Raw genomic sequence first — 144,179 nt, 5'->3', positions numbered from 1 at the left:
GGAGCTATATCCAAATCTGAACCGATTTCTATAGCATTCACATTTAATACCGAGAAACATAAGAAAATCCTTCCTGCCAAATTTCGAGAGAATCGGTTAACAAATGACTATTTTATTGAATTATTACTGCAAATCGGACGAACATATATATGGAAGCTATATCCAAATCTGAACCGATTTTTTCCAATTTCAATAGGCTTCGTCTGTTGTCCGAGTAACATGCCCGTACCTAATTTGAAGACGGTCGGATGAAAATTGCGACCTATAGTTTGTACACAAATTAACATGGACAGACAGACGGATGGACAGACAGAGAGACAGACAGACGGACATAGCTAAATCGAATTAGAAAGTGATTCTGAGTCGATCGGTATACTTATCAATGGGTCTATTTCTCTTCCTCTTAGGATGTTACAAACTAATTAACTAAGTTATAGTACCCTGTACCACAGAGTGGTGTAGGGTATAAAAAGAAACCGATCTGAACTATAAACGACACGGATGTCGAAAAGACTAACATAAGTCACTGTGTCAAATTTCAGTGAAATCGGACTATAAATGCTCCGCTTGTGGGACCAAGACTTTAAATGGGGATATCGGTCTATATGGCAGTTATATTCAAATCTATACCGATCCGGGCCAAATTGAACTAAGATGTCAAATGCCTTAACACAATTCACTTTTACAAATTTCGGCGATATCGGATAATAAATGTGCCTTTTATGGGCCCAAGACCTCAAATCGAGAGATCGGTCTATATGACAGCTATATCCAAATCTGGACCGATCTGGGCCAAATTAACGAAGGATTTCGAAGGGCCTAGCACTCAGCTTACTGTCCCAGATTTCAGCAAAATCGGTTTATAAATGTTGCTTTTATGGACCTAAGACCCTAAATCGGAGGATCCGTCTATATGGCAGCTATATCCAAATCTGAACCGATCTCGGTCAAATTATCATGGGATGTCGAAGGGCTTAACACAACTCACTCTCCAAAATTTCAGCAAAATCGGATTATAAATTTGGCTTTTATGGGACTAAGACCCTAAATCGGAGAATCGGTCTATATGGCAGCTATACCCAAATCTGGACCGATCTCGGTCAAATTAACGATGGATGTCGAAGGGCCTAACACAACTCACTGTCCCAAATTTCAGCAAAACCGTGTAATAAATGTGGCTTTTATGGTGCTAAGACTCTAAATCGGTGGATCGGTCTATATGGCAGCCATATTCAAATCTAGACCGATCTGGGCCAAATTGACAATGGATGTCGAAGAGCCTAACACAACTCACTGTCCTAAATTTCAGCAAAATCGGATTATAAATGTGGCTTTTATGTGCCAAAGACCCTAAATCGGCCGATCGATCTATATGGCCCGTCTTCGAACTTAACCTGCTTATATGCAAGAAAAGAATCGATGCAAAGTTTCAACTCAATATCTCTATTTTTAAAGACTGTAGCGTGATTTAAGCAGACAGACGGACGGACATGTCTAGATCGTCTTAGATTTTTACGCTGATCAAGAATATATATATACTTTATGGGGTCGGAAATGGATATTTCGATGTGTTACAAACGGAATGACAAAATGAATTTACCCCCGTCCTTCGGTGGTGTGAAAGTGTGTTCGTTTGGTCTTGCTATTACAACAACATTATTTTGGAAGATGCTGGCAAAGGCTTTTGCAAAGTTGTGCTTAACTAATACATACGAAAATACTACAAAATCTAATTATTTTTACAAATAAAAGCTGAATGCGTTTCTTTTTAAATAGTTTTGTGTTTTATTATTTATTATTTTTGAAGGGGTGGGCTTTGGTTGAAATTGCAACAACATATATGAATTTGAGTACGGTCCACACGCTCACATTTGTGTGTACGCATATACGAAAGCAGCTGATAAGTTGGTTGGTGCCATATTCATTTTTATATGTATATGGCAACATTTTGGCCAAAGAAACCCAAAATAAATCAAATGTGGTAACCTTGTCAAATCACTGAAAGAACGATTTAGGGAAAATTTTCCCAAAAAAAAACCTATTGCCAGCCTTAACGAGTAAATATAGTAAAATATTGTATTGATTTTGTCTGTCACTACTGTGGAAAGTTCGGATGCCGCTCCTATCCGGAGATTGGACAGGAGCTTGCAATAGTTAGTGCTCTTATGGCAGAAAATACACAAGTGCCTCCTATCCGGGAGCCTGAAAAACCGTTTTCCGGTGGTAAAAATAAGTAGGCTCCGCCGAAAGTCTTTGCCTTTGCTTTTATAGGCCTCAGACCCTTTATCGGGAGATCAGTCTATATGGCAGCTTTATCCAAATATAGCTCGATCTGAACCATGTTGGGATGCCTAAAACTACTCACCATCTCAAATTTCAGCAAAATCAGTTTAAAAATAAAGCTTTTATGGGTTTCAGACCCTTTATCGGCATATGTGTCTATAAGACAGCTATATCTAAATATAGTCCGATCTAAACCATATTAAGGTCGATTAAAGGGAGGGTAAAAACAACTCACTGGTTCAAATTGCATCGAAATTAAGTGATAAATGCAGGTCTGAAGCCCAAAGCAAACCCCCTATCGATCTGAATTATATCGGGAGGCTCCAAAAACTCAAAACTTCATATTTCAGTGAAATTGGAAAAAATAAAGCTTTAATAGGCTTCGGTCCCTTTTTTGGGAGATCAATCTATATGGCAGCTAAACCCAAACATAGTCCGATCTGAACCATATTTAAGTCGTATGTTGGGATGCCTAAAACTACTCACCATTTCAAATATCAGCAAAATCGGTTTAAAAATAAAGCTTTTATGGGGTTCAGACCCTTTATCGGGACATCGGTCTATATAACATCTATCTGATCTGAACCATATTTAGGTCAGATATCGGGAAGATGAAAATAACTGACTGCTTAAAATTTCAGCGAAATCGGATAAAACGTAAAGCTTTTATAGCCTTCAGACCCTTATCGGTCTATATGGCAGCTATATCCAAATATGACAGCTATATCCAATATCTCAATTTTTGAAGGATGTAAAATGATTACAACAGACGGACGGACGGTGGTGCGTATAAAAATACTTAAATCTAGTGGTTTTATTATACCCACCACCGAAGGATGGGGGTATATTCATTTTGTCACTCCGTTTGCAAAACATCCAAATATCCATTTCCGACCCTATAAAGTATATATATTCTTGATCAGGGTAAAAATCTAAGACGATCTAGACATGTACTTCCGTCTGTCCGTCTGTCTGTTGAAATCACGCTACAATCTTTAAAAATAGAGATATTGAGCTGAAACTTTGCACAGATTCTTTTTTTGTCCATTAACAGGTCAAGTTCGAAGATGGGCTATATCGGACTATATCTTGATATAGCCCCCATATAGACCGATCTGCCGATTTAGGGTCTTAGGCCCATAAAAGCCACATTTATTATCCGATTTTGCTGAAATTTGGGACAGTGAGTTGTATTAGGCCCTTCGACATCCTTGGTTAATTTGACCCATATCTGTTCAGATTTGGATATAGCTGCCATATAGACCGATCACTCGATTTGAGGTCTCTCTTCAATTTGGCCCAGATCGGTTCAGATTCGGATATAGCTGCCATATAGACCGATCTCTCGATTTTAAGTCTTGGCCTCATAAAATGCACATTTATTGTCCAATGTAGACGCAATTTGGTACAGTGAGTCGTGTTAAGTCCTTCGACATCGTTCTTCAATTTTACTCAGATCGGTCCAGATTTGGATATAGCTGCCATATATTCCTATCTCTCGATTTAATGTTGTGGGCCCATAAAAGTCGCAATTATTTTCCGATGTTGCCGAAATTTGGGACAGAGAGTTAAGTTAATCCCCTCACATATTTCAACAATTTGGTCTAGATTAATCAAGATTTGCATATAGCTGCCATATAGACCGATATCGCGATTTAAAGTCTTGGCCCCAAAAATAGGGCGCATTTATAATCCGATTTAACTGAAATTTGACACGAATATTTTGGTATACACAATTAAACAATGACTTGCACTTATTAGTATATGGTCCAAATCGAATCATATTTCAATATAACTGCTATGAGACATAAGGTATGCAATTTTCATGGTGGTGGGTATCCAAAGTTAGGCCCGGCCGAACTTTACGCCTTTTTACTTGTTTTTTTGTAGAGTTGTCAAAAAAATATTAAAATTTTTTTGTTGACAAATTTGATTAAACGATTTTCGTTATAACTTTCAGTATAGCAGTATACTTTGTAACAAAATTAGGTAGCATGTGCGAAGGATGCATGTGAAGGCAGTCAAAGGCTTTTATGGCTAAAGACTTAGTGACATATACCTTCAGACTTTTTACAGCGAAATGGGGAAAAGATCGCAGCGTAGACATTTAACCTACCGCTGGATCTTGATGCCCCCTGTTGAGTGGGAAATAATGTTTACGCCATGCCGGGTGATATCAAGAACCACGAAAAGCTATGATAAGGCTTGACAGTCATGCAATGTAATTTACGAAATCTATTCGGATGGTCTGAAAATGGAAATGCTTCTTCAAAAGTAGTGCCTCCAGCGTCTCACCTACTAGAGGGAACGCATTCTTGGCTTCAGTAGCAGAATCACTCTTCCCGTTTTGTGATTATATTCATTAAAAACATCTTTGAAATATTAAAAAATTTCCTCTCGAAAAACCTTATATTTTTTTGGTTGTTTTTTTTTTTTTTGTCCACACACAATAATCCTCCATCTATAGACTAGGACAATAAGTAAATGATTCTATTCAAAGAATAGCATAGCAAAAAAACACAACAATTTGTCATTTGTTTTGCACTGCAATCAACCCACGGTTAATGCTGTAATTGAATTTTTTTTTAATTATTTATCATGCGTATTTACATATAAAAATTAAAAGAAATATATGATTGACATTTCATCGGCGGAGATAAAAACAAGTAAAAGCGTGCTAAGTTCGGCCGGGCCGAATCTTATATACCCTCCACCATGCATCGCATTTGTCGAGTTCTTTTCCCGGCATCTCTACATCTCAAAACAGGATATAAGAAAAGATTTGCTCTGCTATTAGAGCGATATCAAGATATGGTCCGGTTTGGACCACAATTAAATTATATGTTAGAGACCTGTGTAAAATGTCAGCCAATTCCAATAAGAATTGCGCCCTTTGTGGGCTCAAGAAGTAAAATAGAGAGATCGATTTATATGGGAGCTGTATCGGGCTATTGACCGATTCAGACCTTAATAAACAGGTGTGTTAATGGTCATGAGAGAATCCGTCGTACAAAATTTCAGGCAAATCGGATAATAATTGCGACCTCTAGAGGCTCAAGAATTCAAGATCCCAGATCGGTTTATATGGCAGCTATATCAGGTTATGAACCGACTTGTACTTTATTTGTTGAAAATAACAATAAAAAACGTCTTGCGAAATTTCAGCCAAATCGGATAGAAATTGCGCCCTCTAGAAGTTCAAGAAGTCAAGTCCCCAGATCTGTTTATATGGCAGCTATATCAGGTTATGAACCGATTTGAACCATATTTGGCAGAGTTGTTGGATATCATAACAAAATACTACGTGCCAAAATTAATTTAATTTGGAAAAGATTTGCGCACTCTAGAGGCTCAAGAAGTCTAGACCCCAGATCGGTTTATATGGCAGCTATATCAGGTTATGAACCGATTTGAACCGTTGTTGGATATAATAACAAAACACGTCGTGCAAAATTTCATCCCAATCGGATAAAAATTGCGCACACTAGAGGCTCAAGAAGTCAAGACCCAAGATCGGTTTATATGGCAGCTATATCAAAACATGGACCAATATAGCTCATTTACAATACCAACCTACACTAATAAGAAGTATTTGTGCAAAATTTCAAGCGGCTAGCTTTACTCCTTCGGAAGTTAGCGTGCTTTCGACAGACAGACGGACGGACGGACGGACGGACAGACGGACGGACATAGCTAGATCGACATAAAATTTCACGACGATCAAGAATATATATACTTTATGGGGTCTCCGACGAATATTTCGAGTAGTTACAATCAGAATGACGAAATTAGTATACCCCCATCTTATTGTGGAGGGTATAAAAAGGATATAAGAAAAGATTTGCTCTGCTATTATAGCGATATCAAGATATGGGCCGGTTTGGACCACAATTAAATTATATGTTGGAGACCTCTGTAAAATGTCAGCCAATTCGAATAAGAATTGCCCCATTTGGGGGCTCAAGAAGTAAAATAGAGTGATCCATTTATATGGGAGCTGTATCGGGCTATAGACCGCTTCAGATCATAATAAACACGTATGTTGATGGTCATGAGAGGATCCGTAGTACAAAATTTCGGGCAAATCGGATAATAATTGAGACCTCTAGAGTCTCATGAAGTCAAGACCCAAGATCGGTTTATATGGCAGCTATATAAGGTAATACACCGATTTGAACCATACTTGGCACATTTATTGGATATCATAACAAAACACGTCGTGCAAAATTTCATTCCAATCGGATAAGAATTGCGCACTCTAGAGGCTCAAGAAGTCAAGAACCAAGATCGGTTGATATGGCAACTATATCAGGTTATGGACCGATTTGAACCATACTTATCACAGTTGTTGGATATAATAACAAAACACGTCGTGCAAAATTTCATCCCAATCGGATAAAAATTGCGCACTCTAGGGGCTCAAGACGTCAAGACCCAAGATCGGTTTATATGGCAGCTATATCAAAACATGGACCGATATGGCCCATTTACAATACCAACCGACCTACACTAATAAGAAGTATTTGTGCAAAATTTCAAGCGGCTAGCTTTACTCCTTCGGAAGTTAGCGTGCTTTCGACAGACAGACGGACGGACGGACGGACGGACGGACGGATAGACGGACGGACGGACGGACGGATAGACGGACGGACGGACGGATAGACGGACGGACGGACGGATAGACGGACGGACGGACGGATAGACGGACGGACGGACGGATAGACGGACGGACGGACGGACGGACGGACATAGCTAGATCGACATAAAATTTCACGACGATCAAGAATATATATACTTTATGGGGTCTCCGACGAATATTTCGAGTAGTTACAATCAGAATGACGAAATTAGTATACCCCCCATCTTATGGTGGAGGGTATAAAAATAAGAATTAGGATTTTGCAATTGTATAAATGGGACGACCCTCTTGTCATAACACTAAAACTAAATATCTTGTAGTCTTTAGAGATATGAGATTACTGTTTTCCTCTGTGCCATAATGGTATGTTCGTGGGAAATTTTGCTTTTGGTAGGTATATACTCAATGTTTTTCTTTGCGACAAAGCTTATAGCCGCCGGTTAGTTTAAGGTAAGCTACGTAAATAATTGCTGCTTCTCTTGCAAGTCGAAACAAATTCCACTGATCCAATAAAGTATACTAATGTAGAAGATAATCGATTTTGAAATGAAATCAGAATGTTCTCTATTTCAACTATTGCACCACAAACAATAACAAAAGAAATGCTGTTTCCAAATGAAGTCACATCAAATCGAATTACCAAAGAAATCATCTTATTGTGACTTAAAGGTTGAAAGAAAATTGTCTGAAACTCGTTCACGACAGCTGCTTGTTCTCGGTTTGAACAAAGGCAACAACTCAAAGGGCCAAGAGCAGTTTTGTGTTTGAGTGATTTTTCTCTGTGCTCATCTGGCATGAAACAATGGCGTCACAAATGAGTGCTTTCTCTATCCATTCAATAAGAAAGAGATAGCATGCTGCCTTTTAACATTGAGAACTCAAACGGTGGGCGTATACGTTAAGGCGCTGTTTGTTTCAGTTCCGCTGCATTAACAATGATGGCGCATCCAATAAGAATTTCATTTCAATAATCGCTTAGAGTTCAAGTACTTGATTATTTTTCGTTATTGTTTTTTCGATGATTCTTTTTTGCTCTCAAGCCAAAGTGTAAGAGGTTTTTTCATAGCTGTTGTATATATGCTGAGGAGTAAATAAAAATTGTATGCTGGAAGTTTATTATTAAATGAAGCTGTACGAATGTGTGTATGAGTTTGCATGAATGTGTGTCTGAGAGTTTTTCTCAATACATATACTCGTCCATGGACATTTAGGACATTATGCGGGTCGAACAAACCAAGAAAGGAAGGAAGAAACAGCAACAACGGGAATATCAACAGTAGCGACAGCTTTGTTGGCAACTTCAGTTGATTGTTTTTGTAGGTGACATTAACAGCAGTTCTAAGGGGGCCGCATTGGTAGATGCTATGAGCAGCCGCCAGCAGCATTAGTAAAAGCAACAATGACTAGTGGCAGCATGCATTGCATAAATTTAAACATTTTGACAGCAACTGCAGTTACACACTGGTGGGACTGTTCTCACAGTAACAACTGCAGCACTTAACGATCTAACTCTTGGAAATACCGCAATTATTAAGAGGTTCATATTGAACTCATAAACAAAAGGTCTCCTTCAGTACACAGGAAAGGAGAGCTAGATAATAGAGAACCTACATAGCGCATAGGTTAGACCTAGGATGGTAGATAGAGATCAATGATGCTGTAAGCCTGGAATCGAATCGTGGCATGAACTTTGAAAAAATTTCAGCTGCGACTATCGCTGCACTACGACGACGAAAATCCTATGAGGAGATCGGCATCATGAGTAGGCGAGGCTATTACTGAAAGGAAGTAAGAAGGCGGTCATTATGGCTTTCGGTATCATAATGGGATACCTAGGACTACGAGGTTATTATGCAAAACCGTTGCCACAAGGGATAACATGTTTAGGGCATATGGGGAGAATGATGAGACGTTCCTATTGTTGCCCGGCTTTCGCGGCTAGCAGCCACCGGCACTTAGGTGGGGACACAATACCAGACATGAGCCAACTAGCGTCGTGGTTTGGAATTCAATTAAAGATTTTGTAAGTAGCGCGGAATTCCTGACTTAGATTTTTTTATCGAAATTAGTTTTTATGATTTTGAGCGCACCCTTTTTCAACCTAACCTAACCTTGCCTAGCCATGGGCGATTTTTCAACAAAGAGGTGGCACCAGCGACAATCAATGCGGTCAGGGGTATCAAAATGAGGTTCCTTATTATTGAGCTGCAGGTTTTTAATTCAATCAAAACCTGCATCCCATTATGTTCAAAGGTATTTCAAGCCATATCTAAGCTTGGTATCCCAGCAAAACTAATAAGACTGCGGGATGAAACTCGTTCCTCAGTAATTCATACCACAGGAGGATTTTGATAGGGAGACAACTTGTCGTGTGAAATATCCTGATGGAGAAGATTATACGAGATGCACAAGAGAACACATGCTACTGGCATATTATGACGAGATTAATATCATGGGTCGGTCACCGGAAGTAGCAACTGCAACCTTTTAAAGAATCGAAAGAGAATCAGAGAAAGAGCCACTTTTAAATGGCGATAAGACAAAATTTATGGTATGAACTCCCACAGCGTCTTGTACACCCTAGCAGATAAAGGAAATGGAGAAATCTGGGAATCACAACTTTAAGATAGTTTTCAACTTTGTCTACCTCGTTACCGGCGTAACCCAAACGAATGACACCAGTTTGCTGTCCCACGGCACCAGGTTGTACTTACCGGATTGACCCGATGGAGTCTTTCACTGGCAATGGGGGCCCCCTGAGTGTACAACACACTGCTACAACAACACCAGTTTTGAAATAAAACAAAGAATAACATCAGCAAACATGTGCTTATTTGGTTTAAGCAAGCTGTTTAGAAACAAGGCCCCCTCTTGACTGACGAAATTTGAAACGGATGGTCGTGTTCGTTGGTAAATAGAGAATTAAATTTAAAGGAGAAAAGTTTTGATTAGTTTTTTTTTTATATTTCGAGACCTCGAGCTTGAATTCATAACAACCAAATTTAATAAGGAAAAATCTAAAATTTTCGGCCAACTTTTTTTTCGTGTACTTGTGAATGCAGACAAGGCAAAGCCTGCATTTTTGAGAGAAAGTTTCTTCGTAAAATTTATGGAGCAGTTTGCATTAATTGAAAGTATTGGCGTCCTATGAACCACGAACTGTATGACGACGTTATCGCAATCCACCGGAACGAAAATTCCGATGCAAAGATCAAGTTGTGAAAGACACGTCGAAATGTGCCAGAGATTGGTCACTATTTCTCCAAACTTTTAAGATTTGAGTCATAGATAATGACAATGAACTTAATTTAAAGAATCCCAAATTTAGCAACTACACTAAGATAAACATCAAACGATCAGACATCTAATATGTAATTTTATAAATAGAAACTCTGAAAGCTGTAAATATAGTGATACGTACTAAAAATTTAATATTAATATTTAATATTCTTATTTCATCGAATATACATGTAGATACATGTCTATATTAAAACAAGTAAAAGTGTGCAAAGTTCGGCCGGGCCGAATCTTACATACCCTACACCATGGATCGCATTTGCCGAGTTCTTCTCCCGGCATCTCTTCTTAGGCAAAGAAGGATATAGGAAAAGAGTTGCTCTGCTATTATTATATTATTACATGTTGGAGACCTGTGTAAAATGTCAGCCAATTCGAATAAGAATTCCGCCCTTTGGGGGCTCAAGAAGGAAAATAGAGAGATCGATTTATATGGGAGCTGTATATCGGTCTATAGACCGATTCAGATCATAATAAACACGTATGTTGATGGTCATGAGAGGATCCGTAGTACATAATTTCAGGCAAATCGGATAATAATTTCGCCCTCTAGAGGCTCAAAAAGTCAAGATCCCAGATCCCAGCTATATCAGGTTATGGACCGATTTGAACCATTCTTAGCACAGTTGTTGGATATCATAACAAAACACGTTGTGCAAAATTTCATTCCAATCGGATAAGAATTGCGCACTCTAGAGGCTCAAGAAGTCAAGACCCAAGATCGGTTTATATGGCAGCTATTTCAGGTTATGGACAAGAAGTCAAGACCCAAGATCGGTTTATATGGCAGCTATATCAAAACATGGACCGATATGGCCCATTTACAATACCAACCGACCTACACTAATAAGAAGTATTTGTGCAAAATTTCAAGCGGCTAGCTTTACTCCTTCCGAAGTTAGCGTGCTTTCGACAGACAGACGGACGGACATGGCTAGATCGACATAAAATGTCGCGACGATCAAGAATATATATACTTTGTGGGGTCTCAGACGAATATTTCGAGTAGTTACAAACAGAATGACGAATGGTGGAGGGTATAACAATTAAATGCGTGCTAAGTTCACCATGGATCGCATTTCTCAAGTTCTTTTCCCGGCATCCCTTCTTAGACAAAACAAGTTTTTTCCCGACATCTCTTCCTGGGCAAAAAAAGGAAAAAAGAATAGATTTGCTTTGCTATTAGGACCATAAAAAGTTATTGTCCGATTCCGGCCATTACTTAATAATATGTTAGAGACCTGTGTAAAATTTCAGCCAAATCGAATAAGAATTGCGCCCTTTGGGGGCTCAAGAAGTAAAATAGAGAGATCGGTTTATACGAGAGCTGTATCAGGCTATAGACCGATTCATACCATAATAAACACGTATGTTGGTGGTCATGAGGGGATCCGTAGTACAAAATTTCAGTCATATCGGAAAATAAGTACGACCTCTAGAGGCTCAAGAAGTCAAGATCACAGATCGGTTTATATGACAGCTATAACAGGTTATTGACCTACACCACTTATGTGGCACAGGGTATTATAACTTTGTGAATTTGTTTGTAACACCTAAAAGGAAGAGAGATAGACGTATTGATAAGTATACCGATCGACTTCGAATCACTTTCTGATTCGATTTATCCATGTCCGCCTGTCTGTCTGACCATGTTAAATTGTGTACAAACTACAGGTCGCAATTTTCATCCAACCGTCGTCAAATTTGGGACAGGCATGTTTTTCGGGCTAGAGACGAAGCCTGTTGAAATTGGAAAAATCTGTTCAGATTTGGATATAGCTCCCGTCCGATTTGCAGTAATAATGCAATAAAATGGTTATTTGTAAACCTATTCTCTCGAAATTTGGCATGACGGACTTTCTTATGACTCTCGACAATAAAAACGACAATTTTATAGAAATCGGATCAGATTCAGAAATAGCTCTCATATATATATATATATATATATATATATATATATATATATATATATCGACCGGTTTTCACTCCTAGAGCCATTGCAAACGCATTTATTGACCAATCTTCCCAACTTATGTACAACGCCTTTCTCGACGAATACCACAATATCCGAGAAATTTGCTCGAAAACGGTTCTGATTTAGACATACGATCGTCCGATTTGAGCAATATTGCAATATAGTGCTCACTTGTTAACCGATTCTGTCGAAATTTTGACGGGAGAGATTTTCTTATGACTCTCGACAATAGTAATGAATTTCATAGAAATCGGTTCAGATTTAGATATAGCTCTCATATATATATATATATATATATATATATATATCGCCAGATTTTCACCCGGTAGCTATATACCGCATCTGTACCGTGCCTGCATTAATGTTGTCTAGACCCGCATGATATGCCGCTTGATCTAGAGGTTCTCTCATGTAGCACTGAACCTCACGCTGCAGATCATGTAAATCTACCTTAAGGCTTCTAGGCGGTAGATACCTATGCACATGATGGAGATATAGAACTATATGAGTGTTCTCTTCGATAACAGCCCAAAAGGTTTTGCTTAGATATCATGTAATTATGTCTTCGCACTGACAGGATCTTTGTCTCCTGATGGAAGTGGTTCACATGAGAACTGAGGAAACAGCTCGTCGCAGTTCGAAGGGCGGCATTCTGACAGATCTGAATATTATTCCTGTGCTTGTCATAGAGCTGACGAGACCACACTGGCGCTGCATAACTTACCACAGATCGGTCAATTGCTTTGTGCGTGGTCAACGAGGATTCCTTGTCGCACCCCAAGTGCTGCCGGCAAGTGACTTGAGGACCTTGTTTCTACTTTTGACTTTATCGCAAATTGCTGTTGCATGTGAGGAGAATGTGTAAGAGCTGTCAAATGTGATGCCAAGTATTTCGAAGCACTTGATGGTCGGAATCATATCTTCATCGACCATCACAGTCAGCTCGGCATTTGCCTCACCCTGTTACCCCTGTTTCACTCCAAGGTGCTTCGATTTTTTATCCCCTAATTCCACAAATAACTGCCAACCATACAGATAATTAGCTACGCAGCATTTAAGACCTGGTTGGAGGGACGTGTTGACGATGTCCTCAAATTGTTTGGCATGGCTGACCATCAAATGCCGTCGATAGGTCCAGTGGCACGAGGACCGTCCTATCACATGGCCTGGGCTGATTGAAGCCACTGCAAATGTGTGCGGTGATGGCATACAAAACAGTTGTTGTGCTATGCAGTTTTCGACGAATGGAAATTCTCCTACGAGACTCGGGAGGAGTAATGCCTCAATCGTCTTCGATAATGGTGAGAGAAGGGAGATTGGTCTGTACGACTCCCCCAAAATTCAGGTCCTTTCCAGGCTTCACTCTGCCCATTTTCCAGTCATCGGGAACTATATGAGTGTTCAAAGACAGGTTGAGGCTGATTGAAGCCACTGCAAATGTGTGCGATGATGGCATGCAAAACAATTGTTGTGCTATGCAGTTTTCGACGAATGGAAATTCTCCTACGAGGCTCGGGAGGAGTAATGCCTCAATCGTCTTCGATAATGGTGAGAGAAGGGAGATTGGTCTGTACGACTCCCCCAAATTCGGGTCCTTTTCGCAGGCTTCACTCTGCCCATTTTCCAGTCATCGGGAACTATATGAGTGTTCAAAGACAGGTTGAGGACAGTAGTAAGGTACTCAACTACAGGAAAATTCAGATTCTTCAGCATCTGTCTGAAGATTCCGTCGACGCCCAATGCCTTGTATGATTTGGCTCCACGGATGACATACGTAACTTCGAACACAGGTCTGACGAATGGCTCTTCTACTAGCCCTGTCACTCTCAGGGTGCACAATAAATTGACGGTTGAACATCCATCAGTCACGGTTACGTTGCTAAAAATGGCTGTGGTCCTGTCATCCCGTCTACCGGGGTTCGACAGTGACATAACAGTAGACCACAGCTTGCCTAAGCCGGTGCCTAAGCTACATTGCTCCAAGTCTTCCAGCCACAAATTCCACTTACGTTCATTGACAAACCCTGTTTATTTCCAGATTCAGATCGCTGCTTCTGGAGTTAGAGGGGTCTGTACAACGAATCCTATCACGCTCATCTGCGAGTACCACAGTCTGCGTTGAGAAATTGGGCCGCACTTGGGGTATTCGACCGGCTGGTATAAAGCGAGCGTCTGCAGCTTTAATGATGTCTCGGAATTTGCTCTCGGCAACTAGCACACCCGAGATGGGTGCCAGTTCCCTGAAGCGGCGATTGGTATACTTTCTAAAGCCAGTCAAATCGGCCTTTCTCTGATTGATGAACGTCCGGCGTTCAGGGTTATGAAGTCGGGTGGTCGGTCGATGGTGAGAATAATGGGGATGTGGTCTGACCCCAAAGAATGACGGCTTGGCAGGCTATGTCACTGAGGAGATCAGAGGATGCAACGGAAATGTCTTGCGAGCTGCTACACCTCATCGCAATCCTAGTGGGCACATCCTCATTCGCAGTATTTCCTCATTTTTGGTATTACAAAGCAGGCTTGCTAAATAAAGTGCCTGGTATTTTCTGAAATACATACTATCTTTCCAAATTCAGATTTATCATAATTCTGTTATCTAATGTTATCTAATCAACTGATACAATAAGGATTCAATAGTATTTAAATATATAAATGGTATTTTTTCTCAAAAATTGTCATATATAATAAACTAGCTGGACCGTGCCCGCTCCGCTGCGGCTTCTTTTACTTTTTGTGGAACAAAATGTTCCTTGGAATATTTATTTTCGACAATTAAAGAGCTTTTAGTGAAATACCATGCTACGAAAATAGTATATCGCTTGACAAAAAATTTAACAATATAATTGCCTTTATCTGAATCCCATATGATCTCTATTGGTCTGCGATTTTAAGTTTCGATGTAAGGTGTACTCCATTCTTAAAATACTTTATTTCAGCCCGATATTCTCATGATGTCTGATACATTGTCCTACATTTGGATATCAATTATTTGAGTAACACATTGCGATGGTCAGTAAAAACTTTCTGTTTGTGGGGTATTATGGAAAAGGGTAGACCCCCAGAAAATTGGTCCCGAAAGTGGGTATCAATTCTAGCTCTACCCCCTAATACCTTTCATTTAAGCCCCACATTGTCATGGTCGGTAAATATGCCCGATTTAGGGTTGTTTTGGGGAGTGGGGTGGTCCCCCAAACATTAAGCCCTGAAAATATATCAGAAACGTGCTTTATTCTCATATATCTATATATCATTTATTTTAACCCCATATTGCCATTGGCCTCAAAATTGGATATCAAATTCCTTTTCTAATCTCATTTAAACTCCTTATTGCAAAAGTCAGCAAATATGTCCGGTTTGGGGTATTGACCCCAAAAACTATGAATATTTAGTTCCACTCTCTTTAAGACCCAAATTGTCTTGGTGAGCAAATACGTCCTATTTGGGGGTTGTTATGGTGGTGGGACGTCCGCTAGACAGTTGGCCCCTAATGTTGATATCAGATACGTGGGCTACTTCCAAATGCCTTTAATTTGAGCCTCAAATTTCCATAGTCGGCAAACATGACCGGCTTGGGGGGTGTTTTATGAAAGGGGTGATGCCCTAAATACATGGTCCTACATTTGGATATCAAATTCGTATTCTAATCCCAAATACCTTTATTTGAGCCCCATATTGCGATGGTCACTAAAAAATTTCTGTTTGTGGGGTATTTTGGGTACCAATTCTTGCAAAAATGGGTGTCAATTCTTGCTCTACCCCCAATACCCTTCATTTAAGCTCCACATTGACATGGTGGGTAAATATGCTCGATTTAGGGGTGTGTTGGGGATTGGGGTGGTCCCCCAAATACTGAGCCCTGAAAATATATCAGCAACGTACTCTATTCTCATATATTTGAACCACATATTGCCATTGGCCTCGAAGTCGGATATCAAATTCATTTCCAAATCTCAAATACCATTTACTTAAATCCTTATTGAAAAAGCCGGAAAATATGTCCGGTTTGGGGTATGGGCCCAAAAAACAGTCTTGAAGACCCAAATTGTCTTGGTGAGCAACTATGTCCTACTTGGAGGTTGTTATGGTGGTGGGACGTCCCCTAGACAGTTGGTCCCGAATGTTAATGTCAGATTCATGGTCTACTCCCAAATACCCTTCATTTGAGCTCCATTTTTCCATAGTCGGTAAACATGCCCGGTTTGGTGAGTGATTTGGGGGATGGGGCGCCCACTCAGTGACTTGGCTTTGAAAATATATATCAGACGAACCGGGCCCGCTCCGCTGCGCCTTCTTTAACTCTCTAATATCTTTTTAGGGGTAAGTGGGGTAAGAATCGGCTATAAAAAAGAGTCCCTTATCATTGAATTTAAACTTGAATCAGAGATCACTCATTGATGTGTGAGAATGTGCCTCTTCTCGGTTCCTGGTGGTAATGTTTTTCCTTAGGGTAATGTTCTTATTAGGGGAGGGATGACACCTCAGACATTTCGACTCAAAAATGGATATCAAATTCGTGGTGCACTTCCAAATCCCTTTAATTTGAGCCCCACTGGCACTTTGCACTGACAATAGATATCAAATTCGTTCTTTATTCCCAACAGAAATGAAGTTCAGTTTAGGGGGTGCTTTAGGGCGTACCCCAAAACACATGGATCATTTCCTACTCTCAAATACCTCCCATTTGAGTCCCATATTGTCATAATGGGTCAAATAACCCATTTGACTTATCTTTAGAAGGAAAAGCGTCACCTAGACTTGAACTTAAATTTTAATGTCATATTTGTAATCTTATCCCTAATACCTTTCATTTTAGTCCCATATTTCGGGGTGGGCGACCTCCCATTACTTGGATCTAATATTTTATGCCATATTTGGAATCTACTGCCTAATGCTTTTCATTTGAGTCGCATATTGACATGTACTTCGAATATATCTGATTAGAGGAGTTTTCTGGTTGGGGGGGGGGGGGGATACTTGGACCCAAATTTTAATACCATACTCGTTTTCGGGTCTTCAATACCATTCGTTTGATACCCTTATTGTGATCATCGGAACTACTTCCTGGCCATATTCGTATTCTACTCCCGAATATATTTCATTTGAATCCCATATTGTCATGATCGTCAAATAAACCTATTTTAAGGGGTTTTGGGGCTGGGGCGGCCCCCCAGGTACTGGGACCAACTTCTATTATGAAATTCGTACTCTACTCTTGAATACATTTCATTTGAATCCCATATTTTCCCGATCGGTCTACTTTTATTTTTGGGTAGTCTTTTTGGTGTAAGGGGGAGGGTCCGTCCCCTCCCGATATCAAATAATTATATAGCCTATGTTTCCTCCCACACCAACCTACACAATCTGTGAAAATTTCAAGTTAATCGGTTCAGCCGTTTTTGAGTTTATACGGAACAAACAAACAAACCGACAACCAAACAAACACAAATTGAATTTTATATATAAGAACCAAAGAGCGTAAGAAAGATAAGAGCTGGCGTTAGAGGGCAATACGTGATGACGAGTGACAAAATTTAAAGACACAACATATTTGAATTGCTCACAATATTTCGTTTTTCCTTTATTGCAACTTTCGGTTGCAAAGAAACAAAGCAAAATACGAAAAAATGTTCGAACGAATGCTCGAATCAAAACAGAATAACCCGAAAGTGTTGCAGCCCTCAATGTGAATCCAATTGGAATACAATAAAAATGCTGTGTCTTTAACGCGAGTTATTTTACGGTACGGGGAAGACAAAGCAGAAACTCTCTCTTGATTATCTTACGCTCTTTGATAAGAACTAGCTTAACCCGGCCGGCTTCGCTGCGCTTCCCTTTACACCATATGAATTATAACTTTCTTTTCAATTACTCTTCTATGCATTCACTAAGTTACGTATATATTTTGCGCCTATATCTTTATAGAACTTTTAGACTACTGTGGAAGCTTGTCCCAGGGTAGGAGGTTTAAAAAATAATACCGAAAACAGTCATATCGAACAGTTAGTTCCTATATTTTATTAATTCGATGGACAGACAACTTGTCAAAACAGTAGTTAAAAGCATATGATCAACTTTGAACACACTCTCCTGAACCTCTAGCTCTCTTTTTATACCCACCACCGAAGGATGGGGGTATATTCATTTTGTCATGCAGTTTGCAATACATCGAAATATCCATTTCCGACCCTATAAAGTATACATTGGGTTGCCCAAAAAGTAATTGCGGATTTTCATATAGTCGGCGTTGACAAATTTTTTTACAGCTTGTGACTCTGTAATTGCATTCTTTCTTCTGTCAGTTATCAGCTGTTACTTTTAGCTTGCTTTAGAAAAAAAGTGCGAAAAAAGTATATTTGATTAAAGTTCATTCTAAGTTTTATTAAAAATGCATTTACTTTCTTTTATAAAATCCGCAATTACTTTTTGGGCAATAAAATCCGGGGATAGGTTTTTATGTGGGCCATATATATTTATGGAGGCCATCGTGACGCAGAGGTTAGCATGTCCGCCTATGACGCCGAATACCAGGGTTCAAATTCACGCGGTGAAACTCCCTTACTAATTCTGGCTCAATTTGTGAGATATCCAGCCATGATAAAACTTCTCTACCAAGTGGTGTCGCTATGCGGCACGCCTCACTGCGGGGAATTAGACCTCAAAAGTGTCCTTTAATTCAAAATTTAAATTTCAAGCTATAAAAAGTATTATACAACATTCGAAAGCGTAAACAATTCTCTTTCATGTTACCGAAAACAAGTAAAATGACGTTAAGTTCGGCGGGCCGAACTTCGGATACCCAGCACCTCGGGAATATATGTAAACCAGCTTTCATCCAAATACGGTGAAAATTGCATATCTTATGTCCCATAGCAGTTATATCGAAATATTTTCCGACTTGTACGACATACTAATAAGTACAAATTATTGTTCAATTGTGTATAACAAAATATTGGTCTTTTTTGTATCTATATCTAAAAATAAACCGATCTAAACTATATACAACATGGATGTCGTAAAGCCAAACATAAGTCACGGTGTCAAATTTCAGTTAAATCGAAATTTAAATGCGCCTTTTTTGGGGCAAAGACTTTAAAGCCAGATATCGGTCTATATGGCAGCTATATGCAAATCTTGATCGATCTTGACCAAATTGCAGATATATGGAGGGGCTTAACTTAACTCTCTGTCCCAATTTTCGGCAACATCGAACAATTAATCGAGGGATCGGTCTATATTGCAGCTATATAAAGGGTGATTTTTTTGAGGTTAGGATTTTCATGCATTAATATTTGACAGATCACGTGGGATTTAGGGTCTTAGGCCCATAAAAGCCACATTTATTATCCAATTTTGCTGAAATTTGGGACAGTGAGTTGTGTTAGGCCCTTCAACATCTTTCTTCAATTTGGCCCTGATGGCATCTGGTTTATAAAGGGTGATTTTTTTGAGGTTAGGATTTTCATGCATTAGTATTTGACAGATCACGTGGGATTTCAGACATGGTGTCAAAGAGAAAGATGCTCAGTATGCTTTGACATTTCATCATGAATAGACTTACTAACGAGCAACGCTTGCAAATCATTGAGTTTTATTACCAAAATCAGTGTTCGGTTCGAAATGTGTTCAAATTTTGACAAATTTTGTTCAGCGATGAGGCTCATTTCTGGTTGAATGGCTACGTAAATAAGCAAAATTGCCGCATTTGGAGTGAAGAGCAACCAGAAGCCGTTCAAGAACTGCCCATGCATCCCGAAAAATGCACTGTTTGGTGTGGTTTGTACGGTGGTGGAATCATTGGACCGTATTTTTTCAAAGATGCTGTTGGACGCAACGTTACGGTGAATGAACACATTTCGAACCGAACACTGATTTTGGTAATAAAATTCAATGATTTGCAAGCGTTGCTCGTTAGTAAGTCTATTCATGATGAAATGTCAAAGCATACTGAGCATCTTTCTCTTTGACACCATGTCTGAAATCCCACGTGATCTGTCAAATACTAATGCATGAAAATCCTAACCTCAAAAAAATCACCCTTTATAAACCAGATCCCATCAGGGCCAAATTGAAGAAAGATGTTGAAGGGCCTAACACAACTCACTGTCCCAAATTTCAGCAAAATTGGATAATAAATGTGGCTTTTATGGGCCTAAGACCCTAAATCGGAGGATCGGTCTAAATGGCAGCTATAACCAAATCTGAATCGATCTGTACCAAATTAACGAAGGATATCAAAGGGCCTAACACAATTAACTGTCCCAAATTTTAGCAATATTGGATAATAAAAGTGGCCTTTATGGGCCTAAGACCCTAAATCGGAGGATCGGTCTATATGGGAGCTATATCAATATATAGTCCGATATAGCCCATCTTCGAACTTAACCTGCTTATGGACAAAAAAAAAAAAAGAATCTGTGCAAAGTTTCAGCTCAATATCTCTATTTTTAAAGACTGTAGCGTGATTTCAACAGGTAGACTGACAAACGAACGGACATTTCTAGATCGTCTTAGATTTTTATGCTGATCAAGAATATATATACTTTGTAGCGTCGGAAATGGATATTTCGCTGCGTTGCAAACGGAATGACAAAATGAATATACCCCCATTCTACGGTAGTGGGAATAAAAACCGGGATTCGAAGCTGGATTCGATTGAATAGTCAACTATATATGGGGTTAAGTTCGAAGATTGGCTATATCGGACTATATCTTGATATAGCCCCCATATAGACCGATCCGCCGATTTAGGGTCTTAGGCCCATAAAAGCCACTTTTATTATCCCATTTTGCTGAAATTTGGGACAGTGAGTTACCTTAGGCCCTTCAACGTTCTTTGTCAATTTGGCTCAGATCGGTCTAGATCTGGATATAGCTGCCATATAGACCGATCCTCCGATTTAGGGTCATAGGCCCATAAAAGCCACATTTATTATCTGATTTTGCTGAGATTTAGGACAGTACGTTGTCTTAGGCCCCTCGACATAATCCTTCAATATGGCTCAGATCGGTTCAGGTTTGGATATAGCTGCCATATAGACCGATCCTCCGATTTAGGGTCTTAGGCCTATAAAAGCCACATTTATTATCCGATTTTGCTGCAATTTGGAAAATTGAGTTGTTTTAGGCCCTTCGACATCCTTCGTCAATATGGCTCAGATCGGTTCAGATTTGGATATAGCTGCCATATAGACCGATCCTCCAATTTAGGGTCTTAGGCCCATAAAAGCCAGATTTATTATCCAATTTTGCGGAAATATTATTTGTTACGCCCTTCAACCTCCTCCGTCAATTTGGCTCAGATCGGTTCAGATTTGGATATAGCTGCCATATAGACCGATCCTCCAATTCAGGGTCTTAGGCCCATAAAAGCCACATTTATTATCCGATTTTGCGGAAATTTGGGGCAGTGAGTTGTGTTAGGCCCTTCAACATCCTCCATCAATTTGGCTCAGATCGGTCCAGATTTAGATATAGCTGCTATATAGACCGATCTCTCTATTTAAAGTCTTGGCCCCATAAAAGGCGCTTTTATAATCCGATTGCACTGAAATTTGACGCACTGACTTATTGTATGTTAGGGTTTTTCGAAATCCGTGTCGTATATATGCCCAAAAAGTAATTGCGGATTTTTTAAAAGAAAGTAAATGCATTTTTAATAAAACTTAGAATGAACTTTAATCAAATATACTTTTTTTACACTTTTTTTCTAAAGCAAGCTAAAAGTAACAGCTGATAACTGACAGAAGAAAGAATGCAATTACAATTAATTTTGTCAACGCTGACTATATAAAAAATCCGCAATTACTTTTTGGGCAACCCGATAGTTCAGATCGGTTTATTTTAAGATATAGCTACTAATAAGACCACTATTTTGTTATATACAATGAACAAAGACTTTTACTTATTAGTATTTGGTCTAAATCAGAACATATATTGATATAGCTGCTATGGGGCATAAGGTATGAGTTTTGGACCGGATTTTGACGAAAGGTGGTTTACATATATATCCGAGATGGTGGGTATCCAAAGTTCGGCCCGGCCGAACTTAACGCCTTTTTACTTGTTCTAATTCAGGGGATCCTCGACTTTACGTATGTACAAAAGAGTTTTGTCCGTTTTTGTCCCATTTGGATTTTTGGAGCTTTTTTTTTTTTTTTTAATAACTCGATGCCAAGAAAACACCTATTTCGTGTATTATGCTGTTTATATTGCTTATGTATGCGAATTGTTACCCAACCTAGTGGGCACAAATTTCAAATAAAGATTATTAAAGCTTGAATAAGTGTTTTGAGATTAGACCAATTTTCTTAATTTTTTGATATATATGTAAACCCCAGCGGTTCTTTAACCACACTATCCTATAAAATACTTAACATTTTAATTTATTTTTTTTTTTCCAAAAATCTTTTTTTTTTTTTTTTGTTCTATGGTCTTTAAAGTAGGTCATGTCAGCTCCAATTTGTATAAAGTCAATGAAACAATTAATATAGTGCTACTCTGTATGTAAGGGCATAGAGTCTACCAGTTTGGTTTGTATATATAAAATATTATATCTAAATCTGATTCCATTTCCTTGAAAATAATCAGATTATTACTTCATTTACCATTATCTGTGGTATATATATATATATATTCAAACCTGAACAGATTTTTGTGATATGCACCAAAAATCTGTTTTTCATCTTCCCTTCTTCCTGCGCAAAATTTTTGTTAAATCGCTGAATTTTAATAAGAAATAAATTTATATCATTAATAGTGTAAACAATACATATATCGGATATATATAAACATATAAATCTGAATCCATTTGCTTAAAACTGGATATATTTCTATTCCTACACCTACAAGTCAGATTTGCCGAGTTTCATGAAGATCGGCCTGCCCGTTGATTTCAACGACACTTTTGAGGTAAAATTCCCCACTGTGCGCCGTTCGACTCGACATCAAAAAGAGATATGAGAGAAGTAACCCCGGCTCCTTAGTGGAATGTTTGTGGGAAATTTTGTGTTGTGTATATCTATTTATGGACCTATCTCTGCGGAATTCGGTGTGGGTATTTGAGGGTATAACCGTACTTTGCGTACAAACTTTCACCCAAATCGTCTGAAAGTTCAGGATTCTAGCGGCACAAGATATCAAATCCGGAGATAGGTTTTATATTGGTTTAGAAACCGATTAGGATCATACTTATCGCGGATGTAAAAAGGCAGAGAAGAAGTCCTTGTGTCAAATTAAGCCAAATCCAACAAAAAATGAGGCCTCTAGGGGCACAAGTAGTTTATTGCGAAGTTTTTCTTTTAATGTAACTCTGTAACGTTTTGCTTCAGCATATCAAACTTTATCCATAAACGTAGTGTTATCGAATGTAATTAAATTTGTTTATTGTAAACCCTTTAGCAACTTTACTTTAGTGGCAAAAATGTTTCGATAGACAGAAATGATTATTCGTTAACCGGACCAATAATAATTCTTTTGCGTCATTCCTACCAGAGAGAGAGAGAGAGGATGTGTGTCTAAGCGTATGGGCCAGTGATGCATAAAAAGTAATGCACGAGCAGTAAACTCGGAAATTGACAATTTTTAAAGCTTCGCCATAGGTACCTCCAATGTCAAAAACCATTAGAGCAACCTGGAAGCGTTTTTTGGTCTTAAAATCTTATTGAGATTCCATTGCAGTATATTGTCCGGCATTAGACCATTGTTCTATTAAAAAAATAATACAGCAAAAAAACATTTAAAAGTTAGCAAAAAGTGTGTTATTGCTAGAAACGTTTGATTGGTTTCCTTTAGCGCGATTTTACTTTCAAGAAAAATCATCAGGAGATGTCAAATGAATCGTGGATCTACCAAAAACAAACTGACAACCCAAAATGGCTGACATTACGAACATATATAACCGACATGTGTACCAACATAATAGAAACAAGTAAGAGCGTGCTAAGTTCGGCCGGGCCGAATCTTATATACCCTCCAGCATGGTCGCATCTGTCGAGTTCTTTGCGTAGTATCTGTTTTTAGGCAAACAAAGTATAGTTGTTGGAAGTTATATCAAAACACTTTGTGCAAAATTTCAGTCAAATCGGACGAGAATTTGGCCCTCTAGAGGCTCAAGAAGTCAAGACCCAAGATCGGTTTATATGGATGCTATATCAGGTTATGGACCGATTTGAACCATACTTGTCACACTTGTTGGATATCATAACAAAACACGTCGTGCACAATTTCATTCCAAGCGGATAAGAATTGCGCACTCTAGAGGCTCAAGAAGTCAAGACCCAAAATCGGTTTATATGGCAGCTATATCAAAACATGGACCGATATGGCCCATTTACAATACCAACCGACCTACACTAATAAGAAGTATTTGTGCAAAATTTCAAGCGGCTAGCTTTACTCCTTCGGAAGTTAGCGTGCTTTCGACAGACAGACGGACGCACGGACGGACGGACGAACAGACGGACGGACATGGCTAGATCGAAATAAAATTTCACGACGATCAAGAATATATATACTTTATGGGGTCTCAGACGAATATTTCGAGTAGTTACAAACAGAATGACGAAATTAGTATACCCCCCATCTTATGGTGGAGGGTATAAAAAAAAAAAAAAAAACAAAGAAAACAACAGCCAAGACACAAAAGAACTTCATTAAAAGTCAAATTTTAGTAAAACATACGCAGTAGCAAGGCAGAGACACCATACATACAAACATCCATACATACACTCTTCTAGCAACAAGAACCTATGACAAAAGGAAGAGATGGGAATAAGAGAGTCAAAAACAATAAGAACTACAACAACAACAACAACAACAACAAGCCGTTCATTTATAAAACTAAAATGAAAAAACATCGACTGTGCCACTCAATATTTATTACATTTTAAACAAATAAACACGAAGATGTCAAGCCATGACAAAATGAACAAAACCTCTGATGTTGAGTAGGTACATCAGGGCAAAGTTATTTTCTTTCGTTTGGGACATGAGCATTTTACCAAAGCCGCAGACGAATTTTGAGCCGCAAAGAGAAAGAGTTTACAGATTTCGACAAATGCCACCTCCCCTTCTGTGGCCCAAGAGCGAATGAGAGTAAGTTAGTGACTTTGTAGCTACACTTTGACGATAGAGTGTTTTGTGCCCGGGATAGAAATCTCTACAAAATAACATCAAATTTACTTGCCTCCTTATTTTCAATGTGGTGAACCTTAGCATCTCCAGTTAGAGCGAGAGCGAAATATTGGTTCTGTGAGCGCGAGTGTGGGTATTTGTCCAAAATATATGAACGCCATTGTTTAGATGCGTGTCGTGTGTGGTCGCTGGGACCGTTGGGGGGGGGGTGGGGGTATGGGTTTTCAAGTTTGTTATTAGTGTGTTTTAATGACGTACATAATAAAAATCCCATTCGTTTTTGTTTTCTTTCGGATTGTGTGTTTCATGTTCCATTCAATTCCGATCCTTGTACCGTTGTCACGTAAGAAGCCAACTACAACTACAATACAACTTGTTGTTAGCTTAATGAAAGTTGGCAAACACAACAACTAATGTTGCCACTTAGTATTTTGTTTTAAAGAATTTTAATTCGCAAATTTCATGTCGAGTATGTTGTAGAAATTGCTTTTAAGTATTCAATTCTAAGTAAATCGGACCTCATGAAATTTGTCTCGAAGTGTTCCCTCTCGAATCTTGAGACTACTTTTTAATTACAAAGGAATCGCGTCCGATTTAGATATATGTAGCCCCCATGTATGTATACATATAAGTAAATGTGTACATAGGCTAAGTGCTCATAAGTTCGGCATGCACTTTTGTTTTCATACCCTCCATCATTGGATGGAGGTATACGTATTTCGTCATTCCGTTTGTAACACCTCGAAATATACGTCTAAGTCCGCATAGGGTATATATTCGTGATCGCCATGGTATTTGAGGCGATCTAGACATGTCCGTCCGGCCGTCTGTCTGTCGAAAGCACGCTAACGTACGAAGGAGTAAAGCTTGGCGCTTGCAATTTTGCAGCCAAATTGTATAAAAATTGCGCCTACCAAAGGCTCAAAAGGACATATCGGGATATGGTCCGACATGGGCTATCTTCAACTCAGATATTGGGGAGCCTTCTGCAAATCAAACTTCACTTTGATTGCCTATGACAAAACATTTATCTCATTACCCGAACGAAGAATGGCATTCCAAACACCTCGATCGTCTGCGCTCCTTCTATGGTCTCTGACACCAAGTTTCGAGGTGTTTCTTAGCACTTGATCTTTCCATCGGGCTCGTTGCTGTCACGGTTTGCGTGTACCATCGTTATCGTCTTCAAAAAACTTCTACGCTGGAGCTTTTTCATTCATTCTGACAACATTACCTAGCCAACGCAACCGTTGTATTTTGATACGTGTAACTATGCCAACGTCGTCATACAGCACATACACTTCGCGGTTGATACGTCGCCTATATTCTCCGTTAACGCAAACTGGTCCATATATTTTACGAAGAATCTTTCTCTCAAATACTCCAAGCACTGCCTCATCTGCTTTCACAAGTACCCATGCCTTAGAACCATATAACAGCACGGGTAGTATCAGTGTCTTGGAAAGTGTAGTCATCGTCTGTCGAGAGGTGGCCTTGTTTCCAAAATGCTTACTTAGTCGAAAGTAGCATGATTCTTCGCTTTATCTCAAAACTGGTGTCATTCGTTTCGGTTACGTCGGTGCAGAGGTAGATAAAGTTACTGACTACCTCAAAGTTGTGGTTCCCAACTTTCTCCATTTTCTTTATCTGCTCGGTTGTGCAAGGCTTTTTGGGAGTTGAAACCATCCATTTCGTCTTATCTCCATTTACTGCCAGACCCATTTTCACTGACTCTCTTTCGATTCTTTCAAAGGCTGCAGTTACTACTTCCGGTGACCGACCTATGATATCGATATCGTCGGCATAGGCGAGTAGTATGTGCTCTCTTGTGATTAGTGTGCCATATCTTTTCACTTCTGCATCTCGTATAATCTTCTCCAGCAGGATATTAAAAAGATCACACAATAGGCTGTCTCCTTGTCTGAAACCTCGTTTGGCATTAAATGGTTCGGAGAGATTCTTTTCCATTCTAACTGAGGAACGCGTGTCAGCAAATGTCATCCTGCAGAGTCTTATTAATTTTGCAGGGATACCAAACTCAGACATGGCTTGATAAACCTTTGAACGTAAAGGAGTATCAAAGGCGGCTTTGTATTCAACAAAGAGATGGTAGGTGTTTGATTTGTCCTTCTCGGGTATATTCTAGGATTTGGTGCATTGTGAATATCTGGCCGATGGTGGTTTTACCAGGTCTAAAGCCACATTGGTAGGGCACAATGATCTCATTGACTTTAGGTTTTAACCTTTCACAAAGTACGCTCCAGATTATCTTGTATGCGATGGGGAGGAGCCATATACCGTCCTGTCTCCGTTCGTGTGTACAGGACATAGTCACTGAGGTTCCAATCATAGGGTATTCGTTCTTCTAGCCAGTTGGCGCAGACAAGCTGAGCCATACGCCTTATCAGCGTGTCGCCTCCGATCTCAAATAGTTCAGCGGGCAACCATTCTGACTCCTGTACATCTTAATTCGCTCACACTCACGTCTTTCCATTTCCTTTTTATACCCACCACCGAAGGATGGGGGTATATTCATTTTGTCATTCCGTTTGCAACACGTCGAAATATCCATTTCCGACTCTATAAAGTGTATATATTCTTGATCAGCGTAGAAATCTAAGGCGATCTAGACATGTCCGTCCGCCCTTCCGTATTTCTGTTGAAATCACGCTACAGTCTTCAACAAGTAAAAGCGTGCAAAGTTCGGCCGGGCCGAATCTTGTATACCCTTCACCATGGAGCGCATTTGTCGAGTTCTTTTCCCGGTATCTCTTCTTAGGCAAAAAATGAAATAAGATAAGATTTGCTCTGCTATTAGAGCGATATCAAGATATGGTCCGGTTTAGACCACAATTAAATTATATGTTGGAGACCTGTGTAAAATATCAGCCAATTGGAATAAGAATTGCGTCCTTTGGGGGCTCAAGAAATAAAATAGAGAGATGGATTTATATAGGCGCTGTATCGGGCTATAGACCGATTCAGACCATAATAAACACGTATGTTGATGGTCATGAGAGGATCCGTCGTACAAAATTTCAGGCAAATCGGATAATAATTGCGAACTCTAGAGGCTCAAGAAGTCAAGATCCCAGATCGGTTTATATGGCAGCTATATCAGGTTATGAACCGATTTGAACCATACTTATCACAGTTGTTGGAAGTCATAACAAAACTCCTCATGTGAAATTTCTTTAAATCGGACGAGAATTGCGCACTCTAGAGGCTCAAGAAGTCAAGAGCCAAGATCGGTTTACATGGCAGCTATATCAAAACATGGACCGATTTGGCCCATTTACAATCCCAACCGACCTACACTAATAGAAAGTATTTGTGCAAAATTTCAAGCGGCTAGCATTACTTCTTCGGAAGTTAGCGTTCTTTCGACAGACTGACGGACGGACAGACGGACGGACATTACTAAATCGACTTAAAATGAAATGACGATCAAGAATATATACTTTATGAGGTCCCAGACGCATATTTCGAGGTGTTCCAAACAGAATGGCGAAATTAGTATACATCGTATGGTGGAGGGTATAAAAAATCATATGATAGCCGTCGATTGAAGCGGACGTGTTTTTATTTCGCTCCTCATAGAAAAAGTAAATATAAATTCGTATCTCGGAATAGGTACTACATACTACTAAAAAGTTTTAAAGCCTTAGGCTAGATATGGACTCCAAAGCCCCAACATCTGCTGTGGTGGCGTCAGACCGTAGCGTGTGGGTGCCTTGGCACCTGTAGTCGAGAGTAATGTTTCAAGCGCACAACTAGTCGCCAGACTAATTAATGAGGAAGAGACGGATAAACCAGGGGGATGCACAGTTCCTCCCCAGCCTTTGAGTAAAGGTGGTGTTTCTGACTCGGATTCAGACAGCGACGTTGTCAATGAAACGGTCATCGCAGACGAATCGAGAGATAAGGGCATCGGGATAACAGCAGAAGTGAGCGATGGCTTTGCTAAGCTCACAAGCAGAAAGAGAAAGCGATCCAGTGCACGACGAAGGAGGCAGAGGAGTATGTACCAGCAGCGTAATTGGACGAAAGTGCAGGATGCTGGAAAGAATAGAACTGATATTCCAAGCACTTCTGCGGAAGCTGGAAAAAGAATCAAATCTCCCGAAGAGCATAACACTGCTAAAATACTGAAGAAGAAAAGAGCTTCCCGCTTCAAGTACTCTGGGAACACCAAGCCAGCCATCATCCCGCAATGGAGACTCCAGACAGTGTCCTGCGGAGGTAGACAAAGTTGGAACAGGAACGAAAGAAGCGCGCACGGCCCCTGAGTCTTCATGGAGGACTGTAACTTCCAAACTGAGTCCACAGCCATCACGGAAGGGGAAGATGATCGCTGAGAATGGTAAGGAGCCGCCTTCTTACGCCAGAGTGGCAAGGAAGCACAACAGGGATGAGCTGACTTATGCAGTCATCGATATCGGCTGTGCATCCGGTAGGATTCCACCAGATCATCGGTCCCAAGTGGAGGATCTGATTAACGATCGGATTTTTGAATATGTGTGGAACTCTGTAGAGGGTCCACCCATACAAATGATGAGCTGCGACTTTAGAGGCTACATCTTTACGCTGCGTTTTGCGTCAGCGGAATGTATTGATACCAACAAAAAACTCGTCAGCGGTATTCACGCTCCCTAGGAGGGCGCAAAGCTCGACCTTGTGAGAAAGGTGGATATCCCCCAGCTCACAAAGCCGACGGTCTTCATCAAGGGATGGGTCAGTAAATTTGCGACGGAACGCATGTTCGGATTCTTGGTCAAGCAAACTCACGACATCTCTCAATATTGGAAAGGTTAGGAGAAGCAATGATCCTAATACTAAAATATCAGGCAGTGGCGAGAGACCCAACACAGCCTAGCAAACAGGAACCCGACGACGGACCCATCACCGACTTAAAGATTCGGAATACTGGGATAGGAAAAGATCCTAATATTGAAATATTAGGCAGCGAAGCTACAGGAGACTCAATGCAACCCAACGAACAGTGAGACGATGATGGTACCATCACCTACTCCCAAGAAGCCCATTTACTTAAGATTTGGAAGGCTAAGATAGGCAAAGGTCCTAGTATTGAAACATCAGGCAGAACAGGGAATGGAAACCCAATAAAGCTTATCGAACAGGTACCCGACGATGGAACCACTACCGACTTTATAAAAAGTCGGAAGACAGGAAAGTCAATGAAGTCTAAAGAACAGGGAGCAGACGATGAGATCATCACCTACTCCCAATATGTCCATTTACTGGAGGACTAATGGTTGAGGTAATCCAGATAAACCTCCACCGGAGCGAGACTACTACACACGCTCTGATGCAGAAAATCAGCAAGGGCAAGATTCATATTGCCTTAGTTCAGGAGCCATGGACGACCCGGAACAAAGTCTCTGGACTAAACCATATCAACTACCAATTATTCTATGCTATCATTGGTACTCGGCCGAGGTAGCACCAACACTAATAAGCGATGCCAAGCCCTGGCAGAGTTCTTGAATAGTAACGACTAATAACACTTAATATTGATAAGACCGCTACCTTTGTTAATAGGATTTGGGAGGAGGTATTAGATGTGATGATATTTTCAGAAAATCTGATCGATGAGGTTCAGGATTGGAGGGTCTCCATGGAACACTCTTTCTCTAACCATCGCTACATTATGTTTAGAATTGCACGGCCAGTGCCAAATCCGATAAGCTTCCGGAATGAGTTGAAGACCAACTGGACAAAATTCGGAAGGCTACTCAAGAGAAGACTTGGGCAAGTTAATTTAGATTGTCCAAGCATAGAAGAGACTGACGAGAATGTCAACAGGATTACGACTGCACTGGTGATAGTCTTCGAAGATAGTTGTTCTCTTCGGGAAAGGAAATCAGCCCAAGAAAACCCTGGAAGCCCGGAAAACCCCTGGATGACCCTTTTTAACAGACCACGTCGTAAAAAATCGGAATTTTATTCGGATGTGTATTACACACGGCTCAAGTAATACAATAAGATTACCAGGGCAGCAAAACGTGCCTCCTGGAATCTTTTCTGCGAACAGGTCGATAGCGTTAATGACGCCGCCAAGATAAAGAAGTTTCTCTCAAAAACCCATGTCCAAACTGAAACTTTAGTAGACGATATGGGAGTGAGAGCAGAGACAACGGGGACATGTTGAGGCTTTTGCTGAAACCCATTTTCCACAGAATACGACGGGACTCACGGAGACACCGGAATCTTGGAATGATGACGTTGATCGAAGGTTTATAATAACGGAATTTATGGTGAAGGAATCCTTGAGGAGCTTCAAGTCACCCGGACCTGATGGAATATTTCCGGCGTTACAACAGAAAGAGGCAGACTATCTGGCGCTTCGTCAGGCCAAAATGTTCACTGCGTGCATAGGACTTTCATATACTCCGAAAGCCTGGCAGGAGGCAAGGGTGGTGTTTATACCCAAGCCCGGCAAGGCAAGTTATGCGACACCAATGGCCTACAGACCCATAAGCCTTACATCCTCTCTACTGAAAGCCATGGAACGTATTGTGAACACCATGATAAGGAGTATGACATCCAGCGAACTGCTCAAATACAAACAACATGCCTATGTCAAGATAAGGTCGGTGGAGACTGCCCTGCACGAGATTGTGCATAAAATAGAAGAATCCTTCGATGCCAAAACTTACACACTGGCGGTATGCATTGACATCGAGGGGGCTTTTAACAATGTGCGGACAGACACACTGATCCAATACTTAGAACAGTACCGGGTGGATCCGGTCCTTAGAGACTGGATAAACCATATGCTAAGGAACAGGTGGATAAATTGTGTGTCGCATGGCATAAATATAAGGGAGATAGTGGCACAGGGCACGCCATAGGGGGCATTTTATCGCCACTCCTATGGGTGACCACCATAAATGACCGATTACGGATGCTGACTGAAGAGGGATTTGAACCCGTCAGCTACGCAGACGATGTTATAATGCTGGTAAGGAACCGAACAAGCTTTGCAAAAGGGCCGAAAGGGTCTTGCATATGGTATATGACTGGGCTAGACGCAGAGGTCTCAATGTTAACCCAGAGAAGACTGAAATATGCTCGTGCACGAGGAAGACGAAGGTGGGCCAATTTAACGCACCACGTTTCCTCAATAAGACGATTTCGATATCTGACAAGGTCAAATACTTAGGTGTGATCTTGGACAGGAAACTGAATTGGAAGTGTCACATTCAGGAGCGTACTGAGAAGGCTCACAGATGTTGGACACTATGTAGACGGGCCGTTGGTTCAAAATGGGGCCTGAATCCTAGGATAGTCCACTGGCTCTGCAAGAGCGTGATTACAACAATACTTACTTACGCCTCAGTAGTTTGGTGGACTGATATGGAGAAAAAGTCCAACATAAGGACCATACAACAGGTTCAGAGAACATGTTGCCTTGGCATAGGCGGAGCGATGAGGACCAAGCCCACCGCCCTTCCCTTGACGTAGTCATGCTGTTTGTATTTGATCAGTTCGCTAGATGTGCTGTTCTTTATCATGGTATTCACAATACCTTTCATGGGTTTGAGGAAGAAGGACGCAAAGCTTATTGGTCTGCAGGCCTTCAATGCCGCATTACTTGCCTTGTCGGGCTTGCGTATGCATACCACCCTTGCCTACTGCCAGACCACCAGCTTAAGGTCCAATTTCTGCATAATGCATTTTACTCGGCTTTAATCATTTGATTAATTAATATTACTATAAATTTCCATTTAAAATCGCAGATATTGATTTTTGGTCCAGTTTTCCACTTGTTTTTGGACAACTGTTTGAAGTTTTTGAAGTTTTTGAAATGAGAAGGGTCCTCAGTAAAGCATCAGAGGTATCCTTGTTCAAGAATATTGGAGATTTTGGACATTTTGGAAGTCGGGCGGTTCCGACTTTATAATAATCAACGCCAACCCTTTAAGTGGAAGTTCGGTGTTATACCTAATTCTTAACTGATTTTGAGGAACTTTAGCGGAGGTTTTCAGTGAGTAATAAAACATTCCGCGCCAAATTTCGAGCAAATTTTTCAAAATTTGTAATAACTTCGACTTTGTAAGTGAGAATAGGGCGATATATATACATAAATGGAAGCCATATATTAATCTGAATTAATTTTGATCAAATTTACTTAAGGTGAGTACAGTCATAAAGGAATGATATGTGTCAATTTTCGTGAGGATCGGTTGAATAATTACCACGCTATTGCAAATGCAAATTTGCCCATGAACATTCCATGGAGGAACAGGAGCAAATTTCTCACATATCTATGAGTGCTGTTCGATTCAAGTTTGAGCTCAATGGTAGAGGGACTGCTTTTTTATAGCCGAATGGCAAAGAATTTTTTGAAACGTTGAGTGGAGCGGACGTATTGTTATTTCACTCCGCAAGAATTTTCCTGTAACTCGTAATAGGTCATTATTTTGAAAGAAAAATTTAAGTCATCCAAGGATAGATGCGATAGAGGAATCTATTAGGCGATTGATGATCTGCGCCTGTTTCCGGTGGAGCTGCAGATATAGAACCCGGGAGTAGGCTTAGAATGGACTCCAAAGACCCAACAGCTGCGGTGGGGGTATCACGCCGTAGCATGTTGTCTGCTACTGAAACTTCGAGTGGTGGAGCGGCTGCTCCAAAGAACATTTGCTAATGTCGCTAGGGACAGATTGGTGATGACAGTTGTCGACAAGGGAGAAGAACAGGGCTGCATACCTGGGAATAATTGGAGTGGGATAGTCAATGGACTGTCATCAGTATACTCCGGTTTCCTTGCGGAATATCCTGGGTTTCCTCCAGTTTGTGACGATGCAGGCTGGCATCGAGGCCGATACAAGCTAATTGCCTTCGGCGATCAACGCTCAATAGAAATGTATCGTTGTGCGCTAAAAAGATTGGTGAGATCTGGCCAGGTGCAGCACTAGATTTAGTCAAGAAGGCAGATATTCCTTCTCAACCAATGGCGCATGCTTGGATATCAAGTATTCCCTCAGATCCTGAAGCGATACTTGGAAGACTAAAGGAATGTCAGCCAAAACTTTCAACCACCGACTGGATGATTGGTAGATTGGATGAGGCTGATGGTGACCGGAGACATGCAGTATTCGTATTAAACTCCGACTGTCTCTAAGACCTCAACAAGTCTGAAGGGGTTATATCCTACGGATTCAACAAGTTGAAACTGAAAGTCTATAGAAACGGTGGGGTTGGGGAATCAGGAGATAACTCAGCAGTTGTTGCTGAACACTTGCCTGATGCGTACTATCGGCCACATCGCTAAAGTCTGGCGGATTGCAGGAGACTGAAAATCGCCCTGCACAATCGAGACAGGAAGGGATGGCATCGAAACGGGACCCGACAAGCCCTGTGTGAGTGGGTCACAAATTTGGACTGGGCTCAAAGTGAGCGCCAGAGGGGAAGCACGGAACTCAGAAAGTACTTCGACAACAGCAGTTTGTGAAGAATCTGATGAGAAATCGTACACACCGCAAGTGCCCAGTATCCTGAGGAAGGGTGGTTTCTCAGCTTTCTCACCTGCCCCTGCATGCGTTCGGAAGCTCGTCATAAAAAGTTCTAACAAATCTTGTGAGGATAAACTCCTGGTGGAGTCAGAAGACGAGGCTAACACATTAGTGGTGGAAGTTCTGAATCCTGACTATGGTCCGGTTTCTACAGATAAATCTCCACCATTGTAAGGCCACTTCGGCGACACTAAAGGTCCTCCTTATGGCAGGGAGATTTGACGTGGTTCTTATCCAGGAACAATGGGTGTGTGGAGGAATGGTACGTGGACTAAGAATTCCGTGATTTAAACTTCTCAAGGTACGGGAATGGGAGACACAGAGCTTGTATTCTTGCAAAGGGTGGTCTAAATGTTTTTCTTCTTCCGTCGCTAAGCACTGAAGATTTTGCGGTAACCAGTCTTGAAATAAACAAGTCTCATTGCTGGCTGGCTTCCCTATAAATGCCACACGATTCAGAGATGCCGCCTTCAAACTTTAAGTCGCTGGTTGAAGCTGCTTCTGTAGGGAAGAAAAGCCTCATTGTAGGAAGTAATGCTATTGAACATCACCAGATATGGGGAAGTTCGGATGTCAACGATAGGGGTGAGCTGCTTATTGAATATAAAGGGTGATTTTTTTGAGGTTAGGATTTTCATGCATTAGTATTTGACAGATCACGTGGGATTTCAGACATGGTGTCAAAGAGAAAGATGCTCAGTATGCTTTGACATTTCATCATGAATAGACTTACTAACGAGCAACGCTTGCAAATCATTGAATTTTATTACCAAAATCAGTGTTCGGTTCGAAATGTGTTCATTCACCGTAACGTTGCGTCCAACAGCATCTTTGAAAAAATACGGTCCAATGATTCCACCAGCGTACAAACCACACCAAACAGTGCATTTTTCGGGATGCATGGGCAGTTCTTGAACGGCTTCTGGTTTCTCTTCACTCCAAATGCGGCAATTTTGCTTATTTACGTAGCCATTCAACCAGAAATGAGCCTCATCGCTGAACAAAATTTGTCAAAATTTGAACACATTTCGAACCGAACACTGATTTTGGTAATAAAATTCAATGATTTGCAAGCGTTGCTCGTTAGTAAGTCTATTCATGATGAAATGTCAAAGCATACTGAGCATCTTTCTCTTTGACACCATGTCTGAAATCCCACGTGATCTGTCAAATACTAATGCATGAAAATCCTAACCTCAAAAAAATCACCCTTTATTATACAATAAGTAGCAATCTGGCGATTTGTAATGAAGGGGATAAACCGACCTTTATTATCAGAAACAGGCAGGAGGTACTGGATATTAACTATGTATCGGAAGATATAAATGGAAAAATATGCGACTGGGAAGTGTTGGATGACCACCGCACAGATAATACTGAAGTAGTGGTCCTTCGGCTAAACAGAAGAAAGGCGGATGGGGATAAATTTCGGCACAAATTCTGCGCTACTATCCCTTCTAGGCTAGAAAAGGAAGTGGAAACTATGGAGGATATAGACATAGTGGACAAGCGGATCACGAAGGCCCTGAATGACTCGTTTGTATCAGCATGCCCTAGCTCCAAGCCAAGGGACAAACACCGACCGCCATGGTGGACCCCAGAGCTGGTTGGTCTAAGTTGGACTGCAGAAAACTCTTCAACAGAGCAAAAGCTACAGAGCGTCACACGATTGGGACATCCGTAAGGCTGAGTTAAGAAATATAAGGGCGAGCTTAGAAAGGCTCAGAACAAATCCTGGGTAGAATTCTGCAGCTCCGTGAAGGATACATCGGAGGCCTCTAGGCTAAGGAAGATTCTGTCCTCCAGATATATAACGGTGGGATATATCCAGCAGTCAGAGATTGTATGGACAATGTCTAGTGACATGGACAATGTCAAGCGGGAAATTCTTCAACGGACAACGTGGCGCCAGAAGAGAATGTCACTGATATGCATTCGTCGGAGGCCATTAGGGAAATTGTGTCTGAGCCGAAAGAAGTTGCGCCTTGGGCGTTAAGAAGTTTCGACTCCTTTAAGTCGCCAGGACCTGATGGATTACAAGCTGTGTCTGATAGACTGGTTCCCTGGTTTAGGAAGATATACTCTGCTTGTATCAGAATGTCATATATATCTGTGGGATGGAGGGACACGATGGTAATTTTCATTCCGAAAGCAGGAAAACCCTACCACACGAGGGCGAAAGATTTTCGTCCTATTAGTCTGTCATCCTTTATGCTAAAGACTCTTGAGAGGTTGATAGAAATATATCTTAGAGCAAAGATCCGTGGAGATCGCCTGTCGCGACAGCAACATGCATATAGTAAAGGCACTGAAACAGCCCTTCACGACATAGTCGGCTACATACAGGGTTCTCTCCCTGTCAAGGAATATGCAATGGTAGCATTTCTTGACATTGAAGGTGCTTTCAATAATGTAAAACCGACGTCAATCATGAAGAAGTTGGAGTTTCTAGGCATCAACTCTACCGTAAGAAAGTTTATTAATAACTTACTTACTAAAAGATGCATTACGGCAGGCTTGGGATCTGTGGATCTAAAAAGATGGGTCAGCAGAGGAACGTCTCAAGGAGGTGTACAGTCTCCTCTACTTTGGAATATAGCCATGGACAAAATATTTTTGTCTCTGGAAGAGACGGTTAGGGGAAGTTTCCCAGCACTCTAAGAGATGTACTTCAGTAGGCTCTACGTGCAACAGCAAAGTGGGCTACCGAAAGTGGTCTGGGTATAAATCCGTGAAAGACAGAAGTAGTTCCTTTCAGCAGGAGATAAAAGTTGCCTACAGTGGAACCTGACTCCTTGGGTGGAGAGAATGTTCGATTCACAGACAGCGCAAAATACCGGGGTGCTTTGTTAGAGAGGAAATTGAACTTCAAATCCAACATTTTGGAAAGGGCAAGAAAAGCCACTCTTGCCCTATACACCTACAAGATAGCCATTGGCAAAAGTTGGGGATTTAGACCGCATGTCATGCATTGGGTATATACTGCAGTTGTCAGACCTATTATGCTATATGGAGTTGTGGTCTGTTGGGCGGCGCTTCAAAAATCCATCTTCTGCTTAATACTTAACCGAATCCAAAGGTAGGCTTGTTTGTGCATTACGACCGCACTGAGGACGACACCATCTGATGCACTGAATTTAATGCTACATCTTATGTCTCTGGACATTGTGGCTACCCAAATTGCAGCGACCACTGCCGTGCGGTTAAGGGAGCTTTCTCACTGATCATGTGGCGGCTGCAGACACTGTGTTATCCTTGATACAATATCCGATGTTCCAGGCAGTTTGGATTACATCCTACCTGAGCCGCTTTTTGATAAAAATTACTGTACCACTATTCCTGATAGAACCGATTGGAACTGCGATATCCCTGGTAACAGAAGTTACATAGACTTTTATACGGATGGTTCCAAACTAAACGACCAGGTGGGCTTTGTGGTGTACTCTAATGATCTAGAACAGGTTATATCGAAGAGGTTACCCGACCACTGCAGAGTGTACCAAGCAGAGATTTTTGCAATTATGAAAGTGGTGAAATGGCTAAGATATAATGTCATAACGACGATTGGCATAAATATCTTCTCAACACCAAAACCACCCTCGACTGTCGCAGATCTCTCAACGAGATGGCTGAACAGTTCAAAATTCATCTGTTCTGGGTGCCGGGCCTTAGAGATGTGCCAGGGAATTTTAAAGCAGACGAGCTTGCGAGACTAGGAACTACTTTACACGCTCCAGGGACACTGGAATTTGTGGGTATGCGTCTAGCGACATGTAAGCTAAGTTTTCAGGACCAGCTTGAAGGGCAACAAATGATAGATGTCACAAAGTGGGGGCTGTGAGCATTCCAAAACTATGTGGCCTCATCTAGACTTGAAGAGGCTTTGCTGTCATTGGCTAGAACAGACGTATCAGTCATTGTGTCCGTCATGACAGGTCACTCTCTAATCAGAAAACATGCTGACAGACTGGAGGTTGCCAGCAACGACTTTTGCAGAAGCTGTAGGGACATCGAGGAAGAAGAGACTATAGAACACCTCCTGTGTGTGTGTCCCGCACTAGCAATTAGAAGGTTTTCATTTCTTTGGGAACCTGTCTGATTTAGTGGATGTGAACATTCGCAAGTTATTGGGCTTTTTAAAGCGATTTGTATGGTTCAACGGTAGGAACTAGATGGCATCTTCCTTCTTCTGTTCCTGTGGTATCACAATGGACGAAAACGTCTAAGTGAGTCTGATGGCATACTGCCACTTAAACCTTACCTAACCTACATGGCAAAGTACCTCACAAATGTTGCCAGCTAGGAGTGGCGCTACGGCGGCTCTCCAACTCAAAATCGGACAAATATGTTTATGAGAACTATATCTAAATCTGAACCAATTTCGACCAAAATCCGTAGACATGACAAAGGATCTGAAATGAAAATTGGGCGAAGCATATATATGCGAGCTATGTCTAAATCTGAACCAATTTCTATGAAACCCAACAATAATCTCATATACGTCGGACCACGATTATCCGGGCATGTCCTTGAGTTTTGAATTCTATTTTTTCTTTCCATTAAAAATTATAATGTAATATTAAGAACAAAGAAAAACCACAGTTGAATATTATGGCAAACATGTGCACAACAATATCCGATTTAAAAATATATTTGTAAAAGCCGCAAAAAATTACTTAAGTATTCCAAAATTAAATATGACGAAATCTAAAAAAAAAAAAATCTATGCTGAAATGCTGCTAGCTTGGAAGAAAGGCAGTCAACACGGTCTGAATAAAAATAATGACTTTATGTCATCGTAATTCCATATGCGAACATTAAGTTACTACCTTTGCTGAATTTAGTTTTAAAAAACGAACCTAGTGGCAACACTTCGTGTCAGTTTTAAAATAGAGATTTTATAATGCCCCTTTGGATGTGAGTGAGAATGTGTATGATTTCAGTTGGCCATGATTTACTACACCGCCTAAATTGATACAGTTGCACAGAATCTGTCTCTTTCTTTCATATGCTGTGACTGCATAGGGTTATCTCTTCATGAGTGGCCATCGATTAGTTTACACTCATACACTCAGAGAGGGGATGTTAAACCCAATTGAAAGCGCGTTGCCAAACCTGATTTTCAAAAGGCCATACAACAATGTTGCAGTGTGTGTGTGTGTATGAAAGTGTGTGATTTGTAAAAGAGCTAAACTCGAAAAAGAAACGCCTGACAGACAACTGGAAATTGATACTCTTCTCGGCATGTGGTGGTGGTGGTGGTGCAATTCTCACTCGCCTTAGATGTGGTGGTGTGTGATGTTTTTGGTTTGCATTTCCATGGCATGCCATCATCATCCTCAGCTTCTTTTCTCAATGTTGTTGCTTCTGAAAAGTGTGTGTGGCTTTTACGGGTTCATTTCCTCCGCAAAGGTGCTCGTAGTCTCAAACACGCGGGCACGCTCGGATGTACGCACGCACTCATAATCCCATACCTTGTAAAGAAAGCTAAGGGCTTAGAAACATTTTTCAATTTCGAAATCACTTCAATATTGTAGGCCTTAATAAACAGACGCGTAAACGGTTCTAATTGAAATTCAAAGAAAGGTATCGAAATCCCGTCAAACATAAACAGAAGCCGAGTGAAGAACAACATGGAAACAAATTAAAAGTTAACAAAATAATTTAAAAAGAGTAAAAAAAAAAATATAGAATTAAAGAAGCAAAATATTGCTATAGAAATATTATGGATAAAGAAATAAGTGAAAATTTGTTTTAAAGAAATTGTTATATCAATAGCTGTGTTCAAAAACCCCTCACAAGAAGTCAATTTGTTTGTGATCCCTACACCCTACCATTAATAACAACCTGGGTAGTCCATATCCACAGCATTTGCCCACGGGCTTGGATAACCCGCTTATCTTACACCCAGCTTCCACCAACATTAGCATAAATACACAAACTGGCTTGGCCTCTTCGATTCCCGCTGCTCAACCTCTAGCTAAAACAATTCAACTATCGCAAAATTCGGCTTTTAATTTGGCCTTACGTACGTCCACATCGTTTAACGCGTTCCAAGCTGTCGCCGTTGCCGTCGGTATAAACGGTTTCGCCACACCGCCATCGTCGCTTTATCGCCTGGACGATTTCGTGGATTACAATCAATCATCCAATAGCGTTAGCCACAGCATCAGCACCATTTCTCCCAATCCGAATCACAACGATCGCGACACAATGGATCTTATCAATCCCTATATGAGGCATCACACATTTGCTGCCGCGGCTGCTTCACAGAATTCTCCCACAGCAGCCGTCAATCTATTGAATCGAAGTCCACCTCTTCATCATCATCACCCCGGGCATTTGGGCAATGGATTTCCAGATCCCTCCCAAATTGAATATCAAAACCAATTGTTGGATTATCACAATGCCGCAGCGGCGGCCGCTTATGCGGCCAACAACAATAACCATCCTTTGATGCTCTTGAAGAATAATCCTTCGGCAGACAAATTGCATCTGGAACCAAAGTCACCACGATCCGCAGAAGATTCATCCACGCCACCTCCGCTAATGTCAGCCAACAATCATGTGTCGGCAGATCACCACCACCAGCATCATTCTACAAATTCTCAAGCCTCATCCCGCCTTCAATCTGAGTCACCGGATAATTGCCATAACTCTTTTAATCAAAGAACCCGCTATGACAACAATTCTAGTCCCGGTGTCGATAGTTCCAAATCGTTTTCCGTTAGTCAAAGATCCAGTGAGGAGGCCGGCAACAATAGTGAATCGAGTCCCCCACCAGCTGACTACAGTCCAGAGAATCTATCGAATCGGAAGTTTACCTCCTCCAACACCGGTCATCCGCTGGGTATACACAACAACAATAACATTGGCTTGGATCACAAATTGCCTTTGAGTTTCTTGGGTCCCCCCTTGGCGGCGTTACATTCAATGACTGAAATGAAAGCTGGTGGTGGTGGCACTGGAACCGGCAATAATTCTTTAAATGGCGGTTATGGTAATTCACAGAATCCTCATATAATGACCGAAAATCGTATTGCAGTATCATCAGCCGGTGTTGCTGGAACAACGAATACTCAAACTCAAGGTACGGCCAATCCGCATGGTATCGATACGATATTATCGAAACCGCCGCCGGTAACATCGGCGGGTTTAAGTGCTTTAACGGGAGGTAAGTGCGTGTGCATAATTTTGTTGAGCTAATAGCATAGTAGTGTAGCTTGAATTTGGTGGGATTAAGGGGACAGAGTGATTTTGAAATACGAAATTTCGTAATGTAAGATCGTTGCAAATTGCAAATTTTGCAGATGAACATTCTAAATACTAAAGAACAGGGGCAAACTTCTCACATATCAATGAGTGCAGGCCGATTCAAGTTTAAGCTCAATGATTAGGGGCCTCCTTTTTAAAGCCGAGTTAGAATGAACAAGTATCAAACATTGTCGCCAGCTGCCATCAAGTGAGATCTTTTAGAGTCCCTTGGAGTCTATGCTTTTTTAATGAGGTGACAGAAATTAAGTATATGGGGTTAAGTTTCGCCTTACGCTTCCTAGTAAATGGTTGGATTATCAGTTCAGACTTTTGTGTCGCTGATTGAAAAAATTCGTAAATTAAATTCGTAAATTATCCTTTAAAAGTTCAAAAGTTTGAAACTGTTTCCTTTGTATATTAAACAAGTAAAACCCGCCGAACCGAATCTTATATACCTTCCATCAAGGATCACATTCCACAAGTTCTTTCAACGATTCTGGCGTCCTGCAATGTGAGGTCGAAATGGGTTAGCAGATGCAAAGAGCTTCTTCGAACCATGGAAAAGGCTGTCTGGCTCTGTTGGCACCGGAGCCGTCAAGGTGTCGCGGTAACGAAGGTTGGACGAGATGGCCAGGAATGAATCGCTTATTGCCGCGGATCATGCAATGTAATCTGTGAGTCCTTCCCTGTACGAGCTTATTGGTAGGGTGGACTTCCTCTTAGATCACCGCGCGAATGGGGTTTGGCGCTGTTGGGTGGCAAGAGTGTTTCGCAAAGCAGGGTGCCGATCACTAGCTTAGGCTGTTGCCGAGCGGTGTCCAGCCGAACTTATTGGGGCTTATTTTCATGCGAGAAGAACATCTTTCTATAACACAGTGAATGCGAGAATCAACACTGAAATACTGTTTGTTCTCAATGTTATGCTTTTATGCCATATGTTGTTCGTAAGTTCTTAAATAATTACTACACGCGGCAATGGATTCATCTGATGAAGAGAATTTTGCATCTATTAGTGCGATTAAAGCAATTATTAACACTAAAGAAGTTGGAAAAACATCCAATGAAAATTGGGTGAATTTCATTACTTTTATAATACTGGAATAAAAATTCCACTTATTATTAGATCGATATGGCATTTATTTTTAAACATTAAAATAAACATAAACAAAGCAAACAAGTGCGATGCTTGGGAACTCTTTTCTCGCACTCAGTTGGCTTTGCTATCTGCTCTGCTCGGGAGTTCACTATGTTCTACACAAGTTTATTTGCATTGACTAGTATATAACCAGTTTTATCGCACTGACAATCTCTATTGCATAGACAATCTCGGGTCGGGTTTCAGCTTGCACCCAAGGTGTATGTCGATAGTAGCATTGGGCGGATTTACATCCGAACACTTTTTTCAACCTAATATTCTGGGGTTGGGGAAACATTACTTCGGATTGGTGATAGGCGTCCTGACTGATCAATGAAACGTCATGGACGCGAGGAGAAGCAGATTTTTGCAGTGTGTGCGATGATGAAATGGATTGAGCATCTTTTATGTCACTGACTTGCAATTGAGAGGAGAAGACACAGGATAATGGGTGAACACCTCTTTCCGTGCTTGGATTCCCTCCAGACATTTAGTCCTCTTTTCATTCTTGAGTTCTGTAGAGGATGAGGACTTATTCTTTCTGCCTTGTTTGTAGGTTTCTCTTTTTTGTCATTTTGATGTCTTGTACCGTGCTGTGGTGTATCCTTATCTTTTTTTATTCCCTCCACCATAGGATGGGGGTATACTAATTTCGTCATTCTGTTTGTAATACCGCGAAATATGCGTCTGAGAACCCATAAACTATATCTATATAATTGATCGTCATGTCATTTTAAGTCGATCTAGCCATGTCCGTCCGTCTGTCCGTCCGTCAGTCTGTCTGTCGGGAGTAAAGCTAATCGCTTGAAGTTTTTCACAAATACTTTTTATTAGAGGAGGGGTTGGGATTGTAAATGGGCCAAATCGGTCCATGTTTTGATATAGCTGCCATATAAACCGATCTTGGGTCTTGACTTCTTGAGGGCGCAATTCTGGTCCGATTTGACTGAAATTTTGCACGTAGTTTTTTGGTATCACTTCCAACGAATGTGTTAAGTATGATCTTGGATCTTGACTTCTTGAGTCAATAGAGCCAATAGAGCGCGTTATTCTCATCCGATTTGGCTGAAATTTTGCATGAGGTGTTTTGTTATGACTTCCAATAACTGTACTATGTATGGTTGAAATCGGTACATAACCTGATATAGCTGCCATATAAACCAATCTGGGATCTTGACTTCTTGAGCCTCTAGAGGGCGCAATACTCATCCGATTTGGCAGAAATTCGGCTTCGGTCATGACCTTTAACAGACGTTGGTAGTATGGTCTGAATCGAGCAATAGCTTGATACAGCTCCCATAAAAACCGATCTCCCGATTTTGCTTCTTGAGCCCCTACAAGGCGCAATACATTTCATACATACAGTGTTCAGCATTCATTTATGGTCCGAATTGGACTATATCTTCATATAGCTCCAATAGCATAACAGTTCTTATTCAATATTCTTTGTTTGCCTAAAAAGAGATACCGCGCATGGCACTCGACAAATGCGATCCATGATGGAGGGTATATAAGATTAGGCCCGGCATGCTCTTACTTGTTTCTTCTTCTTCTTTTTCTTTTCTACCTTTTCAAGGGCGAACACAATGGACCTAAGGTCAGTTACTAGTCTCGTGTGCCCAGTAACCTGGCCTAACTTTGACAAATAAGAAGATCGGTTTGTATACGAGTAGGGATTTTCTTTTCCCGAATTTTTTAATTCGTGGGAACGAGAAATATTTGTCAACGCGGGAGTTCCAGCTCCTTACACGTGACCCTTATCACCTATGTTCCTTTTTACGAATTCTCAAATCGGATTTCTTTGCATACGATTTTGAAAATCTTGCTATATCCAAGAAGGCCGCCGTGGCTCAGAGGTTAGCATGTCCAGGCGATCGACGTTATAGGTGGCCCGTCGTGAACAACAGAAACATTTTCAGCGGTGGTTATCCCCATACTAATGCTGGCTACATTTGTAAGGTATCCCGCCATGTTAAAATTTCTCTGCCAATACGCCGCACGCCGTTTAGATTCGGCTTAAAAAAGGACGTCCCTTATAATTGACTTTGAACTTTAATCGGACTGCCCTCATTGTTATTAGTGAAGTATCCGCTGTTCGCACCTTTAGGTGTATGCCCTTAGGGGCATCGGGGCGGATTAATATCCGCACCCTCTTTTCTAACCTAACCTATTCACAAAACTTAATGAAGCCTTAAAATATGGTTATTTGACGTTTCTATAAAGGAAATCTGTCAAATAAAGGTGTGCGTTTGTAGCACCCCGAAATACCGAGGTGCCGTAGATTGCGAAGGAATAAATTTGCACCAATACATCTTATTGGTGTAAGTCCGTTGGGATAATAGGCCAAATCGGTCCATGTTAAGATATAGCTGTAATATAAACCGTTCTCCCGCTGTGACTTCTTGAGCCTCTAGAAGACGCAATTCTTTTCAATTTGGGCAATTATGCACGCAATGTGTCACTATGACTCCCCAACAAACGTGCCGCGTGCAGTAAAAATCTGTCCTCAACCTAATGTAGCACCCATATAAACCATGCGATTTGAGTTCTCGAGCCTCTAGAGCGCACAATTATTATCCAATTTGCCTGGAATTTTAAAGATGGTATTTCTTATGAATTCTAACCGCAATAAAAAGTACGGTCCATATCGGTACATAAGTTGATCGAGCATTATATTTGAAAAGGTCATTCAAAGAACTTGTCACATGTGATACATGGTGGAGGACGTATAAGATTCGGCCCGGCTGAAATTAGCGCTCTTTTACGTGTTTTACAATATACGGCTTCCTCTCCTTACTTAAATAAATGGGCGTGTACATTCGGCCACCAGAATTTTTTTTAAAGAACACCAGTTACACTTAGGAATTATGAGTTGCATTTGCACCTCTTATATATCTTCCACACAAGGTCTCCATCGATCCACATTTTGACATAGCCTCCACATTAAATGATCTCATGAAGGGTTCATTCATTCGATTTCGATTAATATAATGATTATGATCAACAGTGGTACAATCTATCCGGTTCGCCGGTTAAACTTAATGCCGCTTTTATTTATGCTAGTAGTTGGCAAATTCCGTTACTGCATGTAATATCCTTTATTCTGGTGTTGAATCATCCCTCCTCTGATGGAATTCCTAAGTCTATGTCATTAATAATAGTATTAAGGATAAGAAATGGCGTTTACTAATGTCGATAGGTAATGCTAATGCCAACTAAAAAATTTGAACACATTCCTTTCTTGAGTCTTCGAATATGTGTAAAGAAAAATGGGAATTCTCAAAAAAGTTCCAAATAACTTGCGGTGGTACTGTGGTTTAAAACATATCAATCGATAATAATATCTATGCTACTGGAGCTAAATCAGTTAATGAACCGATTCAGGCCACACTTGGCTTGGATGTTGAAGACCATTGTGAAAAATTGCACAAATCGAATAAGAACTCCGTCCTTTATGGACCGATTCAGACCATATTTCGCTCGTATGTTAGAGGTCATAGAATAAGCCTCTAGTAGCTCATGAAGTATTAGGTTTTAGACCGATACTTTGGACCATACTTGGCGCATATGTTAGAGGTCATAGAAAAAGATTTTGTGCAAAATTTCAGCTAAATCAGACAAAAGCTGCACCTTTTATAGGCTCAAGCAGTATAATCGGGAGATGGGTTTATCTGGGCGCTATATACGATTTTAAACTGATTCGAGGTGTACTTGGCACGCATGTTAAAAGTCACTGTGCACAATTTCAGCCAAATCGGAGAAGAATAACGTTCTCTTAGGTACGAGCTAAAGCAGGGTTTGTACTAATTCGAACCGTACTTGGCACATCTGTAGAGTGTCATAGAAAAGGTCATAGTGCAAAATTTTAGCCAAATTTGGACAGATATGGCCCATTTACAAGCCCAACCGACCTACATTAATAGAAAGTATTTGTGCAAAAATGTCGAGCGCCAGTCTTTATTCTTTCGAAAGTTTGCGTGATTTCCAAATGGTTGGATCCACTTAAAATGTCATGGCGATCAGAAATATATATGTACTTTATTGGCTCCAAGACCTATATTTCGATGTGTTACAAATGAAAAGGCGGTATTAGTACACCTCCATTATTACCCAATTTGTTGTTTGAAAACTACACTGAAAAAAATGTAAACTTACTTTAAGGATGCTCAAATTTCCAAAAAGAATACTTCACAAAGATATTTATTCGATATTATCAGGCGTTCAGTCGAAAGTTGTTTTGGACAAAATGCTAGTAATGCTTTTATATGCACTGAATATGGCTTGTGTTTGCTAATCTAAGTCAATAACCCAATAAATTCCAAAATTATGGCTAATAGTATCAGGTTGGGTTAGGTTGAAAAGGGAGTGCTGATATTAATCCGCCCCATGCCACTATGGGCATACACCTAAGCCAGTAATCGGCTTCTTGTGCGCTCTGTATACTAAAAAGTGACCTTGAGAAAGAAAATCTAATGCAGCTTTTACACGGCATGTAGTTGTCTTATGAAATTTTACTTTTGTATTCACATGTAATTTAAAATGTTTGTCCAAATTGTCATTTTAGATACGAGTCATCATTTTTGCTATCACACCTGTATGTTATTTTCGTATGACATAACCTAAAAATGTGAGCAAATCTGAATGCGTAAAAATTGTTAAAGCTGTGAGATAGGTGTTTAAATCATAAATTTGTGAAAAGAACCAAAACAGCTGCTGTCTTTATGGTTTTGTCAGAAGGAATAGAGCACGCTCTATCTAAACCAAAAAATAACATGTGCTATTTTGAGAAGTGATTTTCGTATGTTAGTTTCATTTGCATATATCTCACGACATGTATTACTCTACAAGTGCTAAATTTGACATGTCACGGGACATCTACATACCGTGTAATAGAGCCTTAAGTTAAGAATGCCGTACTACCTACAAAATCCTTCCTTGTCTTTCATACTACGCCCCTAAGTTGCTTCATTTCTGGAATTGGGTCCCCACTTAAGTGTTGGTGTCTGTTGGCCGCGAAAGCTAGTTTTAAAGTCAATATGCAAAGGCGTAAAATCGGGCGATCAATCTTTGAACAGCAGAAATCGGTTTACACATGCGGCATTTTTGGACCCAAGGCCTTCAGTCGGGAGTTAACCAGTTGAACTCAAAAGGAAACTATGCAAACTTTGAAGGCTATAGCATGGATAGGCCCACGGACCTCGCTAAATCTTTTTAGAATTTTACAATGGTAAGAAATATCCCCATTAACTTTGTCTCGCAAACGGAATGACACAGTGAACATTCCCGCACCCTATGATGGTGGATATAATTATCGCCAATTATTGCCAAAAAGAATATCTTTAGTGAAAATGTTAACGAGCCTACCTTTAAATCCAATTCGACAACAATAAAAAAGCAGCATTGAAATTGCATAAGATTTTGTTTAGAGTTTTTTTTTTTTTCATTGTCCAAGCAAACTACAAAGCAATTTATTTGACACAATTTTACCTTGATGTAAACGATTCACATAATGTTTGCGATTGGAATTATTTTGACAATTATTTAATTTTGATTTCCATCTAAGACGATGCCAATGTATTTAACCATTACCAATTACCAATGACAACAATGACTTAAAGCACAGCAAAAACAAAAACAGTCAGCAGCAACAACAACACTATAAACTCCATTTAAGAGCTCAATAACAAATTGAATGGGGTCTGTCTTTATGACGCTTTCAGACATAATCAAAGACAGTGGGACAGGCCCAAGAAAATTCAGACAGCCATACAATGCGTTGACATGTTTCTTCGACAAAGAATAAATGCCAAATGGTCTTCGTTTTTGTCATGATTATGGCATTTTGGATGCCTTATTCAATAATAACAATTAGTTACGGTATTTAATTGATTTTGGCATTTCTCACACGACCACGACCACGATCACTGCCACCATCCGAAATGCGGTTTACAATGCGAGCAGTGTATGTAAACCTAATAATAATTACAATGTATGACAAATGATTGACAGTTTAGGTTTTTTTTTTCTTTTTTTTTTTTTTGGCTTTTAATGTGGTCCAATAATGACTGGCAAAATATCTGGAGGTTTGGTGAATTGTCTGCTGGCTTATGGGTTTATTTTTATAGTATTCTGGTATCTATTTCTTGGTAAAAAAAAACTGTATCTAGTTTGGCTGAGGAGATCGCAATAAAAAGACCTTCAACCAATTAATTACTTAAATTTAATGGAGCATTATTTAATAAATAAGAAAACATTATAACACACACAAGGTGTTAAGTGGCAAAATAGTTTAATGCCACATAAAATACATGATGGAATTTGCTTTGACAATTTCCTTTGCCATAAAAGCTAAATTGGATTAAATTAGTACATAATTTGAGGACCATCAAAAACCAGTAAGGAAAGGCAAAAATCGGGCGTTGCCAACTTTATAATACCCTACACCTACCCTATAAAAACAAAAGGGGGCTACATCTAATTCTGAACCAATTTTGATTGACCTCGGCGGATGCATCCAGATAGATTATTAAGATTCCTCTATCAAATTTCGAGCAAAGCAAATATGTTCCAAATGTAATAACTACGGTTGACAAATGACAACAAATTACCCAAAATCTGACGAACATATACATGGGAGCTATATCTAAATCTGAACCGACTTCGACCAAACTTTATGGTTAATGTGAAAGTCGTCTAAGAAACCGCGCTTGCAGTGGGAATAGGAGTGAAAATCGGGCGATATATATATATATATATATATATATATATATATATATATATATATATATATATATATATATATATATATATATATATATATATATATATACTAGCTGACCTGGGCCCGTCCCGCTGCGCCGTCTCTTACTTTATATGGAACAAAAGTTTCCTTGGAATATGTATTTTCGACAATTAAAGAGTATATGCATATCGCGTGACTAACAGTATAACAACAGAAGTGTCTTTATCTGAATCCCATATGAACTGTTTTGGACTTCAAATTTGCTCGGAGGGTTTAACGCCATTTACATTTGGGTGTTTGATGTACTTCATTCTTAAAATAGTTTATAACACCCCATGTTTGATTTAGGGGCGTTTTCGTGGGTTCGGTGGTCTCCCAGACGCTTGGCCCTGAAAAAAATATCAGCATCCTGCTCTTCTCTCAAAAAACCCATATTGCCATTGGATTAAGAGGAGTTTACAGGATGAGGCGTCCCCCAAACACATGGCCCCAAAATAGGTTATCGAATTCGTTTTCTAATCTCAAATACCTTTCATTTGAGCCACATTTTGGCATGGTTGAAAAATTGTTTCCCTTTGGGTGTGTTTTGGGAAAGTAGTGATGCCCTAAATACATGGTCCTACATTTGGATATCAAATTCGTATTCTACTCCCAAATACCTTTATTTGAGCCCCATATTCCGATGGTCACTAAAAAATTGCTGTTTGTGGGGTATTTTGGGTACCACTTCTTGCAAAAATGGGTGTCAATTCTTGCTCTACCCCCAATACCCTTCATTTAAGCTCCACATTGACATGGTGGGTAAATATGCCCGATTAAGGGGTGTTTTGGGGATTGGGGTGGTCGCCCAAACACTAAGCCCGGAAAATATATCAGCAACGTGCTCTATTCTCATATATCTATATATCATTTATTTGAATCCCATATTGCCATTGCCCTCAATATTGGATATCAAATTCGATTTCTAATCTCATTTAAACTCCTTATTGCAAAAGTCAGCATATATGTCCGGTTTGGGGCATTGGCCCTAAAAACTATGAATATTTAGTTCCACTCTCTTTAAGACCCAAATTGTCTTGGAGAGCAAATACGTCCTATTTGGGGGTTGTTATGGGGGTGGGACGTCCGCTAGGGAGTTGGCCCCAAATGTTGATTAATTTGAGCCCCACATTTCCATAGTCGGCAAACATGATCGGCTTGAGGGTGTTTTGGGGAATGGGCGGCCACTCAGTGAGTTGGCCTTGAAAATGTATATCGGATTCGTATTTCACTTTAGAAACCCTCTTATTTGAGCCTCATATTGCAATAGTCAGAAAATACTTCTTATTTGGGTGGTGTTGTGGCGGTGGGGTGGTCCCATAGACACTTTTCCCGAATATTGATATCAGATTCGTGCTTTACTCCCAAAGGCCTTTCATTTGAGCCGCATAGTCCTTTGGTCGTAATTTTGTCCCCTTGGGGGGATGTTTTTGGGGAGAGGCGGCCTCCAAACACTTGGTCCCATATTTGGTTACCAGATTCGTATTCTACATTCAAATACCTTTTATTTAAGTCCCATATTCCCATGGTCAGTAAATAAGTCCTGTTTGGGGGGTGTTTTGGGAAAGTGGTGGACCCCCAGAAACTTGTACCCACATTTGGGTATCAGATTCGAATTCTACTCGCAAATACCTTTCATTTGAGTCCCATATTGCCATGGTTGGTAAATATACCCGATCACTTGGCCCGACATTTAGATATCAGATACGTTTTCTTATCCTAAATACCTTTCATTTGAGTCCCATATTGTCGTGATTGGTCTAAATATATGTTTGGTAGATTTTAGGATGGGGCAGCCCCCCTAGGTACCCCATCCGAAATTTTGGTACAGAATTTTTATTTTTAGGGTACTATATGAGAGCACACAAAATTTCGCTTAAATCACACCACCCATCTCCGAAATCTGGCGTTTCTGAAAATTAGGGTAAGGGGGAGGGTCCGCCCCCCTTCAGATATCAAAAAATGTTGTACCCTATTTTCACGACGGGATCATTATGCACCATTATGCACCAAGAAATCGGTTCAGCCGTTTCTGAGTCTATAAGGAACACACAAACATACAAACAAACAAACCTACAAACAAGCACAAATTGATTTTTATATATAAGAAGATGAGAGCTATATCTTAATCTGAACCGATTTCTTTGAAATTCACCAGTAATATCGAGAGTCGTAAGGAAATCCTTCCTGTCGAATTTCGAGAGAATCGGTTAACAAATGACCATTTTATTGCATTATTACTACAAATAGGAGGAACATATATATGGAAGCTATATCCAAATCTGAACCGATTTTTTCTAATTTCAATAGGCTTCGTCTCTAGGCCGAAAAACATGCCCAAACCAAATTTGAAGACGATCGGATTAAAATTGCGACCTGTACTTTGTACTCAAATTAACATGGACAGAAGGACAGACAGACAGACGGACAGACAGACAGTCGCACATAGCTAAATCGAATCAGAAAGTGATTTTGAGTCGATCGGTATGTTACAAACAAATGCACTAAGTTATAATACCCTGTACAACAGTAGTGGTGTACGGTATAATAATAGGGATTAGTGGAATATATACCAAACTGATGATTGACTAATAAGTAACTCCATTAACTCGAGTATCAAAGATAGCCTGGTCAGACGCAGTTATAACTGCTATCCGATATACAATAATAAGATAATATTACCTTCAGTCGGTTATAATATTTGTACAAAATGCAATTGCAAAAATAAAAGAAAAAGGCAGTGTATCAGTTCAAACAGTGATTTGGCTCCTTTATTGTGGTAATTCAGGTCTTTCCGCTTTTAATGAAAGTTGCTGCACAAGTGATGTTGGCGGTTTTGAAAAGTATATAAAAACATCATAAATGTTCTAAGGCGAAATGGAATTCATGGTAATATGGCAGCCCTTTATTCGTTGTGTGAAAGCTTAGCTTAGCCTTTTTCTAGGGAATGGATTAAGGGTTGGCATATTCGATAAAATTTTCAAATTGTAATTCAATGTATAATAGTTGTATCTTGAACATGCTTCATCTTGCCGGGCCCCTTGCAGTGTTGCAGTTTAAAAGTCGCAGGCCCCAAAGATGGCCCATCCAAAAATAGGCAATTGTCATCTTGGATGAAGTCTGATGCGACCTGACTCGTAACACTTGTGGTAATTGGTCGTTCACAATAACGATTTCGATATTCTTTGGTGCGTAAAAATGAGGGTCTACTAGATCGCTTAAATTATCGTAGATTCTCTTTTAACTCTCGTCTTTCACCTCCGAAGAAAGGGCTATAATGAATTGTCGTTTCCCGACAACTGATATTTCGATTTTCGCCGAATGGTCTTGGTATGATTGAAGATTAATGGTGCAATGTTCATTGCCTTCTTTCACTGTTGGGCGAAGCGCCTAACAATCCACAAAATCCCTCAAAACTTCATACACTGGCTTAGGTGTATGTCAATAGTGGCATGGGGCGGATTAATATATGCACCCTCTTTTCAACCTAACAGTTTGGACTCCACCGGAATTTAGACGCCATCGTAATGTACCCTTGTCCATCGGGGCCTTTGGGTACTACAACTCACGCCAGAGCTCTGGGTATGAAGTTGTGTGTTGTATTGTAGATTGTCGACTCAGCCTTTCGCCGAGATAGGATTTTTGACGGTGCTCCGTGGATACCATTGCCTCTGGTATTGCCATCTGTTCATGCTACAAAGATGAATCAAGCCAAGAGGATACAGTGGGCTTGGGGGTATAACCCAGGACTGAGATCTGTTTCCGACTACCTGACCATAACATGGCACAGCAGGTGGAGATGCGCACGATCACGGTATGCGTGTGATGTTACCGGGAGGATGTTGACTATAAACTTTAGGGACATTAAACTGGCTATCAGAGCAATAACAACCAGAACGGTAAGGTCACGAACAGTCTTGGGGATTAACGCCTTCTCTATGGATGACACTATTCGCATTGTGTGGGTGTCAATCCATAGCAGAGCAAGGGGGAATGAAAGAGCAGACGATTTGGTCGTGAAAGCCAGATGACTGCCCTCAATAAACTTGATTAGTATTACGCCTTTCGGGGTGATGCAGTCCAAGTTCGCACTTGTACAGAATAGGTAGTATGTGCAGGGCATGTGGGGAAGATGATAAGACGTTTGACATTTCCTATGCCATTGCCCGGTTTTTGAGGTTAACCGACCGGCACATAGGTGAAGACAATATACTAGACTTGAACCGACTTAGAGGCGTGGAATGGAGAAAAATTATGGATTTTGTTAGTAGCATGGAATTTCTAACCTAGGTTTTTTCTCGGTTAATGTTTAGTATTTAGAACGCACAACAAGCCGATTACTGGCTTTTACTTTCCAACCTAATATAAATTTTGTTTTTTTAATGATTAGTTTGAAATCGCCCACAGCTGTCCACACTCTTACAACGTCTTCTATGCAAAAAGTTTTTGTGCAATGCCATCCATTCCATGATTGTGTGTCTGCAAATGCCTTACCACACTGCGCCACAGCCGCCTATGTAGGTAGGTACAATGTTTTAACAGTCATTGTAACAAAAGGTTGGTATACATAAACATTTTGTAGGAATGATGTTCATGACAGTTGGTGCCTGAAAGCAACAACGCGCGTTCAAAAAATTATCTCCGAAGGATGACAATATTTTCAACAACGTCTGTTTATGATAATGGCACCATTGGTTAATGATTTTGCAACGTTTTCTTTTTTCAGTGAACTGATTTTTCAGCAGTAAGCCTATTACTCTGAAATTGCAGCACTAATGCAGTAATAGCAGAGCTACTGCTACATTAGCAGCCAAATTAACTGCTAATATGCAGCAAACAGTGGTTGCTACTTTTTTCTATGAGTGTGGAAACTATATCCAAATATGGACCGACTTGGCTAATTTTCAACAGCTCGCGCTGCTAGTTCTCTCATGTTCGTTCGCTTGCTCTCGGTTTTGTCTGTCACTCTCTATCCAGCCAAAGAAAAACCACATTCATTTGCCGCCTCAGAGATTTGAACATTATTGAAAGTTTTCCACGCATTTTCTAATTAAATTAAGTCTAAACAAGTAAAAGCTTGCTAAATTCGGTCGGGCCGAATCTTGGAAACCCACCACCATAGATTGTACTAAAAGTTTATACAACATAAATTTAGCTGAAGGGCATACTTTTATTCTACATACCAAACTTCTGTTAAACCAGAAAAACTTGAAGCTTCTACGAACAGACAAGGATAATCGAGAGACTGGTTTATACGGGACCGTATTTGACACAGTTATTGGACATCGTAACAGAACACTACATGCTCAATTTCAGCCAAATCGAAAAAAAACTTGGGGCTTCTAAGGGATCAAGAATTCAAATCGGGAGATCAGTTTATATGGGAGCTATATCAGGCTATAGACCGATTTGGACCGTACTTGGCATAGTTGTTGGAAGTCATAAGAAAACACGTCATGCTAAATTTAAGCCAAATCGTAGTAGTCAAGATTCGAGTTTGGTTTATACGACAGCTATATCAATCCAAATCGGTCTATAACCTGATATAGCGCCCATATAAGCCGATTTGAATTCTTAAGCAGCCGGAAGCCTCATTTTTTGTCCGATTTGGCTAACATTTTGCACAAAGTATTTTGCAATGACTTCCAACAACTATGCTAAGTACGGTCCAAATAGGTCTATAACCTGATATAGCTCCCATATAAACCGATATTCGGTCTTGATTTCTTGAGCCACTAGAGGACGCAATTATTATCCGATTTAGCTGAAATTTAGCATGAGGGATTTTGTTATGACTTCCAACAACTGTGCTAAGAATAGTTCAAATCGGCTCATAACCAGATATAGCTGCAGATAAACCGGTATGGGATATTGACTTTTTAAGCAGCTATAGGGCGCAATTATTATCAAATTTAGCCGAAATTTTGCACAACGGCTTCTCCCATGACCTGACGCGGTCTGTAGACTGATACAGCTCCCATATAAGCCGATCTCCCTATTTTACTTCTTGAGCCCATTAAGGGCGCAATTCTTATTCAAATTGGCTGAAATTTTATACTATCACTTCTTCTTTGGTATCCAACATTCAATTCAATTAGAGTCCGAATCAGACCATTAGTTGATATGCTCGCATCTCCAGTAGCATAGCAATTCTTTTTTTTTATCCTTTATTTGATACTGGGAAAAGAACAGTACAAATGCGTTCCATGGTTAGTGGTACATAAGATTCGTCCTGGCCGATCTTAGCACGCTTTTCTGTTTAATACGAAATACATATTTCATGAATGGCATGGAGTATGGTGTACCATATGGTAGTACGCGTATTTACACAACAAACTCAACAAAAGAATTTATTGAAGTTTTTACAAACCTACTTTAACATACAAAAGATCTTTGATTCAGTGCCAAAATTCATTGAGAATTATCTGTTTCACATAAAAATTTGGTAGTTCGTTTTTTCTAATATTAATTTTTATACCCACTACCGAAAGATGGGGGCATACTAATTTCGTCATTCCGTTTGCAACACATCGAAATATCCATTCTTGATCGTCGTAAAAATCCAAAACGATCTAGCCATGTCCGTCCGTCTGTCTGTTGAAATCACGCCACAGTCTATAAAAACAGAGATATTGAGCTGAAACTTTGCCCAGATTCCTACTTTACATAGACCGATCGGCCGATTCGATTATGATGAAATTTGGGACAGTGAGTTGTGTAAGGCTATTCGATATTCTTCTTCAATTTGGACCAGATCGGTTAAGATTTGGATATAGCTGTCATACAGACCGATCTCTCGATTTAAGGTTTGATCCAAATCGGACCATATTTCGATATAGCTGCAAAGGGGGCCTAAATGATGCATTCTTCATCGGATTATGACGATAGGTGGTTTACGTATATATCCGAGGTGGTGGATATCCAAAGTTGAGCCCGGCCAAACTTTACGCCTTTTTACTTGTTATTAATATTTGGAACCACTGTTGAACGCTTGTAGAGAAATTTTTCATTTCATTATTTGTATAAAATTTACATAAACTGTCTCCCTTTTTTCGAATAAGGCTTTGAACTCCAATAGTGTAAGTTTTTGTTATCAATTTGATTTTTAATGCTGGAATACTTTTAAATTTAACATTTATTGGTATCTTTCAATTGCTATAAAAACTGTTTATTTTTCGTTTTAGGTGGCATCCCACGTTTTTCAATAGCCGCTGCTGCGGCGGGTATGGCTCAATATTTGTCACAAAACCAAGGAACCCCGCTGAAAGGCCATGGTGGCCATATGGTCGATCGGACACATTTGTATTGGCCCGGTCTGCAAGGTCTAGTAGCCAATCCAATGGCGTGGCGAGAAAGATTATCAAACACAAGTAAGTAGTGGGGCCAAATATCATTGGCTGTTAAAAACAATACCCGCAAAAAAGGAGAAACTACATTGTGATAGAAAACTTTTTTGTACAGGTTTCTGGACATTAGTTCCAGCTCATTAATTATGGAAGGAAATTGAAAAAATCCACAAATGTAGCAAGAAAGCTTAACTTTTAAAAACACACAAAAAAAAAGAACAATAAAATCAAATTAATCATGATCTGTTTAATGAAGAGTTGATGACATAAAGATGAGTTTAGGGTTTCAGCAATACAGTCAGTAAATCGGGGGCACACCTTGATCGTTTTCTTTTTATCTTCCCCCCTTATTAGTTCTTTTTTGGTAAGAAAGGAATAAAAAAACAATAATAAAAGCGACATCCGAAAACCTGGGCTTCTGATTTTTTTTTTCCAAGCATTGGCTTTTTTGGTGCAGTACAATGGAGATGATTTCGCTTTTTATTTGTTTGCTAATGATCATGATCAAGCGCTTATTAATGATTGCTTCCAACTGGCCATAACAATGGAGAAAGAAATGAATGACTTCTCCTCCGAATGATGAGGAGGAACTCAATGAATGGCAATTTTGACGCGGCCCATATCAGCGCTGATGAGCTGTTGCTAAAGGGATTTGGATGTATTCTTGTAAAGCCTTAACCACAGCAATGTTAAACTCATTAAATTCACTCACTCTTGTTTGAGTAACAGGCCACAAGTGATAAAAATGCACCACCAATGCAGTCACCTTCTATTCAGCACCACAAGGAATGATGATGATGATGATGATGACAAAACCAAGACCAGCAACAATAATATTAATAATAAGCGGAACAAGAGAATAATCATCTTCATTATATTTGATGTTGGTTGCATCAAGTGTTGTTTTCTTTAGTTAGAGGAGAGGGCGAACAAATAATAAAGCTTACAAATGGACAGATCTGTTGACAGAGCACGACCATAAAATGCCAAACCCCAAGTCAACAATAATGCACTCCTTGGCATCTGCATCTGTAAAAATATGAAAAATTAATTTGAGTTCATTATTTATTGTGATGTTCGCCCAATGATCTGGTTTTAAGAATAACATTGATGGCCTTATTTTTTCAATGGCTGTTATTATTAGCATTGATATGGGTTGATCACTACTCCATCACTTGATCTTGATATCCTAGTGATTTTCAATATATACCTACGAATGTATGTTTATTTAAAGTGACAGTGGGTTCCAAAAAGATAATGTGGATGGAATTTCCCATTTGAGCATGAGTTTCACTAATCTCAAGTCATTTTAAAGGGTGAGAAAGAAATCTGTTTATTTAAAGCTATCTCAGATACAGAGACTTTTGTCCGTCACCTCAAAATATATGGTCGGTATGGAATATATTTAACCCAATACATTAATGCAGCAGTTCTTCACAAAACTGTTTCAATAAGTCAACTTTGTCAATGAAAACTTGGCCAGGCCAAACTTTGGGTTTTACTAAATATTCCAGCTATATTCAAATAAGTAAGATCTTCCCGCAATAATTATAGGCAAAAATATATAGCATTACATTCTTCCCGATTGCAAGATATTCAAGCGATCCATCGATCGATCTATATGGAAAGGTAATCAAAATGTGATCAGATATAGAATTTATTCAGAAAAGGTATCTGGGTTTCCAATGAAAATATGTCCCATCTAAAAGAAATTTTTCCACAAATTTTATCTCCATATCATCATTTTAAGATATATTTTTCTCCAAGGTTAGGGTTAGGTTTCAGTGACATTCTGCTCAGCCTCAATTTTAGTCCATTGTTATATCACAGATACAGTAGAGGAAAGTTGCTTTCTAGCTCCTAAAATTGAACAAGTCCGATCACTAGAAAATCCTAATAGCTTGCGAATGTTCACATTCGCTAATTCAGAGCGATCCTCAAGCAACTAAAATTCTGAATTGAAATTTCTTCATTTAGCAATGCAGGAGAGGCACACAGATGTTCTTTTGTGGGTTCAATTTCCACCAGAGTTTCAGTGGTTCACTTTGAAGACTGCCATTATTATCTAACATTAACAGAACACCGCATGCACAATTTCAGTCAAATCGGACAAAAATTGCGGCTTCTAAGAATTCAAGAAGTCAATTCGGGAGATCGGTTTACATGTGAGCTATATTAGGTTATAGACCGATTTGGACCGTACTTGGTACAGTTGTTGAAAGTCATAACAAAAGCATATAATGGCTCAGTTTCAGCCAAAACGGACAAAAATTGCGGCTTGTAAGGGCTCGACAATTCAAATCGGGAGATCGGTTTATATGGGAGCTAAATCTAAATCAGAGCCTATGACCTACATCAATACTAAGTATCCGTGAAAAGTTTAAAGCGGCTAGCTTTACGCGTTCGACCTCTATCGTGATTTCGACAGATAGATCGATTCAGAACGTCGAGACGATCAATTATATATATACTTTATGTGGTCTTAGACGAATATGTCGAGGTGTTACAAACGGAATGACTAGATTAGTATACCCCCATCCTATGGTGGTGGGTATAAAAAATAAACAATCGTGATCAAAAAAACATTCGCCGCTAAATTTATCACATACACTCATAGAAAAAAGTTTGCTGAAAACAGCAAACACTGTCTGTTACACCAGTAGTTCTACAATTTTAGAGCAGCAAGCTGACTGCTGAAAAGTCTGTTGTATGCTGCTGCTTAGTTATGAAAGGGATGTTAGAAGAAACAAGTAAAAGCGTGCTAAGTTCGGCTGGGCCGAATATTGAGAACCCACCATCATGGATTCTGCTAAAATATGGGAGTTATATCTGATTATAGATCGATTTGGACCGTACTGGGCACAGTTTTTGAAAGCCATAACCGAACTCTATACGCATAATTTCGGCCAAATCGAATAAAAATCGCGGCTTGTAAAGGCTCAAGAAGTCAAATCGGGAGATCAGTTTTAAAGCTACATCATGATCTTGACCGATTTGAACCGTACTTGGCACAGTTGTTGGAAGTCATAAAAGAACACTTTGTGCAACATATCTGCCAAATCGGTCAAAATTTGAGGCTGGTAAGAGATCAAGAAGCCAAATCGGGAGATTGGTTTTTATGGGAGCTAAATTTAGACCGTACTCAACACAGTTGTTGGAAGCCAAAGCAGAATACTATGTGCGAAATTTCAGCCAAATCGGTCAAAAATTTTAGTTTCCAGCGGCTCAAGAAGTCAAATCGGTTTATATGGGAGCTATATCTAAATCTGAACCGATATAGCCCATTTGCAATCCCCAACGACCTACATCAATTTTTAGTATCTGTGCAAAATTTCAAGCGGCTAGCTTTACGCGTTCGACCGCTATCGTGATTTCGACAGACATGCGGACGGACACAGCTAGATCGACTTAGCATGTCGAGACGAAAAAATATATTTTATGGGGTCCTAGATCAATATTTGGAGGTGTTACAAACGGAATGTCTAGATTAGTATACCCCCATCATATGGTGGTAGGTATAAAAAAACAAAATGAAAATGTAAATGTTTGTCTCAGTGGTTGTTAATAATCACCACTGAATGTAAACTTTCCATAATCTTCTTTCTTTAAGTTTAGAAGCAAAAGGCCATGTCTGTCATGTTCACCCAAAAAAATTAGTCTGCTGATATCAGCAAAGGCCAAGGCCAACGTAGCGCAGAGGTTAGCATGTCCGCCTATGACGTTGAACGCCTGGGTTCGAATCCTGGCGAGACCATCAGAAAAAATTTTCAGGGGTGTTTTTCCCCTCCTAATGCTGGCAACATTTGTGAGGTACTATGCCATGTAAAACTTCTCTCCAAAGAGGTGTCGCACTGCGGCACGCCGTTCGGACTCGGCTTATAAAAGGAGGACCCTTGTTTTTGAGCTTAAACTCATTGATTTGTGAGAAGTTTGCCCATGTTCCTTAGCGGATCGTTCATTTGAAATGTATACAATGGGATGAATTAGGTAGCTTAACAGATATATTTCACAAAGAACGTCATTTCTTTCACAAAATTTCTAAAAAAATGTCTTAAAAAAATGCTTCAAGTAATCACAAAAATTAAGAGGCAAACATCAAAAATAGCATAACAATTTTTATTCCCTCCACCATAGGATGGGGGTATACTAATTTCGTCATTCTGTTTGTAACTCCTTGTAATATTCGTCTAAGACCCCATAAAGTATATATGTATATTCTTGATCGTCATGACATTTTAAGTCGAACTAGCCATGTTCGTCTGTCTGTCTGTCCGTCCGTCCGTCCGTCTTAACACAGTTGTAGGAATTTCAGCTAAAGCGGATAATAATTGCGCTCTCTAGTGGCTTAAGCAGTCAGTACAGTACAGAAGTACAGGGAGAAATACCTATCCGATTTGGCTGAAATATTGCATGACGTGTTTTGATATGACTTCTAACAATTGTATTAAGATTGGTTCAAATCGGTCCATAACCTGATATAGCTGCCATATAAACCGATATGGGATCTTGAATTCTTGAGCCTCTAGAGGCCGCAAGTATTATCCGATTTGGTTGAAATTTTGCACAACGGCTTCTCTCAAGACCTTTAACATACGTGTCGAATATGGTATGAATCGGTTTATAGCCTAATACAGCTCTCTTGTAAACCGATCTCCCTATTTTACTTCTTCAGCCCTTAAAGTGCGCAATTCTTCTACTTCTACTATGGTTCACCAATATTTAGTTCAATTATGATCCGAAATGAACCATAGCTTGATATTGTTCAAATAACATTGCAATTATTTTCTTTTATCCTTTATTTGCCTAAAAAGAGATACCGTGGCAAGAGCTCGACAAATTCAATTCATGGTGGAAGGTATATAGGGTTCGGTCCGGCCGAACTTAGCACGCTTTTACTTGTTTTCAGCATATTTTTGTTCCATAAACATCAGATTTTGTTTGCTGATTTAGCTGACCGAAATGTCTGCTTTCCCATTTTCAGCAGACGAAAACTGTTGCTTTAGCAAACATGTATTGCTGTTTTGAATATATATACCTAATATATTTAAAACACTCAACTTTTGTTTGACTGTAGTTAGGACTATATATTGATCACATTTAGTTCTATGTGTGGTAATCCTTATTAGTACAAATGACATCCAATCGTCTTGGCATTAGTAAAATAATTTTCGACACATTTCTGGAGTGATTTTGCCTGGATGAAAATTGAAGTTGCCCCATGCGGGATTCCAAATTTGACCAAAGATTTTCTATCGGGCTGTTGTCTGGACTTTGTGGTAGTGTTTTCAGATAATTTGTGACGTAAAGAATACACAATTTGACGTCCGATGCTCTGTTGGTGGGATCGTTATCTTCCTGGAAAATAAATTCTTTAGCTCGGAAACCCATTTTACCAGCGTTCAGGAGAATAAATGTTTAAATACATGTTGGTGCCATTGTTCCATACATAAATACTATATTTCCAATTCCTTTGTCGACATCATTGATCATTCTTAACTGTTGCACATGCATTATTTATTTTTCGCTTCTCTATACGCGACTTATCTCAATAAGATTGAGTCGTGTATAGAGAAGCGAACTTTACATTTTTACAAAAATTTTCATATGTATACAAAAAATCTAATTTATATGTGAAAACTGAAAAATTAACGAATGCTTATGTGAGTCACTGTACCATTCCCTTTACACTTGCTACACTGATGGGGTATATGTGTCTCATTCGGGCTCAGAGGTTACTATTGTACCTTTTTAACTAATAAGAATACAAAAACTAACTGCAACTTTCTGTTGGAATAATTGACATGTCAGTAGCTAATGTAATTACAACGAAAGCTCTTTTAAAGCAGCATCAGCGTTAGATTTCGGAGTTTAAGAGTGAGTTTTACTGATATGCTGTCTTTGTTTTTTTTATGCAATAGCATAGAACTGTTGAACAAATGTAGCGCGAAATAGATTTAGGCCAATATCCGTCGGTCCAGTCACCATTTTCAATATAGCCAAGGCCATTAAAGGCGGAACATCTTTTTTATACTCATCGCTATATGATGGGATTGTTATTTTCACACTCTTAGTCGACCCATGTGTCCCTCAGTCTCTCGAAATCATAATAACGTACGAGCACAAAAAGCTTTCTGCCTTAATTTTTTACAAATACTTGTTTAATGTAGGTCTTTGGTGATTGAAAATGGGGCATTTCGATTGATATAAGAGTATATCTCAAAATTACCAGATTTCGAGTCTAAAGCCCCTATGAGTCTTAAGTTTTATTAAATTTGGCTGGAGTTTAGCTTTCATAGTACACTTATGCCTCCAATATCCAAAACCAGTTAGGGCCAAAATACTTCTATAAATAGATATAGCCCCAAACTAGCTTCTTGAGTCCTTAGAGAACTAATGTTTATCGGATTTGACCGATTTTTGTTATATAAGTAAGCTTACAGTGAGCTCCAAAGTAAAGTGCACAAAAGCCACACTTTTACAGATTTTATTTGTTTTGCCAAGTTTCTCAAACTTACTTTCATCACTAAATAGAATGTTGTTTCAGAAAGAAAGTTGATTATTTTCGTATTTCGCAAATTTAAATATAAAAACGTTTTTTTTTTTAATCAAATGTTTTTCTGCACTTTGTTTTGGCGCTCACTGTGTACTCTACCACCATCCACACCAAAACAAGTCGAGCATAAATAATTATTTTGGTGTTTTCATTTCTAATATACGATCTGATTTATTTTGAATAGTAATAAATACTCGAAAACAATTCTCTAATGGGACATATATTGGGTTGCCCAAATAGTAATTGCGGATTTTTTAAAAGAAAGTATATGCATTTTTAATAAATCTTAGAATGAACTTTAATCAAATATACTTTTTTACACTTTTTTTCTAAAGCAAGCTAAAAGTAACAGCCGATAACTGACAGAAGAAAGAATGCAATTACAGAGTCACAAGCTGTGAAAAAATTTGTCAACGCCGACTATATGAAAAATCAGCAATTACTTTTTGGGCAACCCAATACATATGTTCCATATATTTTTTCATAGAAGGGGCAACTTTTTAAAATTTTGGCAACACTCTTCTTTGTAAATAGGACTATTCTTAGAACGAATAAAAAATCAAAACTGTATCGAGCTGTTGATTCTTTATCCTCAAAGGGTTAAGGATCTTATTGCGCACTCACATGGGTCTGTCTACATGTGTGCCGCGACTACCCAGATCGGAGAAAAACCACCTCTCCATGATAGTAATCGTGTCCGCCTGTAGATTTGGGTATGAAAAATACAAGCACCCTAGCTCATCCTCAGTTTTACAATTATCATTATGAGGGACTCCCTCCTGCCATTGTTCTCAGTGATCAACGCCCCACTGATTCCGTAGCGTGCCGCCAGTCTTTGAATCTAGCCAAACAGTTGTTAATTTGTATAAATTGTGATTTTTATAGGGACCAAAACAGCCCATAACCATGGGTGATGGAGCAATTTTGCTCACGAACATTCCATTAAGGAACAGGCATCAAATTTCTCACATGTCAGTGAGTGATGTCCGAGTCAAGTTTTTAAGATCAATGGTTTGAAAAGAAGAATAAATAAAAATCGCTTTATATGGGAATTTGTTGAATTTCAATATTTTCCATCATAAACAGACCTCGATAAGTAAAAACAATTTGAGCTAAATTTGAAAGGGAGTTTTTCATATGGCAGTGATTTAAAACTCGAAATCAGGGGATGGGTTTTGTTTTTGGGTTTATATCTCGTTATTGATCTATGTATGGCACATTTCATTTAGTTATTAGAGGGCAAAAGGGTACTTTAAATGTTAAATTTTTAGGAGCTGTATTCAAAATGTATGGCTTATAAATACGATATTCAACATTCGAAATCCTCTATGATCGACAATAAGGAAAAGAAGTGACAGACATGGCTACATTGAGTAAAATGTCATTACGAACACATACTTTATAGCGTCGCTCGTCTATATTCGAAGTGTTTCAAATAGAATGGTGAGATTAGCGAACCGCCATCCTACGGTAGTGGATACAAAATGTAAGATTTGTGATTCACTGTTATTTATAAAAATAAACTTTGCTCACCTCGTCTTTCATTACCGGCCACAATGACAATTTTCTATTATTCTTAAAAAAAAAATGCCAAGTCATTGGCAGTACTTTGTTGATGTTTAGACATACTTTCGGTTAAGATGTCTTCAAGTGTTCATTAAGAAGTTTTCGCTTCATCGTGTATATCTATCTCAATTTTGGTTTACTTCTATAAGATATTGACACCCAATATCAGTGTTAACACTCAGATTTTAATTTGTCAATTGATTTTGAATTAGAAAAGTAAAAAACGTTAAAAGAAACCATGAATATGTTGGGTATTTTGAATGTAACAACCTTTGCAAGCAATATGTAAGCAAACAAAATTGTACAATGTATGTACATGGTTAATTACTCAGAGAATTTTAAACTAGCAGAATATGAAGAACATTTTGAAATCGCCATTTATAGAAATGTGTCCATAAATGAAGTGATATCTGTGATATGGCAATTTCGTTATGCCCCTTTCCACACTGTTATTGGAACACCAGGGTGGTGTATATATCGTCCCCTAACCGCCAAAAAGACGTAAGGCTAAAATCAAAACTTGATCAGCAGAAGGTTATTATTAAACTCGTTTTAAGTCATTTCGAGGTAAGTGCAATTAATACCATTGTTTGAAAGTGAGCTGGAAGTCTTAATTTAAATCCGATTTTAATGCAATTTGGAACTGAGAGTCATACATGTATGCCAATTTTCGTCCATATTTGACCATTTTTGATAAAGATACCTCTTTTTTTTTTTTTTTTTGAAAATTGTGGTAGCCACTTGGTGCAGGAACTGGCCCATCGGCGGTATATTTGGTTAAAGTCATAGCTGAACTTTGTAACGCTTGCCAACACACTATTTACAGGCCGATCCCAATCTTTGAAAGCCTTCAAAATTTGTTTTTTTTTTTTTTCTTCAAACTAGTTTTATGATTTCAACAGGTTATTGTATGTGTCAGTTGACTTGATTGACTTTTATTTCTATAAAATTTTATGCCAACAAATTGAAAACTTAAACAACTATGAATGTTAAATATTGCAAAAGAATAATTTTTGACTAATTTTTCGACGAGCCATCTACGTTTTGCTTAAATGATGCCGCTAATTTCTCCTCTGAACTTTATTAATATCGATTGAAAATCAGTATTTTATGGAAAAGATGTCCAGTAAAAATTGCATCCAACTATTGCTGAATATGGCTGTAATTTACATCATCAGGTTTATTGCGGTTTTCGAAAACGCAAAACGAAAGTTTTTTTTACCTCATATCTTGCAAACCTTGCCATATCTACAATGGAATGCAAACTCTAATAACATTTCCACACAGTACCAGGAACCTCAAGTTATACCAAACCATAAAAGAAGTGGACTCAGAAAATAAAGCACAACAATTTTTTTCGTGTTGCGGTTTCGAAATCATGAGCAGGCCTGCTAAAGATTTCCTAATTTATTGGAGATAAAATAAGGAAAGGTGGTAGAACTAGAAATCAGAAACACAAAGAGATTTCTACGTTATTGCAGCTGTAAACTTTATATTCATTGCCAACTATTTGATGTTAAATTAGCTAGCGGCAAACGTTAGTGTAATGAAAAACTTGCTCTCATAGAAAAAAAAAGTCTGCCGCCAAATATTATTTTGACACATTTCCTTACTTAAGGTGGGTATTAAGATCATTTCATTGCAATCTTTTCATAGTGCAAATATTTTTTTGAAGGAAAATCATTAATTCAAAAACAATATTTTAAAGCTTTTTAAAAGACATTTCAATGTGTCCAACACTACGATCGAAGCCTACATACATTTCGATAAATTTCGATGGTAACTCACTATGAGCTCCGTACCAATTGCCTTAAATACTGTATTGTGAATTATGAAATTCCAGGGAAAAAACGAAAATGGTTTCATTTGAAACAATTATTTTAAAATATAAATTAATCTTTGGTCTTTAAAGAAAATGTCATTAACCCATTAAATGCGAATGGGTAGAAAAATATCCAAGAATGTAGCTGTCTTAGAAATTTTCCGGGTCGAGCTAGGATAGAGGTATTCTAATGAAATTTGAATTGGCATAAAGTGGACGGCTACGACTAGTAAAAACAAATTTTCCCGTGATATAAGGTCATGTTTTGGGGTAAATTGGGTTGTCGAAAGTCGACAATATTTAAAATCCGAAAATATTCAACAAAAATTTTTCTCAAAATTCTTAGGAGTGAGATATCGGAAATCTATTTTAGTGTCTTGCTGCATTTGATGGTTTCTATATTAAAACAAGTAAAAGCGTGCTAAGTTCGGCCGGGCCGAATCTTATATACCCTCCACCATGGATCGCATTTGTCGAGTTCTTTTCCCGGCATCTCTACATCTCAAAACAGGATATAAGAAAAGATTTGCTCTGCTATTAGAGCGATATCAAGATATGGTCCGGTTTGGACCACAATTAAATTATATGTTAGAGACCTGTGTAAAATGTCAGCCAATTCCAATAAGAATTGCGCCCTTTGTCGGCTCAAGAAGTAAAATAGAGAGATCGATTTATATGGGAGCTGTATCGGGCTATAGACCGATTCAGACCTTAATAAACAGGTATGTTAATGGTCATGAGAGAATCCGTCGTACAAAATTTCAGGCAAATCGGATAATAATTGCGACCTCTAGAGGCTCAAGAAGTCAAGATCCCAGATCGGTTTATATGGCAGCTATATCAGGTTATGAACCGACTTGTACTTTATTTGACATAGTTGTTGAAAATAACAATAAAAAACGTCTTGCGAAATTTCAGCCAAATCGGATAGAAATTGCGCCCTCTAGAAGTTCAAGAAGTCAAGTCCCCAGATCTGTTTATATGACAGCTATATCAGGTTATGAACCGATTTGAACCATATTTGGCAGAGTTGTTGGATATCATAACAAAATACTACGTGCCAAAATTAATTTAAATTGGAAAAGATTTGCGCACTCTAGAGGCTCAAGAAGTCAAGACCCCAGATCGGTTTATATGGCAGCTATATCAGGTTATGAACCGATTTGAACCATACTTAGCATAGTTGTTGGATATAATAACAAAACACGTCGTGCAAAATTTCATCCCAATCGGATAAAAATTGCGCACACTAGAGGCTCAAGAAGTCAAGACCCAAGATCGGTTTATATGGCAGCTATATCAAAACATGGACCGATATAGCTCATTTACAATACCAACCGACCTACACTAATAAGAAGTATTTGTGCAAAATTTCAAGCGGCTAGCTTTACTCCTTCGGAAGTTAGCGTGCTTTCGACAGACAGACGGACGGACGGACGGACGGACATAGCTAGATCGACATAAAATTTCACGACGATCAAGAAACGGCGACGGGTCTCCGACGAATATTTCGAGTAGTTACAATCAGAATGACGAAATTAGTATACCCCCCATCTTATGGTGGAGGGTATAAAAATAAATTTATGGCAATAAGCCCTCAGGTGCTATTTTATGTCAATATAATTAAATACACATTTCTTCGCTAAATGGTTTCAAAACATTTAAAAAAAATATATATTTATTTTTGTTGTAAATACATTATGGCTTAGGAAGTAAAAAGAAGACTTCTGAACTTTCAAAAAAAAAATTGTTGTTAAAATAAATTAAAAAATTCTTACGTCAATGTAAATGCTCCAAATTGTGAATACATTAAATTTCATCCAAATTGGACAAGGGAAGCGAGGGTCAATCGTAATGAGTTTAAATTTTGTCCTTAATAATATTAATTGAAATTTGTCTATAGAAAAAATTTTATGGAAATATTTTCATTTGAAAAGTTGTGATTGAAATTTATCGAAGAAGTAATTCCAATGATGCCAGGGCCTGAGCAACATTTGACTTTTTTTTTATTAAAATTGAAAGTATTTTATTAAAATTTTGCCTATAAAAAGAAATGTCTTTCAAGTTTTATCTTTACATTGAAAAAATTTCATTATGTATTTTATGACTAGCTGACCCGGGCCCGCTCCGCCGCGCCTTTTTTTACTTTCTATGGAACAAAAGTTTCCTTGGAATATTTATTTTCGACAATTAAAGATCTTTTAGTGAAATACCATGCTAATTTGACTAACAGTTTAACAATATAAGTGCCTTTATCTAAATCCCATATGATCTTTATTGGTCTATGAATTCAAGTTTGGATGTAAGGTGTACTCCATTCTTGAAATACTTCATTTCAGCCCGATATTCTCATGATATCTGGTACTTGGCCCTGAAAAAATATCAGCATCGTGTTCTTCTTTCAAATACTATTTATTTAAACCCCATATTGCCATTGGCTTAAGAGGAGTTTACAGGATGAGGCGTCCCCCAAACACATGGCCCCAAATTAGGTTATCAAATTCGTTTTCTAATCTCAAGTACCTTTCATTTGAGCCACATATTGGCATGGTCGAAAAAATGTGTACCCTTTGGGGGTGTTTTGGGAAAGGGGTGATGCCCTAAATACATGGTCCTACATTTGAATATCAAATTCTTATTCTACTTCCAAATACCTTTATTTGAGCCTCATATTGCGAAGGTCAGTAAAAAATTGCTGTTTGTGGTGTATTTTCGGAAAGGGTAGACCCCCAGAAAATTGGTTCCGAAAGTGGGTATCAATTCTTGCTCTACCCCCAAATACCTTTCATTTAAGCTCCACATTGACATGGTCGGTAAATATGCTCAATTTAGGGGTGTTTTGGGGATTGGGGTGGTCCCCCAAACACTATTGCCATTGCCCTCAATATTGGATATCAAATTCGTTTTCTAATCTCATTTAAACTCCTTATTGCAAAAGTCAGCATATATGTCCGGTTTGGGGTATTGGCCCTAAAAACTATGAATATTTAGCTCCACTCTCTATAGGACCCAAATTGCCTTGGTGAGCAAATACGTCCTACTTGGGGATTATTATGATGGTGAGACGTCCGCTAGACAGTTGGCCCCTAATGTTGATATCAGATACGTGGATTACTCCCAAACATAATAAAAACCCTTAACACGTAAAAGTTGTTGGAAGTCATATCAAAACGACATATGCAAAATTTCAACCATATTGGATAAGAATTGCGCCCACTAGAAGCCCAAGAAGTCTAATCGGGAGATCGGTTTATATGGCGCCTATATCAGGATATGGACTGCCTTAGATCATGCTTGACACACTTGTTTGAAGTCAAAACGAAACACTTAATGCAAAAATTCGGCCAAATCGGATAAGAATTGCGCCGTCCAGAAGCTCAAGGAGTCAAGTTCCCAGATTTGTTTATATAACAGCTATATCAGGTTATGAACCGATTTGAACCACACTCGGCACAGTTGTTGGATATCATAACAAAATACTTCGTGCAAAAATGCATTCAAATCGGATAAGAATTGCTTCTTGAGGCTCAAGAAGTCAAGGCCTAAAATCGTTTTATATGGCAGCTGTATCAAAACATGGATCAATTTGGCCCATTTACAATCCCAACTAATAAGAAATATTTGTGCAAAAATTCAAGCGCCTAGCTTTACTCCTTCGAAAGTTAGCGAGCTTTCGACAGACGGATAGACATGGCTGGATCGACTTAAAATGTCATGAAGATCAAGAATATATATATATATATATATATATATATATATATATATATATATATATATATATATATATATATATATATATATATATATATATATACATATATATATATATATATATATATATATATATATATATATATATATATATATATATTTGGGCTAATAGACGCATATTTCAAGGTGCTACAAAAAATGGAATGACGAAATTAGTATTCCCCCCCATCCTATGATGGAGGGTTTAGAAATGTTTAAACAAAATGTGGTGTCGTAAAATGCATTGAGCTGGAAAAATAAAGGTTATTGAAACTTTGGCTATATAAAATCATTTCGAGGAAGGATGTTCAAAAGTTTGAAAATTGTTCACTGAAATATTATCTTTAGAGGAAAAAATTATTAAAGTGTTGTCTTTAGAAAATTTTTTATTGAAATTTTGTCTTTAAGAAAAATAATTTCGAAGGGGTCCTGCCCAAACTGTAGAGAATGTTACGCTGAATTTTAAAATTTTATCTTAAAGGAAAATTGTTTGTTTGCTTGTTTTGTCTTTAAAAATAATACGCTGAAATTTTGTCATTCGAAGAAATTATCCGATTTCTCTGAATTTCTTAACAGTGATTTGTATAGAGCCTCCTGACATCCGGAGCGAATATGCTCCAGATCAGACCATATTTGGATATAGCTGGCATATAAACCCATCTCTCAATATATGAAATTTAGATAAGAGATTTGTGATAGGGTCCTTCCTCAACACACTTTGTAAATATGGTCCAGATCGGACGTTTTTATATAACTGTCATATAGACCGATCTGCAATTAAAAGTAGAAAGAATGGGTCCAAATTGTACTTAATAACCGATATCAACGAAATTTGAAACTGTGACTTGTTTTTGACACCTCAAAACCCTTGTCCCATACAGTCTAGATCAGAACGTTATACGATATAGGTCGTCGCTTAATTAAATCCTATACTTTTCAATAGACCGTCGTGGGGAGTTTCTTTGGGTGTCCCCAAATGTGAATATGACCTTTTATTTGCGTCCCATTTCGTCCCGAATGACCAATATGGGTCTATTGGTGACCACAGTACTTCCAAAGACTTAAAATTTGAGTCCAATATTGTCCCGGTCGGCCAATATTTCCCTGTGGCGGTTCGCTCGAGGGATACTTACCCCTACTTTTAGACAACCGACTCGTACTCTACTTCCAAATATTAGACGTTTCATTTTAATAACTTACGTATTTTTGCAATTATTGCTTCATTTGTTTGAGGTACTTGTGTCTGGCGGAAATAATGTAAGTGCTCTTCGCTGTCACAGAATTTATCTAACAAAATTAAAATGGCACTTACATTAGAATTTTTGTTGTTGTAAAATCATGGCGGCTTGAATGATCGACACAAAATTTTAACAGAAGGTGGGAACAGTCGTCATTTATCGATTCCTATTAAAAACCGAAAATCCCAAAATTTGGCACATACATCTTTGTGGCGGTAAGGGGACGATATTTTCATACTGTCATACCTTATATACCCATTAACAGATGAAGGTTATATTTTAACTGTTTCTATAACGCCTGGACTAATCTCGTATTCTATAACTGAATGCTATTCATGGCTGTTAATGTGAGCATTATTATCATAACAAAAACGGATCTGATAAAAAAGTAGAAAAAAATTTGAAAATTAATAAAGTTTTCCAAAACCATTATAAAACCAATACAGTTTACTGGCATAGTTTATATAAATGACATTATGTCATTAATTGGCTTTATTATCTTATCATTAATGCATTTCATATTAATTAACACAAACAATGTGAAAACAAAAAACAAACTGCATAACATTTTTGCATATTTTACGCTTGAAATGAAAACGAGTGTCAGCTGTGTGTAAAGCTTTTTTTTTACCTATTTTAATGATAATGGCTCGCATGGAGTTCAAAAAGACAAAAAAATTATTTACGGATATTATAATGGAATGCAAAAAACCGGTATGTTGGAAATAAATCGTATACCAATGACAGTGCTACCATTCATCTGAGTGGGTGGTATCCAAATGGGGACATTTGAGCATGCGGTGAGAAACACAAGGTCTATAATTATTGCAAATAATGTGTAACATTTACCCCTGATAATCATATAATAAGTATTTTATTAGATTATATACAATACATTTCATTATTGACGTACTAAATCAGATTTCAATTTAATATTGTCTCTTTTTCAAATTGGTAAGCCCCAAAAAATGTATGTTGCTTGAATTGACAGGGATGGGAGTATCAACATGTTTGTGAACTCAAGCAGACGTGTACCCTTGTATCGAAAAGGTATCAGGCCATTGCAAGTTTAGTTTAGCAAGATAGAAGTCCAATATTCAAGGTGATGTGGGAGCTGGAAAACTTAAAATGGGAATGCAAGTGCCCTAGCAGTAGAGCAAAACCTTCAAAAGGGTTTGAGATCTCAGACCACATTTTTTTGTAGGGGCCTTGAAATTTTGGTTCTGTGTGCCCGTCAGTTGTAATCACGCAACAGCCTTTAAATAATGAGATATTGACCTAAAATTTGGCCCACACAAGCGTATTTCTTCCATACGCAAATTAAGTTGTTGACCAGGCGAAATAGGACCATTTACACTGAACCGTGTAAATGGTCCTATGCCAACCAGTGCGTTGGCATCCAAGTGCAAGGTCGTGCCTCTTGGCCTCGCACCATCCGACCAAGGCCCGGACCACATCTGACGGCGGGTTTTCATCTTCGGAAGGTAGGTCCATGAATGCCTTGACCTGAAGTGGTTTATTGACTTCTCCAGGGCTCCTACCGTTAAAGCATCATTGGTGTAACTAGATATCAGGGTTAGATTCTGATCCCTACTTGCTACGACACAGCTTCTTATCTTACCTTCTGACCGTGGAGAGATTCTTACAAATGTTGCCAACATTAGGAGTAGAAAACCCTTGCTGAAAAGTTTTTTCTGATGGTCGCGCTAGGATACAAACCTAGGCATTCAGCGTAATAGGCGGACATGCTAACGGCAGCACTATGGTGGTCTCCATGTCGATATCTCTTTGCCCATAATTCTGAGCAGCTCGTCGGTAGCTGCTTCAATGTGCAGCAATACTAATCTCATGTGGTTTAAGCCGTTTTTTTATGAGAAATCCTTACCAGGACTTTAGGAGTCAAAAGGATTGTGGACCGATCGTGACTCAGAGGCTCTCACCATTACCCTTCTGAGCAGCTCGTCGGTATCTGCTTCTAAGAGGTGCAGTACCAATCTCACGTGATTTAAGCCCTTTTTTATGAGAAATCCTTGCCAAGACTTGAAGTGCCAAAAGTATTCTGGACCGATCGTTACTAAGAGGCTCTCACCATTACCCTTCCCCTCGTACGTCCCCTTATAATAGACCAATCCTCAAATAGAAGACGGTTTATTCTGCACCTTCAGCAGTAGGAGTATGACTTCATCCTTCACTACAGGAGAGTGTATCCACACTCGTAACCTCCAACGTCCAGCGGTTGATTTTGTCGACCGGGACAAGCTGTATCTTCATATCAAGCCAAAGAGGGTCAAGGTCAATGATGCAGTTAGAGAAAACATTTAAAGCTTTCTCGTTAAAGCAACCAATGACCGTGACGCCTTGTTGCCAACTTGCAAAAGAATGACGACTCATGAATTGTTGTCTGACAAATAACGCATATTTTGCTTACAGACGAAGCCATTCACCCAGAAACGACCCTCAACGTAGTTCTCCTAACGTTGTGGCCACTGACTCTGAATTTTAGTAGTAAATTTTAATAATTTCGACTCGTTGTTGGCTCGTGTACCTTTCCATCATGAAATGGCAAACCTTACTGAAGAGAAATGTCAAAAGAGTAGCAAAAAAATATGGCGTCGTTTGCTGCCCCTATCGGTCTACTTTTGTAGCGTCGTCCCTTAAAGAAAACCCTGTAGCATCTTACATAGATAAGGTCTACCTTAAATAATAAAGTCAATAATTAAAATTTTGTAAAATTGGTTAAAGTTAAAAGCTATAGGCTCCAGATTGTATTTGAGTCGAAATTTGACGACCTATGTATAAGATATCTTACCTATATACAAGATTTGAACCTTCAAATTTCAATACCAGGAATCAAACTAATTTAAGAGTTTTACGTTGTAGATTGGAAAAGACCAAGTAATGTATTATATAATAATTTACCACCTGCCTTGAAAAATACATATAACATTTCTAACTTCAAAATATTGTATACAAATCGTGTGTGTGTGAATCCTTTTGAAACGTTTCTGCCCTGTTTTAAATTAGAATGTTTATTTGAAAATATTTCCCGATTTTGTGAATAGGTTAGGTTGGAAAGAGGGTGCGGATATAAATGCCATGCTACTATGGACATACATCTAAGCCGGTAATCGGCTTGTTGTGCGGGTAAAGCCGGGTAAGGACATAGGAAATGCTCCAACGTCTCATCATCTTAGCCGCACTTGCCACACCGATTTTACATAAGTGAGCTCGTAGTCCTATGTGTCCCGTTATGATACCAATAGCTATACTGAGCTCCTTCTTGCTTCCTTTCAGTAATAGCCTCGTCTTTTCACGATCTGGATCCCCCCATAGGATTTTCGGCGGGCTATCTACTCTTTCGCTGCTCCACATTGTTACATGCGCTTTCGTCGCTCACGCCCTTAACTTGGACTGCGTCGACCCGAAAGGCTTCGGGTTAACCAAGTTTATCGACGGTAGTCCTCTGGCCTTCACTGACGAATCGTCTGCCCTTTCATTTCCCCTTATTCCGTTATGGCCCGTTACCTAAACGAGGCGGATTAGGCCATCCTCAGAGAAGTTGTTAATCTCCTTCTTACATTAAAAGTTTGTTCGTAACCTTATTGTCCTGGTTGTTATTGCCCTTATGGCCATTTTACTGTCCGTAAAGATGTTCACACACGATGTCTTCGCATTAGCACCACACCAAATCACGCATTCCGTGATCGCGAGGTTCTCTGCCTGCAGGCCCGTATTATTGTCAGGCTGTCTAAATCAGATCTCAGTTCTTGGTTTGTCAATGTAGACCCCCAGACCAACTCTGTCCCCCAGCTTCGATCTATCCATGTAACATGATCTTCCAGATGGTAGAACTAGTGCCTCGCACTCAAGCTGAAGTGTCGTATCGGGTATACGATCGGAAACCTCTTACCTTCCTTCCAGATTTCCTATCGTCGCCTCGATTATACCGCGAAGGAATGAGCTGCTCCCATCCTCAATTCAATCTCCGGTGCGTCGTCTTCCTTGTGAACAAGCATATTTTGTGAATAAGTAATTAAACAATTATTATTTATTTTTTCTTAATTAAAAAACATTGAATTAATTTGTTAATTGTGTCAATTGAATTAATTTGTAAATAATGTAAATAAAATGTAGCCAGCTTACCTCAATAATGCCTTTAGGGTGCTGAAGTCAGAAATATCATTGATTATTGAAATATGTACAAACAAAGTTTATAAATCTTAAACCAGTACCGAAGGACAAAAGTCGGACGGTGCCGACTGTATAATACCCTACACCTACCCTATAAGTACAATGTGGGAGCTATATCCAATTATGAACCAATTGTGATGGACCTCGGCGAGCAAATATGTTCAAACTGTAATAACTACGGTTGACAAATGACAACATAACTGTAAATTACCCAAAATCTGGCGAACATATATATGGGAGCTATATCTAATTCTAAACCGATTTCGAGCAAACTTCTCAGATAATGTGATAGTTATCGAGGAAAGCGTTGTGCAAAATGTTGGCATGATTGGTCAAACAATGCGCTTGCAGTGGCTCTTGGTGTGGAAATCTGGCGATATACGTATATGACAGCCATATCTAAATCTGGGCCGCCTTCTATGCAATATTGAGAGTCATAAGAAAATTCCTTCCTGCAAAATTTCGACAGAATCGGTTAACAAATGAGCACTTTTTGCAATATTTCTCAAAATCGGACGAAGATATATATGCGAGCTATACCTAAATCTGAACCGATTTCGAGCAAACTCCTCAGTTACTGTGGCAGTCGTCGAGGAAAAAGTTTTGCAAAAGTTTTGGCAAGATGGGTCAATAAATGCGCTTGCTGTGACTCTAGAAGTTAAAATCGGTCTGAACCGATTTCCATGAAATCCACGAGCAATGTCAGGAGTCAAAAGAAAATTTTTCCTGCCAAATTTCCGAGAGAATCGGTTTACAAGTGACTATTTTATTGAATTATTACTGAAAATCTGACGCATATATATATGGTAGGTATATCCAGATCGGAACCGAATTTGCCAATTTCAAAAGGCTTCGTCTCTAGGCAAAAAAAAACATGCCTGTACCAAATTTGAAGACGATTGGATAAAAACTGCGATCTGTAGTTTGTACACAAATTAACATGGACAGACGGACATAGATAAATCGAATCAGAAAGTGATTCTGAGTCGATCGGTATGCTTATCAATAGGTCTGTCTCTCTTCCTTTTGGGTGTTACAAACCAATTCACTAAGTTACAATAATACCCTGTACCACAGTAGTGGTGTAGGGTATAAAAAACAATTCCTGTTAGTGCCCATATTAATAGTATATAGCTTGCAGAGTTATTCGTTTTGGATTACATAATGATGGCAGCTGTTGTTCGATCAAAGAGATAATTTTCTTAATTGAATGACAGAATAAAGTGCTGAGTTGGTGTCCTTCTCAGGGCCTGCACAGACAAGTCACACTTTAAAGCCGCCCGAGCATTGAATATTGGATGAAAATCCTAATATTCTCATTTCCTAACACTACTAAAGATTGATTATAATTTGCTCCTAATTGCAAGTTCCTCGGTTAGACATACCCAAAATAATTGCATGCATCCCTATTATAGGAAAATTTTCACTCAGAACCACAGTATTGTTCTTGAAAATACATGGCCGCACATTAATACGATTGCCTGACTTTAAATGTCTGCAGAAAATAATTTTATAAAAGTTCCCATGTAAATAAACAGATTGCAAATAAAATAACAAGAAGACGTGTACACAGATTTGAATATATATATTCCAATTTACACAGCGTAATACACACACACACACACATATATATACGGGTAAGTTTGCATGCGGCATGCGCCATTTTAAAGGAAGGATGCTACGCAATTTTCCCGTTCCCTACAATAATCTTCAAACTAAGTTTGTATAAAAGCTTTTTGAGGGCATATCCTTGTATGTGAAAATATGAGTTCACAAAAGCTTTGTTGCTTAATAATGAACGCCATACAATGGCAGCAAAAACAAATTTCTGGTTGCAATATTATCTATGTGTCTGTGCGCGTGTGTCTGAGGATGTGTCTACAAAAACAAATTTCCTACAAATATACACATCCTCAGACCAAAACAGTCCATACATTCTCTCCAATGCCAGTCAGTCATTTGTAAACAAACAACCCCCACAAATCCAACCCCCATGTTGGATACAACACACACAAACACACGTACACACACCAGAATACAATAGACACAAATAGAAATCGTATATTCGTTTTCTTCATAAAACCCGTAAGTATGGCAGTTACAGATTTCCTGTTTATGTTGGTGTTAGTATAGTTGTTAACATGACAAGAACAAGGGAAGACAGCAACATCAACCACAAGCATCAAAATTCTGGATTGAACGACACAGTCTAGCATCTTTCCATGATTATCATGAACATTTAGAGAACAGCAGCAACCAGAAAAGAAACATGCTCCATGTCGGAATTTATATTTTTGGGGGGAATTTTTTATGGTTGTATTTCAAATGTGTGCTTGAGTCATGCTACGATGATATCTACCACCATCCTCGAAACTTCTTGACAGATTTTTTTCATGGAATGGGGGAAGAAGGGTCCCGATATGTATGTAGCTATGAACTACATATGTACATATTCTAATGTTGGCAATATATTTTCTTCACCAAGTGAAAAGAACAGCGGAAAAGTCCACTTTATTTCTTTGACATTTGTTTTGTGTTCGAATTTCCGAACGCAAAACAAATGGATTTAAAACTTAAAATTTATGAATTTTGAGGAAATGATTGTATACAGTTGGTCTGTGTTCCACTAAAGAAAGTGGGTATATAGACATCTATTTTGTGATACATACGCCTCCCATATTTCTTATCAATTAGTATAAAAGGGACCAAAAATTTGAAAATTCTTCATGAACACTATCTCTGGCAAACATGAATAAATACTAACCATAAAAAAATATACTAGAAACACGCAAAAGGGCGTTAAGTTCCGCCAGGCCGAATCTTATATATCCTGCACCATGGATCGCATGTGAAAATTTCTTTGAATGACTTTTTCAAATATAACAGACCTATATCAAATTATAGGCAGATATGGACTGTACTTGTCACTGCTGTTAGAAGTCATCGAAAAATACTACCTTCAAAATTTTCGTGTTTCAGGCAAATCAAGTAATAGCGTGCTTTCGACAGACAGACGGGCGGACGGACATGGCTACATCAACTTTAAATGTCATGAGGATCAAGAATATACATATATACTTTATGGTGTTTAAGACGAATATTTCGAGGTGTTACAAATGGAATGACGAAATAATTATACCCCCCTTGAGATATGTTTAAAGAAATCCAGTAAAAACGCATTAGGTTCGTACGGACCAGAAACTTGGCTAAAAAGATTCTTCCATGCTCTCTAGGCCGTAACAGAGAAGCATAACTGCAATATCGAAATATATTTCGATCTGAGCCATATTGCATGCGGATCTGGAGGTAGAACTCATTATTCCAAATATCAGCGAAATTTGCTAACAAATGCGTCTTTTATGAGCTTAGGACTTCATGGCGATATTGGTATATATAACAATAACATCTAAAAATGGTACGATCTGAACCATAAAAGCGCCTTTTATGGCCCTAAGACACGAAATCGGTGGATGTGGCAGCTATATCTAAATATGGTCCGCCCATAAATCGGGAGTTGTGTCCTTGTGGCAGCTATATCCATATATATTTCGATAGAGCCCCGCGCCGGAACCCCTCGAAGAGAAGACAAGAAAATAAATGGGAGAAAAGAAATAATTAAGCGTGCTAAGTTCGGCCGGGTCGAATCTTTGGTAACCACCACCACGGATTCCGCTAAAAAAATTGCAGTCATTAACTCAGTTTGTATTCAATTTTTTTTTTACAATAATCATATCGGGAATTGGTTGCAGCTGCTATGGCCTCAAGCAGTCATATCGGGTTATAGGTATTCAAGGGGTCTATATCAGTATATAGACCGATTCGGATCATAACAGGCACGGATGCTGGAAGCAAGAGTCTTTGCGCCAAATTATATGCAAATTGAAGCTTCTAGGTGCTTAAGAAGTTAAGCCGGACTTATGGGTTTGTTTGTATCGGTTTGTATGCCGATTCGGTTTATAGACCGATTTGGAGCATAGTCGACACACGGAACATACCAAATTCTAGCAAATCGGAATTCTTTCCCTAGGGAAAGAAGAAATCAAAACTGGAACCTGAACCGGTACGACAATTCCCAACGACCTACAATACATTGATAAGAAGTATCTGAGTCGAACGTTATCATGATTTTGACAGACGGACGAACATGACTAGATAAACTAAGAATGTCAAGACGATAAAAGTAGAAAGGAAGATGACGAAGAAAACGTCTAGAGTTCAACCACAGTACTGCTGCAGACAGTAAAACGGAAGGGGAAAGCAACGCACACTACAAAGGAAGCAAGGTGGAGAGTATTAGAGTTTCCATCGGTGAGAGCTTGCTTCAGTCACCCACATAAGTTCTCTACAGTAGACTAGAGAGAGTATCGTGTTGAGTGCGTGGAATGAGTCCAGACACCGAAAGTGGTGTTTACCTTTAATGTTTTGATTTTTTTCAGCAATTGTAGACAAAGAAAAGATCACCAACTCTTTCTCATCACATAAAACATGCAGAAGTCCACCCCTGTGTCCAGCGTGACGTCAAAAACCTGACAATGCTATTCCTTGTCTGGAGTCCTATCAGCAGTCCGAGGTAATGCTTCCTCAGCCCCGGTGTTAATGACATCCTGTTCCGTGAAACACTAGGCCATAGAGCCTTGGTGACCCTGCAACCCACAGCACCAACCCCGTCCCCATTTAGAAAGCGTCTATCCTATCAAGCAGTTTTCAGAGGCATGGGTTCAATATTACAGTAGCATTATTACAACATATCAGCGATCTAGTCCTGCCCAGTATGTTTGCCGCCTCATTCCCCGCCATCTCTTATTGCCCGAAAGCAGCGCGTTCAATGTCGCTTAACTGTCCACTTCTATCGTGCCAGCCCAACCGGAAACGTTTCAGAGAACGCAAACATAAACATCTAGCGAATGGCACGCTTACACCTTATACCAGCAATCGTTGTTGCCTCTTACGACTCTCAAAGACCAATAACTGAAACACTTCCTTGAATTCGATGAGGTATTTTAAATGCTTTTGCCGATGAGCGTAAAATGATTGGCGATTGTTTTTTTTCAACTTTAAGCAATACGCACGAAGTACACACCCACGCTGCCGTTCAAAATTAAGAGCTTTGAAATTACTCTACTAAACGATGACAAACGTTAGGACAACTCTCACTTTATTGTTATATGAGTCTCTCTTTCTAGTTAACTTAGTTTTTAGGGGGCTTGCGTAAGAAACAATTGCTTTGGCACAAGTGAGTGTCAAAATTTTGGTCATATGCAGTTCTTTGGTACGCTTCTGCCTCCTTGAAAAACGGCAGATAAGTCAAGAAGTTCCTTAATAATAGAAATGAAAACTTCTGCCCCGGTGAGCCCTTTATTCTGAACCCATCACGTATACATAAGGTCCAGGAATGGATGAGATACTTCCAACCCGTAGCGCCCTAATCGGGAAAACGACGTCCAACCCGTGAGTAAAAAATAACACCTACCGGATACCCTGTCGATGCGTGGTATCACCAAACAACCGAGCGTTCAGCGCCATCTAACTGTTCACTTCTCTCGTGCCAATTCAGGTACGCTTTTGTACTGAAATCGCCTTTAAAGCCTTCAGGATTGTTAAGACCTCCGCCTGAAAAACACCACAGACGTCCAGAAGCTCAAATGACTTCCTTAATACTAATATTATGAATGAAAATGCATGCCTCGGTGTAGCCTTCAATCTGGACTCATCGTGTACACAAAGGATCCTGGGATAGACGAGATGCGTTTAACCCATGGTGCGATTTTCGGAAAATGATGCCCAACCCGTGATCAACTGCCGGTCGTCAACAGAACGGAAGAGTTCCCAAAGCGCGACAAAAGCCAGGTTCCCGACATCCACAGTCTAGGGGTGATCTCTATTGCCAAACAACCAACATTCAAATATAATAGATCGAACATGGCATATAGCGCATCCCTTGTGGTGCTGCTTATTGCCCCGAAATCGGCCTTTCTATCACTTAGCGTAGAGCACATCTGCTTTCTTTCAGACTAGACATCTGTAGATGAGATTCGGCGGAAACACCGCCATTGACATCCTGTACACCGTCCCCGGCCTAAGCCCCAAACTCGTACTTATCGAGTTGTGACTGGAGCAAAGCATATTTAGTTCCCCTTGAAACCTTTTAGTCCCCCTTGAAACCTTTTCTTATCCAGTTTAGCAAATAATAACTTACCTATCATGCATGTCAAGCTCCCCAAGATTCTGCCATCTGGCGAATAGTAGCAACTCAGTCTTCATGAGGTTGATGTCATGCTTATTGGCCTTCGCCTACTGAGACAGCCTCCCAAATTCCCTTAAACGATACCCGTAATAGTTGAGTGAAGGCTTTCAACTACAATGATAACGATTTCATCTCGATAGCCAACAATCTTCACCTTTTCCTACCTGCGAACCCCTTTTAATAACTAAAAGCCACATAAGAGAGGATAAAATTCCTGCCTGCGGAGGACACCGCAGCGCAGTGGTTAGCATGGCCGCCTACGACGCTGAACGCATGGGTTCGAATCATGGCGAGAACATCAGTAACAAGTAAGAACGTGCTTAGTTCGGCCGGGCCGAATCTAATATACCCTCCACCATTGATCGCATTTGTCGAGTTCCATGCGCGGTATCTCCTTTTAGACAAACATGCTATTGGAGCTATACCAAGTTATAGTTCGATTCGGACCATAAATGAATGCTGAACCTTGTAGAAGTCATTGTGTAATATTTCAGTTCATTCGGATAAGAATTGTGCCTTGTAGGGGCTCAAGAAGCAAAATCGGGAGATAGGTTTATATGGGAGCATTATCAAGCTATTGATCGATTCAGACCATATTAGACACGTATGTTGGAGGTCATGAGAGAAGCCGTTGTACAAAATTTCAGCCAAATCGGATGAGAATTGCGCCATCTAGAGGCTCAAGAAGTCAAGACCCAAGATCGGTTTATATGGCAGCAATAGCAAAACATTGGCCGATTAAAACCATACTTAGCGTAGTTGTTGGAAGTGCTACCAAAACATTACGTGCAAAATTTCAGTTAAATCGGACGAGAATTGCGCCTTCTGGAGGCTCAAGAAGTCAAGACCCAAGATCGGTTTATATGGCAGCTATATCAAAACATGGACCGATTAAAACCATACTTAGCGCAGTTGTTGGAAGTGGAGGCTCAAGAAGTCAAGACCCAAGATCGGTTTATATGGCAGCAATAGCAAAACATTGACCGATTTGGCCCATTTACAATACCAATTGACCTACACTTATAGAAAGTATTTGTGAAAAATTTCAAGCGGCTAACTTTACTCCTTCGAAAGTTAGCGTGCTTTCGACAGACAGACGGACGGCGGACGGACATGGCTAGATCGACTTAAAATGACATAACGATCAAGAATATATATACTTTATGGGGTCATAGACGCATATTTGGAGGTGTTACAAACAGAATGACAAAACTAGTACACCCCCATCCTATGGTGGAGGGTATACAAATTTTTCAGCAGTGGTTTTTCCCTCCTGATGCTACCGACGTTTGTGAAGTACTATGCCGTGCATAGAAGCCATGTAAAAACTTCTTGTCAAAGAGATATCGCACTGCGACGCAGGCCCCTTATCATTGAGCTTAAACTTGAATCGGACATCACTCATTGATATGTGAAGGGTTTGCCCCTGTTCCACAATGAAATGTTCATGGGCTAATTTAGATTTTTGCGGAGTTACTCAAGTCACAATTTTCGTATTCGTGTCCTTCTCTTCTGCCATTCAGCATCATATCAATCTAATTCACCAGGAGAAAAGAATCCGAATGTATACTATAAAGTCACGCATGAACTCCAAACTCACATAAATAAAAGCCCCTTCTATGTGCAAGAAGCCGTTTCATGTTCCAGAATGACGCCAATCACGTGCTCTTCGTACTTAACTTTCCTACCTGGTATAACTAAGCTCGCTAGCAACTCGGCTATCTATAGATAATATAGGCTGAGTTAGTGTTACAGTGACAGTCTGTTAAACAAACCCGCTTGGACAAACTTAGTTCATACCAAAGAAGAAACTTCTAATGAGATTTCAACCATACCTTTCCATACCATCACAGCACTATACCAACTCGAGCTCTAAAATTAGCGTGATCATGTCTTCAATCTGCATAGTTCATGTGACCGAACTTAGTACCACTGTGCACTCAACCCGACAAGTCACGACAAGAGTGAATCTTCTATGCAAGGGGGCCAGCAGAAACGTTGTCAATTATCTAATTACATTTGATAGTATTAGATCAACGTTAAAAGCCATGGTCCCCTCCTTTACGATAAATCATTTCATTTCAATATTCAAAATCTTTATTGAATAAGCTTGCAATTTGATAATGTGTAAAACTATGGTCATAACAAATTGCACATTAGCACTTTTCTTCATTTTTCTATTTTTTTGAGGCATATTCAGTGACATCAATCATTGATGGAATGTATATGAATGGTCCCATGTGCTATTGTGGATATGATAATCCATAGACTTCAATAAAACGTCACACGTTTTCAATTGTCAGGATAACAAACACTTCACAAGGTCTCTCTGTTATGCGGTCTCTCATCGAAGGTCCCATTCAATATCAGTTGGAATATATTTTTATGGCAATTATATGAAGGCAATATTTAGTGTCATAAATGGGGTGACTTATGCGATTATAGACAACTGCTACTTATCGAGCCGAAAAACGGAAGAAGAAAAAAAAACGAATTCGTAGCATTTGCACTGCTGCTGCAATGGTAGGCAGTTGGAAAAAAAGGACAAACGACTATTAAATAATACAGCAATTCATAAAAAGGCAAATAAACGCTTTAGCGTCATTTAGCTGGCGATTGAAAGGGGAGGACAGTTGTCGGTTGGCTTCCAGTGTGTACACATTTTGCTTTTATTTACGCTTGGGAATAATGTAACCAATTAATTTTTTGTTGTTTATTTGGCATTATGCAGTGTCAGAGTCATCATTTATTTTGCGCCCCGAAAGAAGGATGTTCTGCAGGCCAGGCAATGTGTGTTTTGGCAGAAAAGCCAATTGGAATAGACCTCAGCTGTGTTTGCGTTACAGTAGTCCCCGTTTCCTCATTCATACATTTACAATATTATTCTCTTCTTTTTTGTCGTTCATAATGATGCTGGCGTTTTGGTTTTTTTTTCTTTGCTGCTCTTAATTTCGTGACTTAGTAAAATCTCGAGGTTCAGGTGATGGAGCTTTTCATATGGTTTTATATTTGGTTTATTTTGGATTACTTTTCACATCATCTATCTATTGTTCTTTCCACTTTTTTCTGGTTTGGTGAATTTGTGAATTTATTTTCGAATTTTTTCTCAGCCATGGCTTTCGAATTTTGTCAGTTGGGGTTTATCACCAACCAAGGAATTTGTAATGCAAGAAGTTATGTGTGTTTGGAAAATACAATAAACAGTAAAACTTTCCTAGCATATATTTTTTATACGCTCTTCAAAATCATGATGGGTGATTGTATACCAACATTTTAATTCGCTTTTTATCGTCAAAAATCTATGTCTTAGACCCTATTAAGTGCATATTTTCCTCATTGCCATCCCATTTTAAATCAAAGTGGCGATTTCCGCCCGTCATCTGTTGGTGAAGGAAAATGGTTGATACTGATGGTATAATGGTGCAACATCGTTCAGGCACTACATTTACTGAAGTGCAACAAGTAAGGACAGCCTAAAGTGGGACGAAGCCAAACTTTTGATATCCTACACCACTTTAGATATGCAAACTAAGTGGTCGAATTTGAAATTTGCTTAAATTTGATATGCACAATTTCGATCAAAATCCGTACATTTACTAGTAGCCAAAGAGTAAATTGTTGTGTAAATTTTTGATAATATCGATTGCTAAATGGGTTAGCAAAGGCCTTAAAAGTGAAAATCGAAGATGCACATATATGGGAGTTATATTTAAATCTGAACCGATTCCCATTAAATTCAATAATAATACCGGGAGTCATAAGGGAATCAAATGACCAAATTATTGACCAACATTCGAACATATATATGGTAGGCAGGGACGTAGCCAGGTGGGGCGGGGTTCCTTGGGGCCGAGCCCCATCCAAAATGATTTTGTCTAATGAGTGTGGTTAATGTGGTAATTGTATCATAGATACGTTTACGCTATTAATACGATTCAAATACAACATACCAACGCACGGCCCTTGAAGCCATCACACCTAATATGATTGAAAAGTCTTCTAACCAAAGACGAAAAGCGGCCCATAGTGGTCGGTGTGTGTTGCTATCTTTGGCTTTCCTTTTTATACCCTCCACCATAAGATGGGGGGTATACTAATTTCGTCATTCTGATTGTAACTACTCGAAATATTCGTCTTAGACCCCATAAAGTATATATATTCTTGATCGTCGTGAAATTTTATGTCGATCTAGCCATGTCCGTCCGTCTGTCTGTCGAAAGCACGCTAACTTCCGAAGGAGTAAAGCTAGCCGCTTGAAATTTTTTCATTCTGAAATTCTGTTATATAAACCGATCTGGGGTCTTGACTTCTTGAGCCTCTAGAGTGCGCAATTCTTATCCGATTGGAATGAAATTTTGCACGACGTGTTTCGTTATTATATCCAACAACTGTGCCAAGTATGGTTCAAATCGGTCCATAACCTGATATAGCTGCCATATAAACCGATCTGGCATCTTGACTTCTTGAGCCTCTGGAGGTCGCAATTATTATCCGATTTGCCTGAAATTTTGTACGACGGATTCTCTCATGACCATTAACATACGTGTTTATTATGTTCTGAATCGTTCTATAGCCCGATACAGCTCCCATATAAATCGACCTCTCTATTTTACTTCTTGAGCCCCCTTAGAGCGCAATTTTTACTCGAATTGGCTGACATTTTACACAGGTCTCCAACATATAATTAAATTGTGGTCCAAACCGGACCATATCTTGATATCGCTCTAATAGCAGAGCAAATCTTTTCTTATATCCTTTTTTTTTTGCCTAAGAAGAGATGCCGGGAAAAGAACTCGACAAATGCGATCCATGGTGGAGGGTATATAAAATTCGGCCCGGCCGAATTTAGCACGCTTTTACTTGTTCATTTGCATCTCCGATCATTGAGCTTGTCTCGAAAGAGAAACAAATAAAAATTGTAAAATTTAATGATCTCGCCCTAACAGGCAAACAACTTGAAAAACTAAAGAAACAATTTATATTAAATTTATTGTAAACAACAAGGAAATTCCAAGTAAAAATAAAATTTTAGTTAAATTTTTTCATTTTTATACCCTCCACCATAGGATGGGGGTATACTAATTTCGTCATTCTGTTTGTAACACCTCGAAATATGCGTCTAAGACACCATAAAGTACATATATTCTTGATCGTTATGACATTTTAGGTCGAACTAGCCATGTCCTTCCGTCCGTCCGTCTGTCTGTCAAAAGCACGCTAACTTTTGAAGGAGTAGAGCTAGGCGCTTGAAATTTTGCACAAGTACTTCCTATTAGTGTAGGTAGGTTAGGATTGTAGATGGGCGAAATCGGCCCATGTTTTGATATAGCTGCCATATAAACCGATCTTGAGTCTTGACTTCTTGAGCCTCTAGAGAGCGCAATTCTCACCCGATTTGACAGAAATTTTGTACAACTGCTCCTCCCATGGCCTTCAATATACGTGTGCAATATGGTCAGAATCGATCTGTAGCTTGATACAGCTCCCATATACACCGATCTCCCGATTTCGTTTCTTGAGCCCCGAATCGGACTATAACTTGATATAGCTGCTCCTCCGTCCTTATACATTATACTTTGTTTGCCTAAAAACAGATACTGAGCAAAGAACTCGACAGATGCGACCATGGTGGAGGGTATATAAGATTCGGGCCGGCCGAACTGAGCACGCTCTTACTTGTTTCATTTTAATAGCAAATTTCAATGTGTATTTTCAAAGACAAAGTTTTAAGCCATTACAATCTCGATTCCGTTTTCCGATTTTGATGAAATTTTATCTCTTTATGTAAAAGAGACGCATGATTGACTGACGGACTGATCAACTACCAGCCAAAACGGCTAAAGCTAGAGTCAGGAAATTTGGCACGAATGTGGGTCTTGGGTCGTAGGCACGCGATAAGACGGGGTTTTGTGATATTCGTACGTTTAGGTATTAAAAATTCGAAGCGGTGACTTTTTACCCAGCGCGAACGGATGACGCTAGAATTATGATTAAAAAAATAAGATTTGGTGACAAATATTTCCCAAAATAGTACCGGAAGTGGTAAAAATGGTACGTTTTGTACCGCAATTGGTACTTTTTGGTACCTTGTTTGTTAGTTGAGCTAGAGCTTTGAATTTTACAATTAAGATACACAATGGCAATCTAAATTGGGATGCCAAAAGAATTTTTGGGCTTTTGGACATTTAGGAACAAAAAAGTACAAAAAAGTACAAAAAAGGTACGAAATAGGTTAACTTTGCATAGTGCGAACGAGTAGAGCTAAAACTTCGAAATATGTCTTAAATGATTGTTGTTGCGAAATAAAGAGGGTGGATAGAAAAAAAATGAAAAATAGTAATGGAAACAGAAGAAACGTACGTTTAGTACAATATTTGCTTTAAGGATTGAACTAGAGCTCTCAAATTTCATGTAGGTTCTAGTAACAAATATTTGTTGACTGACTAAGAAATTATTAACAAATCATACATTTTGATACCAAAAAGTTCGAAGTAGCTTATTTACTTTTGCAGTGAACGGAGAAAGGTAAAATTAACCAGTAAGGAAAGGCAAAAGTCGGGCGTAGCCGACTATATAATATCCTACACCTACCCTACAATTTTAAATTCGCGCAATATATAATTATATATGTAAATGAAAGCTATTTCTAAATCTGAACCGACTTTCAAACCGATCGTTTGAAAATAGTTGTTATTACGGTCATATAAGTGGAAATCCGGTGATTAATATGTATGGGTGCCACATCCAAATTTGAACCGATTTTGGTGAAATCTTGCAGATATTTTAAGATCAGTAACAAAACACTCCGTGCCTCAGATCGGTTACAAATTGTGTTTATTATAGCCATATAAGTGTAAATCGTGTGATACATATACATGGGAGCAATATCCAAATCTGAACCAATTTTGATGAAATGTGGCAAGTATGCTAAAATCGGTAACAAAACAATCCGTGCCAAATTTTGTACAGATCGGTTGAAAATTGTAGTAACTACGGCCATTTAAGTGCAAATCGGGTAATACATATATATGGGAGCTATAACTAAATCTGAACCGATTTGGTGAAATCTTGGAGATATATTAAGGTTAGTATTAAAGCATGTCGTTCTAAATTTTGTGCAGATCGGTTGACAATTGTTGCTACTACGGCTATTTAAGTACAAATCGGATGATACCTATATATGGGAGATATATCTTAATCTGAACCGATTTTTACCAAAACCAATAGCGTTTGCCTTGGGCCAAAAAGTGATATGTTCAAAATTTAGTGATGATTGGATAACAAATACGGCCTGTACTTTGATTACAAGACGGACGGACGGACAGACAGACGGACATGGCTAAATCGAATCAGAAAGTGATTCTGAGTCGATCGGTATTCTTATGAATGTGTCTAGCTCTACTCCTTCTTAGCGTTGCAAACAAATGCACAAACTTGTAATACGCTGTACCACAGTGGTGGTACAAGGTATAAAAGTTTACTAAAAATGATCGATGTTTTGACAAACATGCGATAAGTTGTGCCAAATATGAAGTGTTGAAATCGCACCAGGAGTGAAAAAAAAGTTCGTAAGTGCTGTAATTAGTACTAAAGGGTGATTTTTTTGAGGTTAGGATTTTCATGCATTAGTATTTGACAGATCACGTGGGATTTCAGACATGGTGTCAAAGAGAAAGATGCTCAGTATGCTTTGACATTTCATCATGAATAGACTTACTAACGAGCAACGCTTGCAAATCATTGAATTTTATTACCAAAATCAGTGTTCGGTTCGAAATGTGTTCATTCACCGTTCAGCGATGAGACTCATTTCTGGTTGAATGGCTACGTAAATAAGCAAAATTGCCGCATTTGGAGTGAAGAGCAACCAGAAGCCGTTCAAGAACTGCCCATGCATCCCGAAAAATGCACTGTTTGGTGTGGTTTGTACGCTGGTGGAATCATTGGACCGTATTTTTTCAAAGATGCTGTTGGACGCAACGTTACGGTGAATGAACACATTTCGAACCGAACACTGATTTTGGTAATAAAATTCAATGATTTGCAAGCGTTGCTCGTTAGTAAGTCTATTCATGATGAAATGTCAAAGCATACTGAGCATCTTTCTCTTTGACACCATGTCTGAAATCCCACGTGATCTGTCAAATACTAATGCATGAAAATCCTAACCTCAAAAAAATCACCCTTTATTTCGTACTTTCTTTATAGATTGAGCTTCTGATCTGAAATTCGGGATATAGGCACATCTTCGCAGTATGTTCCAGTAGACTAGAAGATTTTGTTGATTTTCGCACATTTTGGAACTAAACGTACAATATGGCACCTTCTTTACGGATTGAGATACAGCTCTGAAATTTGGAATGCAGTTACATCTAGGCTCTATGTACCGAGCGACTAGAAGATTTTTATAATATTCCTTCATATTGGTAGTAAAACGTACAAAATGGTACTTTATTTACGGACTGAGCTACATCTGTGAAATTAGGGATACAGATACATCTTGGCGGTATGTAGCGGATGACAAGAAAATTTTTCGAAATTTGTAGATTTAGATACTAAAACGTACAAAATGGTACTTTATTTACTGTTTGAGCTATTAAAAATTGCGATACAGTTACACCTTGATATTGGTCGTACCAGCGAAATATTTTCAGTTTTAAAAATTTTTGAAAAAAAAAAATCTTTTTATTTCCTATGCCCCTACAACAATAAAATTACTTTCTTTCTATTTTATGACCATTTAACGAAAAAAACTTGATTTTATGATTTTGACATAAATTAGAAAATGCCGTTAAAAGGAGTACGATTATTGCCATTAATTTTTTTTGAAACCATCAATTGCAACGAGGCATTACAATGGAATCCAGAAATCACACTCCCAAAAATTTTGAAAAGTTTTTTCGTTTGATTTTTGGGATATAAAAAACTGCCGACTTTCGACAAGTCAATTTTGAGTTATATCCAAATCTGAACCGATTTTTTCTTAATTCAATAGGCTTCGTCTCTAGGCCCAAGAAAATGCTTGTGCCAGATTTGAAGACGATCGGGCGAATACAGACAGACAGACTTAGCTAAATCGAATCAGAAAGGGATTCTGAGTCGATCGGTATACTTATCAATGGGTTTATCACTCTTGCTTCTGGGTGTTACAAACAAAGTCAATAAGTTATAATGCTGTGTGCCACAGTAGTGGTGTAGGGTATAAAAAGGGAAACGCATTCGTAATTTAACTGCTAGAACAAACCCTAAAACAACTCTGGTCGGAAATAACGCCACCGGAGAAAGAGAAATTTCTTAAGTTACCTATGCACTTCAAAATTTAATCGTGTATCTTAACATTTGTCTCTGATTTCATATGCCAAGTATGGTCATTATGAGGTACATATATATTGTTTTCACATAAAACTTTTTTCTTATTACACCTTTTTATACCCTCCATCATAGGATGAGGGTATACTAATTTCGTCATTCCGTTTGTAACACCTGGTAACATTCGTCTAAGAACCCATAAAGTACATGTATTTTTGATCATTATGACAAGGCGATCTAGCCATGTCCGCCCGTCTGTCCGTCTGTCTGCATTATCCTTTATTTGCTTATGAAGATATACCGGGATGATATACCTTTTTAATGAATATCGATCTTCAGAAATATCAAATATATGACGTTAGGGAAGCCTATGTAAACGGCAGTCAGCGTTGTCTGTTTTTATGGTATATCCCTAAAAGGTTAGTTTATTGCAGAAAAGGTTATACCTCACCTACAAGAAGGCGACTTAGGAGATATATAGTATAGGATAAAAAAATCGTTGAGCCATTCACTTAATCGGATTAGGAATTAGTTTGTTTGGTTTTGGTAATGAAATTTGACTCGTGTTATCTAGTCAGACTCATAGGGTTAGAGATTTACATTTAACCATAATCTTGTGGTGACAATACTTTCCAGTTAGCATTCAATATCTTACAATGTAGCAGCATAAAAATAACCGTTTGGAACCAGTTTGCCAATTGTAAAAAGATTTAAAACCGTGCTAAAACTCAGTTTTTATATAAAATTGAATTCACATTTTATAGTTGTGTCAGCATACTAAAAATAATAGAAGGAGCCCATTTGATGATTGTTTTCAAATCGTATTCAAATCATATTGACGGTCACAAGTTACATACGACTCAACATACATGTGTAACATACTCGCACATTTAAATGTTTATGGCGTATAATAAAGAGAAGAATGTGTGTATATATTATTATGAATATTTATCCTTAAATGATGTACACACATACATATCTTATATCCATAAGTTATTCAAACAGGCAATCCTTTTTATTAGTATGTAAATATATGCATATTTAGTTTTCAAAAAATAGAAATCTCTGATATCCCATGTATTTTGTTTCGATGTGGTTAAGTTACGGACACTTATAGACGTCAGCTGTTACTGAATGTTATCTTTAGCAAAGAGAGTAAACAACAATAAAAACAAATAGAAAGGCATTAAATTCGGCAGGGTCGAACTTTGGATACCTACCACCTAGGATATATATATCTAAATATAGACCGCCTAGGCCATAATGAACACGAATGTTGAAGAGCCTAACACAGCCCACTGTGTCAAATTTCAGGAAATCCGACTATAAACATGTAGTTATGGTCCCAATAATTTAAATCGGCAGATCGGTCTATAAGGCAGCTACTATCAAATCTGGATCCATCTTGGCCGAATTAAACTGGGATATTAAGTGGCCCAATAAAGTTCGCTTACCCAATTTGCAGCGAAATCGGACTACAAATTCGCCTATTATGGGCCCAAGACCTTAAATTGAGAGATCGGTCTATATAGCAGTTATAGCGAAATAAAGACCGATCTTAACCATGCTCGGTGCTAATATAAAGGAGTCTAACGCCTAACACAAAATTTCAGCAAAATCGGTTAATAATCTCACAGTTTATGGGCCTAAAACCTTAAATAGGAAGATCGGTATATATGGCAACTATATCTAAATCTAGACCGACCTGGGTTTTATTGAACACGGATGTTGAGGAGCCCAATTCACCGGCCAAAATTTTAGCGAACTCGGACAATAAATGCACCTTCAATGGGCCCCAGACATTAAGTCATGAAATCGGTCTATATGGCAGCTACATCCAAATCTGGACCGATCTGAGCCAAATTAACGAAGAATATCGAGGGGCCTAACTGTCCCAGATTTCAGAGAAATCCGAAAATAAATGCGCCTTTTTTGGGCCAAAGACCTTTGATCGGGAGATCGGTTTTTATGGCAGCTATATCCAAATCTGGACCGATATGGAACATTTCTTATATATAATTTACAGAAACGCCAGATCTCGGAGATGGGTTATGCGATTTAAGCGAAATTTTTTGTGCTCTCATATAGTACCCTTCACATACTGCAATGAGCAATTTAATCAAATGCAAATTGGATATATTATGAGAGCGAGAGCCGACGTGATGGGTTTAAACGGCAGCCGATACGGAACCAATGAACAATTGTGTGCCATATGTAATTTAGGAGAAGTAGAAACAGCAGCACATTTCATAGGACGTTGTCCAATTTTCAGCGCCATCAGAATGAAATTTTTTTATAAGCACAGATTATCAGATGGAGAAGTAATCCACTTTTTAAATGGTGGTGAAGATATTTGTTGGTTTCCATTATATAATTACTTGCGAGAGGCACTATCCTATAGAAAAGAATTAATAAACGAATACAACTATTAAACAATGTAAAAACTCATTAATCCGGTAGACGATTTTACTAAAATCATGCCGTATTGTACTTTATAACTTCAAAAAAAATTACAAATGTGATTACTGTAACATTAAGTTATAAATTGTAACGATTTTGAAAAAATAAAGTAAATTGAAATTGAAAATTGAAATAGTACCCTAGAAATAAAAATTTGGTATCCAAACTTCGGATGGGGTACCTAGGGGGGCTGCCCCACCCTAAAACCTACCAAACATTTACACAATTTACACCAATCACGACAATATGGGACTCAAATGAAAGGTATTTATAAAAAGAAAACGTACCTGATATCCAATTGCCGGACCAAGTGCTAGGGGGACCACCCCAACCCCCAAAACACACCTAAATCGGACGTATTTACCGACCATAGCAATATGGGACTCAAATTGAAGGTATTTACGAGTAGAATACGAATCTGATATCCAAATGTGGGACCACGTTTCTGGGGGTCCACCCCTTCCCCAAAACATCCCCCAAACAGGACTTATTAACTGACCATGATAATATGGGGCTTAAATAATAGGTATTTGAGAGTAGAATTCGAATCTGATATCCAAATATGGGACCAAGTGTTTTAGGGGCCGCCTCTCCCAAAAACATCCCCCAATGGGGACAAATTTACGACCATAGCAATATGGGGCTCAAATGAAATGTCTTTGGAAGTAAAGCACGAATCTGATATCAATATTCGGGAAAAGTGTCTATGGGGCCACCCCACCCCCCAAGAACACCCAACTAGGAAGTAGTTGCTGACTATTGCAATATGAGGCTCAAATAGGAGAGTTTTTAGAGTAGAACACAAATTTTATATAAGTTTTCCAGGCCAACTCACTGAGTGGCCGCCCCCCCAAACACCCCCCAAGCCGGTCACGTTTGCCAACTATGGAAATTTGGGGCTCAAATTAAAGGTATGTGGGAGTAGACCACGTATCTGATAAAAACATTAGGGGCCAACTGTATAGCGGATGTCCCACCATTATAACAACCCTCAAATAGGACGTATTTGCTCACCAAGACAATTTGGGTCTTAAAGAGAGTGGAACTAAATATTCATAGCTTTTAGGGCCAATACCCCAAACCGGACATATTTGCTGAGTTTTGCAATAAGGAGTTTAAATGAGATTAGAAAACGAATGTGATGTCCAATTTTGAGGGCAATGGCAATATGGGGTTCAAATAAATGATATGTAGATATATGAGAATAGAGCACATTGCTGATATATTTTCAGGGCTTAGTGTTTGGGGGACCACCCCACTCCCCAAACCAACCCTAAATCGGGCATATTTACCGACCATGACAATGTGTGCTTAAATGAAAGGTATTTGGGGGTAGAGCAAGAATTGATTCCCACTTTCGGGACCAATTTTCTGGGGGTCTACCCCTTTCCCAAAATACCCCAAAATCAGCAATTTTTTACTGACCATCGCAATATTTGGAAGTAGAATACGAATTTTATATCCAAATGTAGGACCATGTATTTGGGGCATCATCCCTTTCCCAAAACACCGACCATGCCAATATATGGCTGAAATGAAAGGTATTTGAGATTAGAAAACGAATTTGATAACCTATTTTGGGGCCATGTGTTTGGGGGACGCCTCATCCTGTAAACTCCTCTCCAGCCAATGGCAATACGGGGTTTAAATAAATGGCATTTGAGACAACAGCACGATGTTAATATTTTTTCAGGGCCAGGTATCTGGGGGACCACCTCTCCCCCGGAAACACCTCTAAATCAGACATCACCTTACATCCAAACTTAAATTCGTAGACCAATAGAGATCATATGGGATTGTTAAACTGTTAGTCAAGCGATATACTATTTTCGTAGCATGGTATTTCACTAAAAGATCTTTAATTGATGAAAATAAATATGTCAAGGAATCTTTTGTCCCATATAAAGTAAAAGAAGGCGCAACGGAGCGGGCCCGTTTCAGCTAGTGGAACAATAATGTCGAGAGACCTACTACAGCTCACAGTCTCAAATTTCATTTAAATCGACAGATTGGTATATATGGGGGCTATATATACCAATGCAGGCCACCGTAGCGCAGAGGCTAGCATGTCCGCCTACGACGCTGAACGCCTGGGTTTGTATCCTGGCGAGACCATCAGAAAAAAATTTCAGCGGTGGTTTTCCCCTCCTAATGCTGGCAAAATTTGTGAGGTACTTTGCCATGTAAAACTTCTTTCCAAAGAGGTGCGCACAGCGGCACGCAGAATCCATAGTGATGTGTACCCAAGATTCGGCCCGACTAAACTTAGAACTCTTTTACTTTTTTCGTATTAAACTGAACTCCATCTGCAAATTTTTTTGCATATTTGAATAAAATTTTTATTCTGAGCACGCTCAAGACGTTAAATCTGAAGACCGATTTATGTTAGAGCAATACCAGAATATGAACCAAAATATGAACTAATTTGGCTCATTTGCAATCCCAACTGACCTACACTAATTGAAAGTATTTGTGTATAATTTCAAGCGGCTAGCTTTATTCCTTCTAAAGTTAGCGCGCTTTCGACAGACAGACAGACGGACGGACGGACGGACGGACAGACGAACGGACATGGCTGAATCGACTTCAAATGGTATGACGATCAAGGATATATACACTTTATGGGGTCTCAGACGCATATTTCGAGGTGTTACCAACAGAATGACGAAATTAGTGGAGGAATCCAGTATGGTGGATGGTATAATAATGTGCCATTTTTGCATTTAAAACTTATCGTATTACCTACCCTTTATGAAAATACTTGTAAATGATATCTTGATGGCGAAAGATTACGAAAAGGACTATGTTATTAAGAAAAATTTTGAATTTTGTGACATCGAGCCAAAAGTGGTCTTTTGTGAAAGCCGAAAAGTCGCCTTTTTAATTAAGTCAAAAAGCCAAAAAGCCGACTTATCGTCCCAACTTGGGATTCCTACAGCGAGCTTGCGGTACTAGGAACTACAGCCTCTAGCGACATGTATGCGAATAGCCTCTAGCGACATGTATGCGAATGATATATGGTGCGGGTTGTAGATGCTCCAAAATAATAATGCCTCAGTGTTCTGGGTGGGTTGTAAGATTTCATTCATATGGCTGCTGTAGCTGAGTTTAAAATAATTGAATTACCGCTTAATGCCTTCAGAAAACATCGCATCCAAAGTCGAGGTTTTGAACCGGAGTCGGAACATTGAGCCGGAGTCGGAGTTTGGCTCAGAGTTGCCCCGACTCCGAACCGCTCTCCGACTCCGGCTTAATACCCCCAATCCGACCTGGGATCAAAGTCGAGGGCCAGGCTCCTCAGCCCTGGTCTCGTTTGACAATGCGTAAACCCATTTTCCGATGCTTTGTTCGATTAGAAGCACCGCGGCAGTAGTGCTGACATCTCTTTGTTGGTACAATTTTCTAAATTGCTCTATTAAAAAAGGCAGTGCACATCCTAAGCGACTTTCATCAAAAATTTTTGCAGGGGGGACACTAAAAAGCGACTTTCGAAGCATTTCTCCCTTCTCGTTTTCCCCATTTGCAGCAGAACATGTTGCTGGATATCATTTATTATATAATTAGAGCCATGTTTAATAATGGGGTGACATTAATGACTCGCTCATCGTTTATGTTGTCTTCTTCCCATTTCACTTTGGTAGGTTGGGTCTACAGCAGGCGTATGATGTTGATGACAACAAACCACCCCCATTGATTGCTTGGCAACTCAGGTTAACCATAAAGTTGAGAGCAGTCACCATAGGGGAAAACGTCAACTGGAGAACAGGGTTTTCACATGTCAATGGTTTATGGGCTTAAATGCTACTACCCTTCTTGTGGGTCCTTTTGTTACCCACAGGTTTGATGATGTTTTGAAGAATGATAGCTTGACGCAAAAAAGGAAAATGATTTAAATTGTAGACCAGGGATTTGTTGGTTGTTGGACGGAGGTGAAACTTACAGAATGGCGTTGCAGATGGTGTGGGATTCGGTTGTTCACCAATAAAGTGCTTGGAGTTGGTCGTTTGTTGTTGTTGGCTATCTCCACTTGGACTTTAATTAATTCATTTCATTTTATTTCTTCTTCTGGCTCTTTGCTTACATTGCCTTTTCATGGCATTTCTTCTTGTTTTTCTGTGGGTGCTTCGCTTGGCAGATTGTATTACGAAAGTCATAAGCAGGATAAAGACTGATGAAATTGTTCATCTTAATTGCGAGGACACTTTGCTACTCCATTTAACATAAATTAATTTGTGGTCAATTAGCTGTGGTTTAATTTTGAACAAAGGAATTATAATTAGTGGCGATGGTGTTGGGACAAAAAAATGGAGATCATATTGGTTGAGATAAAAATGTTCTGAAGGAAAAGAGCGGATATTAATCCGCCCATGCTACTTAGGTGTATACCTAAGCCAGTAATCGGCTTGTTGTGTGCGCTATAAAAACTCTAAAACCTGGCTTCGTCCCTGGCTCCTATGTAAACCGATCGCCCGATTTGACTTCCTACACCATTACAAGTCGCAATTTTCATCCGATTTGTCTGAAATTTTGCATTTAAAAACTGTGCTAAGTACGGCCAAAATCAATCTATATCCTGATATATACATGAGAGTTATACCGGCCTCTCGATCATCCTTGTTCGGTTCCTAGAAGCTTTAATTTTTGCTGGTTTGACTAAAGTTTGGTATGTAGAATAAAATTATGCCCTACAACTTAATTTATTTTGTATACAGTTTTAGCAGAATCCATGGTGGTGGGTTCCCAAGATTCGGCCCGGCCGAACTTAGCACGCTTTTATATAAACTCACACATATGCAATGCTAGAAAAAAAAGACATGCACACATACACTTTCAAGGAAAAAAACAAATTTGTCAATTATTTCCCCCTACCCTAATTATCAAAAACGCCAGATCTCGGAGATGGGTGGTGCGATTTAAACGAAATTTGTGTGCTCTTACATAGTACCCTAAAAATAAAAATTTGGTATCCAAATTGCGGACGGGGGGGGGACGCCCCACCCCAAAACCTACCAAACATATATATATATATATATATATAAACCTACCAATAACGACAATATGGGACTCAAATGAAAGGTATTTAGGATAAGAAAACGTATCTGATATCCAAATGTCGGACCAAGTGTTAGGGGAACCACCCCAACCCCCAAAACACCTCTAAATCGGACATATTTAATATGGGACTCAAATGAAAGGCATTTTCGGTCATGTTTACCAACTATGGAAATATGGGGCTCAAATTAAAGGTATTTGGAAGTAGATCACGTATCTAATATCAGCGTTAGAGACCAACTGTCTAGGGGACATCTTACCACCATAACAACCCCCAAATGGGACGTATTTCCTCACCTATGTGAGCGAAATATTTTTAGTTTTTAGGGCCAAGAACCCAAACCGGACATATTTACTGACTTTTGCAATAAGGAGTTTAAATAAGATTAGAAAACGATTTTGATATCCAATTTTGAGTCCAATGGCAATATGGTTCAAATAAATGATATATAGGTATATGAGAATACACCACTTTGCTGATATATTTTTAGGGCTTAATGTTGGGGAACCATGTTGAATAACGTTGGGGGCCACCGTAGCGCACGGGTTAGCATGTCCGCTTATGACGCTGAACGCCTGGGTTTGAATCCTGGCGAGACCATCAGAAAAAATTTTCAACGATGGTTTTCCCCTCCTAATGCTGGCAACATTTGTGAGGTACTATGCCATGTAAAACTTCTCCTTAAAGAGGTGTCGAACTGCGGCACGCCGTTCGTACTCGGCTATAAAAAGGGGGCCCCTTATCATTGAGTTTAAAAACTTTAAACTCAATTAATTAAAGAATGGAGTACACCTTACATTCAAACTTAATGATCACATAGGATTCAGATAAAGGCACTTATATTCTTAAACTACTAGTCAAGCGATATATTATTTTCCTAGCATGGTATTTCACTAAAAGCTCTTTAATTGTCAAAAATAAATATTTAAAGGACATTTTTGTTCCATACAAAGTAAAAGAAGGCGCAGCGGAGCGGGCCCGGGTCAGCTAGTTTTGATATAAATGTGAAGCATGGAGTTGCACCGGGCCGCCCGATATCCAAACCCCGTATGGTCCATATCTGGCCATGTTTGGATATAGCTGCCATATGGGCCGATTTGTTGGTTTGGGATCTTAAGCCACAAAATCCTTAACCGATTTTTTTGAAGTTTTAAATTGTGACTTTTACAAACTTTCCAATACCTGAACCGAATATAATCCAAATCGGCCCATAATTGAATATTGATATCGATATAGTAGGTTTATGGCAAATATATCCATGGTGGTGAGTATCCAAAGTTCGGCATGACCGAACTTAAAGCATTATACTGGTTTTTTAAAAATTTGTTAGGAGTTACTTCCGGTGTGTGCTTAAGAAGTCAAATCGGATGATCTGTTTATAAAGGAGCAATGGACATACTTATCATTGAAGTTGGAAGTTATAGCAGAAATCATTATGCAAAATTTCAGTCAAATCAAGTAATAATAAAAATCAAATCAAATAATAAAGACGCTAAAGAAGTAAAATCGGGAGGTCGGATTATTCGGGAGTAGGAGGTCGTAGAAGAAATTATGCAAAATTTGCTCCCTCTAGGGGCTCAAGAAGTACAATCGGGAGATCGGTTTATATAGGGGTTATAAACGGTTATGTACCGATTGAGGCAATACTTTACAAGAATGTTGGAGGCCATAAAAGAAAACGGCTTGTAAAATTCAGCCAAATCGGATTAGAATTGTGCGCTCTAGAGGCTCAAGATATCAATTGAGGAGATCGGTTTATTCGGGGCCTTTATAAGGATATAGATCGATATTGACGGCGATCAAGAATTCATATAGCCGGAATTGAATATTGCTTGATGTTTTAAACGTAATGAAAAAATTAGTATATCACTTCATAGGGCATGATGTGTATTAGAAGAAAATTTAATTTAAAAATACATAGTCAATTTAAAAGTAATGGAGCGGAGCGGAAAAAAAGGTACCCGCTCAGGATCCCTGGATATAGCTGCCATATACAACGATCTCCCGACTTACGGTCTTTCACCAATAAATGGGTTATTTATTACCGAACAGGGAACTGGGAGTTGCGTTAAGCCCTTAACGTTCATGCAGCGTTTGGCCTAGATCAGATCTCAACCCGATATAGTTGCTACGAGTTCATAATTCGTTGATTTTCACCGAATTTGGTCGAAATGATGTTAATATATATATCGGAGGCCACCGTGGCGCAGAGGTTAGCATATCCGCCTACGACGCCGAACGCCTGGCTTCAAATCCTGGCGTGAACATCAGACAAATTTTTAGGTTATCCCCTTACTAATGCTGGCTACATTTGTGAGGTATCCTGCTATGTTAAAACTTCTCTACCAAGTGGTGTCGCTATGCAGTACGCCGTTCGGACTCGGCATGAAAAAGGAGGCCCCATGTCATTGAGCTTAAACTTTAATCGGACTGCCCTCATTATATGAGAGTAGTTTGCCCTGTTCCTTTGTGGAAGGTTCATGGGAAATTTAGTAGTAGTAGTATGCTAATATATATACCTGCGGTGGTGGGTGTGCCAATTTCTCAACGTAATGCCTTTTAGCTTGTTACTCGTTAAAATTTCTTTAATTTGGCTACAATAATGCTAAATATTTCTTTCCTCATATTTTCAGTGTCCGCCAATTTGTCACAGTCACATCAACATCATCAATCCAGTGATAAGGATGGCAAAAAGAAACATACCCGCCCAACATTTAGTGGTCAACAAATCTTTGCCTTGGAAAAGACATTCGAACAAACCAAATATCTGGCTGGACCAGAGAGAGCAAAACTAGCATATGCCTTAGGAATGACTGAATCACAAGTTAAGGTAAGCCAAGCCACAATACAAACAAATCCATGGGAGATTTAAAAGAATGAAAATTTAAATTTTTATAAGGCCCCTTTCCTTGTTGTTTCCAATGATTTTATTTTTTTTTTGTCGCGTAAAAGTGTGCCTGAGATTACACGAATTGCGGGAATACAAATCTTCTCTGTCATTGACTTCAATTGAGTATGATAAAAATTGATTGAGGGCAAATAAAGCCAATCTGGCTGCCAACGATGCCATAAAAAGTATTTTAAAATTTTAGCGGGTTTAAAGGAGAAAAACAATATAACAAACAGAAAATGCCATAATTTATGTTTGCTTTGTATTTTTATTTTTCATGGTTTAATGATTATTCACCGTATGCCGCCCCCGATTTGTGTGTGATTAAACCAAAATACCACGAAAAACACAAAAACAAATCCGTTTGTCATCAAATTTGGGTTTTTTTCCTCTTTGAATTTTTGTTGTCATGTTGCTGTTGTAATAGATCGCTTTTGGCAACACCCTCGGCACACTTTCTTGCCCGCTCTTTCACCGCTCATTCGTTCCTGCGTATCCCAGTTGGGCGTTAGGCAAGTGTGGCATGAACAACATCATGCCCTAGACGACGCAAATCGCACGCACGTGTTTTTGCGGCATTAAATAAATCCTGTGTTTACATTCGCTCTTTTCCCTCACTCGAAAGCCTATCGACTGGCACAAGGGTTATTTGTAGTACCAATGCAGTGGTTTGACTATAGCTTTGTATCCGCTAAAATTTGTATATATTTGTATTGTTTTTTGGGGCTTATAATTTAAATTAGTTGTAATCCTTTTATTGGGGGCAAATCCAATGATCCTTTGTAGAGGACCATAAATGTATTTAATTTTGCATTAAGTAAGGAGGGATATGTTGTGGTGGCAATAATTGGCATTTTAGTTGTTAAAAATTAAATTTAAGAAAAATGGTATTTAAAAGTATTGGAAATTTAACGCATCATCTTCGTACGAAATTGTTTTACTTCTTCACAAAGTTTTCAAAACATGGCGAGTAAAGCGTTTAGAACTTAAACCAATATTTTATTATATATTGCCTTCATAAGCCTGCAATATACTTGGGGTTATAAATGTGATTTGCCCTAGTACATGCACCAAGAACAATAAGTAAGAGCGTGCTATGTTCGACCGGGCCGAATCTTATATACCCTCCACCATGGATCGCCTATGTCGAGTTCTTTGCGCAGTATCTCTTTTTAGGCAAACAAAGAATAATGAATATGGACAGAGGAGGAGCTATATCAAGTTATAGTCCGATTTGGGGCTCAAGAAGCAAAATCAGGAGATCGGTTTATACGTGAGCTGTGTCAAGCTATAGATCGATTCAGACCATATTGCACACGTATGTTGAAAGCCATGGGTTGTACAAAATTTGTGACAAATCGGATGAGAATTGCGCTCTCTAGAGGCTCAAGAACTCAAGATCCCAGATCGGTTTATATGGCAGCTATATCAGGGTATGGACCGATTTGGACCAAACATCGCTTAAATGTTGCAAGTGATACCAAAACACCACGTGCAAAACTACAGGCAAATCGGATAGGAATTGCGCCTTCTAAAAGCTCAAGAAGTCAAGACCCAATATCGGCTTATATAGCAGCTACCGATTTGAACCATACTTCGCACAGTTGTTGGAAGTGATATCAAAACACTATTTTGCAAAATTTCAGTCAAATCGGACGAGAATTGCGCCCTCTAGAGACTCAAGAAGTCAAGACCCAAGATCGGTTTATATGACAGCTATATCAAAACATGGACCGATTTGGCCCATTTACAATCTTAACCGACCTACACCAATAAGAAGCATTTGTGCAAAATTTCAAGCGGCTAGCTCTACTCCTTCAAAAGTTAGCGTGCTTTCGACAGACAGACGGACGGACGGACATGGGTGGTTCGACTTAAAATGTCACGACGATCAAGAATATATATCCTTTATGGGGTCTTATACGCATATTTCGAGGTCTTATAAACAGAATGACGAAATTAGTATATCCCCATCCTATCGTGGAGGGTATAAAAATTCACATTACGCAAGATTCTGGAAATGCAGGTCGATTATCAATGCGTCTTTGATCTGTGGTGCTATTCTGTAACTCATAGCGAAAAATCGTTTTGCGAAAAACGATTTTTTGATTTGAGAGCATTCAAAAAATTTTGTTTTTCGCTATTTTTTTTAACTTTAGTCGCGATCTTCTCGCTAGTGTGGCGTTAGCCGTGAGTGTAGCTTGAGTCATGGGTGTTGCATGAGTCGTGAGTGTCTCGTGAGTCGTGATTAGTGTCGTGAGCATCATTTAATTCACTCACGCTCACGCACGAAGAATTTTAATTCAATCACGGTCACGCACGATTACGTGATTGGCTTTGGATATTACTCACGAATCGTATGACTCACACGTGATTCACGCGTGACACGACTACTGACAACTCACGTGCACATCACCTAGTGGTAATCCTATCCAAAAAAAAACGAAATCAGAAAGAAGAAACGAATAAATAATTCTTCTGGCCTGAAGATAGATACATAGATAGTAAATTTGGCCAGGCCGGATCTTAAATACCCTTTACCGTTGATCACATACGCCAAATAGGGTAAGAATTGCGCCCTCTAGAGGCTCAATAAGATAAATCGGAACATCGGTTAATTTTTGGAGCTATTTCAGGCTATAGACCGATGAAATGGGTGGAAGTAATAATAAAAGGCAACGTGTAATTAACTGCCACGGATGGTAATTAAGATTTCTACAGGCTCAAAAGTCAAATCGGGAGATCGATTTTTAGGGAAGCTATATAAAAATGTGGACCGATGTGGCTATATTTCTTTGGGTGGAAGGAACTTTTCATTTGGTGGAGGTGAAAAATATGTTGATGTTTGGCTGGACTATAAATTCAATTACGAAAAAGGCATCTTTTTCCCTCTACACCTGCAAGAGCTATATTGGAAACACCTCTGTGTTTAAATAGCATGTCACGTACTACAGACTTTATATAGGTCCATATGGTTTAATGATCTGGTGGATGACGCTTTAAGAATCCAACTAAAATTCAATACTCAGCCAAATCAGCATTTTATAATACATTTACTAACTTATTCACAAAAGTTTATGTTGATTTCAAATAGGTTTATTTGACAGATTTCCTTTATAGAACTGTCAAATAAACATATTTTAAGGCTTCATCTAGTTTTGTGAATAATGCCGTTAATGTTTTGGACGACTGTCGCTAGGATTGTGTATACCAGATAAAGTCAATTGGAAGTGCAATATCCCTGGAAATTGATGGTACATAAACTTCGACAAGGATGCTTCTTAAGAGTATAACCCATATAGGCCTCCAAATATTCTCCTAAAAAAGTGCGACTGAGCATATGGTGCTCTACACCGTACTCAATAGTCGTTGGATAATTAGATCACCTTAATCAATTTCACAAAAGTGTTGATGGAGATACATGGCGTATCAGAAATCACAATCCATCACGGTAGTCAAAGTGTTTTGAAAACCGCACACACTTACCTATTTTTTGATCAGATAGTATTGAATATGATCTCAAGCTGGAATATGTTTGAAAAATCATATAATCAGACTTTGTCATTTGGTTTACTCATTCGTAGCTATTTTTTTTTTTTTGCATAGTTACCTCATTAATGGATACGAGATCAATGCCACTATCATGCAACTACGTAACAAAGACGGTTTTGATTATGATGCTCGATCCACCCAACCTTATTTAGTTGAACAACATTTCTAAAATTTCTTCTAATTAACAATGAAGATTGTTAAAAAATGCTTTAATTACCAAGTCTTTTACGTAAGTGGCCAGAATCGTTCATGAATTGGTATCAAAATTTTTGATTTTTTTAACGTGATTCCTTGAGCTTACGAAATCATTTTGGAGAATTTGTTTATTAGCGTTTTTATTTAAAACTGAACTCAATATTACATATACATTTACTATTATCATGAAGCTTAGGAAAATTTATATGGAACATCCTGTTTTGGAGAACAATCTGTTTCATGTAATGATTTTGATTTTGTGACTAATTTACATTTTGTCATGTCTGCCATAAACTAGACTGAACAAATCGCTTGTTTTTTGATTCCATGAAATTATGCACAATGGTAGATTTAGGCAAATATACACATCAATGTGGCCCAGAAATGACAGCAGTATTCCATTTGCATACTCGCTATGAAACTTCTCCAGTGTAACTAAATGAAAGGGAGGAGTTGGCTAGGGCGTAGACAATAATTCAGGTAGGATTTGATTTGCAGCATATAATTTACTATTTTTACCGTTAGTAGAAATACTTCAGAAAGATGTCCTTGTACAAAATCCTTCCTGCTCCATTCTACTGCTGAATATAAATATAAATAATTATCAAAGCAGACGGTTTAAAAATAAGTTATGTAGAGGGAAATATTTATAATATATCTAATATTTCATACATTATATGCAATTAATTGAATATTAAATTTTAATAAGCCCGTTTTAATGTCTAAAATGTTTTGCCACAGAAAGTTTTGTCTTTAGTTTAGCACTAATTTTGTGGCAGCAAAACGATTTCGTACAGAAATATTTGATTATTGAAAAATTACTGCAACTTAATTGCCTGATAAACAGATCCTTGGAAATAGGCATATCAGCCACTGGTATACGTTCCGTTTCTAAAGGTGGCTAGACTCTCTTGTTCACTACCATCGGATTGCTCAATGTGAGTTTAAAGGCCAAAATAATTGCAGCTCTACGATTCGCCTATCTGCCAAAGAATTGGCTCCTAAGTATAATATTTACACGTGTCTTTTCAACCTTTTATACCCACCACCGAAGGATGGGGGAATATTTATTTTGTCAATCCATTTGCAACACATCGAAATATCCGTTTCCGACCCGAAAATCTAAGACGATCTAGCCATGTCCGTTCGTCTGTCCGTCTGTCTGTTGAAATCACGCTACAGTCTTTAATAATAGAGATATTGACCTGCAACTTTGTACAGATTCTTGTTTTTTTTGTTCGTAAACAGGTTAAGTTCGTGAGCTATATCAGACTATATCTTGATATAGCCCCCATATAGACCGATCCGCCACATTTATTATTCGATTTTGCTGAAATTTGGGACAGTGAGTTGCGTTAGGCCACTCGACATCCACCTCGACTTCAATTGATCCCAGATCGGTTCAGATTTGGATATAGCTGCCATATAGACCGATCTCTCGATATAAGGTCTTGGACCCGCATTTATTGTCCGATTTTGCCGAAATTGGGGACAGTGAGTTTGTTAGACTCTTCGACATCTTTCTGCAATTTGGCCCAGATCGGTTCGGATTTGGGTATAGCAGCTACATGACCGATCTCTCGATTTAAAATCTTGGCCCCATAATAGGCACATTTATAATCCGATTTGGCTCAAATTTGACACGGTGACTTATGTTTGGCTTTTCGACATCCGTGTCGCCTATGGTTCAGATCGGTCGATATTTGGATATGGCTACCAAAAAGACAAATAGTTTGTTCTGCAAAATTGAATAATGATTTGTTCTTATTATACCACTCAATATTTATGTCGAAGTTGGTCCAAATCAGACCATATTTCGATGAAGCTGCTGTGGGGGCATACATTTTTCACAGGACTCTGACGAAAGGTTGTTTATATATATATATATATATATATATATATATATATATATATATATATATATATATATATATATATATATATATATATATATATATATATATATATATATATATATATATATATATATATATATATATATATATATATATATATATATATATATATATATATATATATATATATATATATATATATACCCGAGGTGGGGGGTATCGAAAGTTCAGCCTGGCCGAACTTAACGCCTTTTTACTTGTTTGTTTCTTGTTTCTTCTATTCCACACAAAAAGTTCAACATGTAAAAGGTGATTTTTTTGAGGTTAGGATTTTCATGCATTAGTATTTGACAGATCACGTGGGATTTCAGACACGGTGTCAAAGAGAAAGATGCTCAGTATGCTTTGACATTTCATCATGAATTGACTTACTAACGAGCAACGCTTGCAAATCATTGAATTTTATTACCAAAATCAGTGTTCGGTTCGAAATGTGTTCAAATTTTGACAAATTTTGATCAGCGATGAGGCTCATTTCTGGTTGAATGGCTACGTAAATAAGCAAAATTGCCGCATTTGGAGTGAAGAGCAACCAGAAGCCGTTCAAGAACTGCCCATGCATCCCGAAAAATGCACTGTTTGGTGTGGTTTGTACGCTGGTGGAATCATTGGACCGTATTTTTTCAAAGATGCTGTTGGACGCAACGTTACGGTGAATGAACACATTTCGAAGCGAACACTGATTTTGGTAATAAAATTCAATGATTTGCAAGCGTTGCTCGTTAGTAAGTCTATTCATGATGAAATGTCAAAGCATACTGAGCATCTTTCTCTTTGACACCATGTCTGAAATCCCACGTGATCTGTCAAATACTAATGCATGAAAATCCTAACCTCAAAAAAATCACCCTTTATATGTAATTGATAACTAAAGTAAGACTTAGCTTTTGCTTGAAGAACGCAACATATTTATTTAATGGTTAAAAAATAATGCTTAGGAATTTAATAATAAAATCACATATATGAATCACATCCGAGAAACATTTATTGAAAATTAAAATGACTTTATTTCTTTGTTTTGTTGATATTTGACTATTTTGGATGTGTGTCAGTGCTGCCAATGTTTAAAGTACAAAGCATTTAGTGGGAAGGGTGTTTTTATCTACAAGCTACCAAATCCGCTGGACTGGTAAATAAAACGACCGAAACATTGGAAAGAAATTCACATTCCAATTTGGCAGGTAAATTAGAACTACTGTAACAACTTATTGCTTGGACTGGACCTTCGTGATGTTTTTTATATATTAACATATGGATGCACACTTCAAACTAATTCCTACGCTCATGATAAATTTCCCTCTACTCTCTACACACTATTACACTATATATGCGTATGCAAATTCAGCATGTGGCTGTGGTTGTATGGTAGTTATTTCCCCATTTCAAAAACTAAAACAAAACATTTGTAAATTAAATCTTTGTCCTCAATTCATGTTAGTTCCATTTGTTGTCATTTGGAGAGCTCGCATAGTCAACTCATTGAATATGTATAAAGAATAATATGATGATACCACCATGAAGTTGATGGCTAAAGAGGGTCGTTGGATGGAGTGAAAAATGAATAAACTAGATGAGCCGCATGGTGCAGTTTTCCTTTTTTTTACAACCATTGCTGAACAAAATAATGCCATTAAATGCCATATAAAACTCAATTGCATAAGAAAATTTAGAAATTGTAAAATTTTGTGTGGGAAGTGATAAGGACAAATTTCATTTTTTAAAGGAAGTTCTCTGCTATATAAACGAATTCTTGTAGTTACAGTAATTTAAGTAGCAATATTGATCTGCTAGAGCCTAGTAAACCAGAGATATGTACTTACTCAGTGGGAAAACTACTAAGGCATGCTTATATCAATCATAAGAACAGCGCTTCAAATCCTTCTAAGGGAAGGACCGTATATTTTCTAAAATCAAGCTTCCAGGCGGACTACGTTGTAACTTCTAAAATAATGACCTGGCATTCTTCTATCGTGTTTATATATTCCTTCTGAAGTACCCCATAAAATATGTGCGGCACAGGTGAGTGTCTATTGAACTTTTGATGTTTTTAAGCGGTATTTACCGTTAAAGTCAAGTGCTAAGCTGGCAATGCTCAAACAATATATAAACATGGAATTCGGAGACCAAGACACGCGGATACGAAACAGGGAATGATAACAGGCCCCAAAGTCGCCGCCTTTTCTCGCTGGGCAAAAATAAAATAATTTTTTTATACTTTCTGATCAATTAGCGAAGAAATCTTGATTTTAACGACTTTTATATATTGGGTTGCCCAAAAAGTAATTGCGGATTTTTCATATAGTCGGCGTTGACAAATTTCTTCACAGCTTGTAACTCTGTAATTGCATTCTTTCTTCTGTCAGTTATCAGCTGTTACTTTTAGCTTGCTTTAGAAAAAAAGTGTAAAAAAAAGTATATTTGATTAAAGTTCATCCTAAGTTTTATTAAAAATGCATTTACTTTCTTTTAAATAATCCGCAATTACTTTTTGGGCAACCCAATAAATTCGTACCTGCTATCAAATGTAAATGGCTCATTGCCATAAATCTATTTTTTTAATGTAGAAAAATTTACTTCCTAAAAATTCACTCCTAAAAATTTAAAAACCATTTTTATTAGATTTTTTGTTGGTTATTAAAAATGGCCGACTTTCGACAAGCCAAAGCCAGCATCGTCAGTATCTTCACAACAAATCTTGATGACAGACTACAATCTTATGTCTGATTAGAGCGTACTTACGAACTCGAGCGGAGTAGAGATTTGTATGACGTAGTGTTGATCTACCCTTTATACAATGGGGAGCCACAATTCGGAAAATCCTATTATTGCTGTGGCGTTGGCACTAGAGCTGGCAAACTATTGACAATCACAACATTCGATGCTTTCGAAATTTCTAGCAATAAATATCGATATAATAATTACCATCACATATATCAAACGAAAATAAGAAGTAACAAGTAAAAGCGTGCTAAGTTCGGCCGGGCCGAATCTTATGTACCCTTCACCATGGTCGCATTTGTCGAGTTCTTGCCATGGTATATCTTTTTAGGCAAACAAAGGACTAAAGAAAAGAATTGCTCTATAATTGGAACAATATCAAGTAATGGTTCATTTCGGAAGTCATTGTGTAAAATTTCAGCCAAATCTAGTAAGCATTGCGCACTTTAGAGGATGATGAAGTAAAATAGGGAGATCGGCTTATAGGTTAAAGAAGTCAAGACCCCAGGTCGATTTATATGGCAGCTATATCAGGTTATGGACCGATTTGAACCATTCTTAATACTGTTGTTGGAAGTCATAACAAAACACATCATGCAATATTTCAGCCAAATTGGCTGAGAATTTCTCCCTGTAGAGGCTCAAGAAGTCAAGACCCAGATAGGTTTATATGGCAGCTACATCAGGCTATGGGCCGATTTGAACTATTCTTAGCGCAGTTGTTGAAAGTCATAACAAAACACCTCATGCTAAATTTCAGCCAAATCGGATAATAATTGCGTCCTCTAGTGGCTCAAGAAGTCAAGATCCCAGATCGGTTTACATGGCAGCTTTATCAAGTTATAGACCGATTTGAACTATTCTTAACACAGTTGTTTCAGCCAAATCGGATAGGAATTGCGCACTCTAGACGCTCAAGAAGTCAAGATCCCAGATAGGTTTATATGACAGCTATACCGGGCTATGGACCGATTTCAACCATAATCAGCACTGTTGTTAGAAGTCATAATAAAACACCTACTGCAAAATTTCAGCCAAATCGGATAAGAATTGTACCCTTTAGCGGCTCAAGAAGTTAAGATCCTAGATCGGTTTATATGGCAGCAAATTTAAAACGTGAACCGATATAGCCAATTTACAATCCCAAGCGACCTACACTAATAAGAAGTATTTGTGGAAAGTTTCAAGCGGCCAGCTTTACTCCTTCGAAAGTTAGCGTGCTTTCGACAGACAGACGGACGGACATGGCTAGTTTGACTTAAAATGCCATGACGACCAAGAATATATATACTTTATGGGGTCTTAGACGAGTATTTCGAGGAGTTACAAATAGAATGACGAAATTAGTATACCCCCATCCTATGGTGGAGGGTATAAAAATTAGGAGATCGATTTATATACGAGCAATATCAATGCACAGATCGAATAAAACCAAGTTTAATAAAGTCACTCGGAAGACATGAAGCAAATCATTGTATAACATGTTAGCCTAAACGGATGAATATAATATATCGATAGTGCCATTGACATTTTGCCAGCTCTTATTGCCAAAAAATCAAAAAATACTGGCAAAAATATGCTGTGTGAGAACGGGTAGATATACCTATTTGAAATTTCGAATGGTTAGAACTAAGGCGTTGTTGAGATCGTGTGCAAAATTTCAGAGATTTCCGGGCACCCCTTGGCAGGCCCCTAAAGTTGGTCACCTCGGCATTTCGAAAAATTGTTCTGCCACATCTTCATTTGTTGTCCGATCTTCAAAATACTTCTCTTACCATTCATAGTTTCAAAGAGATATCTCTACCAGTTCTCAAGCGGGATATTTTTTACTAGTTTTTTTTTTCGATTTTCGCCGACTGTGCGTCGTAGGTTATTATTTGCTTTTGAGATCTCGACAAATGGAAAGTGTGCCTGTCTGAGCGTTGTAAATGCAAATTTGCCCATGAGCATTCCATTAAGGAACAGAGGCAAACTGTGTGCTGTCCGATTCAAGTTTAAGCTCAATGGTAAGAGGCCTCATTTTTATAGTCCGAACGAAGTGCCGCAGTGCGACATATCTTTGGGGAGATGCTTTTAGATGGCTAGTACCTCACAAATATCACCAGTATTATTAGGGGATAACCACCGCTGAAATTTTTCTGATGTTCTCGCCTGGAATCGAACCCTACGGCAATGGCCTGGTAATCGGAATTGTAGGAAAACAATGTTCAAACGGCAATGGTGAGTGAATTTGGCTGAAATTTTGCGGGTAATTATTTATTACGACTAGCAAAAACCGCGTCATAAAAACCTATCTTGCGATTTTCCGTACTGTGTCACTAAAGGGCGCAATTATCGACAAAATTGGTTTAAATTTAACACAAGGTGTTTGTTATGTATTCCCTTAGCTATTTGAATTCTTGATTACCTGCCACAGTTTTTAATTGAATTTGGCTGAAATTAAACATATTTTGCTCTATGCAGATTAGATTAGGTCAATTTGTGTGGACCAAAAGAAGCTTCGAAGTGGCTATCAAAATTGACATCAACGACGAATTCCGAAAGAACTTGCCCATAATATTTACATTTTAGTACGTTTCTTCAATTTGTAGTGCGTTTCGCTTTATTTCCAATTTTCGCACCAACATTTACTCCTATCTAAAAACAAACGATCTGTTTCGTCTGGGCGCAGACTTTTTCTCTACAAACCGGATTGCAGACCCATGGTCTATTGGGAAAATGTTTCTAGTATTTGTCGTAGAGCCACGGATAATATAGATGCAATCATAGATTTGGTAAGAAAGTTTCCTCTCTAAAACTTCGAGTTCCGTGAACGCTGAATATGTCGAAAACTGTAGTACACAGAATAAGATCGATAAAAACTTCGAAAGCCAACGCGTAACAACAACAACCCAAGCAAAGCTGATACCATCTCGCTGACAAAACTGATGGTGCTCATTAAAGTGGTATATAGCTCGTTAAGCAATTCTACCGGGATGATCTGAGCCAAGTCGCTTTTTGTGCTCCAGAAATATTCAATGGGCTTTAAACGCCACTAACCAAGGTGTCTTTAGCGGTTTTGCAATAAAATTTGGAATCTATCGCCAGTATTCTCTCCGTCTTAAAAAACTTTGAAACAAGTAAAAGCGTACTATGTTCGGCCGAGCCGAATTTTGGGAATCCATCACCATGGGTTCTGCTGTATAGCTGTACCACATTCGGGCAATTCCATTGTAACGGGTGTTACATTTTCACTGAAATATACGAATATGTCTTCCGAACAAATATATTTAAAAGCTTCATTTAATACGAACTTCGTGCAATTGGTTCCACCTAACGGACCACCAATTAATATCATAGGTTTTACCAGTATAGAAAGCACAACGGCCTTCCAAGCTAGCATAATGGGTGCTACCGTTACAAATAGCGAAATTCGCAGGCCTTTCACCAATCTCTTGATTGCCTAAAAATTTCAATTCATTCAATAATATCTGACATGAAACTTCACATAATTATCTTTCATTTGATGTACCTACCCCCAATTTCATACTAAATTTCCCATAAACATTCCATTAAGGAACAGGGAATACTTCTCGCATATCAATGAGTGCAGTCCGATTATATTTTAAGCTCAATGATAATGGGCCTCCTTTTTTATGCCGAGTCCAAACGGCATGCCGCATAGCGACACCACTTGATAGAGACGTTTTGCAAACCTTACAAATGTAGCCAGCATTAGTAAGGGGATAGATTAGGTTAGTTTTAAAGGGCAGTCTCCACCACACTCAATTAGACGTTTCCGTCCATTGTGATACCACAGGAACAGAAGAAGGAAGATGCATTCTACTTCCTACCGTTGAACCATCCAGATCGCTTTAAAAAGCCTAACAACTTGAATTGTTGCGATACTAGGAGCTACCTTACACATTCCAAGGAAACTGAAATCTGTGGCTATGCCTCTAGCGCCATGTTAGGTAAGTATTCAGGATCAGGCCCGAAGGGCAACGAATGACCGCTTTGCAGTCACTGGCTAGAACAGGCGTCTCAGTCATTGTGCCTGCCTGGACGGGTTAGTGTCTAATCGGAAAACCAGTAACGACTTTTGCAGATGCTGTGAGAACATCGAAGAAGAAGAGACTATAGAACACCTTCTGTGTGTATGTACCGGCAGTCAGAAGGAGTTCCACTTTAGGTTCTCATTTCTTTGAGAACCTGCCTGAGTTAGCGGATGTGAACGTTCGCAAGTTATTAGTAAGGGGATAGTCACCGCTGAAAATGTTGTTGATGTTCACGCCGTGATTTGAACCCATACAATTGGCGTCATAGGCGGACGTGCGGCGCAGTGGCCTCCTCCTAAATTTCGTAACCTTTGATACATGTTTAGCCTCTTTTGTAACAGGCGTTACTCTTAAATGTATGTAAGCGCCCCGGTAGTCGAGTTGGTGGAGTGCTCGTATTGCCAAAGCGGGGGTCGTGGGTTCGATTACCACCAGAGGCCTGGGTCTGTCGCTACTATGGTATCACAATGGACATAAAAATTGTCTAAGTGAGTATGTAAAGGACTGGCGCTCCTACCTAACCTAACCTGCACTTTAATATTACGGGCGTTACGGAGTATCCTTATCCTTACATAGCAAAGCACATTTTTATAGCCACCACCATAGGATGGGGGTATACTAATCTATTCATTCCGTTTGTGACACCTCAAAATATTAGTCTAAGATCCCAGTCGATCTAGCCATGTCCGTCCGTCCGTCCATCTATCAAAATCACGAAAGCGCTCGAAGGCAGATACTTAATATTGATGTAGTTCGTTGGGGATTGCTTGTCAAATCGGCCTAAAACCCGACTTATGACTATGATTTATTTAGCTCTTACAAGCCGCAATTTTTGTCTGATTTGGCTGAAATTTTGCATGTAGTATTCTGCTATGCCTTTCAACAACTGTGCGTATGTGAGTACGGTCCGAAACGGTTTATAACCTGATATAGCTCCCATATAAACCTCTCTTCCGATTTGACTTCTTAAGTCCCTACAAGCCGCAATTTGTGTCAATTAAAATTTTGTTATTTGTGAAACTTTTTTGGAATTTACTCCTGTTAGAACATGTTATTGTAGTTTAGTCTGTGCAGAGAATTGTTATGTTGTCTTTGGGAAAAATATCATTGGCATTATTTTCAACTTCCGAACGCTAATTCAAAGCTGAAACAAAATTATACTGGTCGCCTTTTGAGTGCCTATTACAAAAGCTCAGGCCTAATATTTCTAAGAAGTTCTATCTCTCTCTAGAATAACCGATTCAACCTATTTGAAACCATCTTCCTCCGGCTATGTTCGTATAGAGGAGATGAAGTAAAAAACTTTCCAACATTAAGAACACCAGTCACAGGCTTAAGTGATTTGGATGCTTCATCTTTATCAGCCAATGATATACTTTCAACGCACAGTGTAGCATAAGCTTATGAAGGTAAGAGGTTGTTCACAAGCCTCCCTAAAAATCGTATTAGTATACGATTGCTTCTTGCTTCTGTATTAATATACGATACAACAAGAATTTGACAATTTGCCTTTCCCGCCAAATACTTTTGTTCGATTATAATCTACTTACAAAGCGAGTAGACGATTCCATGGCAACAACCACTATGTTACCCACTCACTCAAAACCAGTCAGTCACATCATCGTCATATGGTAATTCTCTTTAAAATACCCGATTGAAATTTCCATGGAATCTAACCATGTCATAAATAAGGAACAACATCACACTGTGCAGTAGTAAATTATAGTGCCAAAGCGAATAGGGGAATTTATGACATCAACATGTCAAAGTCAATCAAAGACCAACACCACATTGGGGTAAAAGGGAATTGAATGTTTAATAGGCAAGTATTTGGTCGAAATGCGCTTTTAAACTGAAATTTATGATACTCGCAATACCAACGCAACACATAGCAATGAAATATATATGACCACCAATAAAACCATAGAAACCTTTTGCTGCATTGAATCCTGGGTCATTGTATAACCAACATGGAATGGAGTAGTGCAACATACAAATGGACGTATTCATGAAGATCAATTGATGGATTTCAGTGTTGGCTAGTAGAGTAAAGGCCGCAAAAGGAAAGCGGCAAAGGAACTCAACATGAGGCCACCCATGCTTGTAAAAACAAGGAAAATAACAAAGGTACCACCAGAAACATAAATAAATACATATATAAAAACTTTGAAAAGGGGACAGACCATAGCATCGGCGACATAGTAATCCAACTGGGAATGAAAATTTTCATTTCAAAAATATCTGCAATCAGGTGTTATATTTACATACCTACTGAACGTTATTCCCAGTTTCGAGTTTGAACCCCCTGCTGGGCTGCCGTAACGAATGTCGTTATACCAAATTTGATAAGACCATTTGAGATGGTACAATGGTGGACATGTTGTGGCTCTTAAATGACTTTGAAGAAAATTGAAGTAGGTGTAATTTTATATAAAAAAATTTAACCAAAACTTTTTATAAACACATTAAGTTATTTACAATCTGTTTGCACATACAAACAGATTGCGATTGTGGTTAAAAATTGAATCTAATATTGTACAGTGTGTTTCATTTCCAATTCTCAGCAAGCAGGAGTTAGGTAAGAGCTATCGTGTTTCATGCTTTGGAGAAAATTGATTCGTCAAAAGTTAGTTATTCCACAAAGTGCAAGAATTGTTCTGAAGAATTTTGGGTGGGATTTCTTGAAACCTTTTAGATTCTACTAGTATTTGACTAATTGCACTAATTTTAAGATTGATTTTATGCTACAGGCTATAAAGATCTCTTTTCGTTTCAAAAATGTTTACACAAAAACAAGACATTATTTTTTTGAATCAAAAATTGAGTGGGTAAGTGAGTCCTAAGAAAATAATAATAACAAAAAATCAAATGCAAATTTCAACACAAATGCTCTAAAAGTTTATGTATGATTTGTTTAAAAATCGTAAATATATTGAATGTTTTTGCCGTTACACATTTGAACTCAGCAACATTCCGCTTATGATATAGCACTACTCCATTTGCAGTATCGCCATAGAAAAAATTTTGCATGGCATTATCAAATTGGTTCATAAAAGTGAAGCAACACACAGATGTTATCTGGTGTTTGTGTGAACGAAACGTTCGAAACTGTCCACAGCCGTTCACATTTGAGAACGTTTAGCTTCACAGTTTGTTTTAACGATTAAAAAAAGTTTTTGTGTGCTGCTGAGAGTCGAACCTGTGTTCCATCTCATGATTATAACTACTATCATTGGATGGAATACAGAGGCCTTACCACAGCCGACTATGGTTAGTATACATACACATTTTTTAAGGATGATGTTCATAACATTTGGTGCATGAAATCAACAACTCGTATTCACAAGCTCATCCCAGCATGTTGACTATAATTTCCACAACGAATTTTTATAATAATGAATCCATGGGTGAATGATTTTGTAACATCTTTTTTCAAACAGTGGATGGTAGTAAAATGATTTTCCTGCAGTACCACCTTAGTTCTCAAATAAGCTCGTTTACACTGGTAGAAAAAGCACTGTATTTTGTCGATACTGGCTGGTGTAATTGTTTTGGAGTTATTTCTAAAATATTTGTAACACCATTTGATATCAATTTAATACCAGGTGAAGGAGATTATGAAGAATTGACGGCGTGACATTTGTGTTCATGTCATGGCGGCAAAAGAAATGCTTAGCTTTGAATTTACAATATTACCGCCATTATAATATATTTGTTTTATTTTAATTACTTGTTTTAATACGATAAAATGTTTTTATACGATATCCAACACTTTGAATATATATTTTAACCACATTCGTACGGTCAAAAATGCTTCATTTATGAACCCATAGCAAAAATGCAAATTTGGCCATGAACGTTCTATTATGGAACAGGGACAAACTTCTCACATATCAATGAGTGCTGCACGATTCAAGTTTTAGTTCAATGACAAGGGGCCTCCCTTTTACAGCCAAGTCCGAACGGCGCGCCGCAGTGGCACACCTGTTTCGTGAGAAATTTTTTCATGGCATAGTACCTCACAAATATCGCCATGTGGAATGTCGAAGAGCCTAACTCAGCCCACAGTGTCAAATCGAGTAATAATGTTACAGTTATGTCTTAATATAGCCCGATCTTGACCATACACGGTACAAATGCCTAGGAGTCTAACACGATTAAGGTTTAGGTCAATGATGTGAGGCTTCCTTTTTACAGCCGAATCCGAATGGCGTGCTGCAGTGCCACACCTCTTTGGGAAGAAGTTTGTACATGGCATAATGCCTCACAAATAGCGCAAGCATTAGGAGGGGAAAAGCACCGCTGAAATTTTTTTCAAATGTACTCCCCAGGATTCGAGACCAGGCATCATTCAGCGTCATAGGCGGACATGCTAACCTCTGCGCTACGGTAGCCTCCACAGCTTCCATAGCAGCTATATCTAAATATAGCCCGAACTCCACCGTATTCAGGAAAGCCATGTAAGGGTCTAAAACAACACTTTGCACCTAATTCATCAGTTAAAAAATGCATCTTCTATCGGTCTAATAACTTAAGTCGTGAGGTCGGTAAATGTTTAAATGTTTATCTAAATATATAGATACCTGTGCCTTTTAAAGGTCCAAGGCCTTTAATCGGGAGATCGGTCTATATCGTTGCTATATCTAAATATAGACCGATCTGGGCCATATCAAACACGAATGTCGAAGAGCCTAACTCAGTCCACTGTGTAAAATTTTAGCGAAATCGAGTAATAAAGTGCTTTAATGGTCCCAAGAACTTGAATTGGGAGATCAGTATATATTACAGCTATGTCTAACTATAGCCCGATCCAACCATACTCGGTCCAAATGTCGAGGGGCCTAACACAACTCATTGTGCTAAATCTCTGCAAAATTGGTTGATTGATTCACTTTTTAGTGGCCTTAAACCTTAAATTGGTATATATAGCAGCTACATCCAAATGTAGACCGATCTTAACTTTATTGAACTGGGATGTCGAGAGTCCTAACATAATGCGCTGTATCAAATTTTAGCAAACTCCGAAAATAAATGCACCATTAATGGGCCCAAGACCTTAAATCAAGAGATCGGTCCATATGACAGCTATATCCATATCTGGGCCGATCCGAGCCATATTTAACAAGGATGGTGAGAGTCCTAACACAACTCGCAGTCCCAAATTTCAGCGAAATCGCATGAAAAATGCTTTAATGGGCCCAAAAACCTTATATATGGGGCTATATCAAGGCACAGACCGATATAACCCATCTTTGAACTAAATCTGCCTGTGGACAAGAGAAGTCAGTGCAAAGATCAAAGATCAAAGCTCAGCTCAATATTTTTATTTTGAAAGACTGTAGCGTGATTTCAACAGACAGGCTGTCAGATGGACGGATATGGCTAGATCGTCTCAGATTTTTACTACGAGCAAGGAATGGAAATGCATATTTCGATGTGTTGCAAACACTATGACAAAATGAATATACCCCTATCCTTCGGTGGTTTGTATAAAAACATGGTAGAGTGTCTTATGTGGTAAATGATGCTATATTGGTGTAATCATGTGAAAACTACTTCTGGGCATCAATGGATATGGGTTCAATCGCTAAATTCGTCGGTCCGTCTGTCGAAATCATGACAGCGGTCGAACGCGTATAGCTAGCCGCTTGAAATTTTGCACAGATACTTAATATTTATGTAGGTCGTTGGGGATCGGTTCAGATTTAGATATATCTCCCATATAAACCGATCTCCTGATTGGACTTGGGCCCCTGGAAGCCACAATTTTAGTCTGATTTGGCTGAAATTGAGCACATAGTGTTTCGTTATGACTTCCAATAACTGTGCCAATTACGGTTCAAATCAGTCTATATCCTGATATAGCTCCCATGTAAACCGGTCTCTCGATCATTGTTGCTCGGTTCCTAGAAGCCTACATTTTTGCCGCCTTGATATCGTATATTACTGAAATGAGTATGTTTGGTATCAATTTTTCTCTAGGTGTAATAACAGTTTACATTTTCATGAGGGCAAAGGTGGTGGGAAGATAAGCCAATCATTTTCTGCTTTTTTATTGCACATTTTGATGGTTTTTTAAGGATCGAAAAGTCTCCTGCTGTTTTTGCGTTTAACTCAAACCAAATGTGCGGTTGATGCATCCCATTTTATGTGGATGTCATTGATTTACTGCAAAAAATTAATGTTGAGATTTTAATTATTATTAATTAATTAATTGTAGGTAGTCACAAAATGATTTTCACAAAAACACATTGATTTATTGTTTAATTTGAAAATAACATTACGAAAATAGAAGCATAAAAAATAGATGCTTTTAAAAATAATCTTGAAACTGAAAGGTGACATTTTTAAGCCTTATGGAATTTGACTCGATCGTATGAATGTCCAACCAAATTTAATTTTTTAGCTTAGAGCGATTTGATTTAATAATATAAATTAAACAAATTTAAAATACTTAAAAGTTGTTTCGTTCTACGTTTCTGAGTACGGACTTCTAAACTGTTCGAAAACTGTTCAGAATCACTTTCTGATTCGATTTAGCTAGGTCCGCCTGTCTGTCCGTCTGTCTGCATGTCTGTCGGGCTGTCTATCTGTCCATGTTATTTTCTTACAAATTTATTACAGGCAACTTTTTTGTCCTTGGACGAATATTGAAATTGGAAGAAGTCGGCTTAGTATACATAGATACAGCTCCCACATAATATTGCAATTAAATCGTTATTTGTCTTCTCTTATTAATCTTCTGATCACTAGTGAATTTCTTAGATATCGGTTCAGTTTTAGATATAGCTTCCATGTATATGTGTCGCCCGATTTTCCCTTCTAAAGCCTATGCAAGTGCATTTATCAACCGATCTTCTCAAAATTTTGTACAACTATTTCCTTTATGACTCCTTTATGATGGGGGTATACTAATTTCGTCATTCTGTTTGTAACACCTCGAAATATGCGTCTAAGACCCCATAAGGTATATATATTCTTGATCCTCATGTCATTTTAAGTCGATCTAGCCATGTCCGTCCGTCTTTCCGTCCGTACGTCCGTCTGTCTGTCAATAGCACGCTAACTTCCGAAGGAATAAAGCTAGCCGCTTGAAATTTTGCACAAATACCTTTTATTATTGTAGGTCGGTTGGTATTGTAAATGGGCTAAATCGGTTCATGTTTTGATATAACTGCCATATAAACCGATCTTGAGTCATGACTTCTTGAGCGTCTAGAGGGCGCAATTCTCGTCCGATTTATCTTGAGCCAATAGAGAACGCAATACTCATCCGATTTGGCTGAAATTTTGCTTAAGATCTTTTGTTCTGACATCATATAACTGTGCGAAGTATGGCGTAAATAGGTATAGAACTTGATATAGCTGCCATATAAACCAATCTAGGATCTTGACTTCTTAAGCCTCTAGAGGGCGCAATTCTCATCCGATTTGGCTGAAATTGTACAACGGCTTCTCTCATGACCTTCAATATACGTGTCTAAAATCGTCTGAATCGATCAATAGCTTGATACAGCTCCCATGTAAACCTATCTCCCGATTTTTCTTCTCGAGCCCCTACAAGGCGCAATTCTCATCCGAATGAACCGAAAGATTACACAATGACATATACAATGTTTAGCATTCATTTTTGGTCCGAACCGGACTATAACTTGATATAGCTCCCATAGCATAACAGTTCTTATTCAATATTCTTTGTTGGTCTAAAAAGAGATACCGCGCATACAACTCGACAAATGCAATCAATGGTGGAGGGTATATGAGATTCGGCCCGGCCAAAATTAGCACGCTCTTACTTGTTTTTTTAACTTAGGCAGAAAATGTGTTTATGCTTTGTAATAGCATTTGACTGGTCTCCAATATCACGATTTCGTTCGATTTAGGTATTGTCAAAAAGGTATGTCTTCTAGGTTGAAAACATGCTCTTAAGAAAGAAAATTGCTCCACTTCATATTTTTCTGCCAAACGAAGACATCGAACTTTTACAAACAAACACACTTGCTCAACTTGCTACTCTATGTAATCGTCAATTGCCATAAGAGTAAGTTTTCAATGTAAGCATATTTGAAGCCTACAATGTTGGCGGTGTACCTCCCGTTCATTCACATGCTAACGCTGAATTTATTTGGTCTTGAGATAATTCATACAATCGTATATTGTCCGGCTGTAGACCATAGGGTAATCTGTTTCTAATACAAATAAAACACAAACTGGTAAGGAAAGGCAAAAGTCAGGCGGAGCCGACTATATAATACCCTACACCTACCGTACAGTTTTAATTTCGGGCAATATATAAATACATATGTATAAGAAAGCTATATCTAATTCTGAGCTGACTTTCAAACAGATCGTTTGAAAATTGTTGTTACTACAGTCGTAAGAGTGGAAATCCAGCGATAAATACGTATGGATGCTACATCCAAATTTGAACCGAATTTGATGAAATCCGTGCCCAATTTTGTGCAGATCGGTTACAAATTGTGTTTATTACAGCCATAAAGTGTAAATTTTGTGCAGATTGGTTGAAAATTGTAGTAACTATGTCCATTTTAGTGCAAATCGGGCGATACATATGTATGGGAGCTATATCCAAATCTGAACCGATTTTGGTGAAATCTAGCAGATATATTAAGATCAGTAGGAAAACAATCCGTGCCAAATTTTGTGCAGATCGGTTGAAAATTGTAGTTACTGCGGCCATTTAAGTGCAAATCGGGTGATACATATATATATATAGGAGCAATATCTAAATCTGAACCGATTTTGATGAAAATTTGCAGATACGTTAAGATCAGTAACAAAATAGTCCGTTCCAAATTATTTGCAGATTGGTTGAAAATTAAAGCTACTACGGCCATTTAAGTGAAAATCGGGCGATATATATATATGGTAGCTATATCTAAATCCGAACGGATTTTGATGAAATTTTGCGGATATGTTAAAATTAGCAAAAAACCAATCCGTGCCAAATTTTATGCAGATCGTTTGAACATCTTAGTTTGTACGGCCATTTAAGTGCGATACGTATATATGGGAGCTAAATCGAAATCTGAACCGATTTTTATACCCTACACCACTAATGTGGTACAGGGTATTAGAAATTAGTCAATTAGTTTGTAACACCCAAAGGATGAGAGATAGACCCATTGATAAGTATACCTTTCGACTCAGAATCACTTTCTGATTTGATTTAGCTGTGTCCGTCTGTCTGTCTGTCCGTCTGTCCATGTCAATTTGTGTACAAAGTACAGGTCGCAGTTTTCATCCGATCGTCTTATAATTTGGTACAGGCATGTTTTTCGGCCTAGAGAAGAAGCCTATTGAAATTGGAAAAAATCGGTTCAGATCTGTACAATTTGGTTAGCAAGAAGCTGTAAGTGGACTGTAGGTTTATTGAAGCTCCCAAATTGTAAGATATGAAAAAGAGAACAGTTGAAATAAAAGGCAACAGATCAGAATTCACAGTTACAGTTTATTACATTTCAGCAAGCCCTTACCGTCTTCTTGAGATGATTCTCTTGGGCCAAGAAAGTGATATGTGCAAAATTTCGTGATGATTGGATAACAAATACGACATGCACTTTGATTACAAGAATACATGGGCTCACAAACGGACATGAGTAAATCGAATCAGAACGTGTTTCTGAGTCGATCGGTATACTTATCAATGGGTCTAGCTCTTCTCCTTCTTAGCGTTGCAAACAAATGCACAAACTTATAATAACCTGTACCACAGTGGTGGTGTAGGGTATAAAAACCTCCGTTTTTTAAAGTGAGGCAGAAAGATTTTAATAATGTTTTTCCAAAGACAAAATTTCAATGCAATTTTTTAAGACAAAATATCCATAACATTTTTTCTAAAGCTTAAAATATTAATGAAATTTTTGTTTATAACATAATATTTTAATAAAATTTGTTCTAAACATACAATTTTAATGACATTTTTTAAAAACGCAAAATTTCTATGAATTTTATTTTTAACTTCTATGAATTTTTAGACAAAATTTTAATGCATTTGTCTCTAAAGAATTTTTACTGGAAACCATTTCTAAACACCAAATTTCTAGAATATTATTATTATTTTTTTTTTTTGAAAATAATTAAGAGAGATTTTTGAAGAAAAAATATTATTGATATTTTTTCAAATTTGTTCAAGGACAAAATTTTAATGACATCTCTTGAAGCAAAATTTCAAAAATTTTTCCTCAAGACAAAATTTTAATGGAATTTTTTTCTAAGACAACTTTTTAGTTTTTTTTTTTTAATTTTAATGACATCTTTTGTTATTTTGTCCAGAGTCGGAGTCGAGATAATTTTCTCCACACCGACTCCGGGCAAAATTGGTCGACTCCGACTGCGCAGCAGGGAGTATGCTAATTTCGACATTCTGTTTGTAACTCTATTCATCTAGAATATTTCGAGGACCTACAGGCCCCATAAAGTGTATATATTCTTGATCGTCATTACATTTTAAATCGATCTAGCCATGACCGTCCGTCTGTCCGTCCGTCCGAGTCAAGCTAGCCGCTTGAAATTTTGCACAAATACATCTTATTAGTGTTGGCCGATTGGGATTGTAAATGCGCCATATCGGTCCATGTTTAGATATAGCTGTCATATAAACCGATCTTGGGACTTGACTTCTTGAGCCTCTAGACGGCCCAATTCTCATCCGATTTACCTGACATTTTGTATGAGGTGTGTCGTTATGACTTTCAACAACTGTGCTAAGTATGGTTCAAATCAGTCTATAACCTGATGTGGCTGTCGTATAAACCAATCTGGTGTCTTGGCTTTTTGGCCTCTAGAGGGCGTAATTCTTCTCCGATTTAGCTGAAAATTTGCATGGTGTGTTTTGTTATGACTTCCAAGAACTGTGCATTATCTGGTTTAAATCGATTCAAAGCCAGATACAGCTGCCATATAAATCGATGTGGGATCTTGATTTCTTGAGCGTCTAGAGGGCGCAATTATTATCCGATTTGGCTGAAATTTTTTACAACGGCCTTTCTCATGACCTTGAACAAACTTGTTTTATGTTTATAGGTTGAGAAGGAGATTTTTGTCCAACATGGTGGGATAAATTGGACTGCAGACTTTGCAGTCTGGTATTAGACATTTTAGTGGTTATTTGACTGTACTGGTTATTTGACTTGACATTAAATCGCTGCCAGATGACAAAGGGATGTAGCAGATTACTGCAAACTGTGCGGAGACGTGTAGGAATTAAAAACGACGAACACATGCTGTGCCCATATCCGCACTGCAAATTGAAGACACAGAACCCTTAAAGATTAATTTTGTCTCGACTCTGAGTATGTGTGAAAATGACAAAGAGCCTATGTTTTGTCATAGTTCAATTCCTTTGTAGTCTAGTTGACGCCAAAATTTCAGCTTGGGAAAGAAACAAATTTAGGTGTAACACCGTTGTACCTGTAAATGATAATTCTTGAATAAAATAACTGAAAATATACCCAACTATATAAACATCTTAAAACTCCTTTTTATGTAAAAAAGAAAATCATTTCAGCCATTTGTTTGAAGAAATGTGCTAATGACCAACCAACAAAAAGGACGGCATTCGAGATTGTGACCAACAACAAATCCCCAAACAAATTGATGATGAAGCACTAATGTTAAACAGAATGATGACTCATGAGATTTCTATTGGTTTAGGGAGGGGTTTCCTTTAATCTCGGCAGGATAAGTTGCATAAAGAAGCAGGATCTGTCTGAAGGCGCAGGAGGCCGCATTTTCCAAGCTGATGTGGTGATTTAATATTCTGCAAAAGCTATGACAAAAAACGTGCTTTGCTTTTCTCTGCTTTTGCTTAAAATTAACAAGCAGCTTCTTATCCTTCGAGTAAATGGTTGAGAGTGTGAGTGTATATGCACATGTGGCAGTGTGGTGGTAACATATGTTGCTCTGTACACCCAGTTAGGAAGCCTTGCCAAGGCTATGTGATATGTTGTTCGCAGCAAATGCGCAACCAAGAGACTTTAGTCATGGTTTGCGTAAAGTGTATGGCTATTCAAGGCCTCGGTGAGCATAGGCTGTGGATGTTTTATTTTCTCTTAATTGAGGGTTAACCGGCGTTGATGATGTTTGTCAGATACTTGTTTATCCCAAAGGCAGAGCAAAAAATCTGTGGTCACACCATATTTTGGCAGTTTTTGGGCAGCAAGAAATTTGGTTTTGTGCCTTGTACTCTTGGCCCTTTGGAAAACTTAATGCTTTTTGCACACATTGTATGGTGCAGCCAGAAAATACATTTGAAAATAACTTTCGAAATATGAAATTTAGTTTGCCCCTGTTGTGTACTGTTTGTGTTTTTTTATTTTAGACAAAATTTTCCCTAATTACTTTTTCCCTCGTTTTGAGGCCATTAAATTTAATACCATTTCCATTTGTCTATTGTTTCTTGCAGGTCTGGTTTCAAAATCGTCGCACCAAATGGCGCAAACGACATGCCGCCGAAATGGCCACGGCCAAACGCAAGCAGGACGATATTGGAGGCGACAATGGTGACGATTGCAGCGAACCCATGGACAGTGACAGTGAAAGTCTGGATATGGGCGAAAACCCAGCCCAGAGAAAACGCAATCGCATGGAGGATAATTATCGACATTAGTCAGAGTTTTAATTAAAGAAAGAGATGTTTTCAGTAAGCAATTACCACATAAACGCAAAACGAATTTAATTTGGTGAAAATATTCCGATATACAAAAAGAAAAACAAAGAAAATATATTCTTATATATAGAGCTCCATAAAGTAAACTTAAAAAAAATTATTTGCTTATTTTTCAACCTTTTTTTTCTAATATTAGGCCTTTTGTAAATGTTTTCTTTATATTTTATTTTGTATACAAAAAAACGAAATCTAAATCTACAACATAAAATGTTAATAAAATCTAATAACAAAAATTCTCAGTTTTCTTCTCATACTTTAAAAAGTCTTTTGAAGACAACCTACTTATATTACTTTTTTTTAGATGTTTAGAAAATAATTCAAAAATTTTCCAACCCATCTGCATACTTGTAAATACAAAAAAAAGCAGATATAGTCGGAGTTTAATGACTATTTGGAAGAATATTTTATTTAATTGGTTAGCTGTGCAGTCAGAAAAAATCAAGGGCGTTAAAATGTAGGAAGTAATTGAATTTTTACTATTGGGTTGCCCAAAAAGTAATTGCGGATTTTTTAAAAGAAAGTAAATGCATTTTTAATAAAACTTAGAATGAACTTTAATCAATTATACTTTTTTTACACTTTTTTTCTAAAGCAAGCTAAAAGTAACAGCTGAAAGAATGCAATTACAGAGTCACAAGCTGTGAAAAAATTTGTCAACGCCGACTATATGAAAAATCCGCAATTACTTTTTGGGCAACCCAATATTATTAAAAACTATGAAATACTTTAGGTTCAGGTTGAATGGGTTGCCCACCATAAAGATGGGTTGACTCGCAGTCTAGTTTGGTCAATTGTGAATCCCTAGCTAATAAAAGTTGATGAGATATATGGCACATTATTGTACCCACCTCCATAGGACGGGGGTATACTATTCTGGTCGTTCCGTTTGTAACACCTCGAAATATTGATCTGAGGCACCAAATATATATGTATTCTTGATGGTCTCCACATTCTGAGTCGATCTAACCATGTCCGACCATCTGTTGCTATCACGTTAGCGCAGCAACGAACGAATGAAGATATCCGCTTAAAATTTGGCACTGACACTTCGTTGTGGATTATATATGGATTTGGAGATAGCTCCCATCTCCCGACTTGATGTATTGAGCCGTAGGAAGCCGTAATTGTTATCCGATTTGGCCTAAATTTTGCACAGGGTGCTTTTTTATGACTATGGTTCAAATCGGTTCATTTGCGGAAATTTTTTGCATAATCCATCGTGGTTGGTTTCCAAGATTCGGCCCGGCCGAACTAAGCAATTTTTTACTTGATGAATATAAACCTGAATAGGTTGCAGATGCAGCACTGCTGCCAAACCTGCGTGCGGTGTAGACCTTAGCTCTCCCTGGTACGAGTTTTTGTGCCGACTTAGTTATTCACGTTTACTTTTATACACTCCGTCATGGAACAAGGAGCACATTTACTTCATTGTTTGCCTTCGCACAAGTCACAATGCCCGTTCGTTTGTAGACAATTATACATGTAGAGATCTGTTATTACTTCCAACTGCCATGACAAGTATTGTCGTATGCACGTCCCATATCTCTACTTTTGACAGATTTAGCCTTTGAAAGACTCAATTCTTATCCGATATAGTTGGAGGTACTTTGAGTTTTCTTATCACTTTCAACATTGGTAAAATGTGTGTGTATGTAGGCAAACAATTATGCCTTGTTCTCCTCCAATTTGTCATTGAACTTCCATTCCAGTAAAAATAAAAAAATTCTCATTAAGTGGCCACATTTCGAATAAATTTAATTTATTTTATATTGGTTTTTTAGTACCTATCAAGAGGAAATAAGAGAAAAAAACTATTTTGCAAATTATCTGTAAAAAGCCATTCTTAATATATAAATAAAATTTAACTCATATAGTAACTTAACTAAATTAAACTTCTACATAATAATAGCAATGATAACTTTAAATATAACTATAAACAAGTATAAATTAGCAACTATTGTAATAGATTAGCTTAAACACAATCGTATGTACTGTACAATATCACCTCCTTCGGTTTATTATTTTGTAAACATTGTCATTTCAGTTAAAGCTACTTAAATCATTCCACTTCATTGTTGTACATGGCACCTTGTACTTAATAGAGAAAGAACATTCAATCATTTGCCTAAAAAGATGAAATATTTCTTTTCACTTGACGAATTTCTTTTAACTGTTATTTCTTTTAACCACCTTTTTATTTGTTTGTTTTCTTTGTTTCATACTTCCTACTTTTAGTTTAATATTGCGTGTTCTTTACTTATTAAGCTCTTATTGAAAAGAATATATAAGAAAATCATATACTTAAAGTAACAACCATTGAAAAAATTAATGAATATAATTTAATAAAATATATTCAAATTTTGTCATAACTGTTAAGTGACACATGATTTAAACTGAAGAAACCATAAAATAAAATAAATTACCTAAAATCTAATTTACATACTTTTTTATTTACAAACTAGCTGACCCGGGCCCGCTCTGCTGCGCCTTCTTTCAGCATCGTGCTCTTCTTTCAAATACCTTTTATTCAAATCCCATATTGCCATCGGTTTAGGGGAGTTTTACCGGTGTTTACCCTTTGGGGGGTGTTTTGGGGGAAGGGGTGATGCCCACATGGTCCTACATTTGGATATCAAATTCGTATTCTACTCCCAAATACCTTTATATGAGCCCCATATTGCGATGGTCAGTAAAAAATTGCTGTTTGTGAAATATTTTGTTGAAGGGGTAGACCCCCAGAAAATTGGTTCCGAAAGGGGGTATCAATTCTTCCTCTGCCCCCCAATACCTTTTATTTAAGCTCCACATTGACATGGTTGGTAATTATGCCCGATTTTGGGGTGTTTTGGGGGTTGGAAAATCCCCAAGCCCGAAAAATATATCAGCAACGTGCTCTATTCTCATGTATCTATATATCATTTATTTGAACCCCATATTGCCATTGGCCTCAAAATTGGATATCAAATTCGTTTTCTAATCTCATTTAAACTCCTTATTGCAAAAGTCTGCAAATATGTCCGGTTTGGGGTATTGGCCCTAAAAACTATGAATATTTAGTCCCACTCTCTTTAAGACGCAAATTGTCTTGGTGAGCAAATGTGTCCTATTTGGGGGTTGTTTTGGTGGTGGGACGTCCGCGAGACAGTTGGCCCCTAATGTTGATATCAGATACGTGGTCTACTCCCACATACCTTTAATTTTAGGGGGTGTTTTGGGGTTTGGGCGGCCACTCAGTGAGTTGGCCGTGAAAATTTATATCGGGTTCGTGTTCTACCCTAAAAACCCTCTTATTTGAGCGTCATATTGCAATAGTCAACAAATAAAGGGTGATTTTTTTGAGGTTAGGATTTTCATGCATTAGTATTTGACAGATCACGTGGGATTTCAGACATGGTGTCAAAGAGAAAGATGCTCAGTATGCTTTGACATTTCATCATGAATAGACTTACTAACGAGCAACGCTTGCAAATCATTGAATTTTATTACCAAAATCAGTGTTCGGTTCGAAATGTGTTCAAATTTTGACAAATTTTGTTCAGCGATGAGGCTCATTTCTGGTTGAATGGCTACGTAAATAAGCAAAATTGCCGCATTTGGAGTGAAGAGCAACCAGAAGCCGTTCAAGAACTGCCCATGCATCCCGAAAAATGCACTGTTTGGTGTGGTTTGTACGCTGGTGGAATCATTGGACCGTATTTTTTCAAAGATGCTGTTGGACGCAACGTTACGGTGAATGAACACATTTCGAACCGAACACTGATTTTGGTAATAAAATTCAATGATTTGCAAGCGTTGCTCGTTAGTAAGTCTATTCATGATGAAATGTCAAAGCATACTGAGCATCTTTCTCTTTGACACCATGTCTGAAATCCCACGTGATCTGTCAAATACTAATGCATGAAAATCCTAACCTCAAAAAAATCACCCTTTACTACCTATTTGTGTGGTGTTGTGGGGGTGGGGTGGCCCCATCGACACTTTTCCCGAATATTGGTATCAGATTCGTGCTTTACTCCCAAGGACCTTTCATTTGAGCCCCATATTGCTATGGTCGTAGATCTGTCCACTTTGGGGGCTGTTTTTGGGGAGAGGCGGCACCCCAAACACTTGGTTCCATATTTGGATATCAGATTCGAATTCTACAATCAAATACCTTTTATTTAAGTCCCATATTCCCATGGTCAGAATCTAAGCCCTGTTTGGGGGGTGTTTTGGGGAAGGGGTGGATCCCCAGAAACGTGGCCCCACATTTGGATATTAGATTCATATTTTACTCGTAAATACCTTTCATTTGAGTCCCATATTGCCTTGGTCGGTATGTATGTCCGATTTAGGGGTTGAATAACCTTATTTGACACAGTTGTTGGATATCATTACAAATTACTTCTTGCAAAATATCATTCAAACCGGATAAGACTTGCGCCCATAGTGGCTCAAGAAGTCAAGATTCGAAATCGGTTTATATGGCAGCTATATCAGGTTATGGACCGATTTAAACCATACTTGGCACAGTTGTTGGATATCATAACAAAACACGTAGTGTAAAACTTCATTCCAAGCGGATAAGGATTGCAAACTCTAGAGTCTGAAGAAGTCAAGACCCAAGATCGGTTTATGGGGCAGCTACATCAAAACATGGACCGATATGCCCCATTTACAATCTTAATCGACCTATACTAATAAGAATTATTTTTGCAAAATTTTTAAGCGGCTAGCTTTACTCCTTCGGAAGTTAGCGTTCTTTCGGAAGACAGACGGACGGACATGGCTAGATCGACATAAAATGTCACGGCGATCAAGAATATATATACTTTATGGGGTCTCAGACGAATATTTCGAGTAGTTACAAACAGAATGTCGAAATTAGTATACCCTTTGTTGAACATGATAAATATGATATTTTATCATTTTAAAAAATGCTACTGAAGCTTTTTGGACCGGTGGCCCCCTTGGGGATCCCCCCCACGGGGTCCCTGCCTCCCATATTAACCAATCTCCCGATATATGGCAGCCATATCGAAACATGGACCGATATGGCCCATTTACATCCCAACCGACCTACAATACATTAATTTTATTGTGCAAAATTTTAAGCGCATGCTCTACTTCTTCGAATGTTAGCGTGCTTTCGACAGACGACTAAAAACGTCATGACGATCAAGAATATATGTACTTTATGGGGTCTTAGACGCATATTTGGAGGTATTACAAACGAAATGACGAGATTAGTATACCCCCATCCTCTAGCGGAGGTTATAAAAAAGTTTCTTTAAGATGTGTGCAAAAGGCAACGAGGGTTGCCTTTTATATATCGGGATTTGGCAACCCTTGTGTTGTAATCTGCCAACTGACTATCGTAAAGATAGAAATTTTTGAGGTTATACGTACTCATAATGTTTTGACATACGAGCGCTATTTTGTTGTTTACAGTAACTTAAAAGATACATCTCGCCCAAAAAATTTTTCGTATGATTATTTTTTACAACTTTCGACGTGGATTAACTCAACAACAGTGCATCGATGAACTTAATTCAATTTTTGGAGATGAAGCATAAGAACCAGCGATGGTATGGTGAATTCAACCGAGGTCGTAGGTCACTTTAAGACGATTTTCGTGAAGGTCGTCCCAAATCAATTGTTGTTCCAAAAGCCATTGATGCTGTGCGCCAACTGACATGGCGCACAGCCATGTCTCAATCTCACTGATCGTGAGATTGAGACACCCTTAGGTATTAGTGGGACCAGTATACATTCAATATTGCATGAACATTAAAAAAAATGTGTTGATCAATCGCTCAAAAAAAGGCTCGTGTTGATTGTTCGAAAAAAATGCTCCAAAAATACGATCGCGGTGCTTCGAAACACGTCTATGACATCGTGGCATGTAATGAATCGTGGATTTACGTGTATGACCCTGAAAGTAAACAGCAGTCTATCGTATGGGTGTTTCAAGATGAGCACCATCCAACAAAATGTTGCTCGCACACGAAGCACTTCCAAGCAAATGATGGCCTGTTTTTTCGGAAAAACTGGACATGTCGCAATCGTACCACTAGAAAAACGCAGAACAATCAATTCTGAGTGGTACACAACCATCTGCTTCCCAGTTATCTTCCAAGAAATCAAGAAAACCAACCGCCGAAGATGGATTACTCTTCAATACGACAGTGAGTGCTCTCACACATCGGCTCAGACAACTGCATTTTTGAGCACTCAAAACAACAATTTGATGGGTCATCCGCCGTACAGTGCTGACTTGGCACCGAATGACTTCATTTTATTACCGTACGTAAAAAATAGAATGAGAGTTCAACGTCTTTCGACACCTGAAGAAGAAGAGGTTGATGCGTACAGAAAGCATGTTTTGGAGATACCTCAATCAAAATGGCTAAAGTGCTTCGCCAATTGTTTCAAACGCTTACAAAAGTGTATAGATTTGAATGGGGAATATTTTGAAAAGCAGTAAATCGATTTTGGCTAATTAATATTTGTTTTTGTTCTCTAATCTCATTGTAATTGATTTTAGTAGTGAAAATAAGCACTATTTGACTTTTTTTAGAATTTTGGCTGCCACGACCTGATTTATGGCTAGGATAAGACGAGATACTCCTTTAAATTTCGGAAGCATGTAAAGCTTTAATCTAAAGTAAAAGAAGGTTATAATATCACCGTGGAACTTTTTTGTGAATTAAAAATATACTAAAACAAGTAAAAGCGTGCTAAGTTCGGCCGGGCCGAATCTTATATACCCTCCACCATGGATCGCATTTGTCGAGTTCTTTTCCCGGCATTTCTTCTTAGGCAAAAAAGGATATAAGAAAAGATTTGCTATGCTATTAGAGCGATATCAAGATATGGTCCGGTTTGGACCACAATTAAATTATATATTGGAGACCTGTGTAAAATGTCAGCCAATTCGAATAAGAATTGCGCCCTTTGGGGGCTCAAGAAGTAAAATAGAAGGATCGATTTATATGGGAGTTGTATCGGGCTATAGCCCGATTCAGACCATAATAAACACGTATGATGATGGTCATGAGAGAATCCGTCATAAAAAATTTCAGGCAAATCGGATAATAATTGCGATCTCTACAGGCTCAAGAAATCAAGATTACAGATCGGTTTATATGTCAGCTATACCAGGTTATGAACCGATTTGAACCGTACTTGGCACAGTTCTTGGATATCATAACAAAACATGTCGTGCGAAACTTTATTTCAATCGGATAAGAATTGCGCTCTCTAGAGGCTCAAGAAGTCAAGACCCAAGATCGGTTTATATGGCAGCTATATCAGGTTATGAACCGATTTGAACCATACTTGGCACAGTTGTTGGACATCATAACAAAACCGGTCGTGCAAAATTTCATCCCAATCAGATAAGAATCGCGCACTCTAGAGGCACAAGAAGTCAAGACCCAAGATCGGTTTATATGGCAGCTATATCAGGTTATGGACCGATTTGAACCATACATGGCACAGTTGTTGGACATCATAACAAAACACGTCGTGCGAAACTTCATTCCAATCGGATAAGAATTGCGCACTCTAGAGGCTCAAGAAGACAAGACCCACGATCGGTTTATATGGCAGCTATATCAAAACATGGACCGATATGGTCCATTTACAATACGAACCGACCTACACCAATAAGAAGTATTTGTGCAAAATTTCAAGCGGCTAGCTTTACTCCTTCGAAAGTTAACGTGCTTTCGACAGACAGACGGACGAACGGACTGACATGGCTAGATCGACATGAAATGTCACGACGATCAAGAATATATATTTTATGGGGTCTCAGACGAATATTTCGAGTAGTTACAAACAGAATGACGAAATTAGTATGCCCCCCATCCTATGGTGGAGTGTATAAAAATTGGCCATTTTGGACGGGGTTATTTGATATCGAAATGAGTTAAGTTAGCATTTTAAACGTTTTGGAACACCACCGCTTTATGAAAATGAATAGGTTAGGATAGGTAGAAAAGAGGGTGCAGATATTAATCCGCCCCATTCCACTATGGACATACACTTAAGCCAGTAATCGGCTTGTTGTGCGCTCTAAAAACTATAAAGTAACCTCTAAAATTAAAATTTTAAGTTAGGAATTTCGTGCTACTCACAAAATCCTTAATTGTTTTCAATACTGCCTCGCTGCCTCACACCTAATCTGTATGTCAATGGGTCGGATATCTTGAATAGTCTTCCTAGTGGGCGTGGTCCGCTCCTTTTATGCCAAGACAACATGTTCTCTGAACCTGCTGTATGGTCCTTATGTTGCACTTTTTCTCGATAGCAGTCCACCAAACTACTTAGGCGTAAGTATTGGTCTAATCACGCTCCTGTAGAGCCAGTGGACTATCCTAGGATTCAGGCTCTATTTTGAGCCTACGACCCGTCTACATAGTGCCCAACGTCTGTGAGCCTTCTCAGTACGCTCCCGAATGTGACACTTCCAATTCAGTTTCCTGTCCAAGATCACACCTAAGTATTTGACCTTATCAGGTATCGAAATCGTCTTATTGAGGAAACGGGGTGCGTTAAATTGGCCCACCTACGTCTTCCTCGTGAACAGGCATATTTCAGTCTTAGCCCAGTCATCAGTCATATGCAAGACCCTTTCGGCACTTCTGCATAGTTCGTGCGGATCCTTACCCCTTGCACCAGATAGTCCTTCTCATTCTGTAATAACGCCGGAAATTTTCCATCAGGTCCGGGTGACTTAAATGTTTTGAACCTCCTCAAGGATTCCTTCACTATAAATTCCGTAATTATAAACCTTCGATAAACGCAATTCTTCCAAGTTTCCGGTGTCTCCGTGAGCCCCGTCGTATCAGCGGTGGAAAATGGGTTTTCATCAAAAGCCTCAAAATGTCCTCCGTTGTCTCTGCTCTCACTCCCATGTCGTCTACTATAGTTTCAGTTTGACATGGGTTTTTGAGAGAAACTTTTTTATCTTGACGGCGTCATTAACGCTATCGACCTGTTCGCAGAAAAGCTTCCAGGAGGCACGTTTTTCCGCTCTGGTAATCTTATTGTCTTCCTTGAGCCGTGTGAGATACACATCCCAATAAACTTCCGCTGTTTTACGACGTGCTCTGGTAAAAAGCCTCGGACCTCTTTCCCAACATTGCGAATCTCCCTAGTCATCCAGGGTTTTTCTTGTGCCGATTTCCTATACCCAAGAGGACAACTATCTTCGAAGGACCCCACAGTGCAGTCGTAATCCTGTTGACATTTTTGTCAATGTCTTCTATGCTTGGACAATCTAAATTATCTTGCCCAAGTCTTCTACTGAGTACCCTTCCGATGGTCAGAGAAGGAGTGTTCCATGGAGATCCTCCAATTCGGAACCCCATTAATAAGATTTTCTGAACATATCGTCAGATCTTATACCTCATTCCTAATCCTATTAACAAAGGTAGGTGTTGGTACTATCCCACGAAATGTGGTGAGAGTTCGCATCGCACCCTATTAGTACCTCGCTTCCTGTCTGTTTTGCTTGCCTCACCAGCCATTGCAGCTGCGACGTGGGTGGCGGTGTCGGAGAGTCGAAAGGCAGATAAAGTGATGCCAGGTATGCTCCACCGTCTCCGTGTCTCACCACTGTTGCATCCGACGTTGACAAATCTGGGGAAAATATATAATTCAAATTTTTATGACAAATAACGCAGGTGATCGCTCGAGTACCAGGGATGGCATAGAATAATTGGTAGGTGATATGGTTCAGTCCAGAAACTTTGTTCCGGGTCGTCCATGGTCCCTGAATTAAGGCAATATGAACCTTGCCCTTGCTGTTTTTCTCCATCAGAGCGTGTGCAACAGTCTCACTCCGGTGGAGGTCTATCTGTATTACCTCAATCATTGGTCCTCCACTAAATGGGCATCTTGTGAGTAGGTGATTATATTATCATATGCTCCATGTTCTTCAGACTGCATTGACTTTCCTGTCACTGCACTACCTGATGTCATCGTTTTAGTTCCTTTGCATTTCCTAGTTTTCCGAAACTTGGGAAAGTCGAGAATGGTTCCATCGTCGGTTCCCTGTTCGTTAGGCTATATTGGGTCTCCATTCCCTGCACTGTCTGATGTTTCAATACTAGGATCTTTTCCTATCTTAGTCTTCCAAATCCTAAGTAAATGGTCTTCTTGGGAGTTGGTGATGGTACCATCACAGGCTCCCTGTTCGTTGGGTTGCATTGTAACTCCTGTCGCTGTGCTGCCTAATGTTTCAATATTAGGTTCTTTATCTATCTCAGTATTCCGAATCTTGAAGTCGGTGATGGGTCCGTTTTCGGGTTCCTGTTTGTAAGGCTGTGTTAGGTAGGTATTTAGATCTTTGCTTATCCTAGTCTTTCCAATATTGAGAGATGACGTGATTGTCTCGTTGTTAGCCCCCTGTTTGTTGGGCGGTATTGCGTCACCTGCTACTGCACGCCCTGATGTATCAAAATGAAAATTTCTGCCTATCCTAGTCTTCCCAATCTTGAAAAAATCAGCTTTGCTCCAGTAGTGCGCCATGCCTTTAGTCTTTGCCAAACTTGTCACGGAGACTTGATCAATGCCAACCACAAAGAGAGTTCCTTCCTCCTTTTCCTCCCTGTGGAAAACCTCCCACTACACTGCGACCAAACCTTGGTTTTGCTTGCCCAAGAATTCTAACATGCGTTCTGTCGCAAAATTACTGCTCCATCCCTTGATGGAGACCGTCGCCTTTGTGAGCTGGGGATATCCATCTTTCTCACCAGGTCGAGCTTTGCGCCCTCCCAGGGAGCGTGAATACCTATGACTAGCTGTTTGACGGTATCAATACATTCCGCCGACAAAAACGCAGCGTAAAGATGCCCCTTCTAAACTCGCAGCCGATCATTTGTATGGGTGGATCCTCTACAGAGTTCCACAAATATTCGAAAAACCGCACGTTAACCAGATCCTCCACTTGGAACCGATGATCTGGTGGAATCCTACCGGATGCACAGCCGATATTGATGACTGCATAAGTCAGTTCATCTCTGTTGTGCTTCCTTGCCACTCTGGCGTAAGAGGGCGGCTCCTTACCATTCTCAGCGACTACCTTCCCCTTTAGTGATGGCTGTGGCCTCAGTTTGGAAGTCACAGTCCTCCATGAAGACTCCTCTGTCTCCTTCGTCGTGCACCGTATCGCGTTCTCAGTTCGCTTGTGAGCTTAGCAAATCCATCGCTCACTTCTGTCGTCATCCCGATGCCCTCATATCGCGATTCGGCTGCGATGACTGTTTCATTGACACCGTCGCTGTCTGAATCCGATTCAGAAACACCACCTTTACTTAAAGGCTGGTGGTGAACTGTGCATCCCTCTGGTTTATCCGCCTCTTCCTCATTAATTGGTCTGACGACTAGTTGTGTGAAAATGGATAGAAATAATAATACTTTTATGGCTAACGAACACTTGAAGGTAATAGGAATATCTTTGGGGATAATTTTCAAATTTTTTACAAAAAAATATTTTCAATATTGAAAACGATTCCATTTTTAAACCGATAAAGATTTTCCAATGACTTTGTTTTTATTTTGTTTATACATATTCTGTTTGAAATTTTCACACTGAAAGATAATACCTAGGCAAAATTTTGATATATTAATAAAAAGAGGCCACCGTAACGCAGAGGTCAACATGTCCGGCTATGACGCTGAATGCCTGGGTTCGAATCGTGGCGATGCCACCAGAACAAATATTCAGCGGTGGTTTTCCCCTCATAATGCTGGCAACAAGAGGTGTCGCACTACGGCACGCCGTTCGGACTCGGCTATGAAAAAGAGGCTCCTTATCTTTGAGCTTAAAACTTGAATCGGACTGCACTCATTGATATGTGAGAAGTTTGCCCCTGTTCCTTAGTGGAATGTTTACCCATCACTCGTCATGGGTGTTTTAACGAACTGTAGTACATGTATACTGAGATCTCGTCAAGCTCTTTCTCCAGAGTCCAATATAATGCAAATTGGCTGAGTAGATCAATAATTATAGCCCCTTGAATGTTGGAGAAGTAGAAAGTGGTATTAAAACAAGAAAGAACGAGCAAGATTTGATATTTTGCTGTTTTAGAAACTACAAAATCCATAAAAATTAAATTCTATTATTTACAAAAATGTAAGCTATTTTAAATTCAATATAGCCCTAGCCGGTCATTTTGACCGATTTGGTCTTTCTAGTGTTAAAGATATGTAGACGAAAATGTCATTTTCCTGAAAGCTTATTTCCTTCTTTACAAATGCATAGATTTTTTTACCGACCAGATCAACAATTAAAAAGTTATGGACTTATTTCCAATTTTGTCGACGTTTGGCCGACTGTGCGTCGTTAAGAGGTTTACAAAAACACATTTGCCAACGTTAAATTTGCATACGATAGGAAAACATCTAAAATCAATAGCATTAACAAAATGTTATCATTATTAAATCACTTATGTTACAAAGTTGTGAATTTTATTTTTCACTTTTGTAGTAGTCGATAATTTCTTGATTATCATTTCTTTTCTCGAAATATTCTACAGAAAAAAACGTATTTCCCAAATTTAACATGACAGCGTTTGCTTTTGAAGCTCAAGCCAAATTTTTTCATTGCTAGTCACCCCAATCCATAATTTTTTGCAATTAATCATAGACCGATGTGCTCTAGGAACATATGGCAATCTGTTGGCTAATGCCGAAAGAAAAGAACAACGGAAACAACATAAGTCTAAGATTAAGAGAGGATTTGCTAAACGACAATCACCCTCGGAGTCAGAGCTGTAATATTTACAAAGCCATGGAAGTAACAAGGGCGTAGGCAAAAATACTGCTTATTGACTTTGAAGGTGTTAAATCCCTTTAGCCGAAAAATTAATTGCATCAATGCAGTTTTCTGGCCATTGCCCAGTAACACGCACAGTTAGGGTAAATTGAAACGATGAATGAACGCTCAGAGTCTGCCTTGTTGCATGAAAGGCCCAGCTGGTGGCACATTTTTCAAAAATTCCATTCAAAAGATTTTGCTTTGAGATACAAACGTATTTAAAGTGAAGACATGCACGTGATTTTCAGGAAGTTTGTAGTAGGAGTAACCCGAAATTATAATGTTTACATTGATTGCCAGCAGGAGTCAAATACAAACCGGATATGTGGTATGGAAATGACCATACCACATACCATACCTTAAGAAATTTTTAGCACTTTGAATTCTCCTTTAAATAAGGAACTCTTTTGAAATTCTGTTTCTGTTTCTGTTTTGAAGGGATGAAACTATTCACCATGCAAGTTATTTGTTTGCTCTTGGGAGTAGAAACGACTTATGTACACTTGCTCTTTAACACAGTAAACAAAATTCCTTTTAACACATATCAGACAGTGTTCACTGAAATCTATTAAGTAAAGAGTTTATATTGAAGTTAGGGAAATGTATAAATCAATCATTTATGAATCATCCATGATCACTTTTTTAATAGCGAAAACATGATAATCTTGATTTGTATTCAATTATCAAATAAATGCTAATGCTGATTGGTTATATTCCATTTAGTCCTAACAAAATTTTCTGACTGATGATTGTTGGAAGTTTAGATATTGTATTTAAATTCGACAACTAAATAGAGAGTTTGAAACTACAACTATTGGATATGTACAGAAAGGAAATGTCAATGGTAGACAAAACAAGTAAGAGCGTGCTAAGTTCGGCCGGGCCGAATCTTATATACCCTCCATCATGGATCGCAGTATCTCTTTTTAGGTAAACAATGAATATTGAATAAGAATATGCTATTGTGTAATATTTCAGTTCATTCGGACAAGAATTGCGCCTTGTAGGGGATCAAGAAGCGAAATCGGGAGATCGGTTTGTATGGGATCTGTATCAAGCTATAGATCGATTCCGACCATTTTACACACGAATGTTGAAGGTCATGAGAGAAGCAGTTGTACAAAATTTCATCCAAATCGTATGAGAATTGCGCCCTCTAGAGGCTCAAGAAACCAAGAACCCAGATTGGTTTATATGGCAGCTATATCAGGTTATGTACCGATTTGCGCCATACTTAGCACAGTTATTGGAAAGATACCATGGGGTCTCAGACGCATAGTTTGAAGTGTTACAAACAGAATGACGAAATTAATATACACCCATCCTATGGTGGAGGGTTAAAAAAAAAACAAATAATAGCGTGTTACGTTCGGCCGGGCCGAATCTCATATACCCTCCACCATGGTTCGTGCATTTGTAGAGTTCTTTCCCGGTATATCTTTTATACCCTCAACCATAGGATGGGCGGTATACTAATTTCATCATTCTGTTTGTAACTACTCGAAATATTCGTCTGAGACCCCATAAAATATATATATTCTTGATCGTCGTGACATTTTATGTCGATCTTGCCATGTCCGTCCGTCTGTCTGTCAAAAGCATGGTAACTTCCGAAGGAGTAAAGCTAGCCGCTTGAAATTTTGCACAAATACTTCTTATTAGTGTAGGTCAGTTGGTATTGTAAATGGGCCATATCGGTCCATTTTTTGATATAGCTGCCATATAAACCGATCTTGGGTCTTGACTTCTTGAGCGTCTGGAGGGCGCAATTCTTATCCGATTGGAATAAAATTTTTCACGACGTGTTTTGTTATGATATCAGCAACTGTGCCAAGTATGGTTCAAATGGGTCGATAACCTGATATAGCTGCCATATAAACCGATCTTGGGTCTTAACTTCTTGAGCCTCTAGAGTGCGCAATTCTTATCTGATTGGAATGAAATTTTGCACGACTTGTTTTATCATGATATCCAACAACTGTGCTAAGTATGGTTCAAATCGGTCTATAACCCGATATAGCTGTCATATAAACCGATCTTGGGTCTTGACTTCTTGAGCCTCTAGAGGGCGCAATTCTTATCCGATTGGAATGAATTTTGGCACGACGTGTTTTGTTATGATATCCAACAACTGTGCCATGTATGGTTCAAATCAGTCCATAACCTGATATAGCTGTCATACAAACCGATCTGGGATCTTGACTTCTTGAGCCTGTAGAGGTAGCAATTATTATCCGATTTGCCTGAAATTTTGTACGACGGATTCTCTCATGACCATCATCATACGTGTTTATTATGGTCTGAATTGGTCTATAGCCCGATACAGCTCCCATATAAATCGATCTCTCTATTTTACTTCTTGAGCCCCCAAAGGGCGCAATTCTTATTCGAATTGGCTGATATTTTACACAGGTCTCCAACATATAATTTAATTGTGGTCCAAACCGGACCATATCTTGATATCGCTCTAATAGCATAGCAAATCTTTTTTTATATCCCGTTTTGCCTAAGAAGAGATGCCGGGAAAAGAACTCAACAAATGCGATCCATGGTGGAGGGTATATAAGATTCGGCCCGGCCGAACTTAGCACGCTTTTACTTGTTAAATAAACAAAGGATAAAACAAAAGACTTGCCTTGCTAATTGAAAGGAATGTTGGAGACCACAGTAGAAGTATATGTGTTAAATTTCAGCCAAATCGAATAAGAATGGGGCCTTTTAGGGGCTCAAGAAGTAAACTAGGGAGATCGGTTTATAGGGGAGCTGTATCAAGCTAAAGACTGCTTCACACCATATTTGACATGTATGTTGGAGGTCATGGAAGAATCCGTTGTACAAAATTTCAGGCAACTCCGATAATAATTAGGCCTTCTTGAGGCTCAAGAAGTCAAAATCACACATCGGTTTATAAGTCATAATGAAACACTCCATGCCCTCTAGAGGCTCAAGAAGTCAAGATCCCAAATCGATTTATGTGTCAGCTATATCAAAACATGAACCGATATAGCCCACTTACAATCCCAACCGACCTACAATAATAAGAAGTATTTGTGCAAAATTTCAAGCCGATAGCTTTACTTCTTCGAAAGTTAGCGTTCTTGCGACAGACAGACGGACGGACATACCTGGATAGATTTAAAATGTCATGACGATCAAGAATATATACACCTTATAGGGTCTTAAACAAATATTTCGAGGAGTTACAAACAGAATGATGAAATTAGTACACCCCATACTATGGTGGAGAGTATAAAAACAGGTAAGAGCGTGCTAAGTTCGGCCGGGCCGAATCTTATATACCCTTCAACATGGATAGCGTTTATCGAATTTTTTCGGCGGTATCTCTTTTTAGGCAAACAAAGAATAAAGAATAAGAACTGTTATGCTATTCGAGCTATATCAATCATATACCGATTCGGACCATAAATGAATTGAAAGCTGAACATTGTAGAAGTCATTGTGTAATATTTCGGTGCATTCGGATAAGAATGAGGCATGTAGGGGCTCAAGAAGCAAAATCGGAAGATCGGTTTATATGGGAGCTGTATCAAGCTAAAGATTGATTCATACCATATTGATACGAAGTGATACATATTGATAAGTGAAACGAAAACACCACATGCAAATTTTCAGTCAAATCGGTCGACATTTGCGCCCTCCAGACGCTCAAGAAGTCAACACCCAATATTGGTTTATATGGCAGCTAAATCAAAACATTGGACCGATTTGGCCCAGTTACAATCCCAACCGACATACACTGATAAAAAGTATTTGTGAAAAATTTCAAGCGACTAGCTTTA

At 38.7% G+C, this 144,179-nt stretch overlaps 1 protein-coding gene across 2 annotated transcripts; it reads left to right on the top strand.

Moving 5' to 3' along the window:
* Positions 1 to 40,992: 40,992 nt before the first annotated feature.
* Positions 40,993 to 127,648, top strand: LOC106094805 (homeobox protein Nkx-6.1). 2 transcript variants are annotated; one of them, XM_059360138.1, is made up of 4 exons: positions 40,993 to 41,957; positions 57,222 to 57,407; positions 102,203 to 102,399; positions 127,305 to 127,648. In XM_059360138.1, the coding sequence occupies exons 1-4, from the start codon at positions 41,081 to 41,083 to the stop codon at positions 127,506 to 127,508; spliced, it is 1,464 nt and encodes a 487-aa protein (XP_059216121.1). In that variant the 5' UTR covers positions 40,993 to 41,080; the 3' UTR covers positions 127,509 to 127,648. The 2 variants fall into 2 exon arrangements, with proteins under 2 accessions (XP_059216121.1, XP_059216120.1); XM_059360137.1 differs by having other exon boundaries at positions 40,993 to 42,041.
* The last annotated feature ends 16,531 nt before the right edge of the window (positions 127,649 to 144,179 follow it).

Source organism: Stomoxys calcitrans, chromosome 1 (assembly GCF_963082655.1).
Source record: "Stomoxys calcitrans chromosome 1, idStoCalc2.1, whole genome shotgun sequence".
Taxonomy (NCBI): domain Eukaryota; kingdom Metazoa; phylum Arthropoda; class Insecta; order Diptera; family Muscidae; genus Stomoxys; species Stomoxys calcitrans.
The sequence above is the reverse complement of the archived record's forward strand: the minus strand, read 5'-3'. Positions and strand labels throughout refer to the sequence as shown.

Excerpts from the sequence above, each read along its gene's own strand:
- LOC106094805 (XM_059360137.1), top strand. The coding sequence starts at position 41,081 with ATGGATCTTATCAATCCCTATATGAGGCATCACACATTTGCTGCCGCG. Across the intron at positions 42,042-57,221 it reads TTTAAGTGCTTTAACGGGAG|GTGGCATCCCACGTTTTTCA; the intron begins GTAAGTGCGTGT and ends TTTTCGTTTTAG. Across the intron at positions 57,408-102,202 it reads AGAAAGATTATCAAACACAA|TGTCCGCCAATTTGTCACAG; the intron begins GTAAGTAGTGGG and ends TCATATTTTCAG.